Genomic DNA, 144,179 nt, shown 5'->3' with positions numbered 1-144,179 from the left:
ATCATCGTCCATCACGTAGAAGGTGGGATGTCATATCCATCATTTACCCCCCAGAATTAAGTTTTTTTTGGATCAGCAGGCCCTCTAAGTTGACTTGTTCACTTATGCAACTTGGATAAATCCAAAAAACAACACCATTGGTTAAGTTACTTGAATCTAGAACATTGAGTGAAGGCACAAAATAGATATTAGCTAATGCAAATACAATTGTTCCATTATGACAGGCCAATATATTCCATTATCTCATAGTGTTCCTTTCTCTTGTTCTAAGTATTGTCCCCTTTTAAAATAGTGAACAAATCAATTCTTCATAGTTGCTATAACTTATTGGCCCTTATGAAAGTGCATAGAGTATAAAGGACCAAACTTCCTGTGTTGTTTGGAAACTACTACATATAGGACTAAATTGTGATGACATAATCCGATGATGTGGCCCACATTGTCAAAAAGGTAAAGGAAGTTGTCCTTTTTTTAGTTTTGGTGCTCATGTTCATCGCAATTATGACGAAACATTTGTCGTGAGTTGTAGTTGCGACTTATTATTTCTAAGGCATAATTATTGCAACTACAGATGTCATTCATCACAAGTGAGACAATCTATGTTTGGAGTCTAACTTGCGATGAATTGTGTCTATGGTCACATTTTCAATGACCAATGGTTTTTTGCACCCCGAGGTTAATGAAGAGCTAATGAGTAGAAATTATGTTCTAACCATTTTCTTCTCGAAACTTTGGAATAATGGGTTTGGTCTTATTGATCAAACCAGGAAGGAATCTCAATAAATCAACAATAAAGATGCAATAGTTCTCACAGTCAAGTGGTGTCCTTGTATCGATTTGGGTGATCATGTTTGTGCAAAAATATTGACAGAGAACATCATGCTTCAAAGGGCCGAGGACAGATTGGAATATGTAGTTTCACTCTTAAAGGTGTTATAATGTGGGAAACACGGATACCCCTCATGTCTGAAATTTAAAATTCAATTGTGTCACCAAAAAAATACACATTTCCTTAACAACACTTATGTGGTTGTTAGAACTCCCATTTTTTCATCGTGATAGGGATAAAGGAATAACCTACAAATAGTGGCTATGATATAACATTAAAAATAAAATGTAAAAAACCAAGCACATTGCATAAATAAATTCCAATATGAACCCTACACTTAGATGTATAACACACTAACAATGAAATAACAACACAAAAGGTGGATGCCAAGGTTAGAGAAAAGAAAACCTCTAATAGGATGTTGGGACCCATAAATTTTTTGACAAATTTTGGTATGGGCAGGACTACACAGCATGAGCGAGGAGCACGGAAGGAGATAGGATAGCATGCAAGAGTTGGCTAGCGTAGGACACATAAAGGTAGCAAAGGACTGGCGCGAGTAAGGAGAGCACAGCATGGGGCTAGCGTGAAGGTTAAGGCATTACGAATTAGTACATCATGCAAACAAAATATAGTAGCAAAAGGAATAAAGGGATGTGGATAGGGGATCATGGCCATTGGGATTTTGCAGGAGGAGAAAGTTGACCAAAGAGGTCATGGACATTAGACAATTATGGATATTTTGAAGCAAACAACACTAGACAGAGTGGAGTCAAACCTAGACGGAGGATATTTTGAGGTGGTTAGGAAACGAATGGGATGGATCATCGAGCGACAAGAAAATATCTTAATGACTGAAGGGTTGGCTAGGTTGAAGATGCAGGAAGAACAGAACCTTCGAGAGAGAATCTTGAGCATTATAAAATGGTCTCTCCAAGACCAAGTGGGGGTTGGGCTAAATAATGTCATGTGAATGATGTATTATTGGTAACCAGTGGGTTACTAGTTTTTTGGTGTCATTGTGTGTCATAGTCGATCTGTATGTTATTGTGTGGTTATGGTGGTTGGTCTTGTCATTGTTCAAAAACATCATTGTAAAAGCATGAAGGATATATAGTAATGTTGTTGCAGTAATTTTCTGGTATTTATCTCAAATAGTCTTGTTGGAGGCCAAATACCTGAGAACTTACTATATGTATTTCTCGGTATTTCTACCCCTTCCCTACTAATATATATATGGAATGGTATTCTAGATGTTCAATATTTTTCTGTAATGGTTATATCTATTAATGAGCAAGTTGTGCATGATTTCCATTTTTCTGAATTACAATGTGACTATGTTTTTGGACCTTGTTACGTTGTGAATGATATAAAAATATATGTATGCTGAGCATAGATTTTGTTGGTAACTAGAGGCTGGATGATAGCAATGTTGAAGTTTCTTCAGTCTATTAATTAGTAACAATGTTTATTTTGTTGTTTTTCTTTGCAATGTAACCTATGTTGATAATATGTACTTATTTGGTCTTGTAATTATGTGGTTATTAAGCCCGTTCAAGTAGTCATAGTTGTTGTTTCCCTGTGACAAGTAGAATCGAGGGTCATTATGACCTACCAAAATTGGTTGTGGGATTATCGCTCATTGGTTAGTATGTTGAAATTTCATGAAGTCGTGTTGTGAGGTGCCTAGTTGTGACTATTTTGTGCAATGACTGAAGGATTTGATGCCTAGTGCATAGTACAACACAATGAAGCACATCACTGACTAGTAGCGAAACATTTTTGGGTTGTGTCAAATAGGAGTTATGCGTCAGAGCTTTAAGATGATCTCGTCAGACAATGGAAACCTAGTTTCGAAAGTCACCCATCAGCATCTCGGGTAAGACTTCACTCACTTTGTGGTTGATGCTAAGTGGGTCTTTATTTTCCACCGTGTATCAAATCTCGGGTTTGTCAGAATCCTTTGAACCAATAAATGGCTCCACTCTCGGGACTAGTATGGTTGCCTAATGAGGTTTCCTTCTGAAGATGTGGAAGCCATGGAATCTTGATAGAAAGGAGATCAATTGTTGGCCTAAGAGGAACATGCATGAGTTTGCTGAGAAATAAATCAGAGGTAAGGGTCTGAATCCAAAAAGGTGTTTGTAGATGTATGTGTAGACTGATTTCCATGAAACCTTCTTAGGAGAACTCCTAAATATTTTGATAGAGTGGATTCAACAGTTGAAGGATAGTAATCCCATGTATATGCATGAATAACTAAGGAGGTGGATGTCGGGAGAAGTATGTTAGTTGGAAATGGTAAGTAACAAGATTTCCCATGTTGTTGATTTTTGGTTTGAGAGTGTGTTAGAAGGCTATATTGTGGAGTTTGTAATAGAATTGATTGCATCTTATACTATAACAGAGAAAAATTTTCTTAAAGGGACTAGGGTAGATTTATAATGTCATCAATGTTATTGATCACGATGTTGTTGTATGACCATGGTGTTCTCTCGTTGGAATCCAAAACCATGAAAATATAGAAGGGTCACATGGACAAGGAAGTGGAGGAGGTCTGGGAGGTGGTCTGAGGGACAAGGGGCAGAAAAGAGAAGCGGGTGAAAGTAGAAGTTATTTGTATATCCTAAAATGTGCATAATAATGAAAGGGAGAAGAATGGAACAGGAGGATTATGAGGAGCACACATTGAGGAGCAGAGGAAGATATTGATGGGGTGACGCGGGAGGAGGTTGATCAACGTCGGTACCTTCTAGAAGAAGGAGCCCAAAGGGAGGGGCTAGGAGAATTCATCACGGGACACAAATCATTGCTATTGATCAAAGGTATGAAGGGACACAGTTTGGTACACCACATATGGATACATGAGAATGAGAATATCTAATCTCACACACTACAAATGACTCAGAGTTGGAATAGTAGAACTAGATTGTCACTAGGGTTAATCCCACCACCCTGCACGTGTCTATAGATCAAGAGGTAAGTACTCAGCGCAGTCATTTGACTACCACAAGGTAATCATAGTCAAGGAGGAGGATATAGTATTAGTAGTGGAGTTGGCCAAGCTATAGGAGGAGTGATACCAAATATTCAGATTCAGGGTAGTGCGTAGACCAACACAAATATTTCTACTAATACTACAAGTGTAGGGGGAAGTACTTTGTCTGGGAGAACCACACATACTACAATGGAAGGTGTAGATCTAATAATGCTTATGTTTCACGGTGTTGGGACCGAAGACCCAGAACAACATTTTTTTGTGTGTGAATTTGTTTGGATAGCTAAGCATGTCCAAGATGAAGCCACCAAGATTGCACAAGTGGAATCCACATTCAGTGATTGTGTGTTGACATGGTACATGACATATAAGGGTGCGATGTTGGCTAGAAAAAATATGACCCTACACGATGTTAAGTAGGCCTTATTTAGGGAATTTCGAAAGCCTAAATTAGAGTCATAATGCACCACAAAACAAAAGGATGTTAGGAAAATTCCAGGAGAATCAGTGTGGGACTTTGACAAGTGATTCAAGATCTTGATGGATAGGTTGAAATTTGAAATTTCTGATGCGCAACACAAGGAATTGTTTATTTCTAGTTTGCTTCCACATATTAGAGTATCATTGACTCAACAGTAGATTGGTACGTAGTCAGAAGCCTTGGAGCTAGCATTGAAGCTAGAGGCATCGTCAACAGTAGGAAGTGAGACCAATGGGATGGCACAAGTATAGTCTCAACTGGTTGTGATAGTCTCACAAATCTAGGACTTGCTGAAGGTTAAGGAAATTTGGGAGGAAGTATGGTGTACTATTTGTCAGATGAAGGGTCACCATAACAACAACTGCAAATTGTTGACTATTAATATGGCCATCGACGCTACAAATCCTCTTGTGTAGGGTAGGGTAATGTGGTGTAAAATTTGTAGGGTATGGGGTCATATACCCTCAATTTCCCCAATGATGCAAAAATATGAGGCTACAATGCAGGCGTTGTTCTGCGACTTTTGTAAATCAATTGGGCATAACATTCACCATTGTTGTGCACTGAAGCTAATGTGCAAGAAAAACTTCGACTCCTTCAGAGTGCAAGGACCAAAAGGGGCAGAGGCCGTAGTGACTGGAATTAATCAGCCAGGGTATGCTTAGGGTGGATAGTACAACCTACAAGGCCAAGGATGTGGCATGGGAGCTAGAAGACCTTAAGGGTCAAGCAGAGGAAGAAGAGGATTCTATCATAGAAAGAGTACCATAATCTATTATAATTACAGATAACAGGGGAATTTAGCTCATGATTGCACTAATATGTGTTATACGTATATTTACTATAAGTCTTTGGATCATTCGACAGAGAGATGTCCTCATTTGATCTCTAAGTGGTAGGAAAATAAAGGACCAAATGTCCAAATTATAGCTTTTAAGTCACTCAAAACCCAATGGTGGGTTGGAAAAATAACACGGGGAGGTACTAAGACAGGAGTTGATGTTGAAAAATATGGAGAACAAAAACACCAATCGGTGAGGATAGCTTTTGAACCAACCTCATTGTTTTATCCCATTAAGGAGAAGAATACCTAAAAGGAGGCTCCACAGGACATGGTCACAGAGGAATGGAATAAGTTAGAAGCTAGGTGCGAAGCTTCTATGCCAGAAATATTTGACTCCTATATCGGAAGGGAGTGGAGGAACATGGTGCATCTAGTCCAGAGCCTATTGCAGAGCTATTTGGATTCAGTTAAGGATTAGCAGGCTTTAGATAAGTTCAAATGTTTGGTAGAACAATGTACTAAGACAATGGAGGAGTTAATTATACAACCATCACCAAGAGTCACGAACCAAGTGGCTCGTAGAAAAAGGACTAGCAAATCATTTAGATTTGGAGTGCAGATAAGTGAGTATGAGATGCATAATATTATTCTCGATTTGGGGTCAGATTTAAATATCCTTCCAAAAGGTACCTAAGAAATGATGGGGAAACTGAAGTTGACATGGTCTCCAATACAGCTCAGGTTTGCCAGTCAACGTCAAATTTTCCCAATTAGGCAGTTGTCAGGAGTACAAGTGGATATCGGCGGGGTTGTAACCATGACTGACTTAGAGGTCATTGAAATTGTGGACAACACTGATCCTTATTTAGCTCTTCTAGGGATTGATTGTGCCTTCGATAACCAGATAATTATTAACTTAAAAACAAGAGAGATGATTTTTTAAGGTGGATATGTTCAGTTTATTGCAGCTTTAGATACATGAGAAGGGGTTCCTCATATATAACCTGTGAAGGGTGACATTAGCCAAGACGATTTAGATAATATCTATAATTTTATAGCCTCACAAGATAATTATGAAAACCCCACAACCAATAAAGTGTTGAGCTAGCGCAGCATTGGGTACTGTCATCTGACTCCGAGAAGGCTTTGGATAATTGGTAGAATCGACTACATGAGGTTAGCACCAGATGATGCGCCCATATCATGAAGATGGTGCGCTGGATTAGAATTTAGGTAAGTAATCCACTTTGTTTTAATGGATTATCTAAGGTATATATTTTTTTACGGGAGCATGAGGAACAAGTGTATGCCTCTAAAAGAATTTTGATGTTGGACATTGCACTATGCACCACACCATCCAAGTGGTGGGTTTCACACAAGGAGAAAATCAAAGAATGGAAACAATGCAAGGAATTATTGAAGGTCATATTTGGACCTAATAATATGACTTTTGGGGAAAAATATTTAGGAATTGAGTGTCCTTGAACCCATATGAAGTGATGCATTATAACCTGGACTAAGAAAGGAATAACACAACGAGAGTGGATGCACCACTTTATTTATACTTTGGGGGTTTTATTGACAAATTGGTATATGGAGTTAGAAGTGCACCAAGGAACACGAGATCGGGACAAGATAGAATAGAATTTCAAGACAACCTTTAGTTTTAAAGAAGAAGAACCTGCGCTGCAAAAATCCCTAAATTTAGTGTAGTGGAAGATCTCTACAAAGGATATCCCAGTTCCACTCAAGCAAGGACTAGTATCCAACACACTCTAGCATTCACAGTAGGTACAATAATTTCTTGAGTGTTATAATGTGGCAAATAGTGTTGGAGAAGATGAGGAGGATCCATGGAATATCAAGATTCCATAGGTAGAAGGAGAACGTGCGGTGGAAGGAACACCCTTATAGTTTAAGGAATATGCACAATCGATCAAAACCAATAAGGTTAATATTGGGACTGAGGGATGACCAAATATGGATGATATTGGAGATTATTGCGATGAAAACATGATTGAGAAGGTTTTCCACTTGTTGCACAAGTACCAGGATTTATTCCCAAATACTTTTGAAGAAATGAAGGGGGTTATGGGGGAATTGGGAGAAATAAAGATTCCTCTTAAACCGAAGATGAAGCCTGTAAAACAAAGAATGTATTAGTCTAATCCTATTTATAAGGAAAAGGTCAAGAAAGAATTGGAGAAAATACTAAAAGTAGGAATCATTGAATTGGTGGACAAATCAAATTGGGTGAATCTGATGTTAACTCAAAACAAAAAAATGAGGGAAATTAGAATTTGTGTGGACTTGAGAAAATTGAATGATGCTTGCACCTATGATCCTTTCCCTACCCCATTCACCGATGAGATCTTGGATAATGTAGGGGGATAAGAGGTGTACTCATTCACATATGGATTCTCAGGTTATCACCAAGTGTAGATCACCAAAGAGGATCGACACAAGACTACCTTTGCGACAGAGTGGGGTTTTTTCTAATATAAGGAGATGTCATTTGTTCTGAAAAATGCATCAACCATTTTCTCCCGAATAGTGGTGACAACATTTAAACAATATATGTATAAGTTTAGGAGGTTTATTTATATGATTGGATGATGTTTATCTTACTGAAGAAGCACATCGATGTGTTTTAATTGATGTTAGATCGATGCAGGAAGCTACAGATCTCTTTGAACCTCAAGAAATGAATTTTTTATGCTCCCTTTGCTATTTTGTCAGGACATATCATATGTAAGACATGGTTGTTGGTGAACCTAGACAAAATTCTTGTCATTGTGGATCTACCACCTCCTACTACATTGCGACAGTTAATAGCCATGTTGGTCCACACAGGCTACTACCAAAATTTTATACATGGATATGCGAACATCACCACGCCTATGGAGAGGCTATTAAAGAAATGGGTAGATTTATGGTGGACTGAAGAGTGCCAACAAGCTTTGGATATGTTGAAGGAAAAAATGGTTTCAACTCCCATTCTGGTTTTGTCAAACTGGACCAAGGAGTTCCATGTGCATTTTGATGCTTCTTCTATTGTGTTAGGAGTGATTTTTCTGAGCCAGGAAATAAAGAATTTGACCATCATATTTCTGTTGTGAGTCACAAGCTATTAGTGACTGAACAAAAGTATACAGTGACTGAGAGAGAGGAACTAGAAATGGTATACACTCTTCATAAGTTTCTACATTATCTGTTGGGCAATAAATTCAAGTTATACATGGATCATTCAACTTTAAAATACCTGGTGATTAAGCTTGTGTTGGGGAGAGAATTTATTGATGGTTGTTGTATTTCTAGGAATATGATTTCAAAATAGTGGTCAAACTAAGAAGGTTCAACTTGGGCCCAATCACCTATCGTGTTTGACTTCAGGAGAGTAACCACAAAACTTGGAGGATAATTTACCAAACAGCTAGTTGTTTGAGGTCACTATGGTAGATGATTATTTCCTAGATATTTTGCAATTTTTGAGTATTGTGATGGTGCCAAAAAACTACATCCTGGCATAGAAGAAGTAGCTCATAGTCAGGGCGGAAAATTATCAGCTAATAGCAGGGGTATTGTACACACTAGGGGTTGATGGAATATTAAGGTGATGTGCTATGGAGCATGAGAAACCTATGATAATTATTGAATCCCACGCTGGAGTTGTAGGAGGTCACTATGTGGGATAGGCTATGGCGCAGAAGATTTTACGTGCAGGATTATGTTGGCCCACTATACATGTTGATGTTAAGGAATATTGTTGATCCTGCGACATATACAAGAGAGTGGGAAGACCATCATGGTGGGGTGATGTGCCTTTAAACCTCCATATTAATTTGCAGCCATTTAATAAATGGGATATTGATTCTATTGGAACTATTGATACCTAGGTTAGGAGGACTAACACATGATATATTATCACCATGATGGATTATTTAACAAGATGAGTTGAAGCAACACCAGTGAAAGGTTGCAATGCAGAGACTATCTAATGGTTTCTATTTGACTAGGTAATGATCAAGTTTGAATGTCCTTGGATTCTAATGAGTGACCAATGAACACATTTTTTGAACCAAACCATAGTTTCACTGACATGGGAGTTTGAAATATACCATCAAAAGAGAAATATGTATCATCCTCAGGTGAACAGAATGATGGAATCTTTTAAGAAAATTCTAGAGACCGCATTTATCAAAGAATATAATGTACAACATGATGACTGGGGTCTATGAATCCTAGGGTTTTTATGGGCTTATCACACCATTTGTGAGAAATTTTCTGGATAAACTCCTTTATGGCTGGTGTATGGGATGGAAGCAGTCATTCCAATGGAGTTTCTGGTGCCGAGTCTATGTATTGCACTGGCTACCTAGATAACTGATCCAAGTGGCTCCAGAGACACACACAGGACAAAGAGGACTCAGGAAATCTCAAAAATCAAAGTGTTTGGATTATGCTCGAACTAGGACCAAAGCATAGATCTCATCGTCCTGATTGCATCGGTGCAAACGGTTCGTCAATCTGAGTCCGGATGAAGGAGATAGAGGCAGTTAAAGTTGGGTTGACCTTTTGATGACTAGGCAAGCTTAAGGAGGCCGCAATTTCGAATTTTTATGGTAGATGGAATCTGGCCAACTCCGGCCAAATTCTAGGCAAAATCGTGGCCTCGTTAAAATGACTCCTTCGACCAAATTTTGAAATTTTCAAAATTGAGTTATTATATTAAAAATTAAAATATATATATATATAAAAAGGGGAGGTGGTGGGCCACCACCCCCACCACCCCACGCCTCTCCATAACCTCCCATAGCCAAAACAAGTGGTGGGCACCATGACCCCGCCACCCCCAGAGCTCCACCCAACGACACTATTAAACATAATGGGAGCGCGAGCTCTCAACCCCACCGCCCCCAGAACCTATCCACATAAAACAAGCATAGCGGGAGGTGGGTATGGTGGGCAGTCCACCCAAGGTGGGCCTGACCCAACCAAAACTTAAATTAATTTCTTTTTATTGTTTTGCAATGTATAAAAAAAGGAGGAGGCGAGGTTTGACCACTCGACCTCCTCCCTATTAAACAAGACCTCAACTGTTACACCAAACCAACTCATTGGTTAATCCACCCCAAATTTAATATAAATTCCATTTTGCACGTAGTTCAGGGGCAGATGGAGGAACCAAGAGCGGGCACGGATTTTGAGACAGAAGGAGGCAATGCACGCAGTTCGAGGCAGCATTTTGCAAGAGGGCCGAAATTTCACTTTGTCAAAATTTGACAAATTTTATATGGTTTCAACACTTCTCGACGCCACAAACGCAATGGCATTGTCTATTTCTCCATCATAGTTCTGCATTTTTCGGCCATTTTTCAGTATGCAGGTGGAACCATGACTGCTGCAAAAACAGGGAGCGGAACCATGATCCTTGAAATTTTCCCGAGGAGGTAATTTTTCTCCATGTCAGAATATAGTCAAGTTTATAGTCGGTTTTCATGGTTTTCTATAGGGATCGCAATGGTGAGGTTAGATTCGTCTTTGGAGTTGGAGATTTCCAATGCACCCATGGAGCAGAATCTTTTAGGAATCTAGGGGGAATCTAAAAGATTCCTTGGGCCCCAAATTCTCAACTTCTCAGAATTCAAAAATTGGATAGTTGATTTTGCCCTATTCGACGCCACAAATCTGATGGTGCATTCAGATTTCTCATTTTCTCATTCTATTCTTCATCTACTTTTCTAAGTGGAATGTAGGATTCAGCATTCATGTGCGAGCAACCATTTCCATGTGATTGATCTCGTGAGATCGAAGGTCTGAGGAGCTTCAGCAGTTTGACATCTACTTCTTCAGATGGCCTTGATTGTGAGGTATATGCAGTGTGTTCATGTACTTTTTTTCTATGCGTTGTGTTGCACAGATCCCTGTTGATGCTTGATGTGTGATCTTGTTTCTTACCCATTTTCATGATTCCTGCTTGATGTGATGTGGAATCATCTATGTGATGTACTTATTGTCATGATTTGTCATGTTGTGTTTTGAGATCCCTTTGTTGTATGTTTATGGGATACTCATGTGTCACCATGCATGTTTGCTTTGAGATCCCTTTTATGCCATGTTGACGGGATGCTCATCGTGCATGAGTTTTGTGTCATACTGATAGGATTCTTTGACTAGGAGTTCCTGTAGTGGAACATCTTTTGGCGCCACTCCTGCATGAGGGCATTTTCCTTGTATGATAGCAACATCACCTCTTATGTACATCATCACTATTGACAGCATTTAATGTAGCGGCCTACACCATCTTGACACCAGGGCCCGGAGACATAGTCCCTCCTGGACGAACTCCGTTATCAACAGCTTATGTTTTCATGTGTTGATGATTGACATGTTCCTCTTCTTTACAGCATGAAGATGTATTCATTCATGTTCTTTTAAAAATTCAATTTAACACATCACGAAAGTAAAAGGTATTGGAAGGGTCCTTCGTCACACCCAGACCGGGATTAGTGGTATCAGAGCAGTCTTTATGTTGATGTGAATTGCAGTGTGAACAATGGAACGTGTAGCGACAGAGGATGAAAAAGTGATGTACGAGACCATGCTTAAAATTTCCAAATGAGTGGAGATAATGTATGAAACTCTACAGAAAGAGACAGAGGAAAATGAGCGATTGCAGCTTCAGTTGCAAGCCACAGAAGAGGCCATGGAAGAACTGAAGCAAAACAAAGTTAATCTTAAAACAGAGAATGCTGAATTGAAGATGTGTCTACATGAAGCGAAATAGGAAAAAAAAAGTTTGCTACAACAGCTGCAAGCAAAGGACAAGGCCTCGGAAAAGTTGCAGCAAGACCCATGTGAGGTAAAAGAAAATCATACCACAGGAATTGGCTCCAAATTATTGAAAAGAATGGGGTATGAAGGAAAAGGCTTGGGCGTTAATGGCCAGGCATTGTCAACCCCATCAAAGTAGAAGAATTACCCTGTTAGGGAGGACTTGGGTATGTCAAAAAGGAAGTTGGGGAATGCGCTGAGACAGCTAGCGAATCACCAACAACAGATGATGAGATGCCATCATCATTTCTTTCCAAATCGACAGAGGAGGTAAAAGATGTTGATTTCCTTTCAGTTTCTTCGTCACATAGTATGATGTGTGTTGGAGATATGGAGATCCCAATTACAGGTACAAATATGAGGCTCCTTACCAGGACGAGGCACGAAGAGGAAAAAGAACTTGGTGATAATAACCAAGGTGTAACTCAACCATTCGAGGTTGTGAAGATACCTCAATTTGCAGGCTCGAGATACACCAAAGGATAATGCTCGAAGGTGTTAGATTCTTCCGAGGCATCGTAGAAATTGTCAAGGAAAGAGAATGATGGGAAAACATCCCCATCATCCCATGGAAGTTTCCATTGCAGGGAAAGATCCAAGGCAAGCTCTCATTGCCATACTTACACCAGAGACTAAAAGGAAAGGTATAACCACACTCTACATTCAAATGTTCATTTTGATTATGATCATGTTGTTAATGATGAATGATGAACATGGCATCGAAAAACATGCACCTTTTGTGGATTACATAACCATACATTTTCTAAGTGTTGGAAAAGAATGGTAGCACACAAAAAGATGAGGCATGAAAGACCCTCTCAACAGTGGGTAAAGAAACATGTTAAGTAAATCTAGAGGAAGAAAACCTATTACAATCATTGCAATAGAAGTGGCCATCAAAGAGCAACATGTTGGAGGTTCCATCCAGAGTAGCGCCTTAAAGAAAAAGTGTCGATGCATGAACCAAATGAAACAGATGTTCTTCAAGCAAAACCATTACAGGGTGATGACCCGTTCACCTTGATAAGAAAAATGGTTTCTAGATATGTTAGCGTTTCATGGTCATGCTTTTGTAAATCATTTGTTGCATTTTAAAATGTAAAAGTGATGATGTGTTTCCATCAATTGTTCAAAAACAATGATGTCTGGTCTTATTTTGAGTTGCATGATAAACTGTGAAAGTGATGTCGTGTTTCCATCACTTGTCAAAAGCAAATAGTTTCTAGCCTTATCTTTGTAAATCATGTTTTGCAGTGATGATGTGTTTTCCATCACTTTTTGAAGCAACAATGATATGTTGGCCTTGTTTTCATAGCTGGGGTATTGTTTCCGTTTTGATGTAAACTTGACCGTCGAGTAGCTGTTATAAACTCGTGGCAAGTATGGGATGCTTGGGTCATTAGTTGGTCATGAAAGTCAAGCATTTAATTTGAAAAAAATTGTACGACAGGTTGCAGAGGTTGCAAGTGTTGTCTCATCGCTTCAGGCTCTGAAGAACAAAGGTGAAGGAGATGGAAGCGAGACCTTTTAGGAGGCTTGTGATGCAGACAAGGTACAGAGAAGTTGCAAATTATTTTTCATGCTTTTGGAGGACCAAAAGCTCCTCAGTGGGAAGGATTGATTTGGGTGGCTCTAGAGTGAGACACAGGACAAAAAGGACTCAGGAAAGCTCAAAAATCAAAGTGTTTGGATTATTCTCAAATCAAGACCAGAGCATAGATCTTGTCGTCCTAATCGCGATGGTGCAAACAGTTCATCAATCCAAGTATGGATGAAGGAGATAGAGGCAGTCAAAGTTGGGTTGAATTTTTTTTGATTGGGAAGGCTTAAGGAGGCCGCAATTTCAAATTTTTCCGGCAGAAAGAATCCAGCCAACTCTGGCCAGATTCTGGGAAAAATTGTGGCCTTGTTAAAATGACTCCTTCGGCCAAATTTTGAAATTTTCAAAATTGTGTTATTATATTAAAAATTAAAAAATATATATATATATATAAAAAGGGGAGGTGGTGGGCCACCACCCCCACCACCCCACACCTCTCCATAACCTCCCGTAGCCAAAACAAGGGGTGGGCAGCCATGACCCCGCCACCCCCAGAGCTCCACCCAACGACATTATTAAACATAATGGGGGTGCGAGCTATCAACCCTGCCGACCCCGGAACCTATCCACATAAAACAAGCGCAACGAGAGGTGGGTACATTGGGAAGGCTGCCCAAGGTGGGCTCAACCCAACCAAAACTTAAATTTTTTTTTTTTTTTTTTTGCAATGTATACAAAAAGGAGGCGGGGTTTGACCACCCGACCTCCTCCCTATTAAACAAGACCTCAACCGTTACACCAAACCAACTCATTGGTTAATCCGACCCAAATTTAATATAATCGTCATTTTGCACGTAGTTCGGGGGCAGATGGAGGAACCAATAGTGGGAACGGATTTCAAGATAGGAGGAGGTAGTGCACACAGTTTGAGGCAACATTTTGCAAGAGGGTTGAAAAATCACCTTGTCAGAATTTAACAAATTTTATATGGTTTCAACACTTCTCGACGTCATGAACGCAATGGCATTATTTGTTTCTCCATCATAGTTTTGCATTTTTCAGCCATTTTTCAGTATGCAGGTGGAACCACCACTGCTACAAAAATAGGAATCGGAACCATGATCCTTGAAATTTTCCCAAGGAGGTAATTTTTCTCCATGTCAGAATATAGTCAAGTTTACAGTCCTTTTTCATGGTTTTTGGCAGGGATCGCAATGACGAGGTCAGATTCACCTTTGGAGTTGCATATTTCTAGTCCACCCATGGAACACAATCTTTGAGGAATCTAGGGGGTATCTAAAAGATTCCTTGACCCCCAGATTCTCAACTTCTCAGAATTCAAAAACTGGATATTCGATTTTTCCCTATTCGACGCCACAAATCTGATGGTGCATTCAAATTTCTAATTTTCTCATTCTATTCTTTAGCCATTTTTCTAAGTGGAATGTAGGTGTCAACATTCATGTGCGAGCAACCATTTCCATGCAATTGATGCCATGAGATCGATGGTTCAAGCAATTTCAGCAGTTTGACATCTGCTTCTTCAAATGGCCTTAGTTGTGAGGTATATGCAGTGTGTTCATGTAATTCTTTTTTTCCTATGCGTTGTGTTTCACAGATCCCTATTGATGCTTGATGTGGGATCTTGTTTCTTACTCATTTTCATGATTCCTGCTTGATGTGATACGAAATCATCTATGTGATGTACTTATTGTCATGATTTGTTATGTTGTGTTTTGAGATCCCTTTGTTGTATGATGATGGGATACTCATGTGTCGCCATGCATGTTTGCTTTGATATCCCTTTTATGCCATGTTGGTGGGATGCTCATCATGCATGAGTTTTATGTCATACTGATAGGAGTCTTTGACTGAGAGTTCCTGTAGTGGAACATCTTTTGGCGCCACTCCTGCGTGAGGTCATTTTCCTTGTATGATAGTGACATCACCTCTTATGTACATCATCACTATTGATAACACTTAATGCAACGACCTACACCATCTTAACACTGGGGCCTGGAGACGTAGTCCCTCCTGGATGAACTCCATTATCAACAGCTTATGTTTTCATGTGTTGATGATTGACATGTTCCTCTTCTTTACAGCATGCTGATGTATTCATTCATGTTCTTTTAAAAATGAAATTTAACACATCACAAAAGTAAAAGGTCTTGGAAGGGTCCTTTGTCACACCCAGACGGGGATCAACAACAGGGTCAAAGGTAGTGGAGAAGTGGCTCCAAGATCTATTGCAATTGGAGGAAGCTTGGACCCTAGCAAGCTTTCATCAAGAAGTAAAAAAGGCACATGACAAGGTGTAGCACGACCATTTGATTAAATGCAGAATTTTTCAAGAAGGAGACATGGTCTTACAATACGACAATAAGTTTTTGAATCATCTATGAAAATTTTAGATGCATTGGTTGGGACCATATGTAATTCATCATGTCACTAATGGTGGCACAGTGCAAGTCAAGAATGTGGATGGGACACCACACAAGGATTATGTGAATGGGTGCAGGTTAAAGATTTATTGAAGCAGCTAAACTCCTGAACACCATGCATAAAGGAATAGGAAAACCCTCGGTCTACCACCAGTACATAAATAAGGAAGACTGGGATAACAAATAGGAAGCTTAGAGGAGGAAGAAAATCTTAGGCTGAAAGTAGGTAGTTATTTTAGGAAACAAGTTAGTTTTGACGCTGGAAGGGAATTTAAGCATCACGTTGTGTTGGGAGCATAGATACCTAGACTAATCCATTGAAGATGTTGATATGATTAAGTGGTGAAATCAAAATTAAGATTTGACATGGATGAAAATCGTGCCAAATTGATTGCGGTGGATGAGAGATATTGGGCAAGGACAACATAACTAGAAGGATGCAACAATTGGCTACTAGGCATACTGTAAGTGAATCATTAGTGATCATGGAGTCAATTAGCACATACGAGGGGATTTACCATCAATAAGACTGCCATCATGATGAGGAAAGGTGATCATTCTACCAACCAACTGGGAACAAATGACCGATATGATGACAAGGAATGATAGTAGGTGGTTGCAAAGAGACATGAAACTTTGAGTCAGGGGGATATTCAGAATGAAAGTGTTTGAGTGCATGGTACGGGTCATTAATGTGGAAGCTACAAAGTTAGGAAAAGAAATTTAACTCTTGAACCATCAAACAATTTGAAGGGAAGGATAGCTAAGGTGAAGGAGGAGACTGAGTGACTAGCATAGGTAAGCTAAGATGAAGGAGGAGAGTTCATCGATAAAGGAGAAATAATTTCACACAAAACACCACCAATCCCCACTGAAAAATTCAAGGAATAATATTGTTAAGGACAGGTTAACTCTGAAAAAGGAAACATGAAAACTAATCTTAGACGATATAAGCCAGGAGCTAAGTTAGGAGGAAGTAAGTGTCTCAATGGGAATTGGTTATATATATGAACCCAAGCACATGCCACCCTTATTAGGACCTACAACATAGATGATGACTCCAAGGGGTACTATGTACTATGGACTCCTCTCTTCCCCCTAGAGTGATTTTACAGGGATGATTAAGAAGCATCATCCAGAGAATCAGGTACTTTGATCATGATTTGTGTGACCAATTTAGACACCTCAAGTTATAGGATTACTTGAAGTTGTCATCAAATAAACACAATGTGCCAAAGTTGAAACCACGGGACTGGGTGAAGAAGATGGAGCTTGCAGGTATATTAAATTTATTCTTAATTCCTCATTTTAGACATGGAGATTAGGTAACCTTTGTTACCAAATGTTTGTTAGCTTGCATGCACAATGGATACTTATGGCTAGATTGCCTCGTACATATAAAAAATGAACTTATTCATAAAATTACTGGTATTTCCATGGAGGGGGGAGACCCAAGGCCCCTTATCATTGAAAAATCCTTTGCGATAATTATGGAGAGGAAATAAAGAACTAAGAGGGGGAATTGATTGATTTTAATCTCAAAGATACCATACTGAGTTGTGCAGTTCACAGTGCAGGCCAATGCACACAAACTTTTGTGCAAGTGCCAGGTGAATGAAGTATTAGTTGGGCTTATTATGGTAGTAGATTGTTGCGCCTAGGAAGAGAATTTTTCATGGGGCCCGTTTCTACTGAGGGAATTCAAGAAGGATTGCTTGGACACCCAGGAATTAAATTTTGAATTCCATTACGCTTGGTTGTTAATATTGATAGATTTGGTAGAATGGGATAAGACAGAACATTTCCAATTGATTAGATATCTAGTAAACCCCATGATAGTGGCTAAATTTCAAAATCAGTGAGCCTCCAATGGTCCTAAAAAAGGTAGCTCAAAACTCTAACATTTTGTCTATATGGGTATGTTATACAAAAAATAATAGAGGAGATCCCATGACTCCCAGCCGAATGTGTGGAGAAGTACTAAGGCATCGCAAAGTTTAAATTTGACCCTCATCACCTTTTCAGCTATGGCATGGAAAGACCCAATGAAGACTTAGTATGATCAGCTTTACTCCATGATGGAGGATGAGGTGCAGGGTATACTAGATGTGTGGCCTCCTAAATGGAATATCCCCAAGGAAGAAATATTTGAGGTATATATTATTTCAAGTGGGGAATAAGTCAATGGCACCTCCTCCCATCCAAACATACAAGAAGCTTAGCCATCGATCACAGTGAAGCCAAAGCTGCAAGATGAAATGGGTGCTCCTAGAGACCAATAGCTGAAGGGCCTCTAAATTAGACATAAATTAAGGCTCATGCCTCTAAAATAAACATAAATTAAGGCCTATGACAATCCTTCAGCACATTAAACCTCTCCTTTTTCATTAGATAATGTATTTTTAACTTTAATATATTCATTAGGAAGGTTTAGGAATAATTGCATATTTGTACCTAATATTATTTATTTTTGTGGAATATTATGAGAATATTGGGAAAATTATGAAGATTTGGAGGAGGAGATAATTTAGGGACTTTATCTCTACTACAAGAGGATCACTATTAAATAATAAATCAACAAGATATCATGGAATTATGGCACAGATTGTGGAACTCCAATGATTGAGAAAATCTAGGAATGTGTTCCTTGCCATTTAATGCAGATTCCTAGTAATGGGAACCAAATCCACTAATCAAGGGATTTTGGTGGGGAAAGCTTCCTCATTTCATGGGGAATTATTCCTAATCATTTTGTATAAGTACCAAGTCGAATTTTCCTCTAGATATAGATTTTCATTAGTGTTCTTTTGGAGAGAACTTGTATTTCTGCAGCTCCATTGTATTTTCTTGCAGGGATGTAATTGTATTAAAGAAAATAATGAAGATTGGTGTCATGTTCAGCTTCTAAATCTTGTTCTAATCCATAGGTATCTGAGTTGCCTTGGGCTTGGCCATGCCAAGAGCCTCAGAGCCCTCTTGTATCATGTTCTTTCCTTCTTTTTACTTCTTATTCACATGCATCTCTTGTTTTTATTTCTTTCTATTTCTACATTTAGTATTAATGATTTCTTATTGTAGGATTGGGTTAGATGGTTGATGTAAGTTATTTTGCGGGATCAAAAGAATCATTTCATCATTGGAAAATATTTTGAAGGTCATAGTAATCATTGAGCTACTTGGATTGGTCTTCTTATTCCCAAATCTAGATTTCTGGAACTCCTTTGTGGAAACTAGCAGTAAATTTCTGATATTTTTTAGAGCATGCTAACGAGCTTCAATCAAGTTCATTCCACTTGTATTAGATCAAAAAAAAAAATCTATTTCATAACAAAATTTACCCCATTTTATTTTAACTTGAATAGGTTAGGTATTTTATGGATTTACTAGCTCACTAGTTCTCAAATTTCTGATTTTTAGACTAGTAATTTTCTGCTATTTTTTAGCATGGGTTAATAGAGGTCTTTTTGAGTAATTTCACTTGGAATGGAGACCTAAGACATCCTATTCAATAAAAAAAAATTGTCCCATTCAATTTTGGATTTGATTTTCTTTGTCATTCAATGACTTATAATTTCTATAATAAATCTATAACATCCTGTCGTAAAACATGGGATCTTGTAGGAGAACTAGTACATCTTAGCAGCCTGTTTTGAGCTCGAATTGAGAAAATCATCATTGAATATAGGATTAGGCCCATAATTGACCTCAAATAAATAAAAATAATTGTACTCCTCTTCATCCACACCTGTCTCCCCTGCCAAAGATCAAGGAAAGATTAGCATTTGCATTTATAAAGCAAAAAGATTAAAGAAATGAGATCTTTTATATTTACACATGCACACAGTAATTAGTAATCTCTATATCAGATTTCATGCTTAGATTAGTTAAAACATCACATGTGACAAATAGGGTTAAAATAGGGTTCTTTTTCAAGAAAAGTGTGTTAATAAGTAGATAGAGGATTTCATGTTACTTTACAAGCATTTTTAAATTCAATCTTTCATTCCTACAAATAGGCAGCATTTCTTTTCTCTCATGATAGAAAGAGTAAGGACACATTGTATGTTGCACATATAGTGCCAATACGTTTTAATTTTGTATGAACCCTGGTTGATAATTAAAGTTGGTAGCCTTGGGATTTGCAGCATTCTTGATGCAATACCGAGGCTCATCACTTTTTGGCGCCATTGTCGAGGACGTGTCAAAGTATGCATTATTTTCTTCCCTAGTTGATTCATTTATTTTTACTTTTTGAAAAAAAAATTGCATTAGGCATATTTCATTTCAAAAATAGAAAAGGGCATTTCATTAGTGTTTTCATTCAATCATAAAAACAAAAAAAAATCTCCAACACCAACCCACCCCCCCAATTTGATCATGTGGTGCATTAAGAGCCACATCACCATTTACTTTTGTGGGTAGAAGAAGAAGATGACAAAGAATGTAGAAGAAATGGATGTAGATGATGACATTGAGGCAGATCCTCTCAGATTTCCCATTTAAGATACTGATGGTAGTGTGAACATGAAGAACATCCGTCCATATTTTCTTCCAAAATTTCATGGTCTAAAGTCAGAGGATCTGGAAACCTTTATCTTTGAATATGAAATTGTTTGCAGATCTTATGGTTACTTATTAAATACTCAAAAGTTGAGACTGTTTCCGGCAACATTGAAGGATAGAGCTCTTAAATGGTTCATGAGTTTAGGGACTAATTCAATAAGATCATGGAATGATATGAAAAATATATTTCTAGAAAAATATGAAGATCATGATATTAAAGAATAAATCTTTAGAATGAATCAAAAAGAAGATGAGAGTCTAGAGGATATAATAGAAAGGTTCATGCATAATGTTAAGATGGAAAAAATACATCATTTAGGATCCGACACAATAAAAACCCTCTTACTTAGAACAATTAGGGATGAATGGATTAATATCTTTGATCTCATGAGTAGAGGTGATGTATACCAATTATCATTTGAAGAAATTTGTGAAACATGAAAACACATATCAAGAGGAAGGGCAAGAGTAGGTAAATCAGCATCAAGATCGGTAAGTCAACCTAAACTTGGAAATTTGCTTGATAACTTTAAAACAAAAATTCTTAGCAAATCTAAGTGAACAATGAGAAATGTTAAGAATACAATATGAGCAAAAAGAAGATTATGATATTCGTGTTGTCCATGCAGAATAACATGATGTTAAATGTTGCTCCTCATTACCAAGGTTGAAGGAAGTTCACCAAGAGGACAATGGAGCAAGTCAATTACCAATGCAGCTATGTTATGTAGCTCCAAGAGGACCGTGGCAGCCTAGTCAACCTAGGATGATGCAAGAGCCTAATTCACAATTTCAAGGTTATGGATATCCACCTCAAAGTAATTGGAACACACCCTTTCCTTGGAAACATTGGCCATCTCAACCCCAAAACCAGTATTGGCAACAAGTCTGGAAAGGAACTTATGGGAACCATCCATAATATCCTCAGTATTTTCCTCAATGTCCTCCATACCCAACTCCCTGTTATCCCTGCCATTCATCTCCACCACAACCACAACCCCAACCACATCCATCTCAAATATCCACTCCCACTCAACTACATGTACCACCATTTCAAAACCCACACATTGAAGTAGCTCAACCCACTTACAATACTAAGGTACAACACTTCCAAACATCTCCTCTTGAGATTAATAGTATTCACCATAGCTCAAGAAGAGTATTGCCAAAAAGAGATTATCTTGATATCATTGAAGGAACACATCCAGAAGAAGAAGATTCAAATGAGAAGACCATAGATTTATGCATTGCACTTGATGAAGAGCAGACATCAAAATTATAGATCGAGAGAGCTCCCCCATGCTTACCATCAAATCCTCCATGTATTCAAAAGAACAATCAACAAAGGGAGGAAGATTTGAAGGTCATGGTAGAATAAGACATGAAGAATGATCTAGATAAGCAAGAAAACCAAGGACATCAAAGTTATATTGAGGTTTGGTTCCATAAAATCAACAAGATGGAGCATCACTCTCTTCTTCAACTATGCTTGATCCTTTCAAATTAAAATCATTTGGTCTCTGAAATCCAGGTACATGCCAAAGCATACATTCCAAGCCTACACATCATTTTGTCTGTCATCTTGATGTTCACATGGCTCCATTGGAAGTATTCTTATACTTGAAAGTGATTTTGTTTTTCAAGTAGGGTAGGGTAGAAAAAAAAATGAAAAATAAGAGAAAAAAATAAAAATATCAGGTGAAAACCTCATTTGAGGCGCTTCAGATTGGCTCATTGATTGAAAACCTCCATAAAGCGGTCAATGGGTTGGGAAAAAAGAAAATATCCTAGGTGAAAACCTCCTTTGAGGCGCCTAGGAAAACCTACTAGTTGAAAACCTCATTGAGGTGGCTACTAGGCCTAGAAAAAAACGAATGAAAAAAAAAATAAAAAAAATTCCTTTCTCCATGTATCTCTTTGATGAATGTAGGTGCTCTCCAACATCTACAAGGAACAAAAACAAGTTGCCACCAAAGAAAGAAAAAGTAGGTCAAACCTAGTCAAAAGAAGTCAAATTTTGACTTTCTCCTCATTTGCTCAAATGATCCAACAAGGCCAAGTCCATGCCAATCCATCACCCTCATCTATTTCCACCATCCACCCATCATTCTCAAGATTTTCCCATTCAGTTTGCTTGTCATCCTAAAAAACTATAGGAAGGCTCTGTTTTACTACAGGAAACAAAAATACATAGAGAAGAATTTTATTTTTTCCATAACTTGAAAACAATGCATCCATTTAAAGATACGTTTCATGGGGAGATGCATATGGATCATGGTAACATGATCAAGCAATTTCTACAAATTCCAGTGCATGGTTTCTAAGAAATTGGCCTTCATCACCTTCAGCCATTTTTAGCTTTTCTCGATATTCGTGTATTCATTGACCAAATTGTTTTTATAGGGAGGTGCATAATGATGATGGAAACATGATCAGAAAGTTTCAGTTCAATCCATTCTACCATTTGCGAGATATGGACAAAACAAGTCTGCTACAAGAGGTTGTCCTAAATTACTATAGGAGTTTCTTGTAGTACTACAAGAAGTTCTGAAAATCTACAGGAAAGGCAGTCCAATGGAAAAATTATGATGCAAGCCTGTTTTGGGATAGGAAAAAAGGGCATTGACTTCACCACATCTCAGCCATCACCCATCATGACCATGTCACTCTATGGCCACACCTTCCACTCATTCCAATACCTATTTACCCTCCAATAGATAAAGGACACAAACATTAAAAAAAAGGGCAACTACAACGACCTATTTGGAAGTAACAGTAAGCTCCAGGCCTAACCTTCAACACCATGATTAAAAGAGGAGAAGCATTACAGCAGGCACAATGAAACTCCTCTAGAGCTCAGCATCAATAGAGGAAGCCATCGCCTGCACATCAACAAGAAGACAACCCATCAACAAAATAAGATCAACAAAAAAGAATAAAGAAAATCAAGAAGATGTACCTGAGGCAAGAGAAGCACAACAACATCAACTCAGCAACATCATGCATGTCTCTCCAACAACCATCAAGTAGGTATAGGTATGTAATATTCTTGACCTCTTCTCTTGAGCATATTATAGTTAGAAATTTGTTGTCAATGCATGAGAGATGAGGTTTTATAAGATTAGGATGGGTCAGCGGTCTCAACCGCCTTCAACTAGTTAATTGCAACTCACTCCTTCACTCATGCAATGTTTAAAAGTCAAATTCTGAAGGGTGATGATTTCAAGGAATGAGGACAGCAGTTAAAAGAAGAAAATTTTGTAAAGGGCAAGTCGCCACAACACTCCAAGCCCTCCATCCACTTCATATTCACTATTTATCCATCATTCATCCATCCCATTTCATACTTTCAAGAACAAACCCTATCTCACCCTGAAAATTTCTTGAAAAAAGAAAATAGCGCATCCTCTCCATTTTCACAAACCTACATCACTTCTCACGACTCCCATACAGTTAGAAAACTCTGAAGGAATAAGGAATGACTACTACATGAAGGAAGAATGTTGCTACAAGAAGGAAGAAACAAAAAAAAATGTACTAAAACCAAAAATGGCAGTGCCTACGAGAGAAGAAGAAGGCAACAAAAGGAAATGAGGCATCCACCATGAAAACAGAACTCAAACTGCAGTGATGAAAAGATACTTTCCAAGAGGTCTTTATCCCATTTTTAGCTTTTTTCCAAGGCCTAAAAGATGTTATAGAAATGGGAGAAAGGCATGGAAGTCAAGTTAAGGGCCTTCCCTAACCTCAGACTATCATTTATGTTCAAAATAGGTTTCTTGTAGTTTTAACAAGGTTTCCTGTAGTTTTGAGAGGAATCACTACACTATGTCCTAGTTCTCATCAAAAGGCACTTTTAATGTTTCAGAGGTGTCCAAATGGTGGAACAAGGTAGAAGAAGTTTGATAAGGATGTTTTGATGGTGTTGGACCCGCCAACATGTAAGGGGATCTCCCTGGTAAGAAGTCCCAATTAGACCTCAGACTGCTTGGTGTAGGAGTCCCAGTAGTGGGTCGTACGGTAATGCCTTAACCATGATTTCACACAGAGGAAAGTAAGATAACCTTGTTGGTAGCAAGGGTGTGACAACTGCAGTAAGACAAGGAAGGTGCATGAGAGGTTCTAACACACTGAGGGTGAGGTGAGTGCGCCCCTTGGAAACCTGTGATAACACTCAACTTGGAAGGGAACACATGAGCAAAGATACATCACAAAATATGAGGCAAGTTAGCAAGCAATCCAAAGTGATGGTTAACCCAACAACACATTTCATAAAGATTCATACATACTTATACAGAATAGTCTATACATGCATGTATAAGAAATCAAATACATACATCATTTAGAGTAAACCATATATCATAGAATACAATACAACATATGCATGAAACGTGCTAGCTCTTGTTATGTTAAGAAGTGTAAGTTCTGGTTATACAATACATCCATGTCCAACCACTAGTTCCAATAGTGGAATGTTACAACCACAACTGCCTACTCCTCCAAATAGATGTACTAGCTCTACGCAAAGGAGAAGCCAAGGCTCATTACAATACTATCCAAGCTCTCTCCAAGATAGTCTTATCGGAAGCTTGGCTGACCAAAAGCCTTTACAATGAGTTATGAGGTTCTATTTATAGCAAAGGGTGGGGTGACCCTTGACATTCCCCTTTGTGACAATTCATCTACCCTCATGACTCTTCATCTACTCTATGATTGTTACATCCAACTATCGACACTTGAACTTCCACTTGACAAGACGTTACATTACAATGCACATGTGCCCATGTGAGACAAAATGGCTTGAGCAAGCCATGCAAGTCATCACTGACACTTATAGCATTGTGGTGAGACCAACTGTTTGACATGCTTGTCATGGTGAATGTGGTGATGTGATGCCAAACTTGGTCATCCACGATGGTGTGCATGTGCTCCATGATGACATCTTGTTGAAGCAAACTCTTGCCTCCGTTGCATCCAGGTGCATTGGTGTGGCTCCTCCATCCAACTCGTCTTCTAACATGCACATGGTTTTCTTGGGTGTGGCCAAACTAGAAACACACTGATGCATAGTGTCCGTGTTGATCTTGTAGTGTGTGCTGGTGGTCATGCACATCAACTCTCAACTACATGTTTAGCTCCAGTTGGAATTGCTTCTTATCTTTGCCTCAGTGAGTTTGTTGAATGTGTAGGATTGCATGCATGCACACAATGACATGGATGATGTTGAATTCCCTTGCATGTGATCAGCACTTCTCACCATGTTTGCTCCATGCCAGCTGCTAGGATGGATCTCTAACTTCTAAGGGTATAGTTTCATCCATGAGTGCATGTTGGCCCCCTATTGTTCCTATTCCTGTTCCAACTCATTTGCTTGTCTGTGCGGCTCATGTTCTCCGTTGAGTTGTTGCTTCAGCACATGCAACTGCTTCTTTGTTCCATTCTTTGTCTTCATGCAATCTTCATGTCACGCCACCACCTCATAACCTCAGTCTCCAAAGTTGCTTTCATCACCAGTGGATGTGCTTGAACTGGCAACTTTGTTCCGCCTTTGTGTTGTCAACAACCCTCCTCTTGCATTTGTTGCATCCAGTATGATGCCTTAAGTTGATGTTCATGATGTTGCTCATTGTGATGCTTCTACCATCATATAATGATGACCTTGTATACCAACAACTTGATGTCTTTATGGTTAGGCAAGTCCATAGACACTTGATCGACTGCATCCCCAAGTGTTTTCTGAACGGTGTCTTTGACTCTGCTCTCCTGAAACCATTGTACCTGTACTGCTGAGAGGCACATGAACACCTTTTATACCTAGAGACATGGCAACACTCATGGCAAGAAAAATATCAGTCTAAAACCAAAGTGAACTTGAGAACTGACTTGAAACATACCTTTGTGACTGATCATGAAGGTTGCACAATTTCCACCGGGAGGTCGGGAGAATGACTACCAAGACTGCACAAGGCATAGTTTGGGCTACTAGTAGGTTGACAAACTGTTGGAACTGCGTAATGCATAGTCCAATCTTGGCTGCTGATTGATGGAATTGTGCAATGTGAAATCTCAACTGGGAATGGTTACAGGCTCAGTGACTGCATTGCACAATTTTCTGGGCCGGCAACCATTGTCCCTTAGAATTGCACAATGAAAGACTAGAGGATAGTCACTAGGCAGAAATGTGCATTTTGTGAGAGGAAGACAGAGCCTTCCCTCTCATGATTGCGCAATTTTATCTTGGTGAGGCGGAGTCCAGGCCAAGGCTGCCCAGACTCACCAATGGGAAACTAAAAGTGAAAGTGAATGTAGATGCATGGCGATGCTGAGTGTGAGCATAAGTGAATGGTCGTGCATGCAAATGGTGAATGACATATTCAGAAAATGGAACAACATGCATGTGAGTGAGGCGAGTCATTGAATCGACGACTATTCATGAGAAATAATTTCATGCATGCGACGACAGTGAGATGTTAATGAAAATTGAAATGGTGCTTGTACAAGCTAGTATGTATCAAAATGAAAGTAAGCGCTCATGAAATCAAGTAGATAGTGTTCATATGAAGTGAAACACAAAAAGCGCCAGAAATGTAACACAAGACATGGAAAGTATGCTCACCCCAAAACAACTTAGCTAAATGTGCTGATAACTCCTAAATGTAATGTGGGATGTCATAGATGCAAGGTTGATGTGAGGAATGAGCTCTGCAGCATCCAGTTGATGAGTTTTGATGACGTGCATGCCACAAATCTAGGGAGAGTGACACTTGGTGGGAGGTTTCTGAAATGGTTATTGCATGCAACCCCTAGCTGTTGAAAGTAGATCCTTGAATTAAGGGATGCCTTTGCATATTGCCTTGGGAGAAGCAGTCCTTAAATGCAAATCAATTTTGCTCGGTCCCAGAGGGAACCGGTCAACTCAAGTGCACATGCAAGAGGCTGGTCAATTATTGGGATAAAATGCACATTCCTGGAAAGGAGATGGGCTGGCTACTCAGAAGATTTTACGCAATTTTTGGATAGAGCAACTAACTTTTACCAAGATTTTGTGCAAATTCTAGGCTGAGCAGCCCAACTGGGAATGATTGCGCAATTTTCTAGGCGAATCTTTCTCTACATAATTACACAATTCTATGGCCCAGTAGGTTACCAGTTAGGATTGCACAATTTCTGGAGGGAAGGCTAGTTGCCCTCTATATTTTCGCAAATTCTTGAAGGTGTTGCTCAAGCTACTGTTGGACCAAGTCTGGATGAACAACCTGTGAGGGGAATGCATCAAAGCTTGATCGGTAGGCTGTCTTTCTGTAAGAAAATCACTTGAGCTTGTGTACTTGACAAAGCAAGACATGCTGCTATGAATGGTTGGTAGGCAGGTTCCAAAATGAAGTTAAGGAAAAATTTTGGAGGGTGGTTGTAGCTGCTACAACACTTAGTGACACACTGGTAGAACTCTAGCTCCCTAAATGGACCTTGTTCATGAAAAACAAGTCTAACACCTCTGGAAGTATTGTTCAATTCTCAGTTCATCTTGGTTTCCACACTTGCTTGATTGTAATATGTACCATCTTCCATGCTCTTGGTTGATTGACACACATTCCAAGCAAGTCAACAAAGTTGTTTCGATTAGGGTTGAGGGGTATATTGGTGCACAAGAAATATAGTCGTCAGAGTCTTAGTTTCATCTCTGGTGTTGCTCCGCTGCCAGTAGGCCTGGACAGTACCCCAGCGGAGTCACATAGGAACACAAGCATGGCTCCACTGCCAGTGAACCTGGTCAGTACCTCAGTGGAGTTACTTGCATCACCTCTCTGCCAAGAAGCCTTTCTCTTCTTTCGCCTTATTCATTTTTCATTTTTTCAAACTTTTTTCACTTTTTCATTTTTTTTATTTTTCATCTTCATAACTGTGCATAGCACTTATTCATTTCAGAGGCAGAAGAGGGATCCCGACTTATTGAGAGCAGAAGAGGTTGTTCCTGTAGAGAAGTAGTTTATTATACCTCTGACGTGCCTGTTAAGGTTTTCCCCCTCACCTTACTCTACTTGATTGAGCTGAAAAGGATTAACCCAAAAACAACCGACTAGAGTAGCTGACACTAGTGAGCATACAAGCGTTGTGTTTTCACCAAGGTTCACTTTGAATAGTACATATTTTCCATTGATGTATCATGGACTGAAGACAACAAGTTCTTACATAAGAGAGAGAACAATAGATAACCAAATGTTGATAGGTGTACAAGTCGTCTTGTAATTTACCCAACTTGTTTCAAGAGTCATACATGGTTTCATGTGAAACTAACCTACGAACAAAACAAACAAACAAACAAAAAATCAAAGCAGAAGCAGAAAAAAAGCAAAATCAAAGCGAGTAAGAAAACAAGCAAGCAGAAAAACAAACCAACAAAGCAACTGAGCAAACAAGCATGCAAGAAAACAGACTGAAAGAAAAAACCACTCCTACTCCTAAGCTAACGGTGCATGGGCCATCTCACATGAAGTGATACTTCCAATACAGCCACCGATGCATTGGTTGACCCATGTTGGTGAAGGTATGGTTCGTGAAAAAAATAGTTATGGGAACTAGCAAACAAGAAAGATATAACAGTGAAGAAAAACACACTCTGAGTTTACAAGCCACCACAAAATAGAAATGAGTGAAAAAGCATGACATGCACTCTGTGGACCTGCCATGGTATTGTGCTACAATGCATTCAGATGTTGAGTGTGTGCATTCTCTTAAATGTGACATGTAAGAAAACATGAGAAAGGTAGACCACTTATGTTGTGCATGTGTGCTTACTGTGTAAGATTCCACCAGTGCATGAACAATGGGATCGTGTAGTTCGAGTGGAGGAAGCGAAATCTGGTTGTTTGGTTGATCTTCAATGCAAAGCAAAGAGTGATGAGGAGCCTTGAGTGCTTCAACAATTTCTTGACCAGAAGTGAAACCAACCTCAGGACAGCGGGGCCTGACATAACCATTAGCTCAGGCTGAAGTGCCTTGATAGTCTGCGGGGTTTCGAATTCGTTGAAAGATATATCATTGTAGACCAGTGTCTTAGATAGATTAACCATGATTGAATCAACATCATTATCAGATGAAGAAGTAGAGAGATCATGATAGCCAAGATCAGAAAATTTAGGATGTTTGTCGGCATCCTCATGATTTGATGAATCAGGTAGAGGGATAGATGAGAAGCGAATATGTTCACCCTCTGTGTTTTCAGAAATGACAGATGACAGATTGGACAGCTTTCTGGAAGAAGATATGTCCTCTCTGCACTGTGATGATAGACTGACATCTGACGTGTCCTGTGAATGATCGGAAGCAGAAACATCCAGAAATGGGTTTTCACAGGGGAAATCAGCAGCAACAGAATCACAAGGGGTGTCAAGAGGAAGGAGATGAGGCGCAGCTGCGAGGGAGTCATCCTTCACCACTGGTTCTTCTTTATATTCCAACACACACTCATCATGAATGATGGCACAGGTTGGCTACATAACACCAACTCCGTCGACAACTTGATCCTCGTTCACAGCAGGTGAGGAGTCCAAAATGGGAGAACAAAAGCTAATACAATCCGAAGGATCAACAGAGTGCGAGGACGAAGGTTGACGGAACAAATCCATGTGACAACCAACATGCTTGCAAGCCAAATCTGTGCAGTTATCAAGAGTAGGTAGGGTGGGAGGATGTGACAGTTCAACAGAGGTATGTGCATGATCTCCCACATCACTCCGCGGTGGTGGAGCTGTTTGATGAGGTGAAGGTGGATGGTCACTTGTGACAATGACTGTGCCTACTCGTGATTTTGCAGTTCCATCACCAAAGTATGAGCGGGATTTGAGTGATTTCAAGAATTGCGAATTTTCATATATGTAAAGAAGATGCTCAAATCTCCCATCGAGAAATTCCCAATCAATGTCATCTTTGGGGAATCGGTATGCAAGATTACAAAAGTGTGTGTGAAACTGTTCAACGGATTCATCGGGTGCTTTTCGTAATTTCAAAATTTCTTTGTTGAGTGTTTTATGGTCAAAGTGATTGAAAACATGATCTGTCTCTGTGACCAAATGAGCAAGAGCATGAATAGATTTTTTGGGAAGTGTGGCACACCAGTGCATTGGGTGCCCTCAAAGCGTGTAGAAAAACAACACGCAACTCATGTATTCTTCAAAGAATCCATGTCTTTTGCATGAGCCTACAACATCGACTACATGCCTAACTAAGGCTACATGGCCTCCACCATCATATGTTTTATGAGACAAGTTATTCGAGAGCTTTTCCAAGATAATGAAGTCGTTTCCATAAGACATGCATTCTGGAAGATCAACTCGGTAGTTAGTCATGATAGATATGTAGAGATTCAAAACATATGTGAGGACTCAACTTGTCATTTGTCCCTCCTTCTAGCACCAAAATGTTGATGGTGCTGAACCTACCAACATGTAAGTGGATCTCCCCAGTAAGAAGTACCAATGAGACCTTATACCGTTTGGTGTAGGAGTCCCAACAGTGGGTCATACAGTAATACCTTGACTATGATTTCACACAGAGGCAAGTAAGATAACTCTGCCGGTAGCAAGCGTGTGACAGCTACAACAAGATAAGGAAGGTGCATGAAATGTTCTAACACACTGAGGTTGAGGTGAGTGCGCCCCTTGGAAACTTGTGATAGCACTCGAATTGGAAGGGAACACACAAGAAAAGATACATCACAACATGGAAAGCAAGTTAGCGAGCAATCCAGAGTGATGGTTAAACCAACAACACATTTCAAAAAAAATCGTACATACTTATATAGAATATTTTATACATGCATGCGTAGGAAAGAAAATACATACATCATTTATAATAAACCAGATAACATAGAATACAATAAAAAATATGCATGAAAAGTGTTGGCTCTTGTTATATTAAAAAGTGTAAGTTTTGGTCATACAATACATCCATGTCCAACCATTAGTTCCACTAGTGGAATGTTACAGCCGCAACCTCATGCTCATCCAAAGAGATGTACTAGCTCTATGTCGTGGAGAAGCCAAGGCTCATTACAATACTATCCAAGCTCTCTCCGAGATAATCTTATCATAATCTTGGCTGACCAAAAGCCTTTACAATGAGTTATGAGGTTCTATTTATAGCAAAGGGTGGGGTGGCCCTTGACATTCCCCTTTGTGACAGTTCATCTACCTTCATGACTCTTCATCTACTCTATGATTGTAACATCCAACTATCGACACTTGAACTTCCACTTGACAAGACGTTACATTACAATGCACATGTGCCCATATGAGACAAAATGGCTTGAGCAAGCCATGCAAGACATCATTGACACTCGGACCATTGTGGTGAGACCAACTGTTTGACATGCTTGTTATGGTGAAGGTGGTGAGTTGATGCCAAGCTTGGTCATCTATGATGGTGTGGATGCACTCCATTGTGACATCTTGCTGAAGTGAACTCTTGCCTCTGTTGCATCTGGGTGCATTGGTGTGGCTCCTCCATCCAACTCATCTACTAACATGTGCATGGTCTTCTTGGGTGAGGCCGAACAAGCAACACATTGATGTATAGTGTCTGTGTTGATCTTGTAGTGTGTGCAAGTGGTCATGTGCATCAACTCTCAACTACATGTTTAGCTCCAATTGGACTTGCTTTTGTCTTTGCCTCCATGAGTGTGTTGAATGGGTAGGATCACATGCGTGCACACAATGACATGCATGCTACTGAATTCCCTTGCATGCGATCAAAAACATTGCTCACCATGTCTGCTCCGTGCGAGCTGCTCAAATGGATCTCTAACTTGTACGAGCGTAGTTTCATTCGTGAGTGAATGTTACACCCTCTGTTGTTCCTATTCCTGCTGCAACTCATTTGTTTGTCTGTGCAACTCATGTTATTCCTTGAGTTGTTTCTTCAACACATGCAACTCCTTATTTGTTCCATTCTCTATCTTTGCGCGATCTTCATGTCACATTGTCACCTCATAGCCTGAGTCTCCAAAGTTGCTTTCATCACTAGTGGATCTGCTTGAGCTGGCAACTTTGTTCTGCCTCGGTGTTGTCAACAACCCTCCTCTTGCATTCATTGCATCCGGTATGCTTCCTTCAACTATTGTTCATGATGTTATTGCCATCATATCTTGATGTCCTTGTCTATGAACAACTTGATGTCTTCATGGTTAGGCAAGTCCATAGACACTTGATCGACTACATCCCTAAGTGTTCTCTGAATGGTGTCTTCGACTCTGCTCTCCTGAAACCATTGTACTTGTACTACTGAGAGGCAAATGAACACCTGCTATACCTAGAGACATGGAAACACTCATGGCAAGCAATCTGTCAGTCGGAAACCAAAATGAACTGGAGAACTGACTTGCAACATACCTGTGTGACTGATCATGAAGGTTGCGCAATTTCCGCCTAGAGGTCAGGAGACTAACTATCAAGACTGTGTAAGGCAAGGCCTGGGCTGCTAGGAGGCTGACTGACTACTGGAACTACGCAATGGACAGTCCAGTCTGGGTTGTTGATTGTTGGAATTGCACAATGCGCAATCTGAGTCGGAAATGGTTGCAGGCTCAATGACTGCATTATGCAATTTTCTGGGCCAGTAGTCACTATCCCTCATAATTGCACAATGTAAGACTGGAGGACTATCACTGGGTAGAAATGTGCATTTCCTGAGAGGAAGACAGAGCCTTCCCTCTCAGGATTGCGTAATGTTGTCTTGGTGAGGCAGAGTCCAGGCCAAGGCTGCCCAGACTCACCGACAGGCAACTAAAAGAAAAAGTAAATGTGGATGCATGGCGATGCTGAGCGTGAGCTTAAGTGAATGATCGTGCATGCAAATGGTGAATGACAGATTCACAAAGCAAAACAACATGCATGTGAGTGAGGCGAATTGCTGAGTCGACAACCATTCATGAATAACAGTTTCATGCATGTGATAATAATGAGATTTTAATGAAAACTGAAACGGTGCTTGTACAAGCTAGTATGTATCAAAATGACAACAAGCACTCACTAAAATCAAGCAGACAATGTTCATATGAAGCAAAACACAAAAAATGCCAGAAATGCAATACAAGACATGGAAAGCAGACTTACCCCAAAACAACTGAGCTAAATGTGCCGACAGTTCCTAGATGCGATGTGGGATGTCAGAGCTACAAGGTTGATGTGAGGAATGAGCTCTACAACATTCGGTTGATGAGTTTTGATAAAATCGAGGTTGTGACATGCATGCCACAAATCTAGGGAAAGCGACACTTGGTGGGAGGTTTCTGAAATGATCATTGCATGCAACCTCTAGCTACTGAAACTAGATCCCTGAATCAAGGAATGCCTATGCATGCTACCTTGGGAGAAGCAACCCTTGCATGCAAATCAGTTTTTCTTGGTCCCAGAGGGAACCATTCAACTCAACTACACATGCAAGAGGCTGCTCAACTGCTGGGAGAAAATGCGCATTTCTAGAAGGGAGCTGGGTTGGCTACTCTGAATATTTGCACAATTTTTGGGTAGAGCAGCTGACTGCTACCCATATTTGCACAAATTCTAGGCTAAGTAGCCCAACTGGGAAGGATTGCGTAATTTTCTTGGCAAAGCTTGCTCAAAAGAATTGCGCAATTCTGGGGTCCAGCAGGCTGCCAGTTAGGATTACGCAATTTCTGGAGGGAAGGTTGGTTTCCCTCCAGATTTAAGCAAATTATTGAAGGAGCTTCTCAGCCTACTGCTGGACCAAGTATGGATGAACAACCTGTGAGGGGAATGCATCCAGGTTTGATCGACAGGTTGTCTTTCTGCAAGAAAATCACTGAAGCTTGTGTACTTGACGAAATAAGACATGCTGCTATGAAAGGTTGGTAGGGAGGCTCCAAAACGAGGCTAAGGAAAAAGTTTAGAAGGTGGTTGTAGCCACTACAACAGGATGTGGAAGACCTTGCCAAACTGAAAAATATTCTAGAACCCATCTTGAATAAGGGGAACAAAGCAAGCTAACGGTCTCAAGAAACAATGAATTTTATATGCACAAATAGATTTTTGGGCTTGTCCTTGCAGAACTTACAACCAAGATTCTTAAGAGAAAGGACTGAGGGGTGCACAAGAGAGAGCCCACCAGGGCCATGAATGAGGCACGATGAGGTCACTAAGTTTCTCAGAGGATGAGCAACACTTTTAGCAGGGAGGTATGATGGACCTCTAAATTAGACATAAATTAAGGCCCATGGTTCTAAACTAAACATAAATTAAGGCATATGACCATACTTCAACACATTAAACCTCTCTTTTTGCATTAGATAATGTATTTTTAACTTTAATATATTCATTAGGAAGGCTTATGAATAATTGCATATTTGTGCCTAATATTATTTATTTTTGTGGAATATTATGAGAATATTGGGAAGATTATGAAGATTTGGAGGATTTAATTTAGGGAATTTATCCCTACTATAGGAGGATCACTATTAAATAATAAATCAAAAAGGTATTATGGAATTATGGCACAAGTTGTGGAACTCCAATGATTGAGAAAATCTAGGAATGTGTTCCCTGTCATTTAATGCAGATTCCTAGTATTGGGAACCAGATCCACTAATCAAGGGATTTTGGTGGGGAAAGCTTCCTCCTTTCATGGGGAATTATTCCTAATCATTTTTTATAAGTACAAAGTCAAATTTTTCTCTAGAAATAGATTTCCATTAGTGTTCTTATGGAGAGAACTCGTAATTCTGCAGCTCCATTGTATTTTCTTGTAGGGATGTAATTGTATTGATGAAAATAATGAAGATTGGTGTCATGTTTAGCTTCTAAATCTTGTTTTCCTCCATAGGTATCTTAGTTTACTTGGACTTGTCCATCCTAGGAGCCTCAGATCCCTTTTGTATCATTTTCTTTCCTTCTTTTGACTTCTTATTCACATGCATATCTTGTTTTTATTTCTTTTTATTTCAACGTTTAGCATTAATGATTTCTTGTTGTAGGATTGGCATTAATGATTTCTTGTTGTAGGATTGGGTTAAATGGTTTATGTAAGCTCTTTTGTAGGATCACAAGCATGATTTCATGCTTGGAAAAGATCTGTAAGGGCGTATTAATCATTGAGCTACTTGGATTAGTCTTATTATTCCCAAATCTAGATTTTTGGATCTCCTTTGTGGAAACTAGGAGTAAATTTATGCTATTTTTTAGAGCATTCTAACGAGCTTCAATCAATTTGATTCCACTTGTATTAGATTAAAAAAGCATCCTATATCATAAAAAAAAACTACCCCATTGAATTTTCACTTGATTAGGTTAGGAATTTGATGGATTTACTAGCTCACTAGTTCTCAAATTTTTTATTTTTGGACTAGTAATTTTCTGATATTTTTTAGCATGGGTTAACAAAGGTCTTTTTGAGTGATTCCACTTGGAATGGAGACCTAAGAAATCCTATTCAAAAAAAAAATTGTCCCATCCAATTTGGATTTGATTTTATTGGTAATTCGATGAATTATAATTTCGTATAGTAAATCTGTAACATCGTGTAGTAAAACAGGGGATCCTGTAGGAGAACTAGTACATCCTGTAGCGGCCTGTTTTGAGCCCAAATTGAGAAAAATAATCATTGAAGATGGGATTACACCCCTACTTGACCTCCAAGCCATCAAAATCATTGTACCCCTCTTCATCCACACCTGTCTCCCCTGCCAAAGATCAAGGAAAGATTAGCATTTTCATTTATAAAGCAAAAAGATTAAAAAAATGAGTTCTTTTATATTTACACATGCACACAGCGGTTAGTACTCTCTAGATCAGATTTCATGCTTAGATTAGTTAAAACATCACATGTGACAAATAGGTTTAAAATAGGGTTCTTTTGCAAGCAAAGTGTGTTAATAAGTAGATAGAGGATTTCATGTTACTTTACAGGAATTTTTAAATTCAGTCTTTCATTCCTAGAAATAGGCAACATTTCTTTTCTCTAATGATAGCAAAAGGAAGGACACATTCTATGCTACACATATAGTACTGATACCTCTTAATTTTTTATGAACCCCAAGTTGATAATTAAAGTCGGTAGCCTTGGGAGTTGCAGCATTCTTGTTCCAATACCAAGGCTCATCAGTAGCGAACATGCAAGAAGTTGGTGTCAAGGACTAACATCGGGGATGCATCCATTGGTAAGGCTAGAAATAAATAGAAAGCTTCTCGCCCTCCTCTATCTTGAATGACCATAATAGAGGGTTATTTTGAGTTCATTGGAGATCAAATGGTCGATGTTGCTACAACTGTGTATGATCATTTATGCCAATTGTTAAAGGAAATGGGTACCAAGTTGACTATTTCTTCAGGATTCAAAGAGGGACCATCGACAGTGACAAGGTCGCGACCCTAAGCGAGGCCTCAAGCTTATGTGGCTTCAAAATCTCAATAACAAAGGAAGACATATAGAATCCTAGACACCGTAGTAGAGATCTAGGAAGGGACCATGCAGATGTCCCTGGGTAGTTGTGCCGAAATTGAGATTTTGATGTCAAATTTGGAGACAAAAGACTTGGTACAGTAAACAAAACATAGCACGAGCATTACAGGACTAGCTTAGGGTTGTAGCAGAGTACTTGGGATAGAGTAGAAGAACAGAAAAACAATTGAGCTAGGAAAAACAAAAGCTAAAGGATAGTGAGTGAGAATGGCACAGAGTTGTTACATAGGTTTACGAAGGGTTCATTGTGGGCACAGTAAAGGAGCCCAACCCCACCCAAGATATGGTGGTAAAGATAAAATATGCTACGTAGGAGTTCAAAGACATTAGTCATAGAAGATGTCACCAAAAGGGACATACAAATGTCAACAAAGGATAAACAATGGGAGGAAAGATCCCAGTGGAAGAGATAATAATTAGCAACCCAGAAACAAAAGTGTTAGGAAGTCATATAATAGGGAGACCAATTGTGGAACAAACTATTCAAGATTCCAATAGTACATAAGACAGTTGAATAGGTTAATGCAATGGGTGATCAACTCTTCCACATTGACCTAACCATGATAAGAATTATTCTCACCAAGAAAAGGAAATCCATGCAAGATAAGGCATGGATTAAGGAAATCGTGAGTAGGTTCCGTGAGGAGAAACAACCATGGACAAATATTTAGGAAAAAAGTATGGAAGTTGTAGATGAATTCAAAAAATTATTGAAAGGTGTGTAAACCTTGAATAGTGATGATGTCAATGTAGTCATTGAGGAATCGACCACAAAGATCGAGGCACAATAAGAAGCTTGGGAGACTTTGTGAAAATTTACAGAGGAACAAATTGTTTTGGAAAAGGACTAAGTGGCTCAAGGATGAGAAGCATTTTTGTGATGGGGGCCTGTTGGGACCCAAAAATGAGTTGAAATTTTTTGGTATAGGAAAAACCACGTAGCAGGGGTAAGGAGTGTGAAACTATATAGGATAGCCTACAACAAAGAGTTGGCACAGGACATAGACACATAGAAGAGGGATGGAGTGAGGAAGGAGAGTGAACAATGGGGTTGGCGTGAAGGTTGGGGCACAGTGAAGGAAGGCATCACATAGTCATAAGATAACAGTGGAAGGAATAAAGGGACGTGGACAAGGGATCATGATCATTGAGATTTTGCAGGAGCAGAAATTCGACCAAGGATGTTGTGGACATTAGAAAATTATGGATATTTTGAAGTAAACAACACTAGGCAAAGTGGAGCCTAACCCAAATGGAGGATATTTTGAGGCGGTTAGGAAATGCATGGGATAACTTAATGAGCAGCAGGAAAATATCTTAACAACCAAAGGGTTGGCTAGGCCAAAGAGGGAGGAAGAACAAGGCCTTCGAGAGAGACTATAGAGAATTATAAAATGGTATCTCCAAGACCAAGTGGGGGTTGGGCTAAAGATTTTCATATGAATGATGTATTATTGGTGACTAGTGGGTTGCTAGTTTGTTGGTGTCTTGTGAGTCATAGTCGATCTGTATGCTAGTGTTTGGTTATGGTGGTTGGCCTGGTCTTTGTTCAACATTATCATTGTAAAATCATGAAGGATATAGAGTAATTTTGTTGCAGTAATTTTCTAGTATTTGTCTCAAATAAAATTGTTGGAAGCAGAGTGTCGAGAACTTGTTATATGTAATTTTGGGTATTTATGCCCCTTTTCTTCCAATACATATATGGAATGGTATTATGGGTGTTTAACATGTTCGAATAATGGTTATGACTATTAATGATTAAGCTATGTGTTATTTCCCTTGTTCTGTATTACCGTGTGACTATGTTGTTGGACCTTGTTACGTTGTGCATAATATAGAAATATATGTATGTTGAGCATAGGTTTTGTCGATAGTTAGAGGCTGGATGATAGAAATGTTAAATGTTCTTCAATATTTTAATTAATCACAAAGTTTATTTTGTTGTTTTCCTTTTTCATGGTAACCTACATCGACGACATGTACTTGTTTAGTCCTATAATGTTGTGGCTATTAAGCCCGATCGAGTAGTCGTAGTTGTTGTTTGCATGTGCTAGGTAGAATCAAGGGTCATTGTGACCTATCAATGTTGACTTTTGGATTGTCGCTCGTTAGTTATCATGTTGAAATTTCATGAGGTCATGTTACAAGACTCCTATTCATGACGAGTTTATGCAGCGGTTGAGGGAGTTGACACCTGGCGCTGAGCGTGGCACAACGAAATGCAATGCTGACTAGTAGCAACACATTTTTTGTTGTGTCAAATAGGAGTTATGCCTCATATATATAATAAAATACCATCCAACTATGGAAACCTAGTTCCAATAGTCACCCATTAGCGTCTTGAGTGAGACTTCACTCACTCTGTTGGTGATGCTGAAAGGGTTGATGCCAAGTGGGTCTTTGTTGGCCACTGTGTCACAAATATTAGGTATGTCAGCATCCCATATGCCAACATAGGAAAAAAATCATTATCTTACCAATGTGTGAACAACCATACAAAGGACTACATTTATAATGTGAGACTCCAATGTGGTCGCTTCAATTCTCATATATAGAGGGTTATGTAACCAGCTCACAGAAAGGATAGATTGACGATTTAAAATTTATCTTCTTCGAGGGGGAAACCTCCTTTACATTACATAAATGAATAATTCTTGGATGATACAAATTACAAGACCTCCTTTGTATATATAAGAGTCTAAGGGGTCATAATATAATCAAAACCTATATAAAATTAATAATGTAGGGGCACAACAATAACAATAGGGGGGATACACTAGTATTATAGGGACCTAACATGCCCCTCTCCTTCAAAAAAGTGTTGTCCTCAATGCTTGAGTAGGTCTAGATGCTTCTATATAAAATTATCATCCTCCCATGTGGAATCTTCAGCGGGTAAGTTCTTCCACTTAATGAGATACTCTAAAATTGATCGATTATATAGCTGTCAATTTCTTGTTTCTGTGTTTGTTGCAGGCTGAAATATGATTTTTCCTTCTTTGTCAAGTTTTGGCAACACTCTTTGAACTGGAAGCTTGTCACTTATAACCTTCTTTAATCATGAAACATGGAAAACTATGTGTACTCAGGAAGATGCAGGCAACTCCAATTTGTATGCCATAGTACTAATACTTTACAACACTTCGTAAGGACCATAGTACTTAGGTGATAATTTATCATCCTTCTTAGATTTCTTGAGATACATTTGTTTTTTGGTTGTAGTCGTAAAAATACCCAGTCACCTACATCAAAACTTCTTTCACTACAATGTTGATCTCTCTGTTGTTTCATTTGATTTTGCCGAGAGTGAGGTTCTCCTTTAAGAGTTGGAGAACTTCTTGTTGATGCTCGATGTCATCTTCCACTGCTTGAACCTTAGAATTTTCTCTTAAAGATGATGTGATGGATGGTCAATGATATCCATAAAGTTCCATAAATGAGGTCCTTTTTGCTTCACTATGGAAGGAAGTGTTATACCACTATTCAGCTAGAGGTAACCACTTGACCCATTGTGTTTGTTTATCAGATACAAAGCAATGAACATATCCTTCCAAACATTTGTTCACTATCTTAGTTTGCCCATCAAATTGAGGATGATAAGATGAGCTACGAGCAAATTGAGTACCAAGACAAGAAAATAGTTTCGTCCAAAAATTTCGAGTGAAAATTGGATATCTGTCAATTACTATAATCTTTGGATTTCCATGAAGCTTTTGAATTGTTTCCATAAATGCAATAGCAACAATACTTGATTTAAAAGGATGATATAGTGCACAAAAGTGTGCATACTTGGTAAGTCTATCAACTACCACCATGATGACACTCTTCCCTTCAAACTTGGGTAAACCTGTGACAAAATCCATGGATGCCTCCTCCCAACACTGACTCGGAATGGTTAAAGGTTGTAACAGACCTAGGGTCTTAATTGTGTCAACTTTCTTTGTTGAAAAACCAAAAATTCTACCACAAACATATTCATATCAAATTTAAGGCCATCCCAAAAAAATCCTTCTTGACCCTATGGTAATTTTTAAAAAATCCTGATTGCCCTCCTAAGGAAGAGGTGTGTAATTCTAAAAGAATCTTTTGTTTGAGTTGGGAATTCTTAAAAATATATAAGTGATCTTTGTACCATATTGAATAATTTTTCCAGCTAAATGTATAAGATGTATTGGGATCTTGCTGCAACTTTTGAATGAGTGACCACACATCTTCATCATTCTTCCATTCATCCCTTCTTTTGGTTATCCACTCAGGTTGGATAACAGAAATGGCACAAAGAAATGGTTCCACATCCTCATCCTTTCTTGAGACTGCATCTACAAAATATTTTTCTTCCCTTTTTTGTAGATTATTTCAAAGTCACAACCCAACATCTTTTTCACCCATTTTTGTTTCTCTTATGAAGATAATCTTTGTTCCAAAAATTATTTAAGACTATCATGATTTTCTTTTACCTTGAAGTGTATTCCCATTAGGTAAGGTTGACATTTCTTTAGTGCATGTAGTATTGCCAACATTTCCTTTTCATAAATAGGTTTGTGTAAAAAATTTCCTTTGATTGGACAACTTTCAAAAGCAATGGGTCTTCCTTCTTTCATTAAAACAACACCAATTCCATTTCCTAAATAATCACTTTCCAAAATAAAAAAATTGTGAAGTCTAGCATAACTAAGATTGGTGCTTGGTACATTTCCTCTTTAAGATGTTCAAAGGACCTCGTTTCTTCTGGAGTCCAACAAAATGCATCTTTCTTCAGTATTGATGTTAGAGGTGTTGTTATTCTCCCATAATTCTTAACAAACTTGTGATAATACCCTGTCAACTCGAGAAATCCTTGAATATGCTTTATGGTTGTCGGGATTTTCCATTCCTTAATGGATTTAGCTTTAGAAGAAAGTCTTTTAGATTAATCACATTTTTAGGATTTGGTTGACGTTTCAAACCAACTAAAATGGTTCATCCTCAGGACTAGGTGAGAAATCCATCGATTAGAAGGAATAAATATTAAGGATGCAACATTGCCCAAAGTTAGCTGTTAGGGTCTACCTTAACACCCCCATGAGATGCAATATGACCCAAATATTCCACCTCTTGTACTCCAAAGAAACATTTGGAGATTTCTGCATATAATTGTTTCTTTGCCAATAGTTCGAGAAACTTGTCAACATGTTGAACATGACCCTTCCAAGACTTGTTGTAGATTAGTTTATCATAAAAAAATTCTAACAATTTTTTTAAGGGTTTGCAAATGGAATTCATCAAACCTTGAAATGTGGAAGGTGCATTAGTAAGGACAAAAGGCATTAATAAAAATTCATAATGACCTTCGTGAGTTTGGAATGTTTTTTTCAGAATGTCTTTAGTCTTCATTCTAATTTGATGATATCCTGAATGAAGATCCAGCTTGGTGAAGTAAATTGCTCCATGCAATTCATCCAATAATTCATCAATGACAAGAATGGGAATTTATCTTTAATAGTGAGCTCGTTGAGCTCCCTATAATTTGAGCACATACTCCATGATCCATCCTTCTTGTGCACCAATACTACTGGAGCAGAGAAATAACTTTCACTAGGTTGAATTATACCAACCTATAGCATTTTTGCAACCATACATTCAAATTCACTCTTTTGGGAATAAGGATATCTGTAAGGCCCAATGTTTGGAGGAACACTTCCTACAATCAATTGAATCACATGATCATGATCACGAATAGGTGGGAACCCTTTGGGAGTCTCAAACACCTTGGAATGATCATCCAAGGATTTTTGGAGACCTGGAGAAATAGAGATTTCGTTGTTTGAACCCCTAGTGAGCATAATTGTGCAATTATGCCTCATTGTTCTTTATTCAGAAGAATTTTCGTGAAATTAGAGCTTATTATTTTTCCTCATTTCTCTGTCATACCCCTTAATTCAACTTTCTTTCCTTCCCAAAAAAAAAATCAAGAAAAGTTCTTGAAAATTGAAAGTTATCATCCCCAAAGATTCTAACCATTGGCCTCCTAGTACAACATCAACACCACCCATTGGAATGGAAATAATTGGACTATTCAATACATATTCCCCCATGGTTAGCTTGATATTATGGCACTTTCTAGATAAATTTATAGTTCCTCCATTCGTAACCATCACTTGAAACTATGGTGCTGGATATCGGAATCAATTCAATTCCTTGGCTATCTTACAATGAAAAAATTATGAATACTACCTAAATCAATCAGCACTATTATCTTTTTCTTCTTGATATGTCCTTCTATCTTGAGAGTTTGAGGAGTGGTAATTCCTTCCAATTCATTACAAGATATGGTTATATTCATTTCTTATTTCTCTAGGGTTGGTTCATGTTGTATATCCTCCTCTTTTGATGTTTCTTGTTCCTTTTCTTCCTCCTCTTCGCAATCTATGTAGAATAATGTCTTCTAAGAACACTTATGACCTTTAGTGTATTTTCTATCACAACTATAACAAATCCCTTTTTCTCTTTTTTCCTCCAATTGTTGTGGTTTCAACCTTGTAAGTTGTGGAATACTAGGAGCAACAACGCTACCATCTTTATAGTGGTGAGTGGTAGACTTTTTTGTTGCCATAATTTTTCTTTCAACTTTTATTTCCATCCTGAATGCCTTCTCCAATGAATCAGGTTCGCAAAGGCAAACCTCATGTTGGATGTTATCTTTTAAAGTCCCTATGAAGACATCAATCCTATGCTCCTATGGAATATTGGTTACCCTAATGTTCAATTTTTGGAAGTCTTCAATGTGCTCTGCCATTGAACCTTTTTGTTTGAGATTTATCAATTGGCTAAAGAAGGTGTTTCTCTTTGTATATTCATAATGTGTTATCATTTCCTCTGTAAAAATTGACCAAGTGATTAGTGGTTTATGAGAGAAAATCCATCTATACCATAAAAACTGATTGGGTTCTAAATATAAAGATGCAATACACACCTTTTGTGAGGCTTGCACATCTTGTAGATCAAAACATTGCTCCATCTGTAGTATCCAAGTTACCAAATCCTTGCCATCAAACTTCCTAATATCTGTCATTGGAATGTGGTGGTTCTTAAACCCCCTCATTGGAGTCTCTAAAATCAATATTCATATTCCTTGTGTCCTCATCATGATTTTCATGGATTACCTTGTCACCCCTGGGAAGCCTTTCTTCTAGCAACTTTGCCAAACCTTCCTTTAACCCCTCTATCTCGACATTTGTCATTGCTTCCATGTATAATTTTAAACCATCATTCAAAACTCCCATGTCCCTTTTTATACCATCTATCTTAACATTCATCATGGCTTCCAATTCAATTTTTTTACTTTTTTGCGAGAGCGAAATTTGTTGCACTTGGTTTCATAAATTTGATATATCATGTTGCATTTCGTCCTCTTATTCATGCATCATAGAAGAGACTTTTGGTTGCTTACTAGGTGTATCCATTTATTTTTTTGAGGCATTTTGGAATAAAAAAATGATATATATGCTTCACTATGCCCCTTTAATCACTTCAAACTGATTTTTCAAACAAAAGTTATGCAATTGTCTTAAAAAACTACATACCTTTTTCTTGCTTTTAGGAGCTCGATTTTTAAACGAATGTAATTCTATAATTTCGGATCTTCAAGGTTTGAAATTCCTTCCTTTGGTATCCCTCTACATCTTATTTCCAATGCCACAAGTTATACTACAATTGGATCCTTCAAGATAATATTATGTCAAATATCCCACAATGGTCTGATTATGAACTGGTTCAGTAGAGTGAACTTGTATGTAATGCAACATGTCATTGTTTCTGCATTCAGCCCTAAAATTGATACACAATAAACTAAATTTCATTCTCTTTCACTCACTTTTTATGAACTTCCAATCCGATGCTTGAAGAGAAAGTTATGATGATTTTCCCTCGGTCACTTGTTTGTGACTGAATTGTGGATCATGAAAACACCATAACTTCCTTGGACCATATCTCAGAAAATGTAGTGAATCAAGATCTAAAATTCTGACACAAAGTTCATCAATATTTCAGCTCCATTTGGTTCTAATTTCAGCTTCTGAAACTTCATACAACAAAACTTATAGTGAAAATTCCACAATGACATGTTTGAAGCAATGAAACCGTAGAATCCAAAGCTTTGATACCAAATGTTATGCAACCAACTCACAGAAAAGATAGATCAATGACTTGAAAATTATCCTCTTCGAAGGGGAAACCTCTTTTACATTAAATAAGTGAATAATTCTTGGATGGTACAAATTACAATGCCTCCTTTGTATATATAGGAGTCTAAGGGGTCACAATATAATCAGAGCCTAAATAACAATAATAATGTAAGGGCACAACAACAATAATAATGGGCTTCTATGGCGCACAACAATAACAATAGGGGGGATACATTGGTATTATAGGGACCTAAAATAGAGGAACCTAAACCACCGAAAGATTGCCACTATACAAGCAACTCTCTTATCAATTTGGCATATCCCCTTATCCTCACAACATGAAGGCTTTCTATTTAACACTTCAGAAACTTCACTAATTATAAGAGAAAATATGCAAATGCATAATCCATAAACCACTAGGCATTAAGCTTGTCAATACATTGTAACTTGCAAGCATTTATTGCATCATTCTAGCACAAAACCTTAAGACCTGATATGTTCAGAGATTGTCATCTACGCATTATGATCTAAAGAGGAGTAATTACCATAACCCGTTTCCTCTTGAGACCATATATCCATCATGATCTCAAGACCATTTTTATGCTTCCTTCCTAACAAGATGCAAAATATAGCTATATAGTAAATATCATTTTATTGCATATATCTCATTCGCCAGTTGTAGAATATATTCATTGGACAAATATAACAATGAGTGGAAAGGTCATTATTGAACCACTAAAAAAATAACTAAGGAAAATACACATGTAACAACAATATATGTAGTAATCGAGTGTCTCTTTAAAAATTATTAAACATTTAGTCAATGGGGCATTAGTTCACTGGTGCAAACAAGAGTATTATAATGTCTACCAGTCTTTGATGGAATATGCCCCACACACATAACATGAGTTTCAAATGAATAAGTTTATTTGTAAGTCTCGATAATATTGAAAGATATACATCGCTTAGCGCTAACTCCAAACCAAAATATTCTCTTTGTAGTGCATACTCTTATGACATATTTTTCCTTTGAGTATATATACATATTTTTGAAATTCCAACTCTTAGCCAAAATAAATAAAAAGTAATTACCTCATAATTCTAGTGTACAAGCCCTAGGTCCTAGAATTTTAACAAGCTCTAATACCATATGTAAGATCCTTAACCTTCCAACTAGGTCTATTACCTAAAATACCCAAAATAGGTGTTTTTTTTATTGAACAAGAAGACTCCTTAAGAGATTTACTCTTACATCCTTGAATTTATTCCTTTACATCTTAGTACTTGTGAACATATTATAATTCCAATCATAACACTAAATAAAGGAGATAATTAATGGTTGTTAAATCAAAGAACTTGTCACTCATTCAATTATAATTACTAGCAAATATATGAAGTTACTATTTTCATAAGGCATGTGTTTTCCTAAAAGATAATTAACATAGTCATGAAGATCTAGATTAGTTTATGTGTTTGTAGCAGTATAACATACAATAAAGGAAATTGGGATGAACAATAGCACTGTAAATTGAAGTATCATAGGAAATAATAAGTCCCAAGAGCCAAAAATGTATACAAAAGAATTTAGATGTTATAGTAATTGAGAACTAAGGGAAAAATAATTGTGACTTGAGGGAAGAGCAATTGTTACTTGAGGGAACAACAATTGTTACTTTAGTGAACAAAAATAGTAATTTGAGGTAATATGTTATCCATTTCATGTATGATAGACTATGCTTAGGGTCAGAATTGTGACGAACCACGTCTGTGGTCGCAATTGCAACGAACTAGACTATGCTTAGGGTCAGAATTGTGACGAACCACGTCTGTGGTCGCAATTGCAACGAACTATGGTTTTTTACACCCCGAGGTTAATTTGATCATTTCTTTGATTGATCATCTTTGACTTTGACTAGTCCTATGTCGTCAAAATTGTGACGATAAATAAATATATAAATACCCCACATATAAGATATGTTGCGACGTATTTGTTATGGCTACAATAATTTTTAAAGGTTATAAGGTGTTTTTTGCGAGCAAAAAACAGATTTTGTTTTATATAATTGTTTTGTGGTTGCATGGACGAAGAATGTCAAATAACATTAAATGGGGATCAACTAATGTGCAAGGGGTCAATGATGGGAAATGTTATTGCACTTGTAATTCTTGCAGGTGCAGACATCCATGGAGAATTCCATATCAAATAGTTGATAGACATTGTAGGAAGAATGGGCACATTGAAGGGGGGGACGAATATCATCCGGTGGTAAGTTGCTATTTATATTGAATCATTATATATATTTTCTTTATATTAATCATATTTGTAGAAAAAAGTATTGTTATAATATTTATATTGCATACTAATTACTTCACATGATTGTTTGAAATTATTATAAATTCAAGGTGGTCCCCTAGGTACCTTGATTTTAAAATTTCACATAGTTTTAGTGTTAGAAATGATGTTCCACAAGTTGAGGAAGATTGAGTGAATATTGAACTAGCTCAAGATAATGATCCTCTTATGCAAGAAGATGACATTAATAACATAGTTCCATTAACATGGAAAATTTTAGGGGCTAATATTCGCAGGTGGGCTAATTTTCCAAGCTTTTTCCAAAACATTGATTCGCCAAATTTCCATTTTCTCTAAAATTTATTCACCCACATTTTATAGTATAAAATTATTTTACCTTGAAAATAGCTAAAATTATATAGATAATGATATGAAATCACTAGAAATTTGAATATTTTTAGAAAAATATATCCAAACATTTTACACTTTGCATATTAGGGACTAGTAAGATTCACCGAGATTTATAAAGATTATGAAAAATTTCCTTCCTTAAAATTATCCTTTGTTCCATATGATGGGAAAAAATAATTGATCAAAGATGTGCTTGGAGATGAGAAGTGTGAAGATGAACTTGTGTTAGAGAAGGCATTGACATGACTTTATGAAGGCTCAAGAGCAAATATTCTTTATGCTATATTATTGTTGGTGAAATTAAAGGTTTTGAATGGTTTATCACTCACTTGTATGACACAGATCATAAGGTAGAATGTAATATGTTTCATGACATAAAAGGTTTATCTTTTTCCTTTTTTTTAATGTTAATTAATGTGTAAAAGAAGAATGCAATATTTATGATTAATATGTTTTACAGTAACTAGTGATTTTTTTTATGTTGTACTAGATTTTTAGGTGAATTTTGGTTACCATTACCAAATGTGTTACTGCGCACATATCGAGATTTATGTGTTGTTATGAAAGAAATTGGAATGGAGTGTCGAGCTATATATGAATTTCCTAATGATCATATTGTATATTATGGACAACATGCATACAAAAAAATAAAAAAAATAATTGAAATGTAATAGCAGAAGATATTGAACTAATCAAATAACAAAAAAGGCACCTCGAAAGGTTCTTTGTCATATTCCCATAATTCCACGTTTGTAGCGATTTTTCATGTCTGAAATCATAGAAAATTTTATGGATTACCATGCATGGAAGAGAAGAGAAGATGGTTTTCTTCGAATGCCTGCAGATGGTTATGTATTTAGGGAATTTTAGGAAAAATGGACACATTTTAAAGGTGAACCTCATAATGTTAGGCTTTCATTGGCAATTGATGGTGTTAATCCATTTTGAGAGCTCAAGTCTATTTTCTCAATATGGCTAATTTTTGTTATCAACAATACCCTTCCTCCTTGGATGTCATTAAAGAGGGAGCACATTATGTTGACAACAATTGTTCCAGGTATTTGTTTATATATATATATTTTTTAATATTAACGTAACATTTTCATTTGTCTTGTTTGTTGCATAATATGTTATATTTATCTATTTATTTATATCTATATATCATAGTAGTAATTATGTGTAATTTCAAACAATTAGGTAAGTACCAAGTTAAATATATGAATGTATATATAGAGCCTCTTATCAATGAGTTAATGAAGTTATGGGTCGGCATCAATATGTATGACATTTGTAAACCAATAGGGGAGAGGAAATTTCAATTCCATTGAATAATTATATGGAAAATTCATAATGCCCTGGGACTAACACATTTTTGTGGTATGTAACATTCCATTACATTTTAATAGCATATAACTATTTCAATTAGATCATATCATGAATGTATTTTAAGTAATACCTTCGTTTATAATTGGCATTAATCCATCTCTTGCATACCTTCAAACTAAGAGCAAATTAGAATGTCCAGTTTGTTATCCTAAGATGAAATATCATCATTCAACAAGTTTAGGAAAGGAGTTGTTTGATTAGTATAGGAACTTCCTCTCTAAGAACCATAGGTATCATGCTACTGAAAAGCATCTTTTCAATGGGAAAGAATAGACTATATTAAAACCATGAAGAATGAAACCTCACCTATGGAAGTTGGAAAATAACATAAAACATCGACATGAAAAACATGGTCTTCCACGAGGAATGAAACATTATCCCTCCCAATTCATGAGGCTACCCTACTATGAACACCTAATATTATCCCATTTCTTTTATACAATGCATATCAAGAAGAATGTGATAGATACTTTATGGTGGATCATTGATGGTAGGAGGGATAAAGAAAAAAATATAGAAAATTTGTAATGACATTGTGGAAGTCATGCAATGAAGAGTGGGATATGATCAAATAGTTATGGAGATGAAAAAAACCTTCCATGGTCATTAATAGAGAATAAAAGTGATTATTAAAAGAGGTCATTCAAAGAATTAAATTTCCCACAGTATTTTCTTAAAACATAAATAATATATTAACAAAGACAAGTGAATTTGGTGGGATAAAAACACATGATTGACATACCTTCATTAAGGTAATTATTTTGGTATATATATTTCTACATTGGTATATATACATTTATGTGGTTTTTTTGTCTACATTATATTAAACAAATAATGATTCATTTCTATTTTTACAAAATGTTCTACCTCTATCTCTCTTAGACAACTTTGACAACAACATCAAACAAGTTATATAGGATCTTTTCAATTACATGATGTAAGCAATGATTTATATGCTCAGTGTTTTTTTAATGATTTGTTGATTAACTTAATGAAATTATGTGTTTTACTTGTAATGTAACATATTATGTTTTTTTGAAACATGTACTTATTTTCTTGCATCATTTGTAGACGGTTGTCATTGAAATAAATACATAAAGATTATATAAACATTGGAAGAGAGAAATTCCTCAGCTAATGTGTGAAATGAAAAAGTATCTACCTCCAACATTTTTAAATTCACAATAACACTACCTCATACACCGAGTTGAGGATATTTAATTATGTGTACATGTACATACAAGGTCAATGTGGATGGTGGAGAGGCACTTGAAACCATTGAAGGCTTTGGTTAGACAAAGAGAATGTCTTGGGGGTTCTATGGTGGATGGATATATGGTATATCAATCCATGGTGTACATTACTCACTATCTTCCTATATTAGCATAAAATATGTGTGTGGATTGGATTTGGGATGTGAGCTTCATCAAAAAATCTATAGGGGAGCACATGTTGGGGAAAGGTATGACAATGAAAGTGAAAGGTAATTAGATATTTAATGTGGATATTTATAAGAAATTATATATATATATATATATATATATATATATATATATATATATATATATATATATATATATATATCTTTTTATTTTTGTGTATATAATACTTATTTACTTTTTATTATTTCATCAATTATTAATATTGACCATTGTAACTAATATTTATTGTTGAATTATGATTTTCGGATACAGTTGGTCGAGTGTGGGATGCACTACATTTATACATTACAAAAAATATTTGATTGGATGAAGCCATGGATTGAAATATGTGAACAATAGCATGGTATGTTATCATAGCAAGGGGTGTCTGCATTGATTAAAGAAGCTCGACATGCCAAAGATGTCAATATTACACAGAGAGATATTTATTTAGCAAATAGTTTGAAAGATAAACAAACAAGCATTAATTTTCAGGGTCTACAATATTTTATTAATTTATTTTATAAATATATTATTAATGTGTTTTAACAAGAAATAAATATTATAATGTGAACAAAATTAAATAATATGTATAAACTTATCAGATTTTGTGACATCATGAACAATTTGCATAAATAATTATCGAATTTTTTTATGATCAATATGGAGACTAATTCGATAATGACAATATAATATGGATTTGCTTTATTGTTTATTGTTTTTATAATTTTTTTTAATATATTAAATTTGAATTATGTAACTTAATGAGCAATCGTTTTGTTATGAAGTAATAGGTAAAACATAAATTTCAAATCTCAATTTTTATTGTGTTAGACTAACAAAAAAATTAAAATAAATACATTTTCATTGTAAAATAAACTCACATTTTAATTTTAAAAAGAATAACAAATTTGTCACATTTACCATTGTTGTGATGTAGCGAATTTATCATTGTTGTGATGTAGCAAATGTAAACACCTTTCCCATCTTTGGGGTTTATAGTGTAAACACCTTTCCCATCTCGGGGGTTTGCCAGGTCCTTTACTGATCTTAGAGAGCTTTGAATAGTGTTAAGGGGCTAAATGTTGAAGGAATCTTATGTCTTTTTAAGATCCTTGCAATCTTATCCGTGCTCACTTGAATAAATGGAGGATGTACTCCCAAAAACTGATCCTTAAGATCTTTTTTATTTTTAAGACCTTTTTCAGCCTTACAGAAAGCTCTAAGACATTGGTACCTACTATAACCATTCTTATTAAAAACATTAAGGATATGGGTTTTCTCATCTTTGAGGTGGTTTTCATCATAAACTCTTAACGCCCGAGTGGCTAAGGTGTTGAGAACACCTAGCTTTTGAGATATTGCTTCGTATGGTTTTTCTTCTTAAAAACCTAATGGGAGAAAGAACCATCATCCCTTTCTAAAATAACATCATTGAAGAAAGGCAAGCTACCATCAACTTCACATTCCATAGTGAACTTCATAGAATTAGATTGATTGTTAAGATGCTGGAAAAAGAGCTCCAATTTTTCCTTACCATAAGACCAAATATCATCCACAAACCTTTTCCAAAAATCATACAAATTCGCAAAAAAAATGAAAACCAATTACATTAATGCAATTAAAATAAATAGCAATTTACTTGATTTCAAATTTTCCAACATTAAATTAAATAGATGTAGAGAAATGTTAACTAGTTGTTAGAATATTCTAATAACATATCCTAAGAGCTAGTTTGACTCATTAATTACTATTAATATAAAAATGAGTTGATAATAAGGAATCAATAAATTTATTATTAATAATATATTGTTTTAATTAAAGAAGGTCTAAATGGTTAAATTTAATTGTTGCAAATTATAAATAAAATAATTATAGATAAATTTAGAATATAAAATAAACTCAACAAAAATAAATAACTGAAATTAATTTTATTATTATAAGTAATATTATTAATAAAAAGAAATAATAAATAAAATTAATTTTATTATTATTAATAATATTATTAAATCGAAAGAAGGTTTTCTCACTAGAATTAAATAATATAGTCAAACTTAATTTTTTATCAAAATAATAAAATAAAATGGTAAAGAAATAAAGAAATAAAAATAATAATCTAAAAAAAATAATAATAATAAAAAACTAGGAATATAGGGGAGGGACCCATCACCTGCTAATACTCCAATTATTGTCTCTACTCAGATTCATCGACCTCTTTCCAATTTCCAAGGCCTCCCTAAACTTAGGGTGATAAAAATGGTCAATCCTTGCAATGACTCTAGCATGATGATTTGTCTTTTCCGAATGTTCTGCCAAAATGGAGGAACGGGACCTTCCATTTTTTATGTCAGTTACCTGCTCGTAAATCCTCTTATTTATTGATCGACAAGTTTCACCAATAAATGGAGTCCCACAGGAGCATAGAATGATGTAAACACCTTTCTCATATCTGGGGTTCAGAGGGTTCTTTACTGATCTTAGAGAGCTTTGAATAGTGTTAACGGGCCTAAATGTCCAAAGAATCTTATGTCTTTTTAGGATCCTTGAAATCTTACTCGTGGTCCCTTGAATAAACAGAAGATGTACTCCAAAAAACTAATCTTTAAGATCTTTTTTATTTTTAAGACCTATTTCAAACCTTAAGGAAAGCTCTAAGACATTGGTACCTACTATAACCATACCTATTAAAAGCATCAAGGATGTGAGTTTTTTCATCTTTGAGGTGGTTTTCATCATAAACTCTTAACGCACGAGTGGCTAAGGTGTTGAGAACACCTAGCTTTTGAGCAAAGAAATGATGCGAACTAGCATGGAGATATTGCTATATGTGATTTTTCTTCTAAAAAACCTGATGGGAGAAAGAACTATCATCTCTTTTTGAAATAACAACGTCGAGGAAAGGCAAGCTACCATCAACTTCACATTCCATAGTAAACTTTATGGAACTAGATTGATTGTTAAGATGCTCGAAAAAGAGCTCCAACTTTTCCTTACCATGAACCAAATGTCATCCACAAACCTTTTCCAAAAATTATACAAATTCCAAAAAAAAATGAAAACCAATTAAATTAGTGAAATTAAAATAAATAACAATTTACTTGATTTCAAATTTTCCAACATTTACTTTTTTAAAATAATATATATATATATATATATATATTAATAAAAAAAACCGATCATAATTATATATTTTTCCTCAAATTTAATGATCAATAAAACTATTTATTTAAACAAAAATATATTAATATATATAAGAACAAAACATTATTCATCTCATCAATTTACAAACAAATTTGAACATACCTTTTACAATATCAATAATTACTTAAACATTAATTATTAATATATATAAAAAGACAAAACAAACAACATAGAACATTTATTTCATATTATTATTATGAATAATGAGTATGTCTATATATATAAATAAAGAAAACATTATTCATCTCATCAATTTACAAACAAATTTGAACCTACCTTTTACAATATCAATAATTACTTAAACATTAATTATTAATATATATAAAAGAACAAAGCAAACAACTATGGACATTTGTTTCCTATTATTATCAATAGCTGTAAACCACTCATTGCCTCGGCAATATCAATAATTACTTAAACAGAAATTATTAATATATATAAAAAAACAAAGCAAACAAGTTAGGCACATTTCTTTCACATTATCAACCGTCAGTGGCAAACTCGTTGAAAATAATAATAAATAAGTTAAATTTTGGGTTCAAAATTTTCCCACCGGTCACTTTTGAGATTTCAGAATCTTTATTCACGTTAAATAAGTTTAAAAAACAGAAATATACTCTCTGGAGCTTAAATCCAAAGGTAATGTGCATTATTCAGAGTTTATTGTTGCCTTTGACCTTGATATGGAGTATTCTACTCAAATTCAATCTCTTGAACAACCAACCAGTTATTTAGTGCGCTGCGCGGACTCTATCCTATTTTAATGCGCTGTGCCGAGTCTATCGGATTTTGGGACAGGTTGTATGAGTATGGCGCCCTATAAAATGTTGATAGTATCAACGGGATATTAGAAACTGTGATCCATTGGCGGGCGGAAGATACTAATGCCCTCAATTTGAAGATTTCATAATGGCAGCTTACATCGACATCCATGCCAGAAAATGGTCTCAAAGATGCTTTGGATTTGTTATTATTCTGCTGCTTTTCACTTCTTCTTTTGGTATAGTACTTGATTTATTATCAGTTTGCTACAATTTGGAAGTTGCTTTTCAATTATGATTTTGATGAAATACGCCCCTTCCAGTGATAAATGTTAATTGAATAACTTATTTCCATCATTCATCTCTGTAGCTTATGGAAGGAGGATATTAGAAGCGAAGAGACTTACCAACATGCACGACATGCAGAAGTATCATTCTGTAAATTTGGGAGGGTGGCTTGTCATCGAAGGATGGATCAAACCGTCGCTCTTTGAGGGGATTCCTGACAAGGATCTGCTGGTATTGGTTCTGCTGTGCTCCTATTGGACTTTGCAATGCCCTCGGTTGTTCGTACAATCAGCAGCTGGAGTTGTTTATTCTTAATTAGATTTTAATGTTTGATTTCCTCAGGATGGGACGCAGATCCAGTTGAAATCGATGAAACTGGGAACCTACGTGGTTGCAGAAGATGGAGGAGGCACAATCATGGCAGTAAACAGAACTAATCCTTCGGGTTGGGAAACTTTCACGGTATGTGTTTTTTTGACAAATTCCTGCTCCTCCTTTTTGCTTCTTTGATGATAAATTCTGAAAGTGACTTGTACTTTTGCAGTTATGGCGTGTGAGAGATGGCTGCTACCAATTTAGAGTCTTCAATAAGCAGTTTGTAGGAGCCGATAATGGAGGAGGGGGTGTTGTGAAGGCCGTAGCCACCACACCAGAGAGCTGGGAAACATTTCAGATCATTAGAAACCCGGCCAATGCCAATAGTGTGCATATCAAAGTCTTGAATGGAATGTACATGCAGGTATGTTAGCAGAAATTTCGGGGATCCTCATCTTCAAGAACTTTTGCAAGGAGCACCATGTAAAAGTACGATAAGAGTTTGTTCAATTGGTTTAACCATAAGCCAAAAAGCATCTTGTAGATAGGAAGGAAGACCACAAGGGATGGTTTAAATTTGATAGAGTCCAGCTAAAAAACTGATAAGCATTAATTTCAGATTCATATTCAACCATATATATATATATATATTTGTTAATATTTGACTCATGCAGGCACAATCTAAAGATCAGCTGACTGCTGATTTTGAAGGGGAGCCTGGTTGGGACGACGATAATGCAGCAACTTTCGAGATGACCATCGTAAGGACGTTGCACGGGGAGTTTCAAATCTCAAACGGTTATGGACCCAAGAAAGCTACACAAGTCTTGAACGTAATGGACAATTCCTACTAGACATCTTACTCTTACATTGTTGAGAAATAGTACCCAACGGGGCCTCTCATGATTTTACTTTTTGGTCTCTCAGGAACATCGACGCACTTTCATTACAGAGAATGATTTCGTTTTCCTGGCCAAGCACGGGATAAGTGCTGTCAGAGTTGCAGTTGGATGGTGGATTGCAAGTGATCCAAAACCTCCTACTCCTTTTGTTGGAGAATCTCTAGCTTGTCTCGATAAAGCCTTCTCGTGGGCACAGTGAGTGAAAACTGGCCTTCATTCTGACAATTTTCAATCCTAAAAATAGAAAACAAACAGAAGTCAAGATAATGGACTATAGGTTAATTGACTTTGTGGAAACCATGCTGCAGTAAACACGACATTAAGGTGATTATCGATCTCCATGCTGCTCCAGGCTCACAAAACGGTGATGAGCACAGTGGCACCAGAGATGGATTTATTGAATGGCCTGAGTCGCAAGAGAACATCGACAAGAGTCTTTCTGTCATTGATTTTCTTGCTGCGAGGTACAACAAATTCCTATAGCAGTAATTCATTTCGATAGATTTTGACATGGCTTAAGAAATTGCTCCATAGAATAACTATATTTCTGGATATAGTAGAAAAAAGCCCCTTCTTTTCCAATTAATCAGGTCCATAGCAAATTTTTAAAAATTGCTTCTGTGATTGACAGATATGCTGAACACCCTGCCCTTTTGGGCATTGAACTATTGAATGAGCCACGTTCGCCTGCAGTTAGCTTGAAAAATGTGACTGATTACTACTCACGGGGTTACGACATAGTTCGAAAGTATTCGTCGTCGGCGTATGTGATAATGTGCAACAGAATCGGCCCTGCTGATCCAAAAGAGTTGTTTCAAATTAACAACGGCTTATCCCGCACAGTTGTGGATGTGCATTACTACAATCTCTTCGATGACGCCACTTTCAAAAACATGACGGTTCAGCAAAACATCGACTATATCAAAACCACAAGAGCTCAAACTGTGCAGAGCCTCGTCTCGGCCAATGGTCCTCTCATCTTTGTTGGTAAATATCAAAATCCCCGCATTAGTCGCTTTACTGCAGCTCTCCCTCTGAAAAGGATGAATTTAATTATGCACTAGTGCCATTCTTGCCTTATGCGAAAAAGACAAAATTGTGTTACATAACTTTGTGATTTTATGTAGGGGAATGGGTGGACGAGTGGGAAGTGAACAATGCGACACAGTCGGATTATCGGAGGTACGGAGCTGCACAATTACAAGTGTACGCGGAAGCTTCTTTTGGATGGGCATATTGGACACACAGAAACATCGGTAGCAGGCACTGGGATTTGGAATGGATGGTGGAAAATAACTTAATAAGTACCTTCTATTGCCTGAATCAATGAAGAATTAATTTCTTCGCTTCCCGGAAGATATCAAACTGATCTAAAATTCCGAGGTTTCTGTGTCAAATGATAACAATTAGACTTTTATTATTAAAAAGTTGAACTTGATTTTATGAATGAGAAGGAGTCTTAAAGCAAAAGAAACGATAGTTAAGGGCCTATAAGGTCGTCAAGATATATTTCGTTAATAAAAAGCTTCCGATGCATGCTGGTATATTTTGGTTGTATTATTGTGACCGTGAAAGCGCGTATCGTCTGAGATTTATTTGAAAAAGAAATATAATTAAAGAGCGCGGCATAACTAGGTCTCTACATATTTGTGTAATTCTGCTAAAATATATTGTTGTTTGTTGGATCAAAATTGGATTTGTGTCAACGACGTGTTGGATGCTCCAGTGTCTAAATCTGCTAAGATATATTGTCGTTTGTTTAATCAAAATTGTGTTTGGGTCAACGACGTGTTGGATGCTCCACCGCCTTGCCAGGCAACCCTGCCTCATGTGATAACGCGCCCATGTGATAACGCTTCAAAGTGCAATGACAAATCTACAACAAATCGAACTTTAATTTCTATGAACGCGTGAACCTTGGTGGGGAGACATAGGCAACAAAGGAAAGTTACAATGAATGCGAGAGTTCATTCTTCCCATTTTATTAATATAAAGGAACGGTTAACTAGGTTTGTTTCGTTTCTTTTGGATAACTATTTTGGGTTATTAATTATATATTATGCTATTAAGATATTTATATAAAAATTGGATTTGTGTCAACGACGTGTTGGATGCTCCAGTGTCTAAATCTGCTAAGATATATTGTCGTTTGTTTAAATCAAAATCGTGTTTGGGTCAACGACGTATTGGATGCTCCACCGACGTTTTGGATGCTCCTGTGGAATGCCAATTTTGTTTCAGGAGACTATAGATGACCTCCCGATGTAGAGTTGTGATCCATGTTTCAGGAGACTATAGATGACCTCCCGATGTAGAGTTGTGATCCATGCACAAAATTTGCATTTAATACAAATATTGTCAGATATCTCCATTACCAAAAAAAATACTAAATTATAATTATAATTAGCATTTGCATAATTATAACTAGCATTTGCACCTTATGTTGCAAAGGAAACGCTGTTAATCAAATTCGTCAAAATTAAGATTAAATTGATCTATTAATTTTTCATTTACATACACTGAATGCAGCGTGGAATAATATTTTAAATATTTTACTCTTTTGTCATAACTGGAAGAATCTCAAGTTATCATTGAGATAAATAAATCTCTATAGTACATACTCGTTATATATATATGAATGAAGATCTCTGCTATGATTTATATTACTTTCTATAGTCCATGCTCTATTTTAAATATTTTACTCTTTTGTCATAACTGGAAGAATCTCAAGTTATCATTGAGATAAATAAATCTCTATAGTACATACTCATTATATATATATATATATATATATATATATATATATATATATATATATATATGAATGAAGATCTCTGCTATGATTTATATTACTGTGGCAATGCCATTTTTCTCTCGCAAAGTTGCATCCATTGGTTTTTTTTAAGACATTAAAAGAATCTAGTTGTTATGGTTTGTTATGATCGATGGGTTGTCTTTCAGATTATATTGTAGATGATGTTAGATACATTAAATCATTTTGAAATAAACACGGACATGCCATTGGCATTGATTAGCGGCATATGCTACAATAACTTATCTTCATTTAAAAAGAGGTTGATGTATTCATTAAGAATCTCTCACACTAAAACTTCTTGAAAGATGGCTTGAAACACCATGTGTTATTGATGTTTTCATAGAAGTTGCAACAATGAATGTTGAAGGAAACATGGATGTTGTAGAAAATATAAATGTTAATGAAATTTCCATGCAATAGTGTCCTTGAGAGACAAAATATTTTTATGATTTATTTTGGAACAAATTGATGAAGAGCAAGCTATGGAAGGTGACATGTGGTAGTCGTTTCCATACAAGCCAATTTTTTAAGAAATAGAGGACATGCATGGACAACTTGTAACAATCGAATAGTTGCACCAGCCAATAAAGACACTGAAATCTGAAGCTTACAACAAAAAGACAAAGCTAAAGCAATGAAGAAAAGAAAAGGAAATCCAACTGATGTCAAAAAAAATTAAATTGTAAGCATAGCTTAGACTCGAACTAGAAAATATCTTAGTTTAAATTTTTGTTTTTTGTAATTAAAGGGGAGTGTTGCATAAAATAATTTCAACCACCCATTTAAATAGGAGACAAATGTTTGTTGGAAATCTTCGAAAATTTTATATCGGAACGATCTCAAAACATACAGGTAATGACTCATTTTCTTCGGTCAAGGATAGTGTGCATTTGCATGGAGTGCACAAAACAATTACAAGTGATAAGTATATTTATTTTCAAAGTGATTGGTACATTTTTTCCCATTTGCAAATCGATGGTACAACAAACATGGTAAATAAAGTTCTGAAAACATGTTGCAGATAAATTCTGGAGAGCATATAGACAAAATGAAATTTAACTGGTGTCAACAAAGTACAAGAAAACCACCCCTCCTTATCGTCCAGAGTTGTGAACTTAGTGGAATTACCAATATGAATAGGTCAACAAAGGTGTCAAATAGTTCAAGCACAATAAATAGGTAGCCTTTCATAAAAATAAAAAGGTATTCCCATTAAAGTAAGTGATGGTACATCTAAGAGGAGTGATTTCCTAAAGGTTTCTGCAACAAAGTAAAGTCAAAAACAAAAGAGATAAGTTAAAACTTAAAAGCAAAAGAAAATTGAACCATGTAAAATTCTAATGACAAGGCAATCATCGATATACATCACTTAAAATTTCAATGTTTCAAACATTTATATATCTAACACAAGGTCAAATGATGAACCAAGGCAACGTTGAATGACCAATTACACGTCCATCAATTTATAAACTCTATTTAGTCAAGTGGAAAGGTTTACCAGATTCATGCCACACTGACAAATAGAAAAAAAAATGATGAAACACAATGAGAGCAGTTTAACATAAATTGATAAACCAAAAAATGAAGATATGAAAATTGAAAAACCTAAAAAGCTAAATTTGTGAATGCTTGCTTTACGAGTAGAAGAATGTAGAGCCTCAGGGGTTAGTTCAAGATGAACCAGACATGAGATCTTTTCCCAAATTTGAGAGGTTACAAGTTCGACTTTCTTGATCCTCTTTATATTACGCTCCAAAATCACTCCAAAATCAGGATCAACGTTTACCTCATTTACCATTCACAGATCATAGGAAAGTACTCAGAACTTAGAAGGTTTTCCACGAAGTATTTTCTTTTGAAAAAAAAGGATAAAAAGATGTAAAACTTCAAAAAAACCTGCAACTAGATCACCAAACATGTATCAACCTGCAAACTTAGCTGACAACATGCAACATTGTGCGAATTGTATACTCAAGTCCATGAGAGCCAAAAGTTGAAGTGTTTGGAAAGTGTTGAAGAGTTTAGAAAGTGTTACCATTTTAGTATTTTTAGGATATATCCTCCATATAAACCCAAAAATCCAAATTATAAATTACACGTTTTATTAAAATTAAGTGCTAAGTTCTCCCTAAGGATGGTCAAAATGACATTTATTAAGCAAAGAAGCCATAGAAGCACTGGAAGTAATGGTAAATGTATAAAGCATGCATACATATGTTTTCCAGAGTCCAGACTCCACCCTATGTTAGAGGCTTACCAGAATTTGATCACCACAGAGTCATTAATTGGTCAAGTTTATGAGGTACAAGGTTCATGTATCTCCCCATTCAAAGTGAGTACTATGGAGCAGGATAGATCTTCAATCCCTAGCCGAAGGATGAATAAATCTACCATCACTGATAGGGAAGGCATGTAAAACAATATTAAAACTGCCATCATCGAGGGGAAAAGAACTCCAACCTTGCCTTTAGGTGATAGCAATCAAAAAAGATGTAAACAGTAGTAATTCTGATATCACTGAGGGGAATATGTGCAAACAATATTAACTACTATCACCAAAGGGAAAAGAACTCCAGACCTTGCCTTCAGGTGCCAGCAAGCAAACATATTCAGATTTCCAACCAACTCATCCCTGGTGCGTCACCAGTGTAAAGACAGACTTCCAAATTCCTACCAAAGCATCAATCAGTTTCCAAATAAGATTCAACGGTATTTGGGTATTTATTCAGTTTTAAGAAACCAACAAGGCTGGTAGGCAGTAGTGTTCTTTTCCCAGTATGTACAATCATTATTGGACAAACTTAAGCTTTGTCATATTGGGTTTCAGGACTAAACTTCTGGCTAATTGTTATCATAATGAGATTACAATGGGTAAATTGGACTGTATCGGAAACCTCAAAATAGACTGCCGTAATCTTCACGATTCTTGGTGCTTGATAATATAAATACTGACCTTAGATTTGATGTGTAGGAGGTGCATGATAATATAAACATCGTTGCAAAATTCCTAATTAAAGTTCAGAAATTAGTCTGAAATTAGAAGATCTACACAAATCTAGACCTTTTTGTTGTCAGCTGTGTTTGCGATATATGGAAACGTACTGAATAGTACACATTTAAAACAAGAGAACACAGTAAAAATACACATTTTTGTGACATATGGAACCGTACTGAATGGTACACATTTAAGACAACACAACACAGTAAAAATAAGAGAAGTTGTGATTACTTAAGGAATCAGCAAACATGTCACTTGGCAGAATCAAACAATGGTGGGGCAAGAACAACACTCGACTTTAACAGACCCCGCAAACTTCCGTTTGACAACTCTGCTCTAAAATGTAGGATTAACTTAAAATTTCGTTGTTCGCATATAACTAGCTATCCTGCGACTAGTAGCAGATAGATTAATACTTTTTCCCTTGGCCAATTGGATGCCCCCATTCTCCAATTGCAGATCAGTCCTCAAAATCTTATGTTAATTTTCTTAATTATGCAACACCTTATATTAAGATTCTTAACCATGATACAAAAGGATTATAGTATTAACTGTGACAAATATTTCAAATTATAGTTTTGCATTCAATCCCAAATAAAAAGCAATAGTAGATTGGGCACTCTCACAAAACGTGAAACCTACACATATATGACAGAGCTATTCGTGTTTACTCTATGGTCACTATTTCGAATCTGTACTAAGGTGACCTAAAAATTAGGACAAGAATACAAAACATCAAAATATACAAATTTGTTACTTTTGCATATAATTAATAAAATTAATTAAATTTTCGAGTAAGAGAGTAAACTGTTTCTGGTTAGTTGACCAAAACTGAGTTATAAGGAGTCGAAGTGAACTACTAACCATTTGGAAAGACTAAAAGTCTGTACAAAGGAAGCAAGGGTGGCAGTGATCACATTGGATCAATGAAAATCAAGGACTTGATTATTCCTAGAGGCTTGATCATGCCACAAATGGTGAGAAAGAGGAACTGGCAGTTTATCAAGGCCTTGAACTGCTTAGGACAGCGGGCATAAAATGTGTTACAGTGGTTCCACCATAGTAATTTGAAATTTGCATTGTCGAATGTCTCCACAAGAAATTCGTCTTGTAGAGTTCAAGCAAATCTTGCTACACTCATTCATAGAGTTCAAGAAATGATAGGAGATTTTTGGGGAAATAACATGTGTAACAGTGGTGGGGATTCCACCATTGTAATTTGAAATTTGCATTGTCGAATGTCTCCACAAGAAAATGTCTTGATCGACTCATTCATAGAGTTCAAGCAATGATAGGAGATTTTGAAAATTCCTATACACAGTTCTCATCCGAGAAAGAAAAATATTATCAAAATTGAAGTCTTTCAGGCCCTAAGAACTCTCCATTCAATCACAGATTCAAGGGCCAAACCCTCAATTCAATCGCAAATTTCATATAAAGTAATTAATGTGGAAAAAGTCTGCAAAAAATCAAGATTAAATTCTAAAATTGCGATTTTTTCAACAAAACTATTTAATCCTCTGATTTTTTGCAGACTTTTTCAGAAACAAAAAAAAAAAAATTGCGATTTATTCGTTATATGCCCGATTTTATTGGGAGTTGACCCAAAAAGTTTGTTGTCTTAAGAGTTGAGACTCGGACAAAACTCAAGATTCAAGAGTTGATTCACTATTTTGATATGTGATGTAGCACTAGACTTCATATACATATTATATATTAGCCTTCTTTACATGTTTATGTGGAAATGCATTTATTTGATGTTGTGAATACTCTAGATGTTAAAAATAAATAAATAAAATAAATGAATATTTTTGTGTTTTTTTTAATTTTGACAACTTTTTTAATGAGTTTTTCAACTTTTGGACCCTTGTCGTAATTCCGGCTTCGACTTTTTCCGCATTGATATAAACGTTTCGGGGCCAATATGGGGTCTCAATTCAAGGGCGGAGTCGGGGACTAATTTGGGGGTCATTTTAAGAAGAGTATTTCATATAAACGGCAACGAAGGCTGCACGGCCTTCTCTCCCGTCCCATGATATAACCTTACTATATACACAAGTACGTCGGTTATTTTAAGAAGAGTATTTCATATAAACAGCAGCGAGGGTTGCTCGGCCTTCTCTCCCGTCCCATGATATAACCTTACTATATACACAAGTACGTCTTGTTTCCCCAAGTGTTAGACTGTTAGTTCAAGTACGCGAGTGAGAAATGGGAGTTAAAGCCACTGCAGAGACCTTTACTTCAACATTCATACTCACTAACAATAGGATTTATTAACTGTATAATAATGAGGAAGACTGTTGCATGTGGTTTTATTGCCCAGTTCTTGGGTGTTGGGTTTATTGTATTAGCTAGCCCTTCAAGTCGAATTCCTCTGATATTAGGAGTTTGGGGTTTTGCATTGATGATCTCTGTCAAGCAAGCTAGAAGTCTGGTGAATTCACCAGTCATTACATTATTGATTCAGCCAGCAAAGGGCATCAGTTTCAGATTGCACTCTAGGGGTCACAGGTTGAAGAAGAACTATCTCAGTGCTGCTGTGACTTAGGTGCCATCATGGTTCATTGCCAGTCTAGTAGGGTGTGGTGTCCTGTGTGAATGCGATGTTTATAAGGCTCAATGCGAATTGGCAAATGCATCCTGCAAATGGACCAGATGGCAGGGAGATTGGAAATACAAAGCAACGGCAGAAAGCTGTGTTAGGGATCAGTGTGCAATTGAATCTGCCATCCAAATGTTGGCATCTAATGAATGGGAGCATGTTTTTGGAGCTTGTATGCATGCTCACAAGAGGAAATATAAGCGGGTGGAGACAAATTGGGTTTCCTGTATACTCTGGTCACCAAATTATGGAAAATCTTCATACCTCTTCTCATTTCGGTCCAACATGTGCGAAGGAGCGACTTCAGAGATTCAACACCCCTACAAGCCATCTGCAGAGTTTGTCGTGTTCGAGGCCAATAAATGGACTCGTTCGATGTGAATATGAGCTCAGTCAAGCATGCGGTGCAGACTCTTACGTTGGCACGAATGAAGAAGCCCCTCGAGGGCCAAATTCTCTGTAATCTTTTGTGCTAGTTATGTTGTGGTAGCTTTTTGGTTAAACAAGTATTTTAGGCAATATACACGCCAAGTCTATAGGAATAGGTATGAGTAAGCTGGGCATAACAATTTTTCAATAAAAAGATTCTATGAGCAGCAGGCTGCAATTGTTTTCATTTTCATCTATAACTATCATTCTTTTAAATTTAAATTATTAAAAAAAAGGGCGAAATTCTGCTCAGAAATCTCTTAAAGCCGACAAGTTTATGGAGAAAGGTTGTTGATGTGATTAAAGGGGAAAAATGAATAGCCCGGTAGGTTAATCAACAAGTCTTGTTAAAGGATTGTTCTACTTGCGCTCGCTTCAACAAGGTGGCCATATGAAGACGCTTACTTTTCTCATTTTACTTATTACACAGAAAAAAGTTAATTACAGTTCCAACTACATCATTAAAATCCATTAGAATACATCCATGTTAACCTGGGGAGGATCTGATAAGCCCGACGAAGCGGCTAGGGTAATCCTAGTCGTCGCCCTCAGCTGCTGCAGGAATTTGCAATTTCTGTTTGCTAGCTCAGCTGCCGCCTTCCGCTCATTCCAAGACTCCTTTTCCATGACTGAGGATTTATTATGTTTGCAAGTTTCGTTTTTGTTGATTTGTGTTTTCTGTTGTGTCCTTACTAGTTGATGGCCGAGTTTTAAGAATTCGCCTGCAAATCAAAGTTGTTGATTTAAAGATTTCTTTGCTAGGTGGTCTTTGACTTCCCCATGGTTCAATGATTCACCTAAGTAGCTTTGTAAAAGGAGCTGGCACAATTCCTTCTCTTAATTTGGAATTTTCTTCTGCGGTCAACAAGAATGTTAAAATTCTCAAGGAAAAAAGGGTTGATGGGTAAGGTTATCCACCTTTGCCCTAATTATACTTCTATTTTAGAACAGATTTCTAACAATTAGGTAGATCATGAACTCATTGGTACTCTGTACTATGGAAACAGATATCATGCTTTTATTGTGATATCATGCTTTTATTGTTGAATGTGAGGACAGAGATCTGATCTTCAGATCTGAGCCTTACTTCATAGACTCCAGGAAAATGTTTCTCATCTATTTGACTTTGAATTTTAATCCTAACATAGAAATTTTCTACGCCTGCTGGGATCAAATTTTCATATCTTCCCCCTTTCATATCTTCCCCTTTTTTTTGGTATTTTTAAATCTATCGACAAATTGGCCCACTATATTACTACTTTACATTCTAAGGAATACAACTTCTCATGTGCCAAAATTTGTGTTAGAAATGTATTTTGCAAAACTCCCAAAAGTAATTTGACCTGCTATATTACTAGTTTACAGTCCAAGGAATACAACTTCTAGCATGCCAAAATTTGTGTTGAAATGTATTTTGCAAAACTCCCAAAGGTAATTTAGCTGACTTCGAGGGTCCAAGTCATCTTCAGGTTCTAGATTATGAGCAAGTTCCTTTCAAATGTAATTTTTGCGATAAGTATGTGTTTTACAAAAATTTGTCCAAATACTATAATATCTCAACTTCTTTCTATTTCATCGTCATCTTCTCAAACTAATAAATAGCAATGAACATTCAAACAAATTCCAAGGAAACACAAAAGGCCTCATTCTAATAGAATTGAGTCTCACCAACATTCTCCCTCCAGTAATAAATTTGGAATTTTGCACTCTACAGAAGCAGAGGTCAAGGTTGAATGATTAATTCAATACCCCATTTCGATCACGCAGTTCCATTCTCCCTTTAGAAATAGATTTGGAATTCTGCACTCTACAGAAGCAGAAGTCAAGGTTGAATGATTAATTCAATATCCCATTTTGATCAGGTAGTTCCAGATCTAGTGCAATCAGAGATCATCAATTCACCTGTTGAGGAAGAGGTTTCACCTAAGGGAAGGACAAAAGCAGTCTTTTAAAAAAGAAGCAAGAAGTAAAGAAGAAAAATATGTAATCCTTTTTTTTTCAAATGTTCTAAAAATTAATCAATGTTATTAACCATTAATAAAATATAGAAAATATCAAAGTAATAAATCTCCAAAATCTGGTGTCTTGATCTTCCTACAGATCTAGTAAAAAGATGGTTTCACTTAAATTCTAGAGATGTTTTATTTTTATAGTACCTTGTGCAAGCAATTTGTAAGAATCTATTCATGTACTCAAAAAACAATGTATTTAATTTTCAGTAGATCTAGTCTTGAATCCCCTGCTCTCTTTTTGTCAAGAAAAGTATGGTTTTTTTGTCCTCTTCCTTTTACATTTATTGAAGAATTTTTAACATGTTCTAATAACAATTTTTTTAATACAAAAATTGTAACCTTCATTCCTATATACTGCTTTAGCAGCATGTTCCAGTAGCAAATTTTTTTTAATACAAAAATTCTCATTACAAAAAAAAATCCAATATAAAAAAAATTTAAAAAAAATACATCTATAAACCCTATTTTTGATCTCTTGATAAATACATCCCAAATTAGATTCACATGTATCTATTGATAAATAGATACCAAATTAGATTCACATGTATCTATTGAAACATTCTGATAAACAAACTTGGAAAACAAACAGCGTTAAGCAGATACCTCACTTCTATGAGCACGAAGTACACATCTTATAGAATATCTCGCTTCTACGAGCACAAAGTACAAATTTCAAAAACACACAAATGTGAAAATCAATATGCAGTTTGCAGTGTAAACATCGTCGCACCTTTATATATAAGGGCTGATGTGCCGTCATAAGAGCTGAGGAGGACAACAGGCAGACTAAAAAAATTGGTGTTTTGTGTGGGAGCGAGTTTTATTCTTCGGCGTCATTCATGGAACAGCAACGGCGAGCCACTCTAACAATGTTGATTGACTTCTCAGTCTGCCTCTAGCTCTTCTGCGCTCCTCTTTCTCTACTCGTCTCAGATCCCTTTCTTTCCATATTTCAATACTCTTCTTTGTGGGGTGTTCAGTAAAATAGTAGGCAATTTTTCCATATTTAATCCTCACCCCTTTTAGATATTAATAAATAGGAGCAGTACCTTTACAGAGAGTAAATTTATCGGCCTTATACAACCATACCATACAGTGAGAAACATTCCGAGGTAACAACCAGCTACATCCTCGTTGCCTTCATATATACACTGCATAGTTAAAATTATACAGACAAGCAAGCAAGCTCGCGTATATACCATATCAGACCTGTGCAGCACAGGATGCTGATCGGTCATGTAGCGGGGCAGACTCGACCACACGACCTGCAGAATTCGCAGTGTAGAAATCTGCAAGAGCTTCCAAACCTTGAACTTGCATTTGAAGATTCAAAATATAGTCGGCGGTCTCCTGAAAAAGTGTATGAACTTCCATTTTCTCGCCAGCGTTATGAGGGAGGATTTCTTCTGCTTCATCATCGTGATGGTCTTTTTTTTGCGCATGAGGCAGAGGTTCAGAGCTCGAGTCCAGGCAGAGCCCTTGTTGGCAGTGCGAGCCAAGCACATGTCAGCTGCGAAACGAATGGCTCACTGGCGGTGCGTCCATCCCGCTTCCTCATTAACCGTTCAGTTTTGGATCAGTGTTGGATCAACGATCACACTTCATTCAATCGTCTAACCCCACAAATCCACGGTCAACAATAGGACACGGCAGCGGCTGGGGCAATTCATTTCAAAGGGAAACGCCTTACGACGTAATTACTTTAGTAATCAATTAAATATAATTCTGTAAAAAATTTATATTGCAAAATTTTATATTACTTTAGTAATCAATTAAATATAATTCTGTAAAAAATCATATAAATTTTTATTTTGATTTTTGTAAATTTTAATTTTTAATTTTTCTTATAATTTAGAAAATTAAAAATTAAAAAGGTTACATATAACAGAGAGAATGGATTACAACAGAGAGAATGGATGATAACAGCCAGATGAAATTGTCACTGATATGAATTTAACTCATCAATGTGAAATTTATAATAAAAAAATGCAACGCATAAAAAATGGAACTCAATGGAACTCATTAATGTGAAATTTATAGTTCTAATGTAATTCATTATAATTCAAATGTAAGTATTATAATTCAAATGTAATTATATCCACATTTCTTGTACTATGGAAAGATTAAAATAAAAAAATCTCAGGTTTAAATATAATAGAAAGATTAAAATAAGAAAAATCTCATGTTTAAATGTAACTTGTGTTTTATTATATTATAAAAGTAGCTTACATTTTCTTTTGTTTTGAAAACACACAAGGTTCAAACACAATCAATTTTATAAACACAGTAAGGTTCAAACAGCTTCAATTTTATAATTGAAATGTAACTCTATTAAATGTCCACAATATGTGCCTCTGCTGAGAAAGGTTGGAGAACTGAAAAACATTCAAGCAACATCTGTGCCTCTGCCTGAGAAAGGTTGGAGACCTGAAAAAGATTCAAGCAACATCTGTGCCTCTGCCTGAGAAAGGTTGGAGACCTGATAAAGATTCAAGCAACATCTGTTGCTGAGAAAACTTGGAAACCTCAAGAGGTTCAAACAGCAAGAATCGAAATTTTACTCATCTTTGTTGAAGACCCACATATTGTGCCTCTGTCCCTGAGAAAGGTCAGAGGAGATTTTTATAAACTGAGCTTCCACATTCTCCCTGTGCTTTAAAAAGTTTGGAAGATTAAAAAAACATAAATTTGAAATGTAACTCGTCTTCATCAGATATCCACATATCCACATTTCTTCTTGGGTCTTGCAAAATGCTGGAAGATTCAAAAAGCATAAAATCTATATATAGCTCAAATACAACTTATTTTGACTAAACATTCACATTCTTCATGTGCAGTAGTAGCTAAGCCGAAGGATTTAAAAAGGAGTAGATAGGCTAAAGAATTTAAAGAGGAGAAACACAAACAGCACATAAGCAATAGTCCAGAATGGAAAGGCAATTTCAGTGGTTTTGTTTTTTCTTATGGTATATTTTTGTACTGGGACAACATTTATATGTAAAAAGTAAAAGTCAAATGTGATCCTGTATTCATCCATGCATTCACATTTTCTGTGTTATTATTTCCCTGTCTAAACATGAGGAAGACAATAACTGGAGTCGTTTCTTCCATCCAAATAGAGAGACTCAGGAAAGATAACCTTATTTGAAAAAAGGGAAAATTGCAGCAACTTTCTTATGTTGAAAAGAATTCATGATTAATTTTACAACGCTTATTCATACAGAAGCTAGAAAGTAACACCTGAGAACCTGATTCATTAAAAAGACAATAAAACTATAAGTAGAAGTGACCCTCTTTGAAAAAGGGGAAAAAAATTTAGCAACTTTCTTGTTCAAAAGGGAAACAAAAATGCAGCAACTTTCTTGTTCAAAAGAGAAAAAAAATGCAGCAACTTTCTTGTTCAAAAGAGTTCATGAACAATTTTCAAGCTGATTCATACCAAATCTGCAAAAAGTAATATTCTCAATTCTCAACACCTGATTCATACAGAAGAATCAATAAAAGTAATATTCTGCTAAGTCTGCTTATTACATAATTTATCATTACGATGATGATTATTCAAGCCTATACCTTGATAGGTATACACAGCTCTGCACCTAACATAGAGAATCCATGGAAATATATCATATATATATCATCCTATGCTAAAACTCTCCATTACACACACTCAGGAACCACTGTCATCCAATGTTGAATCCTCTCAGTCATTGCATTGAAGTGACTCCCAAAATAAACGCAAAGCACTACCCTGTTGATCGCAAAACCAAATTAACTGAGAAACTACATGTGAATACTTGTTTACTACACACCTGTACAATGATCTGCTTCCACCTTCTGCAGGTATATCAATAGAAGGGGCAGAAAAACTCCATTTCAGTCGGTGACCATTAAATCTTCAATGAGTACAGGATTTGGAGAAAAGCAAAACTAATAAGGTTCAGAGCTCGAGTCCAGGCAGAGCCCTTGTTGGCAGTGCGAGCCAAGCACATGTCAGCTGCAAAACAAATGGCTCGCTAGCGGTGCGTCCGTCCCGCTTCCTCATTAACCGTTCAATTTTGGATCAGTGTTGGATCAATGATCACACTTCATTCAATCGTCTAACACCACAAATCCACGGTCAACAATAGGACACGGCGGCGGCTGGGGCAATTCATTTCAAAGGGAAATGCCTTACGGCATAATTATTATTATTATTATTACTATTATTATGAAAAAGAATTTATATATAAATTATATTTACAATACATGTAATATGATTTTTAATCATGTATATTCACTCACACTTTATTATGGAGATTCTTAATTTATAAATAGGCTTTATTTCAATATCATCGGTCAATATCATGATTTATCAATACCACCTACCCAAAAAACCATAACTTATTTCATATGACACTTGTTCTTATGCCATTTTTTTAGTTAATCAATTTAATGAAAAAGATAGAAAGTGCATAACTACTTTTGAAATAAATATCAATCCTTAATTTGTGACTACTACTAAGAATATTCTAGAATATTATGTGAAAGTTAAATTTCTACCATGCACCTAATAATTATTGATAATTAAAATAAAATTCTATAAATAATATTCCAAAATAACACATATCAAGGTAATTATTTATAAGTTAAAAAATTAGTTGCAACGCTAAGTATGATATTCTATCATATCTCTAATTACTAGGGCGATGAGTAAGTATGATTGATTAGAGAACAAGTAGCTGCAACGCAAGCTTGAGTGAAATAATTTTATAATAAATAGCCAAAACCTTAGGATGATATATATCCACAGATGGATCTTAAAAATATCAAGACTCTGTACTGCTCTAAGCATGCACCATGCGCATTCATGCTTGTATGTTAATTCTATTATTGTGGCGTGTGATTTGTTTGAAAGAGAAATATAATTAAAGAATGCAGTATAACTATGTCTTTACATAATTGTCTCTGGACTCTCTACAATATAATTAAAAAATGCAGTAAAATAAAACTGGGATTGGGACATCGATCTCGTTAATAGCGCCTGAGTATCTATGCCCAACATTCATGCTATGTTAAAACCCAACCATCAAGGCAAGTCATGAGTGTTTCCGTAAAACGCAGAGTTATGGGAGTGTTATAGTGGCTACAACAACCCTCCCAAATTTTGCCTTTGCTTCGTTTTGGAGCCTCCCTACTAAAATCTTGGCAACTTGTCTTATACTGCCCAGGTACTTGTACTTTCATCAAGTTTTATCTTTTCTTTTGTAGCTTGTGTTCGCTTACTTGCTTTGTTGTCTAACCACAAGTTGGCCCCGTGACTTGGTTGCAAACCAGTTCTAACACTGCCTTGATGATCTGCGCAATCCTAGAGGGCGACCAGCCTTACTCTCAAGAAATGCGCAGTTCAACCCAACAATGAGCTTCGGCTCTAGAATTACACAAACCCAGTTGGTAGCTTGTCTTCAACTAGAAAACTACGCAGAGCATGAGAAGCAGTCAGAGCCACTCAGCCCAAGAATTGCACATAAGCATTCCTCGGCTATTGTCTGATACAAGTGTCGGTAAGTTACCTGGTTCACCCCATAATTACACAATTTCTCCATGCATGCATGGCAGCCTTTCCCGAAAAAGAAAAAAACAAAAAAACAAAAAACCATCCCTAATTTTGCCTTCTCTTCATTTTGGAGCCTCCCTACTAAAATCTCAGCAACTTGTCTTACACTGCCCAGGTACTTGTGCTCTCATAAAGTTTTATCTTTTGTTTTATAGCTTGTGTCCGCTTACTAGCTTTGTTATCTAACCACAAGCTAACCCTGTGACTTGGTTGCAAACCAGTTCTAGCATTGCCTTGATGATCTGTGCAATCCTAGAGGGCAACCAGCCTTGCTCTCAGGAAATGCGCAGTTCAACCCAACAGTGAGCTTTGGCTCCAGAATTGCACAGACCCAGCTGGTAGCTTGTCTTCAGCTAGAAAACTGCGTAGAGCATGAGAGGCAGCCAAAGCCACTCAGCCTAGGAATTGCACAGAAGCATTCCCTCAACTATTGTTCAATGCATGTGCCAGTAAGTTGTCTGGTTCCCCCTAGAACTACGCAATTTCTCCATGCATGCATGGCAGCCTTTCCCAAAAAATCAAAAAACAAAATAAAACAAAAAAGCATCCCTAAAAAATAGGGATCTATTTTTAGCAATAGGAGTTTCACTTGAGTTAATTTTAGAAACCTTTGCCACTTGAAGCTTTTTCCTAGATTTTTAGCCTTCGTGTCATAAACCATAAATCGATTAAATCTATTTAATGGACGCTGTTAGAGCTCATTTTCACACTCGATCTTCAAGCTTTGGTGTTCCCGAGGCATCTAGGAACCTTTGGTACAGTCGGTGCAGCTTTTCTGGGTAAGTCTTCATTTTCTTGTCTTTTGCTACTTTTTATATCGCTTTTGTTTCCTTGGCTTGTGAGAGTGTTGTTTTACTCATTTTATTGAATGAACGCTGGTGTTTTGATTTGTTTTATCTTGTAGAAGTGATGTTTTAAGTTTTTCATTGTCTTTCCTAAGCGTCGCATGCATAACCCAGTTTTTGCACTAACGGTCGTCATTGCGGCGACTCTCCCCACAAGCTTCGTTGTTCTTCTGTTTGACTGATTCTTGCATTTGTTTTGATTGCATGCATCACTATTCACTCATATTTGCACCAATCATCGCACACACATTCATATATGCTCGTTTACAAGTCGCCCTTGGGCAGATCTGGATGCCTTGTCCTGGATCTAGCTCTACCTTGGCTCTAGAAATTGCGCAGTGTCTACCAGTGACTGGCTCCAACTATGCATTGCATAACTCCAGGAGCCAATCCCGGAGTCTTTCCCACTGGGCACAGTCCCAGCCAGCATCAAAGCCAGAATGAACTATGCATTGCGCAATTCCAATCATCAACAAGCCACACTGGACTGCGCATTGCACAGTTCCAGTCATCAACGCCTCTCACTGGCAGTTGAGACTGTGTAATGCATAGCTCTAGCTGACAGTCCCTCACCTCTGAAACATAGAATTGCAGAAACTTTCCCAACAGTTGCATAGTTTGTTGCATGATCAATCCTTGAAGCGCCTTTTTATTTCAAGTTGGCATTTGCATGCCATGAGTGTCCTCTCTGTCTCCAGGTACATTAATTGTTGAGCAGTTTCTCAGTAGTACAGGTAACATGGCTTCCAAGAGAGATGGATCAAAGGATATTGTAGAGAGTAGTACAGGAGATGTAGTTGAACAGGTGTCAATGAACTTGCTAGTCTATGCAAACACACAGTTATTCATAGAGAAGGACATGAATATTACATGGCAGGAAATTAAGGACATATTTGCAGGCAACTTCAAGGAAGATCTAGAAGATCGACAAGTCTATGTCAACATCCACAACTCAGGCTTATACAGGGCTGTGTGCAGGTACCCTGACTTCCCATGTGCGTACAGCATTCACTAGATTGTCTCACATACCAATCCCAAGACGATGACATTGAGTAGTTCCATTGGAACACAACTTACTACCTTCAGGACAAAAAACTATCATTAGATCTATCACTTACCACAGCAAGTGAAACACATGGATGCACTCTTCTATACCCCCAACAGCAATGTGAACATTAGAGACATGATGAAGCGTTGGGTAAAAGAGCCATCGAAGTTCAGGTCGACTCCCAATCAGGTCTACAAGACTAACTCACTCAAAAAGGCCTACCAACTATCCAGTTGAAAGTGCATGTGACTAATGCTCGGGATTCGCCTAAGAATGAGCAAGCGAGATTATATATGTTTGTGTACCTACTTGATGCAATCTATGCCCAGCATCAGTTTCCTAGCATGGGTTGGAGATGGACACCATCAAATGATGTTGTGAACATCTATTGTAAGTTTATTTCTGAGTGCAGTTACTAAGGAGTCATGGTGAGGCTATCTCACCACTTCATCACCCCGATTTACAAGATGATATTTGAGTAGGATTGATCTGAAATGGAGCAAATTATTAATGTTGTGATAATTCCCCATTTAGAATATAAAAATGTGCCTAAGGTTTGTACTCCAAAATAGCAAGTAAAAACATGAATTTTATGTGTGTTTACTTAAGTTAGTTTCATGAATAAAACTTAAAACATGAAAACAAAACATTGAATGGAAGCACACATCAAACAGTAATACACCAGCCATTATTAAAGGAGTTCACCCCTCCTGGGCTACATCTCCTTGGAACGGCTCTAAAGACATGACCCCTTCTCATTATACTCAATATCTAGAAAAGAAGAGTACATAAACTGTTGAAATGGAATGGCTAGTTTCTCCTTCAAAGAAACAACTTCTGCAAAAGTTCTTACTCCATACACATGTTAACCTATAGTCAAACATGTAAACCTTTAGCAAACATGGGCATCTTACACCAATACCTCATACTCCAACTTCCAAGAGCATAAACAGTACTACAATCCACTTGAAGTACTTAAACAAGTCTCTTTCTCCAAACAGATATAGAGAAAAGAATAAATAAAGCTGCAACATTGTTGTAATGGCTGCTGCAGAAAGCACATGGAGGCTGGAAGACCCCTGCAAGGTCATCTCCATCTTCATACTCCTCCTTAAATTGAATCAACACTCTAATTGACCAGAGCACCCATAGGCTTCACTTTGCAAAAATATTATCTAGAAGTGCTCATTTGATCCTGAAACCTGTTCCAATGAATTCAAAATGTCCAAAAATGACTATCTATCCTCTTTTTGCATCCCATTTGGTCAAAAATTTCCTTAGTTATGACTTATGTCAGCCTTTCCACAATTTTCTCCTCCAAATTTGGCTTACTGCCAGTTAAATTCATTATCTGGAGTTAAATCTGACAGTTCCGCCGAAATTGACGATCCCGCCAACTTTCCCGCCTATCTCACGGTTAAGGTCGAGTGGTCACACTGTAGTTAGGTCCAGCAGTTAAGGCGATGGTTTCGCAGCTCTGTCACAACTCGCAATCAGCGAAGTCCAACCATCAACGGATAGTCCCAAGTCCAAACAACAAGCACTCTGTGATACACGGACCTGCCGGATTATAAAACACAACATATAGCATATCACATCCGGGGACCCCATCGCAATCACAATCGGCACTTTCCCTCAACGGATATCAAAGTCCATACACTGCAATAGCAGCAAACCGGTTGGGGTTATAAAATACAGCGTATAACAATATCGAGTTCGAAAGTCCCCCCATCGCAAATCGCAATCGACGATGGCCGGGGTGTTACTTCATGCTCCCGCTACGATATGCGATTGCAATTTTGTCACATCACAATTGGGCTATGTCGAGGGTTGATTCTCGTTCCTCCTTCATCTTGCAATATTGCAATCACAACCGGGATCCTGTCGAGGGCCGATTCTTAACACTTTCCCTTTGTGCGATTGCGATATGCGATTATCGCATCGCCACTTGCCTAGGGTTGATTCTCCTTAAGCTGCTCCTTTGTTTTTCTCCGATATGCGATATGTGGGACCCAATGGCAACCTGCCACTTGGTGCTTCCCCATTTGCTAGAACCTTTGCCATGTCATCCAATCTTGCCACCTGGACAAGTCAAACCTGAACTTTGACTTGCTCTAACTTTTGCATACAAGCTCAGATTTGAGTGTCGTTCACACCATTAGATTCAGAATGAAGAGCTCTTTGATATAAAACTAATTATATCAATATTCTGACACTTTCACCTTTTGGCAAATTTTGAGCTCCTGATCACTCTTCCCCACTAAAAAAAATTGGTCTCCAAAAGTTTACTTTCAATTGTTCAGCATTTAAAGGTACAGTTCCTTCATTTTTCCAAACTCGATCCAATCGATGTTTGCAGTGCCCTAACTTGTACTTTTCTTGGCTTTTTCTCAAGCTAAACTTAAAATATAACTTGACCAAAGAATTCAAGTTCGATGTTCTTCTCGGCTTGTCCATGTCACTATGGCCATCCACAGCAACATCCTTTCCAAGAATAATTCCAAGGTGCTCATCTGCAAAATCCTTATCGAGGATAAGATCCTAAAAGACTTTGCCAAATGAACCAAAACAAGCCTCACATAGTGAATACTTGTATAACTTGAGTGCTAAACACATTTGGAACATACTAAATGTGTTGCAACTACTCATGCAATAGTTTTAAAATGCTTTCTCAAGCTATGAATATAAATGCATTTTACAGAATGGAATAAAATTGACTCCCAAATTTTCCATTCAAACTGACTATTAACAAGCCAAATTATCATTGTAATGCTTAAAGAAAACATTGTTGCATATAAGTGATTTATTTATGATCACTTTTACAAATTACCCAACTATGGGGATATGCAACTAGTGCAAAACAAAAATTTACGAACTTCAACTGAACAAATAGTCTACCCATTTCTTACCCAACCAGGTAAATGAACCCTCTATTTGAACTTTCTCTTCTTCTGAAGCTGCTTCAGGGATGGTCGCATCCTACGCCACTTTTTCTTTTGTTTCTTCCTCTTCTGGTGCTTCCATGATTTGCTTACCCTTACCGGGATGAATTTGAGGAAACAATTTCCAACACTTCTCGACCCAATGCCCACTGATATTGCAGTGAGTACAGAAGTTCTTTTGAGCTCCTCTCGGCTCACTTGCCTCTAACCTTGGATGAGTTTTTCTCTTTTCAGTCTCAACTACATTAGACAAAAGCATCTTCTTGAGGCTCATCACTAGCATTGAGGTTTCCTATGCACGGTTGTTCAAGAGTCTAGATGTCATAATGAGGACACACGGGATCCCTTCAATCAGATCCCTCACTCAAGTCATGAAGAAGAACCAAGTCCTGCTGGAAGTCGGTAGGTAAATAGAGCAATTGATGCGAGAGGCCACCAGCGATTACTTGTAGTTGAGCACATAAAACATGCATAAGTACATCAGTGGTCCAACCACACTCAGGACAATGCTACGCATGCTCCAAGATGAGTTGGACAGAGGTTCCATAACCATATACCTGAAAGCCATGGAGGTAAGAGTTTGTTTCCAGAAAGACATCACCAAACAGTACGAGGACACAATAGCGCAGTACCAAGCTTGGTATCAGTTTGTCACCGAAGACCATCAAGAGGATGTTGTCGAGTTAGTCTTTCCCCAAGCTTCCGAGTGATGGTGTTTGTCTTGTTAGGCTGACTCAAGCCTATTTTTTCCCACATGGGTATATGTGGAAATTGTATGATTATTTTTAAATATATTGTAACTTAAATTCCAAGTGTCATTAGTGGAATGTGAACAGTCACTATGTAATGTAAAGAGTTAATTATATGGAGTTGAAGAGTTATGAGAGTCAAAGAGTAAAAAGGGAATTTCAAGGGTCACCCCACCCTTTTTTATATATAGAACCTCATAACTCATAGTAGAGGCTTTTGGGAGCCAAGAATTTGGCTAGGCATTGCTTAGAGAAAGCTTGGAGAGTATTATGACGAGCCTTGGCTTCTCCATAGTGTAGAGTGAGTACATATCTTTGGAGGAGTAGGTGGTGTTGACTGTAACGTTCCACTATTGGGGCTAGTGGATGTCAATGGTGTGTGTATGGATGGAACTTTCACTTAATAATATAACTGAGCCAACAAGTTTTCATGCATATGTTGTTATTGTAGTTCAACTATTCTGGTTACTTTAGAAATATATGTTATTTAACTTACGCATTTGTGTATGAACTATTTTGTATCATGTTGATGATGTTGGACCCGCCAACATGTCAAGGGGATCTCCCCGGTAAGAAGTCCCAATTAGACCTCAGACCGTTTGGTGTAGGAGTCCCAACAATGGGTCGTAAGGTAATGCCTTGACCGCGATGTCACATAGAGGCAAGTAAGATAATTCTGTCAGTAGCAAGGGTGTGACCGTTGCAGTGAGTCAAGGAAGGTGCATGAGAGGTTCTAATATAGGTGGTTTGAGATGAGGGTGAAGGTGAGTTCCAGGTTGAAAGGGATCAGTCACAACTCGGCTAGGAACACACAAGACATACACAACTTTTGGCGGAGCAGTCCACACAGATGCGGCAGTCACAACATACAAGGTAAGATAACACGTACAGCACTCACAGATCAGTCTGAACGAGTGCAACGGTTGTTACAGCGAGCTTCATATGAAAGGTTTGTCTAATGTCCAACAGAGTAGTCGACACGGATGGGACATCATTAACAACATATACAACACATTTACATTAATATATTATGCATTACAACAAATGAAATAGTTCAAATGTAGAACACAGGTCAAAGAAACATGCATTACAAGTGTTAATGATCAATCTTACAACATATACAATGCATGTGTGAAAATGTGTTGGCTCTTATTATATAAAGAAGTGTAAGTTCCAATCATACAATACATCCATGTAAACCCGCTAGCCCCAACAGTGAAAATTTACAGCCACATCCACCTGCTCCTCCAAAGAGATGAATTAGCTCCGTGCAGTGGAGAAGCCAAGGCGCGTTACAATATTGTCCAAGCTCTTTCTAATATGGTCTTATCAGAAGCTTGGCTGACCAAAAGCCCTTACAATGAGTTATGAGGGACTATTTATAGCAAAGGGTGGGGTGACCCTTAACATTCGCCTTTGTGACAGTTCAACTACCCTCATGACTCTTCACCTACTCTATGACTGTTACATCCAACTATTAACACTTGACTTACACTTGACATGACTCAACATTACAATGCACATGTACTCATGTGAGACAATATGGCTTGAGCAATCCATGCAAGACATCGTTGACACTCAGCCCACTGTGATGAGACCAACTCTTTGACATGCTTGTGATGGTGAAGGTGGTGAGTTGATGCCAAGCTTGGTCATCTATGATGGTGTGCATGCACCTCATGTTGACATCTTGTTGAAGCGAACTCTTTCCTCTGTTGCAATCGGTGCATTGGTTCGGCCCCTTCATCCAACTTGTCTACTAACATGTGCATGGTCTTCTTGGATGCGGCAAAACTAGAAACACACTGATGCATAGTGTCCATGCTAATCTCAAGTGTGTGCTGGTGGTCATGCGCATCAACTTGTCGAAGTACATGTTCATCTCCAATTGGACTTGCTTCTTGTCTTCGCCTTGGTGAGTGTGTTGAATGGGTTGGATTACATGCGTGCACATAATGACATGCATGTTGTTGAATCCCTTGCATGCGATCAACAACACTGCTCACCATGTCTGCTCTGTGCTAGCTACTAGGATGGATTTTTAACTTGTACGGGCACGGTTTCATCCGTGAGTGCATGTTGCACCCACTGTTGTTCCTGATCCTGCTGCAACTCATTTTTCTATATGTTCAGCTTCATGTTCTTCCTTGAGTTGTTGCTTCAGCACATGCAACTCCTTCTTTATTTCGTTCTTTGCCTTCGTGCAACCTTCATGTCGCGCCATCACCTCATAGCCTAAGTCTCCAAAGTTTCTTTCGTTATCATTGGATCTGCTTGATCTTGAAACTCAGTCCTTCCTTTGTGTTTGCAACAACCTTCCTCTTGCATTCATTGTGTTCGCTGTATTCATTGTGTTCATTGCATTCACTGCGTTTACTTCATTTGGTATGCTGCCTTCAACTGTTGTTCATGATGCTACTTGCGGTGATGTTGTTGTTTTCATATCTTGATGTCCTTGTCTATGAACAACTCGATGTCTTCATGTTAGGCCCCTATACTACTAGTGTAACCCCTTATTGTTATTAGTACAACCCACTTATTATATTGATGTACCCATGTAGTGCCCATATTGTTACTATTGTACCACATAGAAGCCCACTATTGTTATTATTGTGCCCTTACATTATTATTGTTATGTCGGCTCTGATTATGTTATGACCCCTTAGACTCCTATATATAGAAAGGAGGTCTTTTCATTTGTGTCATGAAGGAATCATTCATTTGTGTAATGTAAAGGAGGTTTCCACCTCGAAGAGGCTGAATTCTAAGGCATTGATCTATATATTCTATCTTTTTGTGAGCTAGTTTCATAACATTTGGTATCAAAGCTTTGGATTCTAGGGTTTCGCTGCTCCAAACAGGTCATCGTGGCATTTTCGCTATAAATTTTTTTCTGCGATGTTTCAGAAGCTAAAAAAAAAAAACCATTTGAGAAGAGATCATGCTGAATCTCGGGTCTGAACTTCAGAGCTTTTCGTGGTATATTTACGGAGATATGATCTGAGGAAGTTGGTCTTTTTGCAGACTCCTGAATTACATTCCAAACAGGTGACCTGGGGAAAATCGTTATAACTTTATCTCTAAGCATCGGATTGAAATTTCGTAAGAAGGTAAAGAAAGTGGACAGACTGTAGTTTCTTGTATATCTTTTTTAGGTCCAAAGGTCAAAACAGTGACTCGTGGCACGTCGTACAAGTTCACTCTACTGAACTAGTCTATAATCAAGTCATCTTGGGAGATTGTGCATAACTCTTCCTTGGAGAATCCAACTTGGATCAGACTGGTGGCATTGGAAAGAGGACATAGAGGGCTACTGTAGGTCGCAATTTTAGAATTGGATGATCCGAAATTGCAGAGATACATCAGATTCAATATCAAGCTTCTACAAAGTGAAAAAAGGTGTGTAGTTTTTTTTTAAATTTTTGCATAAGCTTGGTTTGAAAAATTAGTTTGAATCAGTAATTGATGCCCCGAGGAAAGAAAATGAAAACACCTGGTAAGCAACCTGAAAGCTCTAGCATGACTTATGAAGAAGAGGAAGAAATGCAACATGATATATCAAAATTACAAGACCAAGTGCAACAAGTGTCACTTGCACAAAAAGCAACAGAATCTAATATGGATGGTTTAAAGAAAGGTGTAGAAGCTAAGATGGATTCTTTAAAAAAAGGCGTAGAAGCTAAGATGGAAGGCATGGAAGCTAAGATGAATGGCATGGACGCTAAAATTGATGGCATGGATGATAAGATGGAAGAATTGAAGATAAATATGAATAAGTTGCCACAAGAAATTGTCACTAATGGTAAAAGGGTAGTAAAGGAAACTCATGATGAGAACAAAAGAAATGTTAATCTTGATTCCATAGACTCTAATGTTGGATTGAAGACCCACCATATTCCAAAAATCGATATGAGGAAGTTTGATGGCAAGGATCCCACAACATGGATATTACAGATGGAGAAATTTTTCGATCTCAATAATGTGCAAAACACACAAAAGGTACGTATTGCAACTTTATATTTGGAACCAAATCAGTTTGTATGGTATCAATGGCTCTGCTCTCATAAACAAATTATCAATTGGGCAATTTTTATGGAAGAATTGACAGCACATTATGAGGATACAAAAAGCAACACTTTTTTTAGCCAATTGATAAGTCTCAAACAAAAGGGTTCAATAATGGAGCACATTGAGGAGTTCCAAAAATTGAACATAAGGGTAAAAAATATTCCAGAGGAGCATAGGATTGATGTGTTCATAGGGACTTTAAAGGATAATATCCAACATGATGTTCGCCTTTGGGAATCTGATTCATTAGAGAAGGCATTCAGGTTAGCAAGAAAAATGGAAAGCAAAGTTATGGCAACCAGGAAGCATACCACTCACAACTATAAAGATGGAAGTGTTGTTACCCCTAGTCTTCCACAACCTATAAGGTTGACACCACAACAATTGGAAGAAAAAAGAGCAAAAGGGCTTTGTTACATTTGTGATAGAAAATACACTAAAGGTCATAAGTGTGCTGAGAAGAAATTATTCTACATAGATTGTGAAGAGGAAGAAGAAAAGGAGCAAGAAAGGTAAAAAGAAGAGGATATACTCCAAGAACAAAGCCTAGCTAAAGAAGAAATGAATCTGACCATATCTTGTAATGCATTGGCCGGAATTACCACTCCTCAAACCATCAAGATAGAAGGACAAATCAAGAAGAAAAAGGTAATAGTGTTGATTGATTCAGGAAGTACCCACAATTTTATTCATTGTAAGGTAGCAAAAGAATTGAATTGCTTCTTATATCCAGCACCAGAGTGTCAAGTGATGGTTGCAAATGGAGGAACAATAAATTGCTCTGGAAAATGCCATAATATCAAGCTATCCATGGGAGAATATGTATTGACTAGCCCAATGCTTTCCATTCCAATGGGAGGTGTTGATGTTGTACTAGGAGTCTAATGGCTACAATCCTTGGGTACAATAGCTTTTAATTTTCAAGAACTTTTCATGAAATTTTATGTGGAAGGAAAGGAAGTTGAATTAAGGGGTATTGTAGGGAAACCGGGAAAGATAATCAGCTCTAACGGTATGACAAAGCTTCTAAAAAAGGAACAAAGAGGTGTAATTGCACAATTATGTTCGCTAGATGTTTCCACATTAGAATCATCTATTTCTCTAGATCTCCAAAAAGTCTTGGACAATCATTCCAAGGTATTTGAGACTCCCAAAGGTCTCCCACCTATTCGTGATCATGATTGAATGCTATTCATCTGATTCCAGGAAGTGTTCCTTCAAACATCAAGCCGTACAGATATCCCTATGCCCAAAAGAGTGAAATTGAACGTATGGTTGTAGAAATGCTAGAGGCTGGTATAATTCAACCGAGTCAAAGTTCTTTCTCTGCTCTAGTAGTATTGGTGCACAAGAAGGATGGATCATGGCGCATGTGTCCAGATTATAGGGAGCTCAACAAGCTCACTATTAAAGATAAGTTTCCCATTCCAGTCATTGATGAATTACTGGATGAATTGCACGGATCAATTTACTTCACCAAGTTGGATCTTCGTTCAGGATATCATCAAATCAGAATGAAGACTGAAGACATTCTGAAAACAGTATTTAGAACTCATGAGGGTCATTATGAATTTTTGGTCATGCCTTTTGGCCTTACCAATGCACCTTCAACATTTCAAGGTTTGATGAATTCCATTTTCAAACCATTCCTTAGAAAATTTGTGTTAGTATTTTTTGATGATATACTAATCTATAGCAAGTCTTGGAAGGATCATGTTGAACATGTTGATAGGGTGCTACAATTATTGGAGGAGAAACAATTATATGCAAAAAGATCCAAATGTTTCTTTGGAGTACAAGAGGTGGAATATCTGGGTCATATTGTATCTCATGAAGGAGTTAAGGTATACCCTAGCAAAATTAAAGCCATTAAGGAATGGAAAATCCCCACATCCATAAAGCATCTGCGAGGATTTCTCGGGTTGACGGGGTATTATCACAAGTTTGTTAAGAATTATGGGAGAATAGCAGCACCTCTACCAACATTATTGAAGAAAGATGCATTTTCATGGACTCCAGAAGCAACAAAGGCCTTCGAGAATCTTAAAGAGGCAATGTGCCAAGCACTGGTCTTAGCTACACCAGACTTCACAAAAACCTTTATTTTTGAATGTGATGCTTCATGAAATGGAATTGGTGTTGTTTTAATGCAAGATGAAAGACCCATTGCTTTCGAAAGTCATCCAATCAAGGGAAAGTTTTTACACAAAGCTATTTATGAGAAGGAAATATTGGCAATACTCCATGCACTTAAGAAATGGCGACCCTACCTAATGGGAAGACACTTCAAGGTAAAAATGGATCATGATAGCCTTAAATACTTTTTAGAACAAAGATTATCCTCTGAAGAGCAACAAAAGTGGGTCACAAAGATGTTGGGTCATGACTCTGAAATCATCTACAAAAAAGGGAAGAAAAATGTGGTGGCAGATGCACTCTCAAGAAAGGATGAGGATGTGGAAGCATTGTTGTGCGCCATTTCTATTATCCAACCAGATTGGATAAACGAAGCAAGGGATGAATGGAAGAAGGACGAAGAAGTATGGCCACTTATTCAAAATTTGCAAAAGATCCCAATTCAAACAATATTGCCAGAAATTGAAGAGGAAGGAAAAATCATATTGGAACCTGGAGTAGTCACAGAAACAAGAACCCGACAGCTACAAAATCGATCAATTTCAGAGTATCTCATCAAGTGGAAGAACTTACCTGCTAAAGATTCCACATGGGAGGACAAGAATTTTATACAGAAGCATCAAGAACTACTCAAGTGTTGAGGACAACACTTTTTGAAGGAGAGGGGCATGTTAGGCCCCTATACTACTAGTGTAACCCCTTATTGTTATTAGTACAACCCACTTATTATATTGATGTACCCATGTAGTGCCCATATTGTTATTATTGTACCACATAGAAGCCCACTATTGTTATTATTGTGCCCTTACATTATTATTGTTATGTCGGCTCTAATTATGTTATGACCCCTTAGACTCCTATATATAGAAAGGAGGTCTTTTCATTTGTGTCATGAAGGAATCATTCATTTGTGTAATGTAAAGGAGGTTTCCCCCTAGAAGAGGTTGAATTCTAAGGCTTTGACTATCTATTCTATCTTTTTGTGAGCTGGTTTCATAACACTTCATGAGTAGGCAAGATCATAGACACTAGATTGACTGCATCTCCAGGTATGCTCTGAACGGTGTCTTCGACTCTGCTCTCTTGGAAACCATTGTACCTGCACTGCTAAGAGGCAAATGAACACTTGCAATACCTAGGGACATGGCAACACTCGTGGAAGGAAATCTGTCAGTCGAAAACCAAAATGAACTTGAGAACTGACTTGCAACATACCTGTGTGACTAATCATGAAGTTTGCACAATTTCGGCCGAGAGGTCAGGAGACCGACTGCCAAGACTGTACAAGGCACAGTCTGGGCTGCTAGGATACTGACTGACTATTGGAACTGCACAATGCACAGTCCAGTCTGGCTGCTGACTGTTGGGATTGCGGAATGCGTAATCTCAGATGGCAATGGTTGTAGGCTCAGTTACTGCATTGCGCAATTTTCTTGGCCACTTGTCATTGTCCCTCAGGATTGCGTAAAGCAGGCCTAGGGAACAACTACTAGGTAGAAATGCACATTTATAGGGAGGAAGGCAGAGCCTTCCCTCTCAGGATTGCGCAATGCTGTCTTGGTGAGGCTCTTGGTGAGGCAGAGCTCGGGCCAGGGTTGCCCAGCCTCGCCGACGGGAAACTGAACGCAAATGTGAATGTGAAGGCATGTTGATACTGAGTGTAAGCATAAGTGAATGATCATGAAAATGGTGAATGACAGATTCACAAAATGGAACAACATGCATGTGGGTGAGGCAAGTCATCGAATCGGCGACCATTCGTGAAAAACAGTTTCATGCATGCAACAGTAGTGAGCTAGAAATGAAAACTAAAACGGTGCTAGGACAAGCTAGTATACATGTAAATGAAAATAAGAGTTCAAAGAAATCAAGCAAAAAATACTCATACAAGCGAAAACACAAAAAGCGACACAAATGCAACACAAGGCATGGGAAGCAAGCTTACCCTAAAACAATTGAGTTGAATGTGTCGACTGCTCCTAGATGTGATGTGGGATGTCAGAGCTGCAAGGTTGATGTGAGGAATGAGCTCTGCAACATCCAGTTGATAAGTTTTTATAGCATCAAGGTTGTGACACTTATGGCACAACTCTAGGGAAAACAACACTTGGTGGGAGGTTTCTAAAATGATCCTTACATTTAATCTCCAACTACTAAAAATAGATCCCTGAAACAAGGGACGCCTTTGCATGCTATCTTGGGAGAAGCAACACATGCATGCAAGTCTATTTCTCTTGGTCCCTGAGGGAACCGGTCAACTCAATTGCACATGCAAGAGGTTGTTCGATTGCTTGAAGGAAATGCGCATTTCCAGCTGGGAGCTGGGCTGACTGCCCAGGATATTTGCGTAATTTCTGGGCAGAGAAGTTGATTGTTTCCCAGATTTGCGCAAATTCTGGGCTGAGTAGCCTTGCTGGGAAAATTTGTGCAACTTCTGCGGGGAGTGTTGGCTGGCAGAATTGCACAATTATGGAGCCCAACAAGCTGCCAGACAGAATTACGCAATTTCTAGAGGGAAGGCTGGTTTCCCTCCAGAAATGCGTAATTTTCTAGGGGAAGATGCTCAGCCTGCAGTTGGACCAAGTCCGGGTGAACAGCCTGTGAAGGAAATGCATCAATTTGTGATCGAGAGGTTGCCTTTGTGCATGAAAAACACCGAAGTTTGTGAACTTGACAAAGCAAGGCAAGTTGCTGTGAAAGGTTGGTAGGGAGGCTCCAAAATGGGCTAAGGAAAAATTTTGGAGGGTGGTTGTAGCCGCTACAACATATACAATTGTATGAATCTTGTTAGAGACGTGATGTTTTATTAACTCGTCACTTTGGATTGTGGACTATTCCGCTTCCAGCCTGTGATGTAGTTCCGCTCGTGTGTTCCTTTCAGGCTGGGTACTATTACAGGCTTCTAAGGGACACACTTCCCTTTCCCCTCTATGTGTTAGAACCCCCATGCATCTCAATTGACTCGCTACAACATCACACACTTTCTTCTGAAAAAGTTATCGTACTTACCTATGCAAGCTACCACGGTCAAGGCACTACTTTACTACCCACTACTAGGACTCCTACTCCAAACAGTTTGAGGTCTAGTTGGGACTTCTTACCAGGGAGATCCCTTGACATGTTGGTGGGTCCAAAATCGTCAACATTTCTGGCGCTAGAAGGAGGGCCAGATGAAAAGTTGAGCCCTCAAAGTCTATTTTGAATCTTTGCACATCATTCATGACTTACATTACAATCTCAAATCTGACATGATTTTCTCATGCACATGATTTTGAAGCACCGAAGGCTGTCATTAATGACTTTCAAAGACTCAAGTACAATGGTGAAGGTGGAATAGCCCTATTAATACATAGAGTTGCCTTCTTAGGCTTCTGTGAAAGGAATGAAGTCCCCTCGGATGATGTTGCTTGTGGGTTGTTTTCTTACATGTTCGAAGGGTACGTTGAGCACTGGTGTCGCACATTGCCCGCAACCTCTATTCACTCTTTTACTCATATGATCATAGAGTTAGGTAGTGCTTTCTTTCGTTATGACCATAAAGCACTCAATAAAAAAATCGCTAGTTACGAAAAGCACCTGATGAATATATTGTGCCATTTTGGGATTTCTTCTATAATCTTTCTTTTCAAATCCCTGAAGATGAAATCTATTGGAAATTTCTTAAAGAAATATTTCAGTATCTTCTTCACGTATCTAAAAATCCACATGAATTGGAATCATCTGAACCCCTCCCACCATACCTTGGGTTTATAGCTTCCAAATCTAAGACATGCAAGCTTATTTTCACAAGTGACCTTCCATCCTCTTCTCATCAAATAGCTTTAGCTCCACAGGATGAGGTGGGAGAATTTGTGAACCAACCTGTTGAATTTTCACCTCCTTCCACCCCACCTTCTCTAGATTTCTGCACATATTTGGACTGCAACCCTGATGCTTGTCACATGATTTCGTTCTCTCAACCTTTGTCCTCTGGTTCCTATGATCCTCCAGATTTGACTATGTTGTGTTCATCCGTTCTGGACTCCACATCTGTTTTTCACAAGGATCGAGTTGTCGACGGATTTGGTGTTGAGCAGCTAACCTACGCTATCATTTTTTATGAGTATGTGTGGGAATTTGAAGAAGAACCTATGGTGAAGGATGACCTCCTTCTATCCACACCTCGTCAGCTTTATCCTGACATCTTCTATGATCCTGTTTCTGATTTTTCTCGTGAAAATTCATCCCCAGATTATTCTACTTCTGATCATTCACAAGACACACAATATGTTAGTCCATCATTTGATTGCGGTGAGGACAAATCTTTCTTTCTGAATCCATCCAATATGTCATCTTTTCTTTCTGGAAATTTAGAGGGTGAAAAATTATGTTTCTCATCAACCCCTTTGTATGATTCGTCAGATCATGAGGATTTTGATGCACATCTCAAATTTTCTAATCGTGATTGTCGTGATCTTTTTACTCCTTCATTCGATCACGATTCTAATTCACTTACTGTTGATATTTCTAAGCCACTAGTCTTTGATGTTCTATCTTCTGATGAAGTGGAAGCCCCTCAAACTATCGAGGCACTTCAGCCCAAGTTGATGGTTATTTCAGGTTCTCGCAGCCCTAAAGATAGTTCCACTTCTCATCAAAAAAAATAATAATCACCCCAAGCTCCTCATCACTCTCTTGTTTGCATTGAAAATCAATCTAGTCTACAGTTTTCACATCCTCCACCAGAATCACACGATCATATCGCTCATGCATTGGAGGAGTCATACGTAGCAAGTCATGTTGTGAAACGAAATTTTTCTTCTTTTTCCATGTTTGTTCATGTGTCAAGGTCGAAAGAGTGTACATTCTTGTTGTCTGCGCACAATGTGATGCCTCGCCATGGTACGTCTATAGAGTGTTTATCATGTGCTTTTACTTTTTTCTTTTCTGTGGATGCATTCAAACATCGATCATGTTAGTTTTCATTGTTATATCTTTCTTGTTTACTAGTTTTCCTGAATATATTTCTTGTAAACCATGCCTTCACTTACATGGGCCAACCAATTGGTCATGGTTGCATTAGAAATATCACTTCATGTAAGAAGGCCCATGCACTTTGTAGCTTAGAAGTAGGAGTAGTGTTTTCTTTCCTATTTGTCTTTGCTTTCATGTTTTTCTTTAGCTTACTTGTTTTGATTTTGTTTTACTGCTTTCCTTTTCTTGTTTTCTTGTTTAGGCACCGTAGGATTAACTTTCACATGAAACCGTGTTTGGATTCTTGAGACAAGCAGGGTGAAATACAAGAGGACTTGTACAACTATCAACATTTGGTTGTCTGTTTATTCCCTCTCCTTATGAAGATCTTGTGTTTCTTTAGTCAATGATACCCTGATGGAAAATATGTTCCTTTCAGAGTGAGTCTTGGTGAAGTCACAACGCTTTCACTTTTAACTAGTACCACCTACTCTAATCAGTTTTCTATTTTCGGTTAACCCTTGTCAACTCAGTCAAGTAGAGTAAGGTGAGGGGGAAAACCTTAACAAGTATGTCAGAGGTATATATAACATCCTTCTCTGAAGGGAAAACCTCTTCTTCTCTCAATAAGTCGGGATCCCTCTTCCGCCTCATGAAATAATAAAGTGCCTATGCACAGTTCTTTGAAAAATTAAAAAATTAAAAAATAAAATAAAGGCGAAAGAAGAGAAAGGCTTCGTGCGTTGAGAGGTGAAGCAAGTAACTCCGTTGGGGTATTTTCTAGGGTCGCTGGTAGCAGAGCGATGCTTGTGTTCCTGAAGTGACTCTACCAGGCTATTATCCAGACCTGCTGGCAATGGAGCAACACCAGAGATGAAACTTAAACTCTGACACTCTATATTACTTGTGCATCAATATACCCTCATCCCCAATTGAAATGACTTAGTTGACTTGGCTTGGTATGTGTGTTGACCGATCAAGAGAATGGCAGGGACTACATCTTTAACTCAAACTAATGAAGGAACCATGACGATCAAATAATTGAACAATACTTCCGGAAGAGTTAGACTCGCTTTACATGAGACAAGGTCCATACATAGAGTTGGAATTCTACCAGTGTGTTGCCAATTTTGTAGCGGCTACAACCACCCTCCAAAATTTTACCTTCACTTCATTTTGGAGCCTCCCTACTAAAATATCAGTAGCTTGTCTTACACTACACATGTACTTGTGCTTTCATCAAGTTTTATCTTTTGATTTATAGCTTGTGTTCACTTACTTTCTTTGTTGTCTAAACACAAGCTAGCCATGTGACTTAATTGCAAATTGGTTCTAGCACTTCCTTGATGATATGCGCAATCCTAGAGGGCAACCAACCTTGCTCTCAGAAAAAGTGCAGTTCAACTCAATAATGAGCTTCAGCTCCAGAATTGCGCAAACCGAGCTGGTAGCTTGTCTTCAACTGGAAAACTACGTACAGCATAAGAGGCAGCCAGAGCCACTTAGCCCAGGAATTTTGCAGAAGCATTCCCTCAGTTGTTGTCTGATGCATGTGCCAGTAAGTTTCCCGGTTCCCCCCAAAACTATGCAATTTATCCATGCATGCATGACAGCCTTTCCCAAAAAAACAAAAAAGAAAAAAGCATCCCTAAAAAATAGGGATCTATTTTTCGCAGTAGGAATTACACTTGAGTTAATTTTAGAAACTATTGCCACTTGTCGTTCTTTCCTAGATTTTTGGCCTTCACGTCATAAACCCTAAATCGATCAAATTTATTTAATGGCCGCTACTAGATCCAAGGATAATTTTAGGGGCGAATGTTCGTCCTTTGGCGAAATTAAGGGGTTTTAAATTTTTAGTGGGCGAATATTTTGTATCATAGTACATTTTTACAAATCACCTCAAATAGCCCACCTTATTTTAAGGGAGAGGGTAAAAAAGGTAAATTTAGCCCTTGAAATTAGGACTTACAACCTTCCATTCGCCCATTTTCAAGAATAGGTTTTATTTAAGTGAAACCATTCGCCCATTTTCAAGAATAGGTTTTATTTAAGTGAATCCTATGGGCCAAATACCATATTTATAAAAGAGGTATGATAAATTAATAAAAATATAAATAAATGAGAGGTATGGTAAATAAATAAAACATTTTTTATATTTACTCCATAAGTCACCTGTACATGTAAGGGTGTAAACAAATAAAAATATAAGTAAAGTGGAGGTATGGCAAATAAATAAAACGTCTTTTTATACTTACTCAAAAGGTATGGTAAATAAATAAAAATATAAATAAACTAGACGTATCGTAAATAAATAAAACCTCTTTTTATATTTAGTCCATAACCCTCGTTCTATTTATGAAGGCTCAAGAAAGAGGTTTTATTTAAGTGAATCCTATGGGCCAAATACCATATTTGTAAAAGAGGTATGGTAAATTAATAGAAATATAAATAAACGAGAGGTATGGTAAACAAATAAAACATTTTTTTACATTTACTCCATAAGTCACCTTATATTTAAGAACACTCAAAAAATGGGTTATATTTAGGTGAAACCTATGGCCAAAATACTATGGGACAAATACCATGGACTAGATTGTTATTAATACCATGCAAAAAACCATTATTAACCCTAATATTAGAATTAATAAAAATAAAAATGGCACATGGTATTGACCCATGGTATTCACCTGGAATGTAGCCTATTTAAATGGGGGAATTAAACCAGTATGTAGCCTATGCTAAGATTCACTAGGACTTTACAAAGTTTTATTATTTAGTGAAAGACTCGCCAAGATCTTACAAGATTTTATAATTGAGTAAAATATTCTAATAAAAATAAAAATGGCACATGGTATTGACCCATGGTATTCACCAAAATGGCACATGGTATTGACCCATGGTATTCACCTGGAATGTAGCCTATTTAAATGGGGGAATTAAACCAGCATGTAGCCTATGCTAAGATTCACTAGGACTTTACAAAGTTTTATTATTTAGTGAAAGACTAGCCAAGATCTTATAAGATTTTATAATTGAGTAAAATATTCGCCATGCCTTGTGAGATATTCGCCAAAAAATTATATATACATATTATATTATTGATAAAATCGCCTTCCATTTTTCCTATATACCATGGAGATTCGCCCATTTATTATATTTGTAAATTTAGGGGGGTTCTTAAAATTTTCCCTGACTAGATCTCATTTGCACACTCGATCTTGGAGCTCTGGCATTCCCGAGGCATCTAGGAACCTTCGACATAGTCGACGCAACTTTTCCAGGTAAGTCTTGCTTTTCTTATCTTTTGCTGCTTTTTCTATCACTTTTGTTTCCATGGCTTGTGAGAGTGATTTTTTACCCATTTTATTGAATGACCGTTGATGTTTTGATTTTTTTTAGTTTGTAGAAGTGTTGTTTTAATTTTTGCATTGCCTTTCCTAAGTCTCACATGCATAACCTAGTTTTTGCACTAACGCTCGTCGTTGCAACGACTCTCGCCACAAGCTTCGTTGTTCTTTTGTTTGATTTATTCCTGCATTTGTTTTGATTGCATGCATCACTATTCACTCATATTTTCACCAACCATCACACACACATTTAGATTTGCTCGTTTACAAGTCGCCCTTGGGCATATTTGGGATGTCTTGGACCGGATCTAGCTCTTCCTAGCATGCACTGTGCATTTCTGGATCTCAAGGCTCTACCTTGGTGTTACACAGCATTTTTTCACTATCCCTGTACTCCCCATTCCTTGATCGTGAAGGAAATCTACAGTGAACCTCACATGCTTTTCCTTCATGAAGAAACTCCCATTGTGTCCCTCTTCATGAGCAGATCATTTCCCTTTTGCACCATTTCCCCTGAAACTTATGTTTTTCCCAGTTTACAAGACCAACGCTAATGGCCTTTATCTTCCCCACACCAATGTGCAGAGATTAGCACTACTCCTTGTGTTGATCGGAGTGATGGAGCTATGTTCCAGTCGCGCTGGTCCTGTTATGGAAAGTTTTTTAAATTAGAGCCGAAGCTTCCAGCTCTAGAAGCTCCGTAACAGAAGTTTGTAAATGGTTTGGCCGGATGGGGTCAAGGATGAAAGTTTGGGCTCCTTTCCCGTATAATGATGGAACTACCTCAAGGGATAAGTCCTTCTCCCAAGAAGAGGATCCATCTCCCATCCATATTTCCTATATAAACCTCCCTTCTTCCCAAGCACAAACTAGTGTGAGTATTATAGTTGCAGAGTTTTGGTTGAGTGTTGATGCTATTTTGGTTTGGAGTAGATAAGCTAGCTATTACTAGTTGTAGCTATCTAGTTGTGTGAGGGAGAAGTGTGTTTTGGTTTGGATTGAAGCCTAAAGGTAAGAGCTTTTAAACTATTGTTGTTTGAAGCCATCATGGAATGCTAGCAGAAGAGTGTGGGAACCTAGTCTTGTCAGAGGAAGATTGCAACATCAAGATGAATGGTTGTAATCTCTCTTTGATATTAATATATGCAACTATCGATTCATTTCCTACATGTTTTGTAATATTACATATCCATGTCTTAATGTTTCTTGACTTGTTAAGTAGGTTGAATTGCAATTTGTCTATTATTATGTTTGTGTGTTGTTGTTGCTTACTTGTTTCAGGAGCTTGACAAAGGAAGCGAGAGATTGTTGGAGCAAGAAAGCGAGGACATCATCAAGCAGGATAAGCGACCAAGAGGTAGGCCCTCTTGATTGATTATAACCTAAGGAAATCCTCCATAGAATGTATCTATTATGGCTAGACCCATTATTGGGCTAGAGGAATTCGTTCGTGTCCGCACTTATAATTTTACTTCACCACAAATTGGCAACTCCACTAGGGATCCCAATCCTTTTGTTTGTTTTGGATTTCATGATTTCATGAGAACTTTTCTAGTTCCATGTTTTCCCTTTGGTTCTATTTATTTTCTCTTGTTTACTGGTCTGAGTCTAAAATTCATAGTAGCAGATCTGGTCCCTGTTTTTGAAATTTTTTTATTTTTCCTTAGCTACCTCGATCAGTGCACTTAATCTGCTGACAGTCGCGCCGACCAGCGCTAATTTCTGAGGAACAGTCGTGCCGACTAGCCTCTGGCGCTTGTTGTTAGTTAGGCAGTCGCGCTGATGCCTGTAAGTGAAGATTAGGGCTTGACCCCAATCTTGGCCAGTGTGTTCTGCTCTTGTGATTTTGACCCCGTAGGCATTTTTGACCATTTTCTCCCTGATTAGAAAGATACTTTTCATATGGTTTTGTTTTCTTGTTGACTTGTTATCTTTCTACTTGATTGATTCAGTCATTGAGTGGTCAGCGACACTAGGGCATCTAGTTGGTCACCCATTCAGCAGTTTGTGAACTCACTAAGTCAGGTTGTAGGTGTGTTTACTCTTTGCATTTTGTTTTTGGTCCTTTTTTACAACTTTGACCTCTTTTTGCACAAGTTTGAAAAAGTTTCATTTACTTGCCTAAACGTTTCTTTTCCAGCATAGATTACATTGTTGGTCTTGTGTTTGGTAAAGTCGGTGTTTCATTGATCTAAATGAACTTCTATTTTCATGTTTTCATCTGCTTGAAGAGCTTATTGTCTTGAAAACTTTTTCACTGAAAGATTGTATGCGAAAGTTTGTTTCGTTGTTTCATGAAAAAGTATGAAATTCTAGCTTGTTGCATCATTATGTTATGATAGACTAGAATTACATCAGCATTTGAAAAAAGGAAGAGAATTTTTTTTTGAAAGGACTAATAGATAAGCGCTTGTCAAGAAATTAGGAATTGGAACGCATTTTTCATTAGTTTATTTTTTGAAAAAGTAAGGTAGTGAAAGAGAATTTCGTTTCAGTTGCTTGATTTGTTTGCATTTGATTAAGTAGTTTTTACCCTCTCTAATGTAGGCATTTCATCGAATTGAAAGGGTCTTGTCTCATTTAGTTGCATTTAAGGTTTTTCAAGTAGCATTGCTAAGACCTGAAAACTGCAACTTAACTCAAGATCAACTTTAAAATGAATTCAATTAACCTAAGGTGCATTTGACATTAACGATCATATCTAGAAGTTCTAGGCTAAAGATGTGTTATGACGTCTTTAAACCTAGCATTTGTCATTAGCTTCGGCATTAGACAATGCTAGTACGGATTTTTTTTCCCCGTACCGTCGAGTATATAACAGGAGACCCCACTAGGTTGCAATCCTTTTATCCTTAGGAAGCCAAGTTGGCCGCCTTGCAAATGTGATACACCGAACACAGCATTCGTGGAGATTGTCTGCTTGTATTTCTTGGTTCGCCGGGAAGTATTCTGCAGTTCATGGTTGCCTGGTAATCCTATTTACCTAGATCATCCAGAGCAGTAATTTGATCTTTTTGACTCATTAAACTTAAAATATCATTCGATCACTTGTCCTTTCGAGCTCATTTCCAATCGAAAGTGATAGATTCATCTTTGTTTCTTTCTCGGCTCTTAAAAAATGAAAGAGCATCAGTCTTTTATGCATCTTAATAATTGATTTCCCACAATCCAAAACATCCTGTTAGTATTTTTGACCAAATCGTGAGTTCCCTTAAAAGGACATTTTAAAGCCTTGAAGTTATTTTTTCCGTCGACTAAGACAAGGTCATCGTGGCTGAACCATATGGTTCACCCAATTCCTCTTCCTCTCCTCCATCTGAAAGATTGTCTGAGGAGTCGTTTCCTAAGTTACCAGAGTCACTCAAGGACCAAAATGTTGAACTTGCAATTATTTTGAGTGTTCAACCATTGTCATCTCGTCCTCCGCCTACTTTCGATACAAGCTCATTTACTGATCTTGGCCTAGAATCTCCGGACAATCCCGTTCAAACTCTAGAGAACTCGCCGACCACTGACGGTCAGCTTGGACTGGTTATCTATCCTCTGAACCCTCTGTTTGACGTTGTTGAGATATCACTGCAGCGTCCTTACAGTCCATACGACCAGCCGAGTGTTCCTTTTGGACTATCCCCCAATACTTGTTCGGCCATTGGTCGTCGTTTGTTTTCAAACATGGAACCTGAAGGCGACGCTCCAGTCACATCTCTGAATGAGTCCGAATTTTCTACTCCACACACTATTGAGGGGGAAGAATTGCAATTGCAATTTTCTCTCGAGGGTTTTCCTTTTTCAGAAGGTATTCCCGCCAGTTTTCCACCCAACTATGTGTCTTTGGGGCACTTGGTTTCAAGTACACCTAGTGCCTCATCACTTTACCATAATCCTGTATGGGCATTAGGCATTAGGCCTATGTCAGGTCCATTCGTTACGAACATGACCTCCCAACAAGCTGTTACTTCAGTCTCGGTGCAACCCACAGTTCTGAATACTCTTGTATCATCGATCCCAGTTACACATCAGACACAACTAGCAGTTTCAGTTCCTCTATGTCGTTAGTCACTGGCTAGATTGTGCCATTGCCTAGGGGGAATAACCTAAATGTTTATATGGTGTCAGGTGCCACTAATGTGAGTGGCTCACAAGCTCACATGCTTGGTATAAACCAGCCCTCTTCTGGTATTATTTATAACCCTGCTGATCCTACTGGATCAAGCAATGTCCAGTACCAACAGGTTCAGAATCTCGTTGGTCCATCTGGATCAAGCAATGTTCAGTATCAGCAGCCCTATGGGGCTTAGGTCCAATACCAAAATCCTTACATTCCATATGGTTCTCAAGGATTGGTTAATCAACCTTACACCCTCCAATCTGGGTAGTACATCCAGCCTGGCTACGGCCAGATTCAGTTCAGTAATTTCCTGGGCATTGTTCAAGTACCCTTGCAACAGTAAGGACAACCTTTACAACAACCAGGGCAGCCTTTGTTACTGCAAGGGCAACCTTTGTTGCAGCAAGGGTTCTCCATGCAACAGCAAGGGCAAATTATCCCGCAGCAAGGTCACCTGCAACAACTGCAAGGTCAATCCTTACAACAGTTGCAGAAAGCCACGCAGCAGCAGATGAAATATGCTCCGCACACCTCTCAACCCATACCCTCACAGGGCCAACCTCTGTAGACCCAGGGACAAATTTTGCAACCGCAAGGTCAACCCTTGCAACAGCAAACCAACCAGGGCAGCAGCAACCCTTGTATACATATCAACAAGGTCAACCCTTGCAGGGGCAGGGTCAAGGTCAATTCCTATCACAGCAAGCCCAAAATCCTCATGTCCTAGGTCAACGGGTTTAGAATCCTACCGACCAAGGGCACCAGGTACAAAACCCCTATGTCCAAGGGCAACACTTGTATCAACCTTATGCCCAAGGACCACAGGTCCAGAATCCTCTTGTTCAGGGACAATAGGTCCATTAGCCCTATTTTCAAGGACAATAGGTCCCATATCCATATGTCCAAGGTCAACAGGCTCAACAGCATTTTAACCCGTACATTTCTTATCAGCAACCTATGCCTGGATAGTTTCAAGGTATTCAAGGTCAAAATCCTCCCTATGGTCAAGGTAATCCGTAATGGGGGTAGCCTCAAATGCCATATGGCCAAAATCCCCCACTATGGGGCCAAAATCCTTACCAACAGGGATGGGCTCCTCCCTATGGGCCCACTTATCGACCTCCCATGCCTTTTAACACTCAATTACCTTTCTTGGCTACACTTGAGTTGCCAGATGTATCACGCCTTATGAATGATCCGATCCTTCATTCACCGTACTGGCCTTCGGTGTCATCCAAGATACCAAGTGATTGCCCAAAGTTCGATGGAAAAGCTAAAGAAGATCCTCAAGCCCATGTGATGACATATCACCTCTGGTGCTCGTTGAACTCATACGTGGACAATTCCATTCGTCTTCATCTTTTCCAACAAACCCTCACGGGTGCTGCAGCGAAATGGTACATTGAGCTACCTCGAAGTACTTACCATGACTTTAACTCTTTATCCATGGCTTTCCTCACGCATTTTTAGTTGTCGATTCACTATGAAATTGGCACCTATTTGCTCACATCACTTAAGCAAGATATTGTGACGCACATCTTTGATCACATCCATGAATGGAGACGTAGACGTTGCCTGATCAAATTCGAGATTGCTGATCAGTTGCTCACTGAATGGTTTACCAAATCATTCGTAGCCCCAATTGCTCACGATATAGCTATGGGTGGATGTGTTACTGAAGAGCAGGCCATCGCTCATGCCCAGTACTTGGATCTAGTTTACTCTCAGTCTGGCACTTTATATGAGTTATTACCCAATGCTCTGCAGCCATCATCTGATCCCGCAACATCAAAGTCACCAATTGTTCCTCCCGTTGATGGAGTTATTGGTTTAGTATCCCAGACCCCTGCTAAAACTTCTTCCAAACAGAAGTCGGTCTCAAATGCTGCTCCTAATAGTTCATCTCAAAATCCACCTGGCCCTGGTAAAACCTCAGAGGTCCATGCTGTCCAGTCTACCGCAATGGACAAATCCTCGAAAGGAAAAAATAAAGGCAAAGGCAAAGCTAAAGCCGATGCCCCGAAACAGGGTCCTCCCAAATCGTCTACTGGCGAATCTTCGCAACGGAAACCTAAGTATCCCTACCTCATTTGTGAGGAGGATCACTACACTAAGGATTGTCCTCGACGATCCGAAGTTAGTCGCCTGCTCAAAGGGACCCCTGTTGTCCTCAAAGAGCCATTTCCATCTCAGCAGACCCAAATGGTAGACCAACCCCGATCTGCTTCCTTCGGATCTCAAGTGTTCATGATGAGCATGCCCATTAATGTGGCTACCTAATCGAAAGACTATCAAACTCCAACTCTGGCAGCTAGGAAAGAGAAAGAAGTTGCACCTTCTTCTACCTCGAGTTCTGGCCCTCTGCAAATTGAGCACCCTAACCCCGATTCCACTACACGGCCACCTTCTCAAGGTGTGTTGCGGAAATCCTCATATAATCCCAATGCTTGAGCTGCTCAGCACTACAATATTGTTGAGGATTTGGCTCAGGTGCCATCAACCATGTCGGCTCTCGAGGTACTCCAAAGCTGCCCATCGCAGCGGAAATATTTGTTGTCAGCTATCGGGGGCATTGATCCCACCAATTCCAATTTGATATGTTTTGATCTAGAGAACCATGTTCCATAGCTCCCTCATCAGATTTCCTTTCTTATTCAGGTAATCATCAATGAGAAGACCATCCACCGCACTGTCATCGATGAAGGTGCTTCCACCTACATCATGTCAACTTCGTGTTGGAAGGCTATTAGTTCCCTTGCACTGAACCAATCTCTGAACAGTTTGGAAGCTTTCGATGAGCATGATTCGCAACCCTTCGGTGTCTTACCTAACCTTGCCATCACCCTGGAAGGAAAGACAGTGCAAGTCGAAGTGGAGATTGTTGACGCCAATCTCAATTCTAATATTCTACTCGGACGAAGTTAGACTCATGCCATGCATGCCATGGCATCCTCTTTGTTTCGCATGATCTGTTTTCCCATCAAGGGAAAATTGTCACTGTCGATCAGTTGTCTTTCTTTGCCTCTTCCTCCTCGGATGGCAATGTTCCGTACGTTAAGCACTCTGGTGCTCCCTATGAGAGTGTGGGGGTAGGTCTCTTCAAAGATTCTACCTTAATTAGATTTTTTCCACCCCCACTTCCGCATGTTGCCTATGTCAACATGATCTCGGTCAAATCTGATCCTTGGATAATACCTGCACCAGATCTTGTTGATACTTGGGGCGAGGTTATGCTGCTTAGTCCCGCTGAAGTCAATTACGTGGAAATCGTTTCGGCTTCGAACTTTGCGTCCTCTGATTCTCATATGTCAAAGACTTCTCTCTATATGTACTCTCAATCCCCTTGGCTTGGCACTTTGGAATCGCCTGATCCCTCAGCCGAGACCTGCCTTGTTGATGAAGGTATCATGGAAATCATGTCTCTCGAGGAACCACCATGGATCGATACTCATCATCGCTCCTTGTTCCTGCCTTGCCCGATGGTCATGTCTACCACTTTCAAAGAGTCATCTTCTCCATCGCCTATTGATGTGTCAACTTATCTTGACATAATCAAGATCTTTCAACTAAGGACACCTTTATCCCTTGATTGATTCCGGATTTTTCACCCTCCCCGAATTTTCACCAATTGTCCTCTAAATCATAACCCTCCCTCACCCAGGGGGGCATGGGGACAAAGCCTTATATGAGTTCTACTCCATTATTTGGCTGAGTCGATGCTTACTCACCGTGTCAACAGTAAAACTTCGATGTCCTTCTAAGTTGATTGATTACCTAAGTCCCAGCGTGGACTCTTACCTCAAAAAGTACTATGCCTAGGTCATCTTGCATGGTTACTTATGTACATTAGTGTGTGATTCATTTTTTTTACGCCGTGGTTTTGTGTGATAGTTTTCAAACAGTTTTCATGTTTACTATGTTTTTCTTGCTTTGCAGATGTCTACGACTCCTCATGTTGGTTTCGCTGATGATGCTTGCCATAGTACCCGAAACCTATCATCCGCGGCATGGGCTATCTATGACCCTAATGGTGAGTTGATTGACCTTCAAGGTATCTGCCTAGGTCACACAACCAACAACATTGTTGAATATAGTGCAGTCATCAAACTGTTATCAGAAGCCATCACTCTGGGCATCAGAGAATTGGTTGTCAACTTGGATTCACAGCTTGTCGTCCTTCAACTCAATGGGAAATATTCTGTCAGGAACCCTCAAATATTGAGAATGTATCTCTGTATCCATCTATTGGAAAGGAATTTTGATTATATTACATATCATCATATTCCTAGACGCATGAATACATTGACAGATGCATTAGCTAATTACGTGTTAGATAGACATTTACGAAACATGTAAAAGATAAGCATAATAGATAGGAAAATACAACATATATATATATGGTGAGAATGTTTGATACATCAGAACCCCAAAAAATAATATGTGTGTCTAAAATAGCATCGGTTGCTCGCAGTCCTCATACATCTGTGGCACGCAGACCTCAAAAAATATGTAAGTGTTGAACCTAGGAACTAATCAGCATGGTGGTCATGGTAGCATGAGACAGCTTGTGCAACATGACTCAACAATCGGCGGATCTGATCTGAGACTCCCACCGTGTGTCTCTAGTACTGACGGGGCATGTCTCCTATCCAAGCATACTCCAGGATACCATGAGTTAACCCCTCAAGGTTCCTCGTGATATCCTCCTCGTTATCGCTCCCTTCCTGATAAGGGGTGACAACATCAATAGGGCGGGGAACGCGCCTGGCTATCGGGGACATCCTAGCTGGCCACTCTGGTCCAACATCTGCATAAACAAGAGAAATGTTATAAGCACATATATACCAAAAACAATTAAAAATCTCAAAATTAAAAATTTGATTTTTTACCTTCATCATCGAAGTCCTCTCCATATGGTAAGAGAATATCTGGATCTCCATGGAAATCAGTACCACTGTATGGCCAATCCTCCACGACGATCTTCTGTCATTGTAGCCATGAAAAGAATGCAGGTCATTATGACATATGCTGACCCGCAATGATCCTTGGCATCAAATGACTCCAGGGGGGCATCTGCGGATCGCATGGCATGGGAGGATCTACTTAAGTCAGCTGATACTGGAACAGTGGTACTCGTTCCGGGAAGAAGGTCACAAGCATAGATCCGAAGCCAAATTGCTTCAGATTCCCCGCCTTGGCCTTGGAAAACTGGTGCTTGATGTTCATCTTCATGGCCTCTGCCCAGTTGAAGATCGTAGGAGTTGTGCAGTCAATAGCATAAAGGAACTTCGACTTGTTAGTCTCATGTTTCAGCTGGGACCCTGCCACTTCATTGACAGTCAATAGAAGCACCCTCAATGTCAAATCCTGCACACTGGAAATCTCTATCTTCCCACTCGGATTTCAAGGCCTTAGGGCAGTGTTCGGCAAGCAGGGAATATATGCTTGCTCCAATTGGATGTGACCCATACAAGTTCACTGGCTCACCTCTACGAGACAATCCAGTGATGAAGTAAATATCTGAAGTTTTCAACTCCAGCTCCTGGTCACTAATGACAAAAATCTCCCAATTAATGTCCCAAAGGCTTATCAGGTATCGAAGCAACTCGAGCTAGGCTCGCCCTAGTGTAAGGAAAAAATTAAGGAGCTCACAAGCCCTCAAAGCCTCCAGGCAATTTGGGTCATTCATTTCCTGGGTGTCAACATCTTCATGTTATCGTTCCTTCCAATCCACCATTTTCGGCGATTCTCTCCTGCAAAAGCCATTAATTTGAGTCAATAATCATCATTGGCACATTAAATTCAAGATTAAATGGTCAGTTTTTGAGAACATAGGGTTTTTCCCTATCCACGGCGTCAGCGCGTCTGTTTTAAAAACAGTTGCACCGATCGGCGCGGATGGCTTTTCTAATCACCCTTGGCCAGCACGATTCCGTGCCCGGAAATCACGCCGACTGAGGGCGAAAAAGATTTTCAAAAACCTCCCTAAAAATCCAAAAAATTGGCTAAAAGTAGAAATAAATAGCATGAAAATGGAGCTCAGGGCTTTAGCTGTTACCTAGAACTGGCGGCTCGTCGATTAACCTCCCAAATCTCCCGCAAACTGCTCCAGAACAACTAGGGAAAAAGTGGGTAAAAAGTCTTCACAACAAAGGTAAAATGGTAAATGGTAAAAATATATTTACTTTTCCCCTTTTTATTCATTTTTTCATGAAAATATCAAGTTTTGTAAATATTTTGACCTATTTTGCCTCAAGGACTCGATAATACACTTTACCTTACTTGTGCAGTGACAGGTGATGGATGTTCGACGATGATGATGAGTCACGTTTCAGCTCTTTTCTCGACTCGTTAAACTTATATGAAAAGATTGCCAAGTATTTTTTCCCTTTTTGACTCGTTAAAGAGAATAAAAATGGGGGGTCCGCTTTCAACTCTTTCAGACCCTTTAAAAACGAAAAGATGGTCAAGCCCTTGTCATTTTGAACTCGTTAATGGATGTGAAACGTCATGCACCTAGTATAAGTTCACCCCTTTTCAGGCTGGGAGGAACTATTTACGAAAAAGGTACTCCTTGACTGACATGGTCAAGCGGTTCTCTCAAGTATTGTTTTCTACCTTTTCGGGTTCGAGAGACACAAATGTACGAAAAGGGACCAGGCGGAGTTTTCTTTTACGTGACTTTTTCAAACTCTCTAAACATGAAAAAGATACCGAGTTACAACTTTGTCGGACTCGTTAAACTATTAAAAGACATCGGATTCATCGCCATGATGAACGTCAGCTTCTCCTTCCTAGGGCTCGTTAAACTTACTAGGTCGGATTCGTCTAAAGGATGAACTTACAATGCAAGCATATGCTATCCCCTTCAAGCTTGTGATTAAAAAATAATTGGGGTACCTACTAGAAATGGTGGGGGAAAATTTGGAAATCTATTAGTCGTGTCAGCAGCTCACTCTTGAACATGACACTCTTTTCTTCGTGTCGGGTTGGGACATCCTCCTTTGTATCGTTGACCTTCCTGGGTTTGGGCCATTCATTTTTTCCTTCCATTTGATCTCTGCCACATCATCATGACCACCAATCCTATGGATCCAAAAGCTGCCAAACTTCCAGTTGTGTCGCCGATATGTTCAAGAGTTGTCCTTCTGCAATTACACTTACCTTTGATTCTCTGTATCATCCAAAATCATTTTGCATCCTCTCGTCTCACGTCGATGATGTGGGATTCATTATGGCCCTCCTTCGACACGGTCACTTTCCATCGACTTCAACTCATTATCTGGGAAGTTGACCAAGAGACTCCCTTCTAGTACCTTAGAGCTTGCATGCCCTAATGGCAAGTTCTTCGCACTCGACAACAAGTTCACATCATTGGCTTTCGATCGAGTGATTTCATGGGTGTTCGACTTCAGTTCCTCTATTCACATTCTGTGAATTGTGTTGATAGTACCTTGAGGACCATTTTCATTATTGGTGGTTTCTCTCACGCTTGTTAACAATTTACATCATTGACTGGTAATCAAGCGACTTTCTAGCATGTTCGATGTCAACACATCTATTCGCATGCTAGGATCTGTACTTTGATCGGGTCGTGTTGGAGCGCAAGACCCTAGACTCAGATCACAAAAGTCTAGGTTTCGAAGTGATGTGACATGGTTGTGATGATATGCATGTCTCTTCAGATGGCTGGCTGCGACCAAACCATGAGTTATCATATGTGATCCTTCTCATTATTGGATGGTTGCGACCATACCTTGGTTTCATTATGATCCTCTTTGACGGATGGCTACACCCATACCTGGATCCATTTACATGATCATTCTCTGGATGGTTGCATCCATGCCACGATTCATGTATCATTTGACATAGATCTCAGTTTATGTATATGTATCTGTACTTTCTTGCAGGTTTTCTGATGGCAGACCGGTTCCCCGCACTAATTTATAAAGCATTTCATCCCTCACTCTAGTTCAGCCTTCACACTTTAGGGGGCATCTGTTACACAGCATTTTGTCACTATCCCTATACTCCCCATTCCTTGATCCTGGAGGACCTCTACAGTGAACCTTGCATGCTTTTCCTTCATGAAGAAACTCCCATTGTGTCCCTCTTCATGAGTAGATCATTTCCCTTTTTCACCATTTCCCCTGAAACTTCTGTTTTGCCCAGTTTACAAGACCGGCGCTAATGGCCTTTGTCTTCCCCATGCTGATGTGCAAATATTAGCACTACTCCTCGCGCCAACCGAAGTGACTGAGCTGTGTTCCAGTCGCGCTGGTCCTGTTATGGAATTTTTTTAAAATAGAGCCGAAGCTTCCAGCTCTAGAATCTCTGTAACGGAAATCTGGTAAATGGTTTGGCCGGATGGGGTCGAGGATGACAGTTTGGGCTCCTTTCCCCTATAATTATGGAACTACCTCAAGGGATAAGTCCTTCTCCCATAAGAAGAGGATCCATCTCCCATCCATATTTCCTATATAAACCTCCCTTCTTCCCAAGCACAAACTAGTGTGAGTGTTATAGTTGCAGAGTTTTGGTTGAGTGTTGATGCTATTTTGGTTTGGAGTAGACAAGCAAGCTATTACTAGTTGTAGCTATCTAGTTGTGTGAGGGAGAAGTGTGTTTTGGTTTGGAGTGAAGCCTAAAGGGAAGAGATTTAAAACTATTGTTGTTTGAAGCCATCGTGGAATGCTAGCAGAAGTGTGTGGGAACCTGGTCTTGTCAGAGGAAGACTGCAATGTCAAGACGAATGGTTGTAATCTCTCTTTGATATTAATATATGCAACTATCGATTGATTTCCTACATGTTTTGTAATATTACATATCCATGTATTAATGTTTCTTGACTTGTTAAGTAGGTTGAATTGCAATTTGTCTATTATTATGTTGTGTGTTGTTGTTGCTTACTTGTTTCAAGAGCTTGACGAAGGAAGCGAGATATTGTTGGAGCAATCAAGTGAGGACATCATCAAGCAGGATAAGCAACCAAGAGATAGGCCCTCTTGATTGATTCTAACCTAAGGAGATCTTCCATAGAATGTATTTGTTGTGGCTAGACCCATTATCGGGCTAGAGGAATTCTTTCATGTGCGCACTTATAATTTTACTTCACCACACTTGGCACTATCAATTGCGCAGAGGTTGCTAGTGACTGGCTCCAACTGCACATTGCGTAGTTCCAGGAGCCAGTCTCGGAATCTTTCCCACTGGGATTATGCAATGCGCAATCCTAGCCAGCATCAAATTTAAACTAAATTGTGCATTGCGTAGTTCTAGTCATCAGTAAGCCATGCTAGACTATGCATTGCGTAGTTCTAGTCATTAGTAAGCCACACTAGATTGTGCATTGTGTAGTTCCAATCATCATCACCTCTCATTAGCATTTGGGACTACACAATGTGGAGATCCAGCTAATAATCCCTCACCTTTGAAACATAGAATTGTGCAATCTTGCCCAACATTTGCCCAGTTTGTTGCATGATCGGTCCTTGAAGCACTTTTTTATTTCAAGCATGAGTGTCCTCTCTATCTCTAGGTACATCAATTGTTGAATAGTTTCTTAGTAGTACAGGTAACATGGCTTCCAAGAGAGATGGATCAAATGATATTATAGAGAGTAGTACTGGAGATGTAGTTGAACAGATGTCAATGAACCTATCAATCTATGCAGACACACAGTTGTTCATAGAGAAGGACATGAATATTATATGGCAAGAAATTAAGGACACATTTACAGGCATCTTGAAGGAAGATCTGGAAGATCGACAAGTCTATGTCAACATCCACAAGTCAAGCTTGTACAGGGTTTCATCTAGGTACCCCACCTTCCCGTGTGCCGACATAATTCACTGGATTATATCACATATCGATCCTAAGATGATGACATTGATCAGTGCCAGTGGAACATAGCTTGCTACTTTCAGGACAAAAAACTATCATCATGTGTATCACTTACCACAGCTGGTGAAACGCATGGATTCATTCTTCAAAACTCCAAACAATAATGTGAACACCAGAGACATCATGAAGTGTTGGGTAAAAGAGCCATCGAAGTTCAGGTCAAGAGCCAATCAGGTCTACAAGACAAGGTCACTCAGAAAGGCCTACCAACTCTTGATCATCTTTGCATGCCTCTTGTACGGTCAAGAGAGAACGAAGGCCTTTTCGTGGAATTGGGTGGTTGTGTTGGATTAGTTGGAAAATGAAGGAAGGTCATTCAACTAGTCGTATATGTTGGCTCTTCGGCTGAAAGTGAATGTGACTAATGCCCGAAATACGCCTAAGAATGAGCAAGTGAGATTCTATATGTTCATGTAACTTCTTGATGCAATATTTTCACAGCATCAGTTTCCTGGCATGGGTTGGACATGGACACCATCAGATGATGTTGTGAACATCTATTGTAAGTTTCTTTCTGAGTGTAGTTACCAAGAAGTCATGGCTAGGATATATGGCCACTTCATCACCCCAGTTTCTTTGAGCAGGATCCACCTTACATGTCCCAAGAAGCGATGCAGGGATTTCTTAACATTGCAGATTGGTATGATTCACCTAGTGGAACTTTCATCAAGATGCTTGGTGGAGAGAAGCCTCTACATATTCTACCAAGGTTTTCCATGGATAAGTTGGTCATGCAAGAGATTGCATATCACATCTCCACAGGGTTATCAGCAGGACTGCACAGAAGGAAGAAGGCACCATGTCCTGCTCTTCCTTTGCAGATTGGATAGTACGAGATCCGAAGCCTGAAGGATGTGGATGTTGAGGCTGAGGACTTAAAGAAGTTTGAGTTCGGCACCAAGGATTTCAATCTGTATGATCCCCACTGCATATGCAAGAACCACTATGTGAAGGTATATTATCCATGGATCGACGGGGCATGTTATTGGCGAGAAGAAGATCCTTGGAGGTATTGTTACAACTCCTCTAGGCTCAATGAACCAGTCAACATGGCTATAGAATGGAAAGCGGCTCTACAGGCAGCAGCACCATAGGAAGAAGCAACAACAACAATAATGAGAAGAAAACTAGTGCAGGACAAAGGCAAGAGGAAGATTTATGAGAACCCAAAGGCTGAGAAAAGCTACAAGTTCAAAGAAAATCCTCTTGTTGAGAAAGTATCTTTGGAAATAGAGGTGAAGAGGTGACAATGTGAAAGGAGAGTAGAACAGAGGAAAAGAGAGAAGTAAAGGTTGGAGGATGCAGAGAGGAAGTTGTAGGAAACATAGAAGAAGTTGAAAGAAGAGTAGAAGCTCAAAAGGAGAGAGGGGGAAGAGAAGAAGAAACAGGAACAGGAGGAAAGGCAAGGCGCAATGACAAGTGGATTGCACCTATATAGGTTTAGGAGTCCGAGAAGATAGTAAATGAAGAAGAGGGTGAGCAGGTGCAGGTTCGGGAACTTGCTCAGCAGATTGAGAAGATCGTTGAAGCGACAAACATGGAGTTGGAATAGGAGCAACAGGACCAAGATACGGACCTCATGATGATAACATCTGAGGTCGCACCTCAATCTTTGCCACCTATAGAAATAGAACCAGTCCCGAGTGAGCAAGGAGAGGTTGTCCTCCTTGATGATGATTCAGTGATGGATGTGTACAATCTGTCATTTGATGTGTCGTAGCAAAGGATTGTACAAGCATGAAGAAAGAAGCTTCTGGATGATCATGTGTCACCTGCATACATAGAGGAAATGGTGATTGTGTCAGATGTTAGAAGACATCCAACTGTCGTGGCCAATGATTCTAAGGCTTATGCAGAAGCCACGATTTCAACTATCAAGTTCTTGTTAGCAGAGAATGATCGGATGGCAAAGGACTTGCAAGAGGCCAGGCAAAGGAGAGAACATTCTGCATGATCCGCTATGGCAGAAATGAGAAAAGCGATACTTTCTGAAGTATCGACTCTTAAGACCACCATGCGGAAATTTTATGACATATTTTTCACTGTGCACAAGACGATTGTCCATCTATATAGTTTCAGTAGCAGAGCATGAAGATTGTCCAAACTCTCAAAGACATACATGTTGTTATTACGCATGTACAAGAATGGACAATGAGGTACAAGGGAGCCCCGCTTTACTTACATAAGATGATGAAGCCACAGGTAGAGCTAGACAAAGCACAGATTCAGATGTTGATTCGGAACTATGAACAACTCCCTCTACTCATCACTAGCATCGAGGCTTCCTATGCACGGTTGTTCAAGAGTCTGGATGTCATTATGAGGACATACATGATCCCTTCAATCAGATCCCTCACTCAAGCCATGAAGAAGAACCAAGTCCTGTTGGAGGTCGACAAGTACATGGAGCAGTTGATGCAAGAGGCCATCAGTGATGATTTGTAGCTAAGCACAGAGAACATGTAGAAGTACATCAGTGGGCTAGCCACACTCCGGACAATATTGCGCATGCTCTAAGATGAGTTGGACAGAGGTTCCAGGACCATATACCCAGAAGCCATGGAGGCAAGAATCTGTTTCCAAAAAGACATCACCAAACAGTATGGGGACAAAATAGCATAGTACCAAGCTTGGTATCAGTTTGTCACCGAAGACCATCAAGAGGATGTTGCCGAGTTTGTCTTTCCCCAAGCTTTCAAGTGATGGTGTTTGTCTTGTTAGGCTAACTCAAGCCTATTTTGTCCCACATGGGTATATGTGGAAATTGTATGATTATTTGTAAATATATTGTAAGTGAAATTCCAAGTGTCATTAGTGGAATGTGAACAATCACTATGTAATGTAAAGAGTTATTTGTAAAGGATTTGAAGAGTCATGAGGGTAGTCAAAGAGTCAAAGGGGAATGTCAAGGGTCACCCCACCCTTTGTTATATATAGAACCTCATAACTCATAGTAGAGGCTTTTAGGAGCCAAGCTTTTGGCTAGGCATTGCTTAGAGAAGGCTTGGAGAGTATTGTGATGAGCCTTGGCTTCTCCATAACGTAGAGTGAGTACATCTCTTTGGAGGAGTAGGCGGTGTTGACTGTAATGTTCCACTATTGGGGCTAGTGGATGTCAATGGTGTATGTATGGATGGAACTTTCACTTAATAATATAACTAAGCCAACACATTTTCATGCATATGTTGTTATTGTAGTTCGACTATTCTAGTTACTTTAGCAATGTATGTTATTTAACTTACGCATTTGTGTATGAACTATTTTGTATGCAATTTTATGAATCTTGTTGGAGACGTGTTGTTGTATTAACTTGTCACTTTGGATTGTGGACTATTCTGTTGCTAGCCTATGATGTTGTTTCGCTCGTGTGTTCCTTTCAGGCTGTGTACTATTACAGGCTTCTAAGGGACACACTTCCTTTTCCCCTTTGTGTGTTAAAACCCCCATGCATCTCACTCGACTCGCAACAAGGTCACACACTTTCTTTCGACAAAGCTATCATACTTACCTCTGCGCTCTACCATGATCAAGGCACTACTTTACTACCCATTGTTGGGACTCCTACTCCAAACGGTTTTAGGTCTAGTTGGGAATTCTTACCGAGGAGATCCCTTGACATGTTGGTGGGTCCAGCACCGTCAATAGGGAGGATCATGGTATGAGCAATTTTTCTAGTTGAAAGACTAGGATCAACTGTGGGTTATTATGTAAGCGTATTACCAGACCATAAGATAAAATTTATAGCATGCAATGCATTGGGACCATTGATCAAGCCATCGTGGGATCTAGCTAGAAAAGTGACAAAAGGAGAGGATTTGAACTACACTTAAGGGTGAGGTGTAATCATGACTTTGGAACACCTCTCTACCAACGTGACGGGGTTACCCCTGGCATGCCATCGATTTCTACCTTCAAACCACCACTGTTGGATTTTATTTATGGAAATGTGAATAGATTTAGGATTGCGAACCCTATCTGCTAACATCATAGGGGGAGGCCCCATGCACTCAATCTTTTCCACTGATTTTAGACAAGAAATCTTAACCTTTGAATCGAGAAGGAATTGGGGAGCAAGGGACTTGGTCTTGTGGGAATATAGGTAAATTGTACGCTATAGACTAGAGTCATAATGTGAAGGAAATGAAGTGTTGTGGGAGTGAAAGTTCCAACCAATTGTGGGATTTTAGTATAATTGGACCAAGTCAAAGATAATTCAGATCTATAAGTGAATTTTTTTACAATTGAACCCAGTGAATAAAGGATTCAAGGCTGGTGATTGTACTAGGTTGTATACACAAGTGAGGGGCAGGTAGTGTATGGGTAGCTGGAAGATTAATTATGAGAATTATTGCTCAGTATTAATAGGCATGTTAAGAAACCCGATGTGTAGTTAATGTAGGGATAATTCAAAGTGTGGACGAGGATTCAAGAGCAACCCAGAGGTTGTGTCATGCTATTTATTGATTATTATTAATTATTCATTAAAATTTCAAGTACATTTTTGTAGGTTATTAATTCTTTGAGCAACATGTTCCATGACAATGATAATAATTCCACTCGTAAAAGTCAGGATTGGGAATTTCTCATTAAAAATATATAAAACCAAAGCATGTGATTGTAATTTTTTCTTCCTTTTTCTCACATTTTTTGTCATTTATTTGAAATTAGATTTTACTACATTGTATGACATAGTTGATGATATGTCTATCAAATATCACTCTATATTCAACGATATCTCAGGCACTCATTTTGTTTTTTTAAATTCTCTTTTAAAGGTAATGAGAATTTGTGAATATCATATAAGAATGAGATTTTCTGATTAATTAAATAGAATTTAGATAAGTTATGCTCGATTTGTCATACTTTTTTTTGTTCCTTTTTTTCCTTTTGTTTCAGAAAGCTTCCCTGCCAACACTATTGCAAAGGTAGGAAACATTGAATGGATAAAGCATTTTACATAATGTAATATTTACAATGATAATGTAATTGATGGATTTTGCTTTGAGTCATTACGCATAATATGAGGAGCAGTGCTTCAAAGCGAGAGAGTGTGTCTCCATGCACTTGTTGCAAGATCCAGAGAAAGACATGTTCGAATAAATGTGTGCTTGCACCTTATTTCTTGTAGAATAATCCCGAGAAATTTATGTTGGTATACAAAGTCTTCAGAAATGGACATGGCATCAAATTAGTGTGGGTTCATTCTATTGCTAAATTGCTAAATAGTGCATAACAATGAATATTTGAAGTTCAAAAATGTATGTTTAAATTCAATTCTGTAAAATTAAATTAAATTAGTTTTTATAAATATACCTTGGGTTCATCGTAGACCTAAAAGTTGTTGTGGAAGAACCTTTAACAATCAACAACCCTCTGAGAGGGTATCATCATGTCTTGGCATGCATGACATTGTTCATCATAGTTTTTCAAGAATCTTATCATTCTCAATTTCAGTAGGTTTACCTGCAATATCTCATACACATAAGAATGAAGCATCATCATTTGAATCCCTTTTAAAATTTAATGCTAGCACATAGTATTGATTTATTTGAACATATAATAGTGCATGAACCATATCATGTGAATCCTTTTCCAGAGCATATGCTAGTACACCTATGCTTAAGCCAGATAGATAGAGTAGAATATCGATTCATTTGAAGATAAAATAACACATTGGGAACATTGAACATAGATTCTAGCATAGACTCGTGTAAACCCTAAATCATGTTTTGATATAAATTTAAAGCCTCCCAACATGTCAGGCGAAATCTTTGTTCAAAGATGAAAGAACTATTGGAAAAAATCCCAACTTTATTTGCATTTCACTGAAACTTTGTATTTTTTTATGCCACTTTTTTCAATGACGCATTTGCTAACGAGGCTATTTGGAGATTAGCAAACTAATACAAACACATGTCTCTAGGTTGTAGGGTTTCAATGAACCTAAAAATAATTTAAATAAAATATTGTAGGTGAGTCATAAGCATTGTAAACTTGGCACTATGTTCAAACGTTTAAAGTACATTAAACCTTTTAATAAAGATCATTGATTTCTTCGTTGCAATGACCATAATTTTTTAGAGCGACCTCCTATTTCTTCCACATCGTGATTGGTTGAAGTTCTTAAGAACTTCATGTAATGAATTGGAAGTTGTGCATGTTCCACTTGGTTTCCATGCATGCATTGGGCTCCTACTTGGATTGCATATATGACATAGGTGACAAACATTCAATATTTTCAACTGATGGTGATGGACTAAGAAATGATAGTGGTTTTGTTTCCTTTCCTGGTACTTACATTGTTGAGTCAACTGCAACATCGACAGAAAGGGTCGGGTTCAACTACAACATCCATAGAAAGGGCTAGTTCAAGGCTTATCTGCAAACAACGTACACCTACTAAACAATATTTATGGTAAGTGGGTTATGACTATAAGCCTTCAAAGGCTTTACACAAGAACAAGTATGAGGAGAAAAAAATCAAAAAGTCGTAATAAAAGCATAAAGCTACCCAAACCTGTGAAGCCTTCAAGGAATACGTTACATAAATCCTCTTGATAATTTCATGGGAACCATGTGCATATCTAGTCCCGCCATTTTTTCTACTATTTAGCCTTCATCCTTCTATGATTATTTCCTTCAAATTTGTGCGGATTCAAAAAAATTTAGCAGCTATATCGCTAGAGAATTGTACTTGCCTTTTGGTTCCTAACTTGCCACGGACTCAAACTCGAAACCTCATATCGTTCCTCAGTGGACAGATTTCGGGGGTAGTTGTAAGCATTTTGTTGAAGGTTTCATCTACGAGGAATCAGTGTAAGGGAATTTGAAGACCTGTGGTTGAAGGATTTTAAGAAACCCTCCTCAGTGTAAGGGTGTTTTATGAGTTGTAGTTGAATAATTTTGAGAAACTTTAGAGGTATCGAACTTGCCACACCAACCTCGTAGGTATTCACTTGCCTCCATTTTTATAAGAAATTGTTGGCTTTGGATTGTATTTATTCATCTTTTATCTAAATTAGTTTCCTTTACACTATATTTGCATGTTTGGTTATATTAAACTTAAATTTAGGTAATAGTGTTTTGAATGAGAAATTTTGATTACACAAATTAAAGTTAAGTCTTAGTTATAGTGAACTAAATGCATAGTTTTTGACATATTCAGTTGCTAATAGTATTTTATATTGCAAATAAGTACATCATTTACTTAAAAGTTCTTGGAATCGAGCTCTACAATCTGATCTAGGGTTGAAATTAGGGTTGTATCGTTGGGTACCATGGCGAGACATGCAGGGGGGGTGTCGCTCCCTCCTACAGTCAAATAGTGGCGGATAGAAGCAAGGACACTGGAACGCATCGTTTCAAGAAACCTATGGAGATGGCAACAGAGGCTATTAACACGGAAAAACTGGGAAAAAACAGACCTCATGAACAGGAAGGGGATCAGCAGGAAGCCAGTAGGGAGAAGAGGACAGGGGGCAGCAATCAGAAAACTACTTCCATGAGCACAACTAGGGTTTGCAATCCCAAATCAACCATAATTCGTCAGGTCATTTTAAGTGACCCGGCACTACAAGCACATAGAGATAACATGACAGAATATGCGGTTATATGAAAATTCATGGGGATATGGCCGACAGAGAAGGCATTGCACATATGGATAAGGAGCCACTGGAAACCCAAGGGGGAAATAAACCTTCACCTGGGATCCAAGGGCTTCTTCACGGTGGTATTCACAAGCCTAGAGGACAAGGACAAAGTGTTCGAAGGAGGACCTTATTTCTACGCTGCTGCAGGCCTCTACATGCGGCCATGGATGATGAACTTTGTCCCAGAATGTGAAACATTCACATCAGTACTGGTATGGATTAGACTCTACTCCCTTCCTCTAGATTATTGGTTGCCGGAGTCTCTGAAGACAATAGGCAACAAACTGGGGCATTTTATAAAGATCTCAGATGCGACTCTGAAAGGAAAATATACCTCCTTCGCCCGGATATGTGTGGAAATGGACTTATTTGGGGCACTTCCGGACGCGATCATTTTAGAAGTGTATGATGAAGAATGGGTGCAGGTGGTGGACTATGAACATGTCCCATTTAGGTGCCGTAAATTCCATGAACATGGACATCTATACAGAGACTGACTGACAAACAAAATGGAAAGAAACTTTAAAATCACCACAGATAAAAATCCTGAGGTTTTCACCAAGGTCAGAGGCAAAGGGAAAGGCGACAAGTGACAACAAAAGAAGATTGATGAGGACAGACAATAGAGCCAAAATGGTTTCAAGATCCCAGAAGAAGAAGTTGGAAACAAAGGAACAAACCAGGAATCGGAGATCACTCCCACTAAGAAGGAAAGGGATGCAAGCATGGAAAATATGACAAAGAACAGCCAACAAAAGGAGGATCTACCAAGTAGTATGGAGATAAGTAGGGACCATGAGATGACCCCAAGTGAAGCTAGAACGGAGGACCATGAACTGCAGGAGATTCTAGAAAGGGAGAACTTAGATCTAGAGAAGTTTCTGGAACAAGGTATCACCAAAGGAGTGGATTCCCTGCCAAAAGAGGAATTTGATAGGGTTCAACAGCTCTTCCTTTGGAGATCACAATCGAAGGGCTCTGGAGTCAAAAGAAATCATGAAAGCCAAGAGCATAAGGGGGTCAAAATGATGGAGGACTTACAGATACAATCTCCCAAGAACCAAGGTAGGAAGAGAGCAAGGAAAAGATAGAATGAGCTACTGAACAAATGTGTGAAACTCATGATTAACTCAGGTAAGATGAGAGATCTCACTAGTTATTCCTTTACAAATCTTTCTTAATGAATCTTACAACCTAGAACATTAGAGGTATAGGAAGTAGAAGGAAACAAAGAAATCTTAGCAGTAGAATAAAAGAAGAAAAACCAGATATGGTTTTTATTCAGGAAACGAAATATTTGATGGAAAAGATCAGAGAAATACATAACAAATGGTTAATCAAGTATGAGTATCTAGAGGTCAAAGCAGACAACTCGACGAGGGGGATTCTTACGCTCTAGGATCCCCAAAAATTTGGAATCCTGGATGCTGAAGCGTCCAGGAACTATCTTTCATTGGTGTGTCAACCTTTAGGGGATCAGGAGAGTTACATGATCACAAATGTCTATGGGCCTCAAAAGAAAGAAGACAAGCTCAAGCTTCTCACCTCCCTTGAGGAGCTAAGAGCGAGACACCCTGATGTGCCCTGGATTGTTGCAGGAGATTTCAATATGATCAGATCTCTTACAGAGAAAAAAGGGGGTATCAGACAACTAGGCAGAGACTCCATTGCCTTCCAAAACTTCATAATGAACATGGGGTTAGTGGACACTGAAGCTTTAAATGGCACCTTCACCTGGAACAATAAGAGGGGAGGGGCTTCTCAAGTCACCTCTAAGCTAGATAGATTTCTCATCTCAGAGGACCTCTTTCTATCAGGCCCTGCCATGTCAGCTTCTATCCTTCCCTTTGGAGGCTCAAACCATTGGCCTGTACAGCTTGAGGCCACTTTTATGGGCACACCTAGAAATAGACCTTTCAGGTTTGAAAATGCATGGCTCTCTCACCCTGAATTCACCAGCAATATTGACACATGGTGGAGGGAGGATCTGAACATTCAAGGCACTAAAATGTTCTTGCTCCAGCAAAAACTTAAACACATCAAATCCAGGCTTAAAGATTGGAACAAAAAGGAGTTTGGTAATATTTTCAAAGCCAAAAAATAAGTTGAGCAAAAACTCCAGGAGATCAATCAGATCATCATCACAGATGGTTTCACTGAGGAGCAGAAAAATCTAGTTGATTCTCTGCAGAAAGAATGGGAAGATAGATGCATGCAAGAGGAGATTTTTTGGAGATAGAAATCGAGGGTGCAGTGGATTAGAGAGGGAGAAAGAAACACAAAGTTATTTCATAAATCTACCATAGATCACAGGGCACACAATAGAATCACAAAACTCAAGGATTCTCAAGGGATAGAGCTCGTCTCTCACAAAGAAATGGAATCTGTCCTTGTTCAACACTTCCTCAACATAGCAGAGGAGCCTCTGGTCGATAGATCTAGGTTCATCAGTAATTTCACAAAGTACATCCCTCAGCTGGTCACCAGAGAAGACAACCACAATCTTAACAGGCCAGTGTCGGAAGAGGAGGTCAGTGATGTGATCAATGAAATGCAAAATGGAAAAGCTCCAAGCCCAGATGGGTTCAATGTGGATTTCTTCAAAGCTTGCTGGAGAACAGTCAAACAGGATATCCTTGAGGTGGTGGAAGACTCAAGAAGATCCAAATCGGTTCTGAAGGCTCTTAATGCCTCCTTCATAGCTTTGATCCCAAAACAGGAAAAATCCATGACTCCGGATGGTTTCAGACCCATAGCTTTATGTAATGTGGTGTACAAAATTATTTCCAAAGTTATCGCCAACAGACTCAAGCCCCTTCTTCCAGCTCTCATCTCAGAGGAGAAAACTGGCTATGTGGAGGGAAGACAGATTCTCAATAACATCATCCAAGCTCACGAGGTGGTACACTCTCTCAAAAGAAATAAACAAGCTGGTATGATCATTCAGCTGGACCTAGCGAAAGCTTATGATAAGCTAAGTTGGTCTTATATAAGGGCAGTACTAAGAGCTTATGGCTTCAACCACAACTGGATAAGATGGGTTATGGCACTAGTATCCACAACCAATTTTTCCATCTTGCTTAATGGTGCTCCCTCAAGAACCTTCATGCCCTCTAGAGGTCTCAGACAAGGGGATCCACTCTCTCCCTTCCTCTTTGTTCTTATGATGGAAGGGCTAGGCAGAGTGATCAAAATAGCAAATGCTGAAGGAAGAATCTAGGGTCTCAAACTTACCCTAGATGGAGCGGCAAATACTCACCAACAATTTGTGGATGACACGATGCTGCAGGGTATACCCACAGTCAGGGAAGCCAAAGCGATCAAACAAATCTTAAATGACTTTGCTATGGCGGCTGGCACAGAGGTAAGCCTCAACAAATCAAAAGTTTTCTTCTTTAACACTGACATTGCTATTCAGAGGAACATCACTAGAATTCTTGGGTTTCAAAGGGACCAGTTACCTTCCAAGTACCTGGGAATGCCTCTTACAGACAAACCTCTAAGCAAGGGAGTGTGGGAGCCGATAATGAATAAGCTTTAGGACAAGATCAGGAAATGGACATGTAGGTCTTTAAATTTGGCGGGATGCCTTGTGCTCACATAGGCTGTCTTGCAGGCTATTCCCTTTTTCATGTTCTCAGCTCTTCCGGCTCCTAAAGGAGTTCTGCAACAGATCAGGAGCATTCAAAGGGATTTTCTATGGGGCAGAGGGGAAGAGAAAAAGAAATGGGCTTTAGTAGCCTGGGACAAGATCTACAAACCCAAGTCCCATGATGGTTTGGGAATTCATGACCCTGAAACCCTCAGCAGAGTTTTGGGAGCTAAACTTTGGTGGAGGTGGCTCAAGGAATCGGCAACCCCTTGGGCCAAGCTTTGGAAACAAAAATATGCAAAAAATTGGCAGGAGAGGGATCACATCCGAATGTTAGGGTGCATTAAGGGCTCCCACATTTGGAATCTTGCTTGGGAGAATAGAGGTATTGTCCAGCAGCATAGTTTCTGGGAGATCCGAGCTGGGAACCTGGCACGATTTTGGGAGGATAACTGGCAACAGGAACCCAATTTGTTTAAGGATGAATTAGCTGCTCTCAAAAATGATACTGACAACAAAGGTTTACTTATGGTAAGTGACTTCTGGGATCAGGTAAGGAACAATGGTAAATGGAGAATTTGGAAGGATTTAGGCCACAGTGAAGATAGCCCTTTGAAGGCCCAGGCAGATTCTCTTGCTCGGGATTTGGAGCAAAGGAAGATTTTGGTGTCCTCCTTGTCTGACCAACTAAGATGGGGAAGGAACACCGAAGGAAAATTTAACCTCAAAGAAGCTAAAAGAATAGTCACAGGGTTTAACGACCAAAACCTTGATCAGGTATGGAAGAACCTTTGGCAGAACCCTCACTGGATGAAAATAAAGTTGTTCATTTGGCTTGTTCAACAAAAGAAAATTATAACTTGGGAGAATCTACTGAAAAGGGGTTTTGTCAGCCCATCCAAATGCCCTCTATGTGGCTTACAAGAGGAGATGATGAATCACCTACTCAACCTCTGCCCTTTCACCTCCACCGTGTGGGATTGGGTAGCCTCAGTCTTTAGGCATACTGATCAGGACAGACTCAGCATCACCAACACTTTGAAGAATTGGAGGAAAAACTTCTCAGGCAATGAAATCGTCAATAAAGCTTGGACTCTGGTTCCAAGATTTGTCATCTGGGATGTTTGGAAAGAACGCAATGGCAGGATTTTCAAGAGCAAGACAAGCACGCCCCAGCACATAATTGCACAAATTCTACGACAGCTCAAAGACACAGTCAGAGGTTTGTTGTGGAAACTTCCGGAGAATCCTCCTTTGCCCTAGGAAGCCTATATACTACTGCAGTTGGGTCTCCAGTCAATAGTCCCACAGGGCATAAACAAGGGTGTGAGCCAAACAAATCAAAATATGGATATTTGGAAGCCTCCTCCATATGGCTTCTTAAAAGTCAATATAGACGGAGCATCCAAGGGAAACCCAAGGTTAGCTGGTTTTGGGGGTGTTACAAGAGATGAGCAGGGACGCATAAAGGAGATCTTTCATAGTCACTTGGGGAAGGCCACTAATAACATGGCGGAACTCATGGCCTTAGAGCAATGCCTGGAAATCCTGGTGGATTTAAATTCACACAATGTCATCATTGAAGCAGATTCAGAATTGATTATTAAAGTGGCCAAGAAAATGTGCAATGGAACGGCACCGGAAAAAGTGTCAAAACATTGGAGGCTATCGCAGGTCTTTCACCATATTCACACCCACCTGCAAACCTTAAGAACCGTCAACTTTGTCCATGTGAAAAGAAAAGCAAATATGTTGGCTGATCGTCTGGCGAATGAAGGAGTGATTAGTAAGGGAAGTGGTACTCGGCACGTTTGGGAGTCGATACCCCCAGGAAAACTGTGTGATGATTGTCTCTGTCAGGCTGCCAAAGATATGGAACACTTCCAGACCTTCAGCAAAGAGAAGGAGGAAGACTAGCGAAAGGCAAGAAGAGAGGAGGTCCTTGGGCTGCGGTCTCTCCTAATCGTTAAAACTCAAGGAAAAGAAGATCGAGGAAGAGAGTTATATAGCTACTGGTGGAACAGAGGTTGTGGGTTGTTTTGGATGAGCTTCTTCAAGAGGGTTTCAAAAATGAACAGCAGATTTCAGTCTAAACACGGGTGGATCAGGAACAAAGGAAATGATCTGGAACGATTTGGAATGATGGATCGACAGGATGGAACAACGGTGATTAGGAGAATTGTGGGAGTAAATCGCTGCTTAACCCATTCGTCAGTTGAATGCCCACAGTCCGCAGGTTCTTTTGGGCTCAGTCATCCAACGAATTTCGGGCCGAAAAGGGATCGACTGTTAACCACTTGGACAAACCCGAAATCCTATAGATTGAGGAGCTCTAATCTTTTTTGGATCCAGAATTTTGCTATCCATCATGCTAGTGTTTGGGCTGAAATCATGGTTGATCATTGGATTAAATAGGCTTTCATCGACGGTGCTAATTCTCCGAGCAACTCTTTGGGTCAGGGGATTTTTTTATCGTTGAATGGGAAGTTTGTTTCGACGGTGGGGATTGTGCGTTCAAGATGGGCTTGGGGAAGCGGACCGGAGAATATTTTGGTGCAATTAGGTTATATTTGAAGTCCGGAGGTTTCGTTGGACGGTGCTTAACCTGTTCACCAGTTGAATGGACGCAGTCCGCAGGTTCCTTGGCCTCAGTCTTCCAACGGATTTCGGGCCGGAAAGAGCTCGACCTTTAACTACTTGGATGGACCTAAAATCCCATAGATTTAGGTGCTCTAATCTTTTTCGAGTCTGGTTTTGTGTTATTCATCGTGCTTATGTTCGGGCCAAAATCATGGTGGACCGTTGGATTAAATAAACTTTGATCGACGGTGCCGATTCTCCGCACAGCTCCTTTGATCATAGTATTTGTAGACCGTCGGATGGGAAGTTAGTTTCGATGGTTGGGGATTGCACATTCAGGTTCGGACATGGGGAGCGGACCAGAGAAGAATTATTGGCGCGTTTTTGGTATTTTTTTAAGTCCACTGGTCTTCACAGTTTGTATGAGAAATCGGTAAAAAGAAATGATCTTGTATCTCGATTGTTAGGATTCCTTAGTCTTTTACTGTAGAGTTGATGTAACCCCGTGAGACATTGTTTGATCTTGGGTTTTGTTAACCCTGTTAATGGTAAACCAGCAACGGGCTTGTCTTTGCATTGGTAAAGACATGTATCATATGTATTACACTTTTACGGTTAATAGAAGGTTCCACTCTTACTTGACCAAAAAAAAAAAGTACATCATTTACTCAAACTTTGTTTAAGGAATGTATTGATATATTGATCATCAAAACTTATGATATATGATTATCATTTAGATTGAGTTGAATGTCCTAATATAAAATAAAAAAATATTTAAATTCAGGGGTACATGGTTCAAGTGTGGGTGCAATGGTTGGAATATAGTAAATAATAGAACCAGAACTTAGAAATGTAAGATTAAATAATTAATCACCACATCACAGTGACAATTTAAGTTCAAATATCATGATTTAATCTTTAATTATTGAAATAAACTTCAATACCGTTAGATGTTTTCTCTTGTGTGCTCCAGTTTGTAGCGTCATGTTATTTTAGTCTTTCAAACAAACTTCAATATCGGTTTGAAACTTCAATATTTTTACTAGTGTGCTCTTTTGTTACTCGTGTTCTCCCGTTTGATAACATCATGCCTACGTGCTCCAGTTTGAAAACATAATGCATGTGTGCTCCAGTTTGATAACATCATGCCTATGTGCTCCACTATGAAAACATCATGTCGAAATTATTTCTTGAAACATCCCAAGTTGATGAATTCGTTGAGCTGATGCACTAATGAACCTAAAATTGAGTTGTTGAACCAAGTATGAGTATATTGATTATTTGTTGCAACATTAAGATATCTAATGAAAATTTGTAATTGTGATGCAAGTTAAATATACTCATAGAGAATGGAAAATGCATTATGTTTGTCTCCTTGAATCTCTGGTAGGTTTTGTCCTTGGGAATAGTCATATCTATGAGCCTCAGCTACCTACACAAGATCAACTCTCAAATATCACCACTATGTACATTTCCTATCATAAGGACACAATTCCTAGTTTAACCTCACTTGCAAATGTGGCATATATTTATGAAATCGGACAAGATGTTACGGGTTATGATATCAGAGCCCAATTGCGTCATTTTCTTTGGGATTTGGGGCCCTAATACGGTAGCGCAACATACGTGCTACTGATGTAAGCAATCCTACAAAGAATAAACCTAAAATTAATTGTGTAGGAGCAAAAAAATTGCAAATATTTTATGTATAAGCGAGAATAATACCACAACACGAATCATATATGTCACTGTAAAACAATCACATAATAATCCAATAAAATATAAATTATATGTTAATGAAAAATTAATATTTAATTTATTTTCATAATCATTATTAAAAAAAATCTTCCTTCATAATAATTTATTTATTTTTACGCAATCATCGTTAAAAGAAATAATATCAAACATAATTATAATTTGTATCATTAATTAAGAAGCATTTCCTTTAAAAAAATATCTAAAAGTAATCTTTAGTTAATAGGTACCTTAGAATATATGTTTTAGATTTCTAATAAAAAACATATATATTAGAGCAAAAAATATAATAATTTTAATATAAAAAATTTTGTGTGTTAAGTAATCTAGACATTTTATCACTTTTTTATATAACACAATGTTTAATCTCTATAAATAAAGAATCATATTGGTAATCATATCATACCAATAGTATTGGCTTACCATTACAACTTTGAAATTTATAAAAATGATTAACTTTATAGTTGAAATAAGAATATCTTATTTTTTTCCAAACGTGAATTAAAAAAAAAAAAAACAACAACAACAACAACATTGACTCACTTAAGTTTACCATAAACTTGTTAAAACTCATTATTCATTTTATAATTCTATAACTCATTATTCATTTTATATTTCTATTTCATGGAGTTTCTTGTCAAAACACAATCATCTACCTATAAAACTATAATATGATTTCATTAATGTCATGTTGTATATACAACTTATGATTTGAATGACTATAAAGGGGAATCTATGAAGATAATTCACACTTCTTTACAAGACCGGAGGGAAAAATTGGTGTGAGGAGACCCTCAATTGATGCATTTTCTAAATCTCTGTTAAAACCTTCAATTAAGGGTTTGTGCTAGATTTAATTGAGCTTTCATTCATGTGTAAGTTAACCCTCAAAAGTTTTTAAAAAATGCCTTTATCGAGGTTACCATCCATAGATTTATTAGGTAATCTAGCCATATCTTCTCTCTCAATCTCCACATTTGAATTTTGAATTCCACAACTTTCGTGTTCACAATGAAAATCCCTTAAATTGGCAAGGGCATTTGTCCACAACTTTCACTTTGTGAAGCATATCCATGGTCATGTTTATACATGATGGATTTTGGCAAGGACATTTTTCCACAACTTTCACTTGGTGAAGCATGTCCATGGTCATGTTTCTACATGATGGATGTATCTATATTTGGCATCACAAAAATATTATGATTAGTTGAATGAAAGAACCAATTCAATAATATTCAAATATATTGTATTATTTTTAGTAATGTTGGAATATGTACTTACTTGAGCTTATGAAATGTACTAAAATGCAAAGGTAGTAGGTGCAAAAGAATTAAATACATGACCCCCGATCGGGGTGATAGACGATGCAACAACCTCGGTGGGATCCGAGCTAAGGACAGTGTAGTGATAAAGCGTAAGGAGAGGTGGTCGGATGATGACCTTCATTTAACCTCTTGCATGCGAAAGGTGGCAATGAATGTGGTAAGATATATTGGGAGGTGTGGGGGTAGAAGAACAAGATTTTCTCTACAGTTTTGCTCCAAATCAGTTGTTTGTTTATCGATCAGGGTTAAGCGATCCCTCCTGGTTTCAAGAGTAACAGTGGACGGGAGACTCCTTTCCATTTGTGGCTTCTAGGAGGCTAGCAACTGGTGCGGGTATGCTTCCTTTGTTAATCAAATCTCATTGTCTCAGGTCTAGTTATTTTTCTATGTTTGACCGATATCATGGTTGTTTCTAAATTAAGGATTTTGGAAAGTCCTGGGCAATTCTAGGTCGTTTTTTGAAGAAAGTGTTATGAAATGTGAATTCAAACTTATGCACTTTACGAGTCTCTCTGTGTTTCCAGAATCCTTCTCTCCTTAATGGCCCTACATTTAAAAAGTAAGGTTGAGCTTCTATAAATTTGTATTGGGGGTATGGGCTTACAAATATGTCATCTACCTAATGATATATCAGCCACTCCAAACAGTTTGGGTTAACTGGGAAAATGGTAACTCTGTTTGGCGAACATCCATGTCTCCAAAGGGGTCTTGGGCTCTGAAGACAAATATTTACAGCCATTTGGGTTGTGGTCAGGTTAAAGCCGGGGAGATTTCAGGGTTTTCTGAATCCACCGCTTATGTCTATTTTGTATTATTCTCTCTCATATTTTCAGGTATCTTCCACTGTCGGCTAGGTATTGCTCCTATGCCTCTTTGTCCCTCAATAGGGCGAGTGTCTTCTTGGTCAGGTTTTTGATTGGAAGATATTGGAATTCTCGGAATTTTAGGTTCAGTGTTCCTTCATGTGGTTTGCTTCAGGTTCAGTGGTCCTCTATGTGGTCTGCATTTCAGTCCAATGGCCTGTTCCACCTCTCACAACAGGAATTCTAGTCGGGGAGGACATGCTCATGGCCACAACAGAGGTCGTGGGCACGAAGAAAGGCAAGCTCAGCCTCTGCCAACAAGGGGTAGAGGGGGTTGTGATATAGTTGGAAAAGCTCGGGAAGCCACTCAAGCTTATCACTGTAACACCCCTCCTCATGTTCATGAGTTGATATCATGTTGGGAAACAGAATTAAAAGAGAAATCTGAAAACAATGATCTTGATATGGAAGAGTGGATATCCTTAGTGTAGGATCCTGGTCATTATCATGGAAGATACACCCAATTCCAGTAATTGGTTTACTTATATTGGCTTATGAAGAACATAGTGGCCAAAGCAATTGGGTCCAGTCTAGCTCGGCCATCTAAACCAAATTCTGATCTTCAGGAAATTCAAAGGAAATTTCAACTGAACCAGCATCAAATCCAACTCCAAAATGTTTGTCTTAGTCGTATTGAGAAGCACATCCCTTGTCTTCCATAGATAGAGAGTTGTTAGGATTCAATGCCAAATATCTGGCACCAGTTGATTCTTCAGATGAGTAATGGACTGACTAGCATGGTTGTGTTTTTGTGAAATTTTTGAGTAGTGTTTCAGAGGGCTTTTCAGATGTTTAGTTTATGTCTTAAGTATATAGATATTAGGAATATTAAGGATACTCAAACTTATATTGTAGTGCTAGACAATCTAAAAACATTTAAATTTTGGATGGCTTATCATGCAGTTAGATGGCCAATAGACCTGGTTTCCCAGTGGGCAGGTTGAGGCCATCTAAGAATTGTTGGATGTGTATGTATATTTGTCTTCTTTTTGAAATGGAATAGAAAGGACCTACCAATCTTACAAAAAAAAAGAATTAAATACATGAAAGTTAGCATACATGTCTATCTAATAGGTTATGAAATCTAAAAGTGCACATCATATATGTTGTAGTCAGAGGAATACATGGTAAGAGGGGTGAGAAAGCATTGATTAAGTACAAGATGGAAAATCAAGGGAACATGGACTTGGGATATTAAAATAAAATTGCATAAGAGAATATTTTCTTGAGTGTGTCACTATGATACCATCAAAGTCCCTCTTCTTTCATAATACATGATTTATATAAGTGGAATGAACATTTAAAGCTTTAAGAATATTATGGAATACCTTGGAACTTTCCATAACCTCCCACGCATCCTTACCTATCATTGATCAACAAGACAAAAATTATATATCGTGAATCCATTTGGGCTCGGGATTTGTTTGGTTCCATGTCCTTCACTATTTGAGTGACCTCCTCAAAGGAAATAAGGCATAAAAAACCTAAATTTTGTTTATGGGGGACTAATGAAGAGATGGAGATTATGATATTTTTAATTGTAGCCTAATTATCCAAATCATATTAAAAAAGAATCTAATTGAAATGATTCCTAAGTTCTAATTCAGTATCTTAATGCCTCTCTAAATCTTCGACACCCCCCCACCCCCCCCGACATTCTGGTTTTAAGACTTGAGATCCAACTATGGTTTCTTTGATTAATCATCAAGTTATGGAAAAACTTTGAGTTTTTGTCAATTTCTTTGAGACATATGATTCTTGATTTCCACTACCAGAGGGTTTCTTCTTTCATATACCATATGTTTAGTTCCTTGTTAAGGTGGATTTCTTGGCCTATGTATTCTTATGTTCTACTTTCATGAATGATAAAGTCATGTAGGTCATCTATTTCCTTTTGCAGTGGGTCATGGCATTGAAAATTATTTTAAAGTGTCGTTTTATTCCAAATACTAGTATTTTTCTTAATTTGATTTAATTTCTAATAAAATTGGTATGTTTTGGTATCATTTAGAGGAAGTAGGTAATTCCACTAGGGTATTAGATTTTTTAAGAAGTCCGAGTGATCAACCTAGAAATTTTTTAACTTGAATTGCTTTTATCTAGATATGAAAGGGTTGTCCCAAGAAAGAATAATTGGCTAGTGATCTAAGCCCCATAAAGGTAGCATTTTAGCTATAAGAGCCACTTTCCTTTGTATTGAAATTTGAAAGACTAGAAAATGATATAATCATTATTGCTATTTGATGTGTGCCTTGTCTTTTATTATTCCAAGTGTGGCATCCAAGGTGGTTTAAATATCAACCAATCTTAGTTTATTAGTGGTTTCTTTTAGAACTGAGTTCTATTTATCCAACTTTCTGAGACCTTACTTTTCTCTAAGAGAGGTCATCATGTTGAAATCACCTCTTATTATCTAAGGCTAACTCAATGGGAGCCCGCTTGTAGTCATCATACTATCCAAGGAGGATTATTTTAGGCTGGGATTGGTAGGTCCATATGCATTAGTAGTATCATCTTAACCCTTAGAGTCAAACATTTTATAGCTAATTATAAGGAGATGCTCAAGAAAGTGTATCATGGCTACTTGATTTGGATCCCATAGTTGAGCTATATATCCTACAATTCCAATGCATTTAGTGTGAATAATTCACCACCTCTCGAATATTTTTTTATCTTTGGAAGTCATAGAATTTTTCTCACAACTTGTTTCATGTGTCATGAAAACTATGAATTTTTCCTTTGCTAAGATTTACTTAAGAAATAATTTCTTGCTTAGCACATTGAGCCCTCTTATATTCCATGATAAGGAAACCTTGGTTTGAGATAAACAAAAAAAACAAAAAACAAAAATTGGAAACCTAATGGCTTGTCTGGAGTCTACTAGAAATTCTCAAGTTTCTTATCATTTCTATTTTGAAGATTTGTGGCATTTTTTCTTCTCATCTACCAAATTTATTTTTTGAGATTTGAGGGTGTTGTTTTGATTCCAAGTAATCATTGATAATTATTCCTTGTGATACATTGTCTGATTCATATTTCCCTTGATTAGTTCCCATTGAAGCCATTGGAGTTGAGGTATCAAGAGCTTAGATAATTTTTTCTCTCCATTTTGATCTATCAATGTTGGTAGATCAATTTCCACTTGTTCAATATCCATTCCTTGCATTGAATTTTATTATTTATATTCAAGTTGTATTTCCTCTTTTGTCACCATATCCTAGTCCTTGCCTTGTATTCCTCCATAATTTGGTTGGTATCTTGCATCCCTATTTTCTAATGATTCTTGCCTTCCAAGTTAGGAGATATCTCTCCATTCTCACACTAGCCATTCTTTGAGGATTACTTTGCCTTTTTAAGACTTTCTTTCACATTTCCTCGGACTTGAAAACTATTCTTATTGGTAGCATTTTATTCGGGAGTTGGATTTTTGGATTTCCTACTTTAATTTCTTACTTGGAACATTGGAAAACCCCTTATCATTAGTTGTTGTCGTGGATTTATTTGTGTATATCCCAAAATTTTATGGACAATCCTTGAACAAGTGTCTTGTTCATGGAATTTGTTGCATCATAAAGGGATGTGTTCATAATCTAATGTTTGTACCCGATCCACATATTCAAATATTGTGGTTATGGATTCTAATAGATCTCTAGAATCATTCATGCACAAACATATCCTGGCATATGTTGTGTATCCTCCCATTCATATAACATTTGAAATCTTAACAAAAGATCCTAGCATATTACTAGTCTTTTATGGTTTCTTGAGTCCCATAGATTTTTCAGGGAGGGTACATATGGATCCAAATAGGATTTTCACTAAAATCCTCCTTACCTTGGTTAAATTGCTCTATTCGATATCATAGGTGCAAAATTGTAAAGTTGATGAAGTAGGGATCTTCTTTGAGATTCTCTTCCTATCCTAAATGTAGGAAAAATTGTTGTAAAAAAACCTTTAAATTCCAAATTCAAATCCACCTAACCCTTGGGCTTCTATGTGGATTTGATCCAACTTGTGAGGGTGTTATCGGGAAATCTAGTGTCCACTCGGAGCTGCTAGTCCCACTAAGACTGGTAGCTATCTTAGAAACAAACAAACTAAAACTACTTTCGTTTTCCTTTATGAGAAGTAGATGAGAGGGGAATGAAGGACACCAACCTCAGTCTTATGCTTGGTTCCTTGCTCGGTTCCTCTCCCTTCTGATAGATCCTTGCTGCTTCTCCTTCGTCTACCCAACTTCAAAGAGCACCTATGGAATCAAAGCAGCATAATACTATCAAAGAACAGAGATGTACAATCATAAACAATATAGGACCAGATATATATTGACCACACAAATGCATATATCATCAAACATACAAGAATGTGGAGGAAAACTTGAATAGATTTATTAATATCAAGAATAGCAAAGAGGATTACAACTAATTATTCTGACCCAGCATCATCCTCCAGCATGAAAGCCCTTCTTTCACCTCATGAAAAGCTTAGATCACCCAACACTATGATGTTCCACCAAGAAACCAACATCACTTCCTCACAAGATACAAAATTCCAGCCTCTGGATCTATTGGATGAGGGATCCATATATAGATGATTGCAGGGGGGTGATTCAGCTTATGGGATTTCGATTAGTGTCCTCTCTCTGATATTTCTTGATTCCACTTGGAGATTGATGATCTCCTACTCATCCCTGAGCAAATTCAGAGAGGCAAGTGTCATAGGAGAAGTTTCTGGAAGATTCTATGATCATCCACCTCGCAAACTGTCTCTGCCATTTGTCCACTCTCGCCCATCGCACCCTACAGAAGGGCTTTTCAGTATGCATCGCACCCTTTACACTGGGCAAGTGGGATGCATCGCACCCTTAGCACTGAGCAACCTGTATGGTCCAGTTTTGACCAGTTCTGAGCAGTTTCCTGTGGAGAACTTCTAGGAGATGATGTAATCAGCTGACCTTGTTCTTTTAGGGTATGGAACAACACTTTTAGGGACTTAGGAGCCCTTGTTTTATGGACATGTATGATTGGGGTTGCAGTGCCCAAAAATGTCTATAACAGTTGCCCCCTAAAGCATGAGGTCATTAATCTTTTGATGTCGGGTGAAATGCTTTATCATGAGGATCCGAAGTTTTTTCGAGCTGGAAGGCGACCTGTAATAAGATACAATACAATACATTATCTTCATAATATTTTTCATGATCTAGCTGAGGCGGGCATTCCCATGCTCAGCTTTATAAATTCATTTTCATGTACATAAGACAGACAACCGTCTGTGCGGGAGACCGATGATTCTGATAGAGTCATCATCCTTTGATTCGGATGATCATCTGTGCAGCAACAATGTACATTTGATGTCTTTATTTTCCTGAATATATCGCAGCCTGGATGGATGAAACTAGATCCGGGGTCTTCAAACTCGTCCAATCTTCACTCGAAGTACAAGTCAATCCATGTGAAAGATGTTCGAGGGTCGAACATGGAAAGACATCGCCTGATTACCAGCCAATGATGTAAGTTGTTAACAAGTGCGAGAGGAATCACTGATAATGATGATGACCCTCAAGGTACTACAGTACAATTTGCGTGGTGTGAAAAGGACTTGGTGTCAAACACCACGCAAAATCTTTCGGTCGAAGGCCATTGATGTAAACCCGTCGTCGGAAGTGAGAAACTTGCCATTGAGGTATGCAAGCTTCAAAGTACTGAAAGGGTTGTCCCTAAGTCGACTTCTCGGATAATGAGCTGATGTCGACAAGAAGTGACCCGTCATAGGAAGGCCTTAATGAATCCCACATCTACGACATAGAACGGAGTAAATGATTTTTGGAGGTGAAAACAATCTAATGATACAGGGTTCAGGGTGGCGGTCATGAAAGAATGGAGCGTGAATGTATTGCAGCGGATGAGACACAGGTGAATTCTCTTAGCGACTTCTCTTGAACAAACCGGTGACACTGACATGGATTGGTAGTGTTAACCCCAAATATGGATGGTGTGGTGGACCAATGGTGATATGACCGGTGAACAAAACAACCCAACCCAACTCGGATGCGGAGTGAAAGTGTCATGTTCAAGAGCGACTTGCTACCAATAAAGTTTCTTCAAGTTTTCTTCCCAATTTTTCCCCAGTCATTGCTGACCAGTACCTCTTTATTTTTGTCAAGCTTGAGGAGGATAACATATGCTTGTTCTATAATTTTCCCTTCGGGCAAACCCGTCGCTATGTTTTAACGAGCCTAGCGACAGTGAAACTCGTTCTTGTCTGTATGGACAAGTTTGTCGCTATTCAGTTTTAACGAGTTTAACGACAAAGATAACTTGGTCCTTTTCAATTTTAGAGAGTCTGAAAGGGACGTAAAGGAAACTCCAATAATCCTTTTTCGTCATATAATCCCTTAAGTCCAAAAAAGTATAAAATAATACGAAAGGGATGAATTTTCGGTAATTTTAATGAGCCGAACAAAACAAGCGCTCGATCTTTTTGTGTAATAATCCCTCAGGTCCAAAAAGATTAAAATCTAGAGGAGGGATAGCACTTCCGGTCGCTTTAACGAGCTGGAGAGGCCAATCGCTCGGCAATCTTTTCATATTTTATGAGTCAGGTGAAAAGAGCTTAAAGGAGACTCATTTTTTGAGGAACGAGTGATAATTTCGGGTAGCAGTTGATTCCAGGTAAGGTTTGGAATTTTCCAATCACGGCAATGTCACAAGGATGGCTAACAGGATCACTCTTCGCAATTGTTCCTCAAAAGGGGTAAACAATCAAATGGAGGTGAATGATCGGCTAAAACAGAGTGGAGGTGATGATGAGAACACGACTAGGGCTCAAAAGCTTATGATAATACATTAACAATGGTTATTTACCAGAAATTGGTTCATTTTTTTTTAATGAGCTTAAACTCTGGGGGAAACATTTGCTCATTGCTTAGGTTTGATTTTTAACGAGCTTGAACTCCACATAAAAACTGCTCATGCCAGTCGTAGAATAAGGATGTCTCATCGATAGGTTCAATTTTTAGGGAGCTTGCACCATTCGAAACTTTGCTCCGGATCCTTTCATTATGAAAGCTAGGAACGACCAATCCTACGAGTTTAAATGGTTGAGAAACTACAAACTAAGAAAATAAATGGTCACTCTTCACTTGCACGCAAAAAGGTTTGCATGCCCCCAGGTATAGCGAAATAAAATTTCCAGGCTACCATATGAAAGCTCTCCATTCGCATTGCAAACAAAATGCTTCCTTGGCGATGTCTACCGAAATAGACAAAGGTGAGTGGCGCGGTCGCCTCCACTCACATAACTTTGACGAGGGAATCATATTCCGGTCGAATCCCATTTTCCTAAACGGACGGGTGTGTTAGACTAGTCATATATCCTCCGCGGAAACCTACCCTATACCCAAGGTTTTCCTGCCGAAACAGACCAGGGTGCATGCCCCCTGGGTTTCAGTCATGTCCTCCTGAATCACTCGCGCTCTTCAGGTGGACAGACTGGAGATTTATGAGACATTCCTTGTGTGAAAAGACCATTTAGGGATGGAATTTGACTATTAGCTATGTGTGAGCCGGGGAACGAAAGTTGGTCTACGAGCTTGACCACTCGGCCTTCATGCGGAAAACACATTACTCTAAAGAGTGAGGAGACAATGGCTCCCATGCTATAAATATAGTCACGTCCAAGGAGTAGATTATAATCTAGAGGTCCTCGGACTACCATTACGTTCATGTAAACGGTTTTCCTTCTCAACGTTATGGGCACATTGGGAAGGATCCCTAACAGTCGACTGGTTCCTTTGTCGAAGCCTGTCATATTTCTCATTTCAGGCAGAAGCGATGGCGAACCAAGCGCTTCCCAAGCAGTTGAGGAAAGGATACTCACAGAAGCCCCTTCATCTATGATGGTACCGACCATGATCATTTTGTAAGCTTGTACAATGATTTGGAATGGTACATTAGCCGGTACCCAGGGTCTGCCTAGTAGATTCCAATCGAAGGAAACAACTAGGTTGCTTGGAGGTGGGACCGAATAGACAGTCGGATATGACTATGACGAACTTCCTTCCTGTGGCAAAGGAACGGGTAGATTGCCCCCATTTTCATCGGAGTTTGTGCTTACGAAAATAATTTGAACGGTGTCATTATCATTCTCTTCGGTGATTGTGTCATCTGAAGATGGACCTTCCGAAGAAAAGACCGGGTTTACTGCCGCCTCAACCTTTTGACTTTCGTCTGGTGTGGATTCAGCGGGTTTATCTTCAATGACAGATGCTTCGACCGAACACAATGGCATGTCGGTCGGTTTTTCAACTAGTGACGGACTCGGCAAGAGTTTCTTATATCCAAGCGGAAGCCGTAGCGGTGAAGTCGAGCGGTTATCCAAAACTCTTTTAGCTTCGTCTAGGAAGGGACAGCGGTGTACGACGTGATCGCCTTCACACAGTTTACAAGGAAATTTACATTTCCTTTTCTGTCCAAATGCTTCACTTTCACTAGTTGATGGTGTACTTTCAACATGATCTTCAGAGGTTGATGACACCGGATTGTGCAAAAGACTAGTCCCTTAAGATTCGAGGGATGCAAGGACAATCTCGATGATAGTGGTCTCCTTTGCAAATGACACATGGAGATTTAGGTTTGGATGGTGCACTGTGTGGATTTTCACTAGACGATGCCTGGTTACCCCTTTTTGCCTTTGGCTCCTTCTTCTTCTTCTCTTTCTTCTCCTTCCCTTTCTTCTCCTTCTTAGTTACTTGACTTTTGGATTTACCAGCTTTATCAAGCGAAGAGGAAGGAGGAGAGGGAGAATCGGACGAAGTAGAAGGTTGGGGGGTAACTCTAGTATCATCCAGTTGCTGACTCGATTGTTCAGGAATCACGGTGTTCTGAACGACGGAGGTCGAAAAGAGCCATATTGGCAAGCCAATCGTCAATCCTGGAAGTGACAATGTGGCCATATGAGGTTCACCAACATCTCCCCAAGAGGAGAAAGGACTAGGATTTCCTCCAAGGGGAATTCCTTAGTTGGTGGACTCCATTTTTCTCAACTTAAGATCAACGTGGGAATGGTGATATTATTCCGATTAAAATAAATTTTAGACGCTTTGACACAACTTTTTTTTTCAATTTTTAAGAGTCGAGAAAAAACAAAATATGACTCTAATCGCCTTCGATTTTTAATGAGCCTAAAGTGACAAGTGCTCAGATGGACCTTTTCCTTTAAGGAGTCTGGAAAGGAACGAAAGAGACTACTCTGGAAATCTAGACAGAGGGATTACCAAACCAATCGCAAAACTGCAGATTACTTTTTACGGTATGGCAGTCAATCTTCCCGAATGCTGTGTTCAGTGCATTTCGATCGATAGGGCGGCAGACATGGCTTCCTATGGATAAAGGATATAGCCTATTGTGGTCTCCCAATATATACTCGACGGTACGTGGGAGCACAAGTCCATACTGGCACTTGTCATCTCAAAGAGGAGGAATCACCCAACCAACAGTGAAAGCGATAGTTACCAGGCTTTACGACGCCGGAATACGTCTCTAACCTAGACTTCTAGATGTTGTGCGTTAGGTTCCAAAGCGTTTTTATGTTCATTGAATTTATTTTACAGTTGATCTTTCTTAAGAAATTTTCCTTTCAGGTTCACCACATGATGTAGATATAATTCCTAAAATGCAATCTAAGATGATAAACAATCGTTTAATCTTATTTTTGCAATGAAAATCCTAGCTACTAAAGAAAGAGAGACGGTATTCTTTCAACATAGAGCATAGAGCACACACTAGATGCACTGTCCTAAATCAAACCAACAAGCAGTCTAAATGCAAATGCACATGCATGTATTTGTTTTCAGCTTTATTAATGTGTGAATGACAAGAAGAATGCTAAGTACAAATCTGAATTATCTTTTCAAAGCGACAGTACTAACAAATTTCTCTTCAAAACGAAAGGAAGATAATGACGACACTTTGCTATTTTGAATTGAAAACTGCTTTCGACACTTGAAAAACTACTAATTCAAATCAAACACAAGAGTAACCATATAAGCGACCATCAAGAACAATAGAATTCTTTTCTTTGACTGAAAACGACACTTGCAACACTTCCAAATCAAGAAACGACAGTTCGATTATGCTACTACTTTGTAAAAGAGAACTGAAAATGGCGCAAAATACATAAAAACATTCACAATTCTTTGCACAATGGAGGCGGAATGATGGAAAGGAAGAGGGTTTCCACAGTGGTATACTGATCACAGATAGCAAAACTCCTGAATAAAGCTAAAGAGAGTGAACACAGAAACCAAAATCTGAGAGCAGAAGAGGTCTTGTTTGATCAGCGCACCTATAACACAGGGAAAGTGCGATGCAGCGCACCTACTGCACACGGGAGGTGCGATGCATCCAGATTCCCAAGAGGAGAAGGTGCGATGGTCTAGGGACGAGACTTCAACTGGGTTCTGGGTCACAGTTTGCAGCTCAGTTCAGGGATTTAGGCCGAGCAAGTGATGTTCAGTAAATATAAATCACAGGGGTTGATCTAATGAGGTTACTAGAGCCACCACTAGGGCAATTAGAAGGTTTGAAAATCGATTGTTCAGTTTATAAAAAAAACCCAGAGATAGACTGAAGCAGCATTGATCTACTTTGCACTTGCATAGCAAATGCAGTTCGAAGGCTAGCTGGCTTGACTTCAGGCTCCGTCTGTAAGTTTATAAAACAAACAAATATAGACAAGCAAACAATCTATTCGCTCCCCAGCAGAGTCGCCATTTTTTTATCGGGAAATCTAGTGTCCACTCGAAGCTGCTAGTCCCACTAAGACTGGTAACTATCTTAGAAACAAACAAACTAAAACTACTTTCGTTTTCCTTTATGAGAAGTAGATGAGAGGGGAATGAAGGACACCAACCTCAGTCTTGCGCTTGGTTCCTTGCTCGATTCCTCTCCATTTTGACAGATCCTTGCCACTTCTCCTTCATCTACCCAACTTGAAAGAGCACCTATGGAATCAAAGTAGCATAATACTATCCAAGAACAGAGATGTACAATCATAAACAATATAGGACTAGATATATATTGATCACACAAATGCATATATCATCAAACATACAAGAATGTGGAGGAAAACTTGAATAGCATTATTAATATCAAGAATAGCAAAGAGGATTACAACCAATTGTTCTGACCCAGCGTCATCCTCCAGCATGAAAGCCCTTCTTTCACCTCATGAAAAGCTTAGATCACACAACACTATGATGTTCCACCAAGAAACCAACAGCACTTCCTTACAAGATACAAAATTCCAGCCTTTAGATCTCTGGGATGATGGATCCATATATAGATGATTACAGGGGGTTGAGTCAGCTTCTGGGATTTTGATTAGTGTCCTCTCTCTGATAGTTCTTGATTCCACTTGGAGATTGATGATCTCCTACTCATCCCTGGGCGAATTCAGAGAGGCAAGTGTCATAGGAGAAGTTTCTGGAAGATTCTATGATCATCCACCTGTCAAAATGTCTCTGCCATTTGTCCACTCTTGCCCATCGCACCTTACAGAAGGGCTTTTCAGTATGCATCGCACCCTTTACACTGGGCAGGTGGGATGCATCGCACCCTTAGCACTAAGCAACCTGTATGGTCCAGTTTTGACCAGTTCTGAACAGTTTCCTGTGGAGAACTTCTGGGAGATGATGTAATCAGTTGACCTTGTTCTTTTAGGGTATGGAACAACACTTTTAGGGACTTAGGAGCCCTTGGTTTATGGACATGTATGATTGGGGTTGCAGTGCCCAAAAATGTCTATAACAGAGGTTAGAGAAAATTCTCATAAATTTTCCAATTACATCATGATATTTCCTATGTTTAATGTAATTACCAATGTTAGTAGAAGTATCCTAATATCTTGGAATTTTTGTAGCCTTGGGTAAATAAGGATTATATAATTTGTTCTTGGGAGGCTTATCTACTTATCCTAGTTCCATTGACTTAATCTCCTTAATGGGGTTCTTCCTTACCTCACCGATCTCCATAGAAGGGGAATCCATTTATGATTGACCCATGGCAACCTCTCTTCAAGCTTGACATAATACACATAATGGAGTTGTTGTTTCCTGATAACAACTTGAACACTATTTTTCAAACCAATTCTACCAAACTTTGGATGATTTAGTGTCTGTCATTGCCTCCTTCCTGTCAATTTTGTGTATATGTGATATGATATATTTTTTATTTAGTTCTTTGGTGTTAAATTAGGTGTGATCTATGTGAACAATACCAAAGGTGATCTAAAGTGATCTGGTGCAACCAAACACAATTCTAGTTCGCTCAGGTGCTTATTCGTGTGATCAAACTTAAATATGGAATGACTTGTTGTGTTTCTCAAATCTGGTAGGTGTGATCTCTCAAATTTGGTTCATTCTCTCCAATATGATTTGTTGTATTCTCACATGTTGGATTTTTAATTGTTACCATACACATCAATTTCAAAACTTCAGACCTCCATAACAACAAAACATCACACAAATTGAACTATTTATATACATCATTATAATTAACTTGATTCCTTTGCAACATGGTTATAAGAGGTCCTACTCTAAATATATCATTAGGGTGGTAACATCATTTATGCTAGTATACTCTTATTAATCCCTGCCCCTTCGGTGTTGCAAGGACTATAGTGATCGTTTTTTCAAGTGGCTATTAATTGACACAAAAACCAACCAAACTTCTCCCCATTAAAGCAAATTTTTTGTTTTAGATTCGAGTGAATATTCATTCTTATCTAATGAAGGACTTAATTGGACTTTACCATCTTATTTGGCCTCATATTGAGGCCAAACTTAAGATAACTTAAGATATATTTCCTAAATTGCACATCATTTCTATAACATAACACTTTTATGTCTTAATGCTATCATTAGTTTTCTAGCATTTAATGTTCAAGATTAATATAGTTTTTTTTCATGATCTCCAAAGTTATATGAAAACAAAACAAGTGGCATGGCAATGCATGAGGATACAAGTGGAAAACTGAGGTATTTTGTCTTCAGCCAATATTTATCAAAAATGTTCATCAGACCTGTTTCCATTACCTTTACGTCTAAGTCATAATCTAAGGTGTTTGAGTCCCATGTCGCACTGTGAGGGAGGAGATTAACCCATGGCACCCACTCTGATTCCCCAACATGCAGGTCTACTTTTGGTCAAAGACATTCTGCCTATGAAATCATCCACTCTCCAAGATGTAGGTCTGCTTCTTAAGGTGAAATTACTAGACCAATATGTAGGTCAAAGACCTTCTACCTGTGATATCTCTCTTTTTTTCGGGATATTAATTCACAACATTTTGATCATTTCGTGACTTTTATTTTCTATTTTTTTGTAGAATAATCGATTTCCATTTATGAGTTTGCATAATTGTTCACAACATCAAAATTCCAAAATAATAATTCAAAACTTAAAAACAGTAAACACAACATCTTAAATTTTTTTGGGGGTTATTGATACTTACTGAATTTTATGGCTCCATCAGCTTAGGTGTATTCTCCACCAGGGATGGCCCCTTAATCAATTTGAGACTATTCTCAACGAATCTAGCCTCATCATTCTCTAGAAGCATCAACTCATCATTTAGATGATGTTGCACGTGACTTCCTATTTTGCTTCACACATTTCTCTTGTTGCTTCTTAACAACACCACTTCCTTCCGCAGAGACCTTAGCAGCTCCACAAGTACCCAATGTGGAGTACCCAATGGAAGGATCCATAATGAACCCTATACCATTTCTTTCCAGGAGCCCGACTTCATTCGATTTTTGCAGATTTCAGCCCCTCGCTTCATTTGATTTTTTCATCTTTCATAAACACTTGTTTGCTCGATGCTAGATTTTGCGTATTTCACAAACACATGTTTGCTAGAATTTTGGATGCTTATGATTCTCACAACAAGATGCCCAAACCACGTTGTATATACTTTCCAACTTCTGGACTGTGCCTACGGTCACATGTTGCAATCATCTCATACTTCATGTTGTATTTGTCTCATATTTCTGGTCCAAATTGGGCAACCTGCCATTTTTCTAATTGTGCAACCTACCATTTTTTTAATTATTTTTACATAGATACAACCATCTAACTGTCAAAATTGCCCGAGACCACCACCTCTTGGGCTTGATCCTCTAGTCCTTTCTCCTGGTATTGTTGGTTAAATTCCAACCTAACCTTTGCCCCTACTCCTGGTATTGTTGGATAAATTCCAACCTAACCTCCGCCACTCCTACCTTCCCTATGGGTGCCACTCCCTTTGATATTGAAGTAAAATCAAAATATCACACCATTTAAACTTAATCCATTGGTGCCTCTTCAACGGATGTTGCTCAACTCCTTCTATAGTTACAGAAGCAAGCACATCAACTTAGCTTTTGCATTCTCTTTCTGGTCAAACCAGAGACAGGAGAGTCTCAAGGCATGTATGTCTTCCACATAATAAATATTTAATTAAGACTATCGTGAACACAGGTGTGTTGCATGTAACACTTATTAAAATTATTTTATATTAAATTCTAAGCTTGTGTTTTATAGAAAATTTAATACAATATAAAATATAGTAAATAATATTAAAGAATAAAACTTGTTTGGGGCTTGCATGCAAGCTAGGTGTTCCCTCTTCACACTTAAAAATTATATTTTTAAACCCTTGTTTGTCTTGGATCCCAGTGTTATTGTATCTAATGTCGTGGTGGGCAGGTAAACAGAATATAGTGGGGGCTTGTATGGTTTTTGAGACCATGACGGGGAATATGGTCAATGGAGCAAAGCAGTGAAATGCAATACAGAATAGTTCAGTTAGTGTCTCAATGGATCATGGAAGAAGCCATGTGGGTCATTCTCTAAGCTTAATAGTAGCGGTATGTGCATGTCTTCCCATAACAATATGTGGAACTGCACATAAAACTGGCCTGCAATTCTTAGACATAGTTGTAGCTCCAGTTGGGTCTAAAGGAAGGAGATGTTGTAGCCATTGCTACACTAAATAGGTTTTTTTTATTTATTTGAAATTGTATATATAGTATTGAATTGAATTGAATTGCTTTGTTTGTTAATCAATTGAAGTCTTTAATCCTCCTTGGGTTGGCTATGAAATTATTATTGCGGACAACTTTTGTTTGGCTTGTTCGAATGGATTATGAACAAAATTCCAATTGTGCGCTTTCATGTCTTGCTAGGAACACAAGTGGATTGTTTGAACACACAACATAAGTTTTCCTCTGGATTAATTTGCACATTTTGGTTATATCGAGATGCAAAATAATTACAATGGATTGCAAATCACCCATGCTTTACAACTAGTCTAGTGTTTACAGTTTAGGTTGTGTAATTTTGATTTTTAGCTGACCAAGCTCAAGGTCCAAATGGTTATTGATTACAAATTTTCATCTGTAGTTTTGGTAACCTAATTCTAGATGGAGTATCCTTTTATTTATTTAATTTAATTTAATGAATAGTTAATTTTGAAATTTCCAAGCTATTGAAAATTCCTCTTTGAATTCTAACTCACTCTTTCTCTCATCAACTTTTAAATCTTGTTTATGAATTCAAACTTCAACACTCTTGTTTCATATATTTTTAAAGACTTTGTTATTCCTTACTGTAAATGGAGTGTTCACTCACTCAAAACGTTGACATTTAACCTAAACAATATGAATAGATGTGAAAATCTGCATCAAAAACCCAAAGCAATTCATACCCATCTGGGTGTCATCTAATAAATAGGGGATATCAATTGGAGAACTTATTGGGTCACAGGTCACCTGGGCTACTAGAGTCCTACAGAGAGCTTTAAGTGGTCAATGTGCATCCCTAGAAATGGAATGTTTACATATGTTTGAACCCTGAATCTTCCTAGTTCAAAATAAAAGTCAAATTATATAATCTTTGTTGGCACGAGCCCTTACAATTAGTTGATTGTTCATTCATTCTTGTTCAACTGCATAATTAAGTACTGTAACATGATTTTGTGGAAATTATTTCACTGATTTTGTTGGGATTAATCACATGATATATTCCATTGATAGAAACCCCAAAAGTACTTTGATAATTTTAAATTGTACTGATTTTTGGATCTTTATTTTGTTAGTGATTACTACATAGTCTGTTGGACAATATGCAGGAGGATTTGAGGAGCTGAATTTTCACTGGGCACCCGATTCAACTGCATTGATTTGCTTCACATCAGGTATATTAACATGGATCCTTAATATGGGAAGCCAAAGGGAGTAAGCCATAGTATCAAGGAACTCTTGGAAATTCCAAAATGAAAAGGAGAAACCTGACATTGGTTTGTGAGGTTGAAACTTGGGTTTGTGAAGCCAGAGTTTCTATGTTGTCTAAGCCTTGTTAACTTATAGATTCTTCCTCACTACGTGGGTTTCAAGAGTTTACTATGTTCATGAGAGTTGGAATCAAGCTAGGGAGATGTTTGATCAAAATCCAAGGATGACCAGCTAAAATTGGTCCCTATTTTAGAAGTGTGGAATTGTGCAGAAGAACTAGCATGGACCACACATTGAGTGGGCAACCTACGGAGTTAGAAGTGGTAGACAACATTGTTGTAGATGTGCTAATATACAACTTGTATTACAGTACTGCGACCATTTCACACATAATGAAGTTTGGTTACATTAATTTTTTGTCGTGCACTGTAGTGCTCTAATCATGAATACTACAACAAAACAATGTGGAGTATGTAGTTCACCCAGCATAACTAGTGAAACTACACCTGCCTATGCTCTAACCACCTTTTCTCTTCTTACTACCTTAGCTGTTGGCTCAGATGTTTATGATGTTGGATGTTTCACCATCAGGGACGAAGGGAAATATAGTAAAAAAGGAAAAAACCAATCAAACACTAGTTTTATTCTGGAAGAATAATATTCTTAGCAGGTTGGTCAGTCAGTGCCATCTTCTATGGCCGACCGCAACTCTGAGGGGTCAGCAGTGTGAAGTAGGAAAGTGTTCCCTCTGTGGACAAAGGCAATCCCTCTAGCCCTAGAGTGGGTCTAGTCACAGCAAAGACAAAACAACAATTGATTTCCTTAAATAGTCATAGTTGGAGGCCTAACTCAAACCGATGGTTGATGAAGTTTCGTTGCACTGCTCCAGCATCTGTTTCCTTCTCCTTAATGAGCAATCAACCTGAAACACCACAAGAAAACAACAGAGCATGTAACTGAGAACAACAATGATCTATTTACTCATAAAGTCAAGAAGTCATGAGCTATCAAGTAAATTACATACAAGACATAGGAAATCATCATTGATTGTATTAATGATAAATCAAGAGCAAAGCTTACAACCAAGTCTTGACGTCGCAAGCCTTCTCAGAGGGTCCAGCCAACATGTTTCTTCAAGCATTCACTCTCAAAGATGGGTCTCCCAAACAACAATATCTCTCTCTCTCACTCACAAGCTTTAATACAAGGTTAAGGGCACTCCACAACCTCTTGCAAACTATTTAGCAATCCCACACTTGTCACACTCACACCAAAGCTATCTACCAAACTCAAAAGCAATAGCAGCACTGTACAACCAAAAGAACTAGCAGATCATAGCAATGGTGAGTGATTTTATAGGAGAAGGAGTCTCCATGAAATGAGGGAGAGGGAGCTTATCCTCAAGGAAGGCAGCATAAAAGACGGAACTACCATCCCAGGGGGGGAAGGGCGACCCAAACTAACCCAACAACCAGGTCTAGAGACATCCAGAAGGCCGACTGTTGGAACAAATTCGCCCAATATAGATCATCGCCAATCGTGAACTTAGCCTCAACGACAACATCTCTAGGCTAATCATTGGTAAAGATAGTTAATAGCCTCACGCCAGGGCTTGAAATCCGACCGTTGCAGGAAACAGGTGTACTCCCACGATGAGGTCGCAATGGGACCATTTATGACAGAGGTCCGTCGCGTATATTAAGTGTATTCTCGCAACGAGGCAGAAAACTTAGGAAATGAGGGTCAATTGGCAACATTAGAGAGAATTTGCTTAATATGAGCATGTTTATTTGACACATGACATAGTAGAGGGACTGGGATGAAGGCAGTGACAAATTACTGTGTAACAGATGCCCCCTAAAGTATGAAGCCCAAAAGAGTGGGAGGGATGAAATGCTTTATGAAACTGTCTGAACTGGGACACCACCATGGAAGAACCTGCAGGCGCAAGTACAACTGATATCTCTGATAGTGAAATACATGTAGTCTAGGCATGGGCGCAACCATCCAAAAGACATACAAAATTGGTCTGTGGTGTGGACGCAGCCACCCAGCTAATAAGACCATGATAATGATAAAGGTATGGTCGCAGCCATCCATCACAGAGTCATGTATGTAATCACGAACCAATCCACGCAACCCGAACATGAGTAATCTTAGTTCGGGGTCTTGAAACCCAACCGATCATAGTACAAATTCTAGCATGCGAACAAATGTGCTGAAGTCGAGTATGATAAAAAGTCGCTTGATTATCGATCAATGATGAAAACCGTTAACAAGCATGAGAGAAACCACCAATAATGCCAATGGCTCTCAAGGTACTATCCAGTACAATCCACCAAGTGCGAAAAATGAGCTGAAGTCGAACACTCATGGAATCACCCAATCGACGACCAGTGATGAAAGTCTATCGTTAGGCGTGAAGAACTTGCCATTGAGGCATGTAAGCTCCAAGGTACCGAAAGGGATCTCTAGATCAATCGCCTGGATAATGAGCTGGTGTCGACAGGAGACGATCCGTCACAGGAGGGCCATAATGTTTCCCTCATCAACAACACGAGATAAGGAACAAGTGGTAGATGGTGAAACAGAGTATCAGAGGTGGAGGTAAGAGTGTTCAATGCAAAAGGATTATACTCTTAAACATGTCGGCGACACGACTCTGGGAGGTGGCAGCATTCAGGTAACAAGGGTTCGGAAGCTCGAAGGAGACAACATAGATCGGATGGAATGAGGCAAAATGGCAACCCAAAACCCCGGAAGGCCAAATGACGATGCATGGATATCCCAACCCGACAAGAAGCAAAAGTGTCGATGTTCAAGAGTGACTAGCTGCCGCAGGTAACCAATGACGACTTCCAAATTTTCCCCCACCATTGCTAGCGAGTACCCCAATTATTTTTGGAAACAAGCTTGAAGGGGATAGCATATGCTTGTAATATAAGTTCGTCCTTTAGACAAATCCAACATAGTAATAATTTAACGAGCCCTAGGGAGGAGAAGCTCGAGTCTCATCATGGTGACGAGTCCAATGTCGTCAGGGTTTAACGAGTCCGACATAGGGAAAACTTGGAGTATTTTTCATGTTTAGAGAGTTTGAAAAAGACACGGAAAAGAAAACTCTAGGGGGGTCCTTTTTCGTAAATTTGTGTCTCTCGACCCGAAAAAGTATAAAATAATACCCGAGAGAACCGCTTGACTATTACGATCGAGGAGTACTTTAGTGGCCTAAATCCAAAAAAGTAGGAAAGCGATCAAAGTCACGTCGTTTCGTAACCAGTATCGAACCTGAAACGACAAAAGTCTGGTGATCTTTTCACATTTATACGGTCGGAAAAGAGCTCAAAGTGGACCGCCTTTTATTCCGTTTAATGAGTCAAAAGGGAAAACTCGGCAATCTTTTCATCTTTTAAGTCGGAAAAGAGCTTTAAAGAGGACTTTTTACAAAATATGGACCAAGTGTATACAAATCATGACATGTACCTGCCACCTGTATTTCTGC

The 144,179-nt window shown here is 38.3% G+C and overlaps 1 protein-coding gene across 1 annotated transcript; it reads left to right on the top strand.

The window, feature by feature from the left end:
* The first annotated feature begins 54,996 nt into the window (after window positions 1-54,996).
* Window positions 54,997-124,835, top strand: LOC149191136 (uncharacterized). The gene is made up of 12 exons (XM_089410677.1): window positions 54,997-55,100; window positions 55,212-55,331; window positions 55,414-55,608; window positions 55,859-56,017; window positions 56,112-56,281; window positions 56,395-56,550; window positions 56,718-57,073; window positions 57,214-57,390; window positions 95,985-96,425; window positions 96,746-96,756; window positions 124,296-124,374; window positions 124,489-124,835. Exons 1-12 carry the CDS (start codon window positions 55,002-55,004, stop codon window positions 124,833-124,835), a joined length of 2,310 nt encoding a protein of 769 aa, XP_089266803.1. The 5' UTR covers window positions 54,997-55,001.
* Window positions 124,836-144,179: the final 19,344 nt, after the last annotated feature.

The sequence above is a fragment of the Pinus tabuliformis genome, chromosome 3_1 (assembly GCF_031772625.1).
Source record: "Pinus tabuliformis cultivar Carrire ecotype Pingquan chromosome 3_1, CPIR1, whole genome shotgun sequence".
Lineage (NCBI taxonomy): Eukaryota > Viridiplantae > Streptophyta > Pinopsida > Pinales > Pinaceae > Pinus > Pinus tabuliformis.
This window is presented reverse-complemented; position numbering and strand designations above follow the sequence as displayed.

Excerpts from the sequence above, each read along its gene's own strand:
- LOC149191136 (XM_089410677.1), top strand. The coding sequence starts at position 55,002 with ATGCAGAAGTATCATTCTGTAAATTTGGGAGGGTGGCTTGTCATCGAA. Across the intron at positions 57,074-57,213 it reads TGGTCCTCTCATCTTTGTTG|GGGAATGGGTGGACGAGTGG; the intron begins GTAAATATCAAA and ends GATTTTATGTAG. Across the intron at positions 124,375-124,488 it reads ATTCTCTCTCATATTTTCAG|GTTCAGTGTTCCTTCATGTG; the intron begins GTATCTTCCACT and ends TCGGAATTTTAG.